The sequence below is a fragment of the Bubalus kerabau genome, chromosome 2 (genome assembly GCF_029407905.1).
Source record: "Bubalus kerabau isolate K-KA32 ecotype Philippines breed swamp buffalo chromosome 2, PCC_UOA_SB_1v2, whole genome shotgun sequence".
Lineage (NCBI taxonomy): Eukaryota > Metazoa > Chordata > Mammalia > Artiodactyla > Bovidae > Bubalus > Bubalus kerabau.
The window spans coordinates 3,447,925-3,571,848 of record NC_073625.1 but is presented as its reverse complement, the minus strand read 5'-3'; the positions used below and the strand labels follow the sequence as shown (position 1 = coordinate 3,571,848).

Below are 123,924 nucleotides of genomic sequence, written 5' to 3'. Positions count from 1 at the left end.
GTTACTGAACATGGATATATATAGAGAGAGAATATTATATACATGTAAAATGTACTCTACTTCTCTTAATTGTCCTCAGAGAGAGAGCTTGTCCAGATTACCTATTCCACCAATTACTGACTGTCATCATGACAGGTGGCAATTTTATAATTTTTTTTTTTATAATTATTTTTTAATTTACAAAAAAGAAGCTAGAAGAAAAGAAACCAAAATAACATGGTTCTCTCTGAAGAATGGCATTCACAAAATTTTTAATTTTCTATACTTTGCATATTTTCTATAATTAAGAAAAACACTTGCTTGTTTTAGCATTAAATTTAAGAAGTTTGAGAGTCCCACACATTGTAAGCATATTTAAAAATAGAAATAATTTTATAGATAATCTAGAACATGGTTTTTGAAGTTAATTTACATTTTAAATATTCCCTTAAATATTCATGTGAAAAATTTAAAGCAACTGAACTATTCCTTAGAATATTCTCCACACTTGATTGGCCAGTAAGTCAAATATATGTTTACCACTTACTCAAAATTAAAAGTGATTTATGGTAAGCTTGTTAAGAATGCTTTCATTCATTTTGAGATATGTGAGAGCTTCGTGAACATCCTTGGCTTAGAAATTACAATATTTAGTTGACTAGAAACTTACTGTATAGATAAACAACAAGGTCCTCCTGGATAGCACAGAGAAGTATATATTCAATATCCTATAATAAACCATAATGGAAAATGACACAAAAAAGAATACGTATACATGCATAACTAAATCACTTTGCTGTACACCAGAAACTAACACATTATAAATCAACTGCACTCCATTAAAAAAAAAATAAAAATTCATCGTATGTAGGAGAGACTGCTGCTGCTGCTGCTGCTGCTTCTGCTGCTGCTAAGTTGCTTCAGTCATGTCCCACTCTGTGCAACCCCATAGACAGCAGCCCACCAGGCTCCCCCATTCCTGGGTTTCTCAAGGCAAAAACACTGGAGTGTGTTGCCATTGCCTTCTCCAATTCATGAAAGTGAAAAGTGAAAGTGAAGTTGCTCAGTCAACTTCCACTCCTCAGTCCATAGGATTTTCCAGTCAAGAGTACTGGAATGGGGTTTGCCTTCTCTGTAGGAGAGACTACATGTACCTAAAAAATTTTACTCCCCCACTGGAGGCAGGAATGTAAACATATTTGTGGAAACACCACATTCAAATATTTACCTAAAACTGGTTACTTTTACAAACAGCTTCAAAACACCCAAAGCTAGTTAATTCATGCAGGACTGTTTGCTGATTTTATTATACTTGAAATGTTGGCCAAAGAACTTGTTGATCATGACAATGCTTTCTTTAAGAACAAAAACAAAAGCAGCTACCGAGGGGGCAATGGAATCCCTGTGTTGCTGGGGGTGGAGTTGTGGGTGCTGCGCCAGAGGCGTCTGGATCTCGCTGATGCCCGCCCCCCAGCTTCTGGGCACCTGTGACCCTCAGCGAGGCTGCCTTGGACTTACAGGGGCCGCTTGGCCTCCTGGGTCTCCTTGCCCGGGGTAACCCCAGCCCGTGACCGGCTGGTGCAGGGAAAAGTGTGAAAGCCCAGTTTCCCTGCCATGTGTCAGGATGCACTCTGAGGCACATTCCAGTGCTCCCCATGGAATCGGGCAGAACCCCCGCTGTGAGACTGAGACCCCTGGGACTTGGCTTCTCTCTTTCTGTCCACTTCCCGGACAGTACACACATCTGTGATAAACCACACACAGGGACTCCCAAGCTGGAATCCGCTTCTGTCTCAAAGTTCAGCTTCTTTAGGGAAAAATGTTAGTATAAAAATTTCTTCTGATTGTACTGAGGACACAACAGGATTTATTTTTATACCAAGTTGATTATGACATACGCTGGAGTTAGAGACATTTTACATATCTAGAAACGATGCTAGGTCACTGAGGAACTATTAGGATTAGGGGCTACTGAGAACTAACAACGTTTGGATGAGAGCATTTTATACCAGTGACCCATAAATTGACAATCCAGGTCTTTGGTCTGCAGAAAAAGGGCTCTTGGGACCCACTCTTGGGGGCTTCCCTCGTAGCTCAGTCAGTAAAGAATCTGCCCGCAATTCAGGAGACAACCTGCAGGAGACCTGCAGAAAAAGGGCTCTTCCTGGTCCACTTGGAAGACTCAGTATTTGACGAAGTGGTAACCTGGGGAAAACCATAGTCAGGGGAAAGGGAATCGGCTCTTAAGAGAAGTTTCACACAGGTCGTCATGACGTAATAGACCCCTTTGTTCGCCTACAGAAATGCTTCTCTCTACCAAGTCTCACTAGACACCCAGACTTTTGGAGTATTCCTTCTCCCCAGGTGGCACTGAGAAATGCTGACTGACCCTGGGTGGACTTTTACCTACTTGACAAATGACAGGGTTTATACTGAAAGACGCGAAGCCACTTCCCCAGGATGATTTGTCCAGGAAATGGGAGTGCAGGGGGTGAACTCAAGCAGTCTGACTCTGGCGTCCTTGTCTTTAACCGCTGCCCCCAAAACTCACAGCGTTGTCTCATGTTTATCATGAGAGGTGCACGCACAAGGCTGAGCAAAGAAGCTTGCCGAAGGCATCGGTGATTTAGTTGCTCAGTCGTGTCCGACTCTTTGCGACCCCATGGACTGTAGCCCTCCAGACTCCTCTGTCCATTGGATTCTCCAGGCCAGAATACTGGAGTGGGTTGCCATTTCCCTCTCCAGGGAATCTTCCCGACCCAGGGATCAAACCCGAGTCTCCTGCATTGCAGGCAGATTCTTTACCGACTGAGCTACCAGGGAAACCCTCAAGAGTGGGTCCCAAAAAGTATTCTTTGTCTTGTAAAACTAGTTGGGTGTATGCCTTTCCTTCCTCTAATTAATTAATCCCTCATAATTAAACCCTCTTGGAGAAGGAAATGGCAACCCACTCCAGTATTCTTGCCTGGAGAATCTTGTGGATTGAGCAGCCTGGTGGGCTACAGTCCATGCGGTCTCGAGTGTCAGACACGACTTAGTGACTAAACCAAACCAATTAAACCCTCTAGATTCAATAAAAGTCTTCTTTAAATAATTTCTCCTGGTCCCATCTACACTACAGAGTATTATCAGGGTGGGTGGGGGGGTGTCAAGGAGGTGGCCATGGTGACCACTAAAAGCCCTCAAAAGTCAAAGGAATCTCGGCTAGTCCAGCCTCCCGATCCTACTTAAAATCTGTTACAAGTCTGCCAGACCTCGAGATGAGAGTTTTATTTTATTAAAAAAGGCAGCGGCTTTCCTAACACCTCATGATATTCATGAAGACCAAAGGCACCATTTTGAAACAATGAGAATGCTGTTACTCAAAGCATTTCCAGAACTTCAGACGTATTTTACAAATCACAGAAAAATAATCAATGAGGGACTTCCCTGGTGGGCCAGTGGTTAAGGCTCTGTGATTCCAATGCAGGGGGCGCTGGTTCCATCCCTGGTCAGGGAACTAAATCCCACATGCTGCATGGTGGGGCAAAAAAATGAAAGAAAAAAACCCACCAAAAACACCCAAATAGAAAAAAAAAAAATCAATGATATTGTTGCATAACTAAACATACCAATTTCTACTGTTCCATTAGGAAAGCGTAAAGCTTTTCTGTTGGCAGCTAACAGCTTTGTATGGTGGTTTCTAGCTTTGGGTTTGGCCCTTCCTAGTCTTGCCCTAGGCTTTTTTGTTGATCTGACTCTGGAGGCCTCCAGTTCTCCACTGACGGACTATTTAAAAAAAAAAAAGAGAAGAGAAGAAAAGAACGGAGCATAGAGGCGCAAAATCTGTGAGCAGTCACTGTGCCAACATATCTCATACAAAAACGAAACAAGAATGAACACATCAGAGAACTACTAAACTGGGAGGAAGGCAGAGAATTTACACATTTTTCGTTCTGGTCTCAATGTTACACTAGACGTGTTGACAGCAATGGATTCTAACAGGTCCTCCCCACAGAATCTACCTACCTAGAAGCCGACGGGCTGCAGATAATCAGTTCTTCAATTTTCCTTTCTGATAAGTGAAATTTCCTCACTCAGCTAATAATCAACCTCTGGAACCTAAATAGTATGTTTGTTGTCTCTGCAGAAAGAAGTTTAGTGATTAGATAATTATATTACCCATCAATTACTGTTTCTAAACCAACTAGGACTGCCAAATAATGAAGCTCTCTCTAAATGACAATGAGAATTGCAAGCGCCTGAGTTCAGATGTTCCTAGCATACCAATTATATTAAATGATTAATCAATTTCTGTGGGTGGGGGCAGGGAAGTGCCCTTTCTGAGGATTTGAGAGCGAGCTGTGAGCTGCGTGTTTTAGCTGCTTCATTAAATCTGAGTGCTTTGACGATGTGTTTTAAAGGTACAGGCTAACTGTGCCACCTCTGCAGCAGATTTTGTTTTTTAGGAAACTTGATCAGTGTTTCCTAGCAGGCTCTAAGTTTATTTTTCCTGTATGGAAATGGTTGAAAACTACATATATACTGATTATTTTCACTGCAGCATGAATAGCAACAGCTAAAAATCTATGAACAGGCTAAACATCCAACCCACATTCCCAAGGCTGAACTGGAGGAGGATGGTGGAGAAAGGATTCCTGGGTAAAAACCACCACTGTGGGTGAGTCTGTGGGGTGGTCAAGACGTAGCTGGTGGCATACAGATGTCGCATGTCACCTCACTGCTGGTATGTCAGGCTGTTTGATGCTTCCAGGACAAATCCAAATAATGCAAAATTTTCTCCAAATGATGGATATTTATAAAAGCTCAACTGTTCACAAATATTCGGTTCTCTCTCTTACCTGGTGAAATCTCACTTCCCTACATCGAACTCAGGTAGAGCCATGGAACTTGCTTCAGACGACTTCCTGAGAAAAAGCTCTAAAGGCTGGGGTATGCTGTACCACGCTCCCTTTGCCCTTTGCCATGGAAGGCTGGTGATGTGCTAGAGTGGCTATTCCAATAGCCTGGTTTCTGAGATGAGGACCATGACCAGCCCTCCATGAGCATGTAGGTTGTTCAAGAAAGAAACCTTTTTATTTATTTATTTTTTGCTTGTTTTTTGTGTTTTTTTTTTTTTAATTTTATTTTATTTTTAAACTTTACATAACTGTATTAGTTTTGCCAAATATCAAAATGAATCCGCCACAGGTATACATGTGTTCCCCATCCTGAACCCTCCTCCCTCCTCCCTCCCCATTCCATCCCTCTGGGTCGTCCCAGTGCACCAGCCCCAAGCATCCAGTATCGTGCATCGAACCTGGACTGGTGACTCGTTTCATACATGATATTTTACATGTTTCAATGCCATTCTCCCAAATCTTCCCACCCTCTCCCTCTCTCACAGAGTCCATAAGACTGTTCTATACATCAGTGTCTCTTTTGCTGTCTCGTACACAGGGTTATTGTTACCATCTTTCTAAATTCCATATATATGCATTAGTATACTGTATTGGTGTTTTTCTTTCTGGCTTACTTCACTCTGTATAATAGGCTCCAGTTTCATCCACCTCATTAGAACTGATTCAAATGTATTCTTTTTAATGGCTGAATAATACTCCATTGTGTATATGTACCACAGCTTTCTTATCCATTCCTCTGCTGATGGACATCTAGGTTGCTTCCATGTCCTGGCTATTATAAACAGTGCTGCGATGAACACTGGGGTACACGTGTCTCTTTCCCTTCTGGTTTCCTCAGTGTGTATGCCCAGCAGTGGGATTGCTGGATCATAAGGCAGTTCTATTTCCAGTTTTTTTAAGGAATCTCCACACTGTTCTCCATAGTGGCTGTACTAGTTTGCATTCCCACCAACAGTGTAAGAGGGTTCCCTTTTCTCCACACCCTCTCCAGCATTTATTGCTTGTAGACTTTTGGATCGCAGCCATTCTGACTGGTGTGAAATGGTACCTCATAGTGGTTTTGATTTGCATTTCTCTGATAATGAGTGATGTTGAGCATCTTTTCATGTGTTTGTTAGCCAGAAAGAAACCTTTTTAATTTTAAGCCACTGAGATATAGAGGTTGTTACTGTAGCCTAATCTAGTCTACCTGACTGATGCAATATACCTAACTAATTTCCCTTAGGGATTTCAGAATTTGGAGATGGAATGAGAGCTTAGAATTGAAAGCATAAAACAAACAGTTGAACTTTTGAGAACTTACTCTACATAAGTGAAGTAAAATGAAGGGAAAGTAGCTCAGTTGTGTCCAACTCTTTGAGACACCATGGACTATACAGTGCATGGAACTCTCCAGGCCAGAATACTGGAGTGGGTCACCTTTCCCTTCTCTAGGGGATCTTCCCAACCCAGGGATCGAACCCAGGTCTCCCGCATTGCAGGCAGATTCTTTACCAGCTAAGCCACCAGGAATACTGGAGTGGGTAGCCTAACTCCTCTTCAGCGCACCTTGCTAACCCAGGAATTGAACCCGGATCTCCTGCATCACAGGTGGATTCTTTACCAACTGAGCTCTCAGGGAAGCTCATTATGTAAAGTCACCCTCAAGAAACTTAAGAGCAGAGAAATGATGCAACATAGCAACAGTAAGGTAGCAGCCAGCCTACAATTCATTTAATATAGCATCATGGTACTTAAAGGTGTATGGATTTTAATAGAAAAATGGCCAAAGGATTACAACAGGTCACCATAAGACAAAGTAAGACAAACATAAAAAGCAGGCTCGACTTCCTTTATTCGTCAGCGTCAAAAGAGGCTATGCTATCATAAGAAAGAGTGCAATTAACAGTAGCTTAACGCAACAAAGCTTTCTGGTTTGTGCGGGCTGATGGGGTTGAGCAGCTTTTTCTACCACTTTCTAGCTACGAGATCAGAATCACTGGCTTTCATTGACTTACCAGCTCTTGATTGCCTTGGAAGATGTGTCATTTGTTTTCACGTGTTGGCAAGAATGTCACTAAGACCCCTACCTAAAGTAGGGCCACTGGGTGAAACATAGGTCAGCTGTATGCCCAAGAAAAAGCTATGGCGTGTGGCTTTGCTTCTGCCACACTCAGAAGAGTAAAAATAAAAGTAGATGACAATTCTATCAGACTGGACGAGATGTCTCTGTCAGTACATCTTTTTTTTTTTTTTGCTTGCTTGCTATTTATGATAAACAGTTTTTTGAAGTTTTAAGTTCACAGTTAAATTTCTCATAAACCCTCTGCCCTTACATGCGTATAGCCTCCCCCATCATCAGTATCCTCTTCCAGCACGGCACACTTGTTACAGCTGATGAACCAGCATTACAATATTATCACTAAATACCATAGTTCACAGTAGGGTTCGCTCTTGGAGCTGTACATTCTGGGGGCTTAGACAAACGTATAGTGATATTACAGAGCATCATACAGCGTGGCTTCCGGCCGTAAAATATCCTCGGTACTCTGCCTATTCCTTCCTTCCTCCCTCTGACCATTGGCAACTGCAGATACGCAGATGACACCACCCTTATGACATAAAGCAAAAAACCAAAGAACCTCTTGATGAAAGTGAAAGAGGAGAGTGAAAAAGTTGGCTTAAAGCTCAACGTTCAGAAAACTAAGATCATGGCATCCGGTCCCATCACTTCATGGGAAATAGATGGGGAAACAATGGAAACAGTGACAGACTTTATTTTGGGGGGGCTCCAAAATCACTGCAGATGGTGACGGCAGCCATGAAATTAAAAGACGCTTACTCCTTGGAAGAAAAGCCATGACCAACCTAGACAGCATATTAAAAAGCACAGACATTACTTTGCCAACAAAGGTTCGTCTAGTCAAAGCTATGGTTTTACCAGTGGTCACGTATGGATGTGAAGAAAGCTGAGTGCCGAAGAATTGATGCTTTGGAACTGTGGTGTTGGAGAGGACTCTTCTTGAAGAGTCCCTGGGACTGCAAGGAAATCAAACTAATCAATTAGTTCTGAATATTCATTGGAAGGAAATATTCAGGAAATATTTCAGGACGTGACTGAGTGACTGAACTGATCCTGTTTACTGTCTCTGTAATTTTGCCTTTTCCAGAATGTCATATAGATGGAATCATACAGTAATATACATACTGTATATTAACTCTGCCATTGTGCTTCTAGGAATTAATCCTACAGATAAACGAAGATATATGCAAAAAACTTTCTGTAAAAGAGACTGGAAAAAATATTCATCAGTAGGGGCCACATTATGACAAAATACTGTGCACTCATAAAAAGAACAAGGAAGCTCTTGATGAACCGGTGTAGAATAAGCTCAGATATGTTGTTGTTCAGTCGCTCGGTCATGTCCAACTCTTTACGACCCCATGGACTGTAGCACGCCAAGCTTCCCTATCCTTCACCATCTACCAGAGCTTGCTCAGACTCACGTCCATTGAGTGATACCTTCAGAGATATAGAACTACATGAAAAAAAAAATCAACATGTATAACATCCTACCATTTGGGTAAAAAAGGAAAAACACATATATATTCTATTTATAGGAGTTATCTCCTGATGGGAAAAACATGCTGATCACACTACCTCCAGAATGGGAACTGGAGAGGCAGCGAGACTTCTACTGTAGTCCTTAATTTTATTTTGAATTTTTAGCCATATCAGTGTATTACATAACCAAACTAAATGTTTAAGAGGCTAGTAATTCAGACTGCCACCGGGCGACCTTGAGCAATTGCTTCATGTCTGCTTCCTTAATGACAAGTCTTCATCTTCTGGGGTTGTAAAAATCCAACTGCCCTACTGCTGAAGAAAATCCTAATAATCAATTGGGGTGTATCTGAACCAACACAACTTATGGGCTTATCAGGGAAAGCTTCTGAGGTGACATGTATTACCTGATGAGTGTTCCTGTATACAGGCATTAGAAAGGGCCTGAAGTGCCTGAGAAACTGCCAGGAGAGTGGGATGACCTATTACAGAATGAGGTCAGCTGTGAGAGCACAGGGTGGGGCAAGGAAGACCGTGGAAGCTATTCAGACTGTGATCTGAATATAGGGAACCCCGACCTTTGACCTCCCCTCCCCAAGTGGCAACCCGAATAGTTGGGAAAAAAACTTTCAAACAAGTTTTTCTAATTCATGCAAGGACCAAAGAGGTGTGAGAAAAACTAAGTACTATACATTTCCCCTGAAACTGTTGACTGTTTCCGCCATCATTTTGTGGTCTTCTTGCAGGCTGGTTTGCGTTAAAGCCTATTAGTATTAAATGACAAAAGATAACAGAAGGTCCATTTGTTTTGGTTTAATAGACATTTATTCTGTTATTATGTAGTTGAACAACCTCTACACACAAAATAATATGGTTTAAGATTTTTTTGAGTTGGAAGGAATTCGGGTCTTAAAAGGTTTTGCAAGCCTGTTTTCTGGAAATCACTTAAGCAGGCCTTTTTAAAGACCCTTGAAGAAAAAAAGTTGGTTCAAGAAAACCACCGATTAAGTTTCAAAATCAAACTATTTATGCAGATAGCAAGCCAAGAATTGGGTTAATTCCTCTTCTGCATTTCCTACACTCACATCCACCCTGGGAAACAGACGCCTGGTCTACGGGAAGACATGACGGAACCAGAAGGAGGCGGTAAGGGCAACCACAGCTGGCGGCCCAGCAAGTCTGGACTGTGAGGCTGGTTTGCGCAGGGATGGGAACTGTAGACAACATGCAGTTGGAGGCCAACTGAACTTGCATTGACACCAACCATGAGTTTTCTCAATAGCCTTTTAAGAATGGAGTGACTTGACCCTAGAGAACAGATTACACTTAGCAATGATACTTTTAAATATAACCACCCCAATTTCCCCCATCCCCTAATGTGGCTTAGAGAGTTCATGATGGTCACAACTAATACTACAGAGAAAACATTGAACTTTTGGATCCAAGTTTTTCCTATCGTCCTATACTTGAAGGGATCTGATGAACACCAAGCTCCCAATCCTATCACTACCTTACAAACCTTAGGGCTAATTAACTCCCCCCTCACTTATCTAATGTTCTATTTCCATCAGTTTTAATCAACACCAGTGTAAATACGACCATTTGCACGAAGTTCAGTATTCTACAGATCCCAAAGCCCGAACCAGGAGCTTTATATGAACTTCAGTGGTACCATGGAGGCCAAGGCCATTTAATTTAGGTAAACCAGGATTTGATTCGTCAGAACCCTCTTGCAACAGGTCTATTCAATTCTCTTAAAAATGGTGGCATTACTTTACTTTTTGCCTTTCAGAAGCAGCAGTTACACAAATGTAGTATTAGATTAAGCCTAAATGTGGGCCCTACTCACAAATATCATTATTTTTCTGCATATGATCATGAGAAAGGATCAGGACACCCTTCACATTTCCAATGAAAATCCAACTGAAAACGTTGTCCCTGCCAAACTCCGTAAAACTGCAGAGCGTTGCATCACCCCAATAAGCTGCAGGTCTCACCACATGCATCAACAAATCTACAGGGTTAAGCTTCTGCACTCCTCTTTTACAGAATTTTACACCTATTGTACCAAACAGCACTTTAAACACAGACACATCAACTCCCTAATAAAGCAAACACAAAGGCATTTCCCTTATTAAAAACAAGATACACCATCACTTCATATACACTTATATGTGTAAGTAACTTCAATAAGTCTTCAAACAGTATTGCACTTTAACTTTCATAATTTGACAATGCATTCAATGAAGCAATCTGCAGACAATTAGTTTTAACAGACAAATTAAAAACACTTTTAAGCAGACAAGAACGTCCTCAATTGTTTATTAGGTAAGAACTTTACAAACATTACGTGTATTAGCGGTAGCGGTGGAGCTGGAGAGTATTGCGCCTTCTCCACGCTGCACGGCGAGAGCCACCAATAGTGTGGTGGAACTTGTGGCCCTTGCCCAGGCCGCGGCTCTTTCTGCCTGCAGACGTCAGCCCCCGCATCTCCCTGTGCTTATGGACTGGTTTGGTGATCCACTGGGTGTCAGGGTTTCTTCTGATAGCTTTATGGAATGGATCAATGAGGATAACCTCAAAGAATTTGTACGTAGAATCTTCACCAACCCAGTAGGAATTCAGGACCCTCAGGGCCCCACAGTGGCGGCCAGCACGCTCCTAGGACAGGAAACAAAGGCCCAAGGTCAGCCTTCCACACATCCCAGGAACAAATCAGTCAGCAAATTCAGTAGACAAGAGACGAAGGCTTCTGACTTAAACTACTCAAATACTCAGCATCTCCCCTTAGGCTGGGACCCCAAGTAGAAGGAAGACTTACTAGAAAATAACACAACATGCTTATTTGAAACCTTTCTTATTACCTTCTTGCCAATTAAGGTGTGAAATATTAATATCTAGCTAACCAAACTTAGTATTCTGGAACCCTGCACTTTTCTAGTACAAGAAGGGTTAGCAAACTTGAGAGAATTCTGAAGGCTACAAAGGTCTCTTGCATGATCTTCTATGCCTTTTCTTTTAAACAAAATTCTTTTAGCTTATGGCGGGCAACAGGCCCATGTTGGCCAACCTCTTCAACAGAGCATAGCTTAATTTACTAGCCAAGAAAGACAATTCATAACCAGTAACACCTGGGGAGACTTCCTCTTTAAGATGTTTAATTGCCCTTTAAAAGTTTAGGCTCCACAGGTTCACATTAATTTATATGACCTATGAGAGATTCCCAAATGAAAACTAAACTCTGGTAGCAACTCAACTAGATTGCATGTTTGTGCTTAGTCCTTGTCTTTGCAACTTTTTTGTGGCCCCAACTGTAGCCGACCAGGTTCCTCTGTCCACAGGATTTTTCACGCAAGAATACTGGAGAGAGTTGCCATTTCATCCTCCAGGGGATCTTCCCCACCCAAGGATCAAACCTGTATCTCCTGCACTGCAGGCAGATTTGTTTACCACTTAAGCTGGGAGGAGGGTCGGGGGAGATGGGCGAGAAACCCTTTTCTGTATCATGTCAGAACCTAATTCCACCTACTCATTTATGTGTTAGAAAATGGGAATTCTATCATTACAAACCAAACTGGATGACACCTAACACAATGTTATGTATCTCTCTTCCCCTTACAAAAGGCTTTATCTCCCCACGTGTCCAATTTTAATGTTGATGGAGAGTTGTCTTAAAAAAAATACTGCATCTATAAAGATCTGCACTTTTTTCCCTAAGTAGGTGTTGGAAAAAATTTACTGAGGTTAACAAGAATAAAACTCACCAAGCCACGTTTCAAACACAACAGGGCTCACCTAGGTACAAATAAACCACCGAACAGCGGCCCAGATCCTTCTCCATCACCTCCAGCAGGTGACCAGCACTCAAAGTCTCTTACCTCCGCAACCGACTGCAGGCTTCGAGCAAACTTGAGCTGGTTGACACCATGGTGGACAGGCTTGCCGTAGGTGGCACCCTTAGGAACTGGGCGTTTGCGGCCCCCGCGGCGCACACGGATCCGGTATATGACATAGCCTATTTGAGTGGAGGGCACGGAGGCCGTGAGGGTGGAGGCCTCGGGGCGGGTTTCCCACGCCGCCCCCTCAGGCGCGTCCCCGGCCGCCGGACGGTCAGCGCCCCCCGCCCCGGGGCCCCTCACCTTGTTTGGCCTTGTAGCCCAGCCTGCGCGCCTTGTCGGGCCGGGTGGGGCGCGGGGCGCGGTGTAGCGCCGAGAGCTGGCGGTACTGCCAGCAGCGCACCCGCAGCAGGAAGCGCATCACGTCCGACTGCTTCTTCCTCCACAGCTCCTGGATGTACTTGTAGGCGCCCATGTCGGCTGACCCTGGGGACACGCGGGTGTCAGCACGCGCGGCGCGGATCAAGACGCCTGCTCCTCCCGGCCCGCCGGCCTCGCCTTCGGACGCCCGAGGCCCGGCTTCCCGGACCTCAGCCCCCGCGCGTCCCTCTCCTCCGCGCCCCGGGCCCAGCTCGGGTCCGCGCCGCCATCACCGCATCCCCCCCAGCCCGCTCCGGGGGGCCGCCTTTCCGCGTCCGCGCTGCCCCGCGTCGCAATCGAACCCGCGCCGCGCAGGGGGCAGGAGAAACTCCCAGGACGCAGGGCCCCCAAGCCTGGATGGCCGACGCGAAGGGAGATCGGCGGCGGATGAAGCGGTGAATATCCTGACGCTGCCTACCTGATGGCTGCCGCCTGACGGAAAGGACTGAACCTTTCTCCCACAATCCCTTTGGCGCTCCGCCCCCTCACGACAGCGAGCCTCCTTCCGTTGGAAAGCGGCGGTGGCGCAGGGCCTCTTGGGATATGTAGTTCCGGCAGCGAGCCCGGGTGGGCGGAGTTCGGCCAGGATTGGGCGCGACCTGCCTCAGGGTCCCGCCCCCTGCTGCCCGGGACGCGCGCCTCAGAGCCGGCGGCGACCGTCCGCGGCGAGGTTCGGGCAGCCGAGCATCTGCGGCTGAGAGGCAGGTTGGGGGCGGGGCTCCCGGGGCCGCGGCGCTCCCGGGCGGGTTTGCTGGGGGCTGCCGGCGCCCCCTCTCCCTGGACGGACGCGCGCACAGGCCGGGGGTCCCGCCGGGTGGGTCGCTGGAGGCGCGGGGGCTTCGCGGCGGCGGCTTCGCCCCTCCCGGAGCAGTTGGGGTCGCACACCCCGCTCTGAGGGGTTTCCTCCAGATGGGGTTGCGGGGGCGCGGGGCGGGGACGGGGCCCGCCCGGGTGGCGCTTTTCCTGCGTGCAGGTTTGGCCCTGGGTTTGCTCCGTCAGAACCACGGGTTTGGTTTTTTGGGGTTTTTTTTTAACCTATTTATATACCACAATCTGGTCGGCACGTGCGAGCGTTTTCGGGGGTGGGGAGAAGCCGAGAAAATGCAGACATTTTGTGTTGCGTTCTTCATTGACAGTTTATATACTGGCTTTTTTTTTTTGCACCTCCAGAATATTTTCATTTTAGAGAAATGAAGTGGTTTAACTCTTTTACACATTCTAAGTTGAAATGGGGCGAAGGTGTAGGAGACTCCTTTGTCGTCTAAATTAACGGGTTCGCTTGGTCTCCAGCCCCGTTCCCGATCTTGCTTGTTTTCTTGCCTGGTTGCAGTGGTGCCCTTGGAAAAGTCCTGACAGGGGCTGATTTACGAAGTGCCTCGTGTGCGCCCAGCTGCTGGGAAGGTGGCTGGGGTCGTGGCAAAGACTCTAGCTTCTTGGAATAGGGCAATCAACATACATATATTGTATTCTGTGGTAAGTGCTAAGGACAGACGTTGACGGGAGCGAAGCGGTAGGGAGTATTGGGATGGGGGTAGAAATTTCGGCCGGAATCTTCAGGGTGACATTTGAGGAAAGACTTGAGCCCCGGGCCCTATCTCGGTCAGAGGGAACAGTGCCAAGCTGGCGAGTGCCTGCGTTAATAAAACAGCCGTGTGGCTGGAATCGAGCCACGGGGGAAACGAGCAAGCGACATCAAAGAGGTGGAGCTCCTTATGAGGACTGTGGGTTTGCAGGCTTTCTGAGATTGGAAACCGCTGGAAGCGTTTGAGCAGAAGGGTGACTTCATGTGACCTACATTTTAAAAAGGATCGTTTGGGGGAATTCTCTGGCTCTGCAGTGCTTTCAATGCTATGGCCCGGGTTCAGTCCCTGACTGGGGGGAATTACTAGAAGATCCCACAAGCAAGCGCAGCCAAAAAAAAGAAGATCATTTGAGGCTAAAAGGAAGAAGGAAAAAAGTGGCCAGTTAGGAAGTTGTATTCATTTTTCTATTGTTGCTGAAACAAATTACAGCAGCTTCACAGACTTAAAACGGTACCTATTTGTTGTCTTACAGTTCTGTAGGTCAGAAATCTCACTAGGCTAAAATCAGGTTGTCTCTTGGGCTGTGTTTTCTCTTAGAGGCTCTAGGGGAGAATCCATTTCCTTTCTTTTCCAGCTTCTAAAGGCCACCTGCATTCCTTGGCTCCTTACTTCTTCATTGGCAAAACCAGCATTGTAGCATCTTCAAATCTCTGTCTCTTTCTTTCTGACCCTTTTGTCCCTCCTTGTAGAGACACTTGTGATGATGTTGGGCCCACTCAGATAATCCGGGGTGAACTCCCCCTCTCAGGTTCCTAATGTAGTCACAGCCCCAGAAGTCTTGTAACCTAGAAGTCCATGTAAAGAACACTCATGGACTTGGGGAATATGACACGGGCATCTTTGAGAGACCACGTGAGAGAAGATGGTGCCTTCGGCTACTTCATTAGTGATGGAGGCGCTAACTGGTCCAGCCATGGATGTGTTCCAAAGGTAGAAGGTTTACTGATCAGATGTGGGGTGTGAGAAACATTAGTCAAGAACTATGGCAACCCACTCCAGTACTCTTGCCTGGAGAATCCCATGGACGGAGGAGCTTGGTGGGCTACAGTCCACGGGTCACAAAGAGTTGGACGCGACTGAGCGACTTCACTTTCACTATTGATTGCAAAGTTGGAATCACCATTTGGAAAGAGGATTCTGGCAATGTAATTAATCACCGCTAATTTCTTAATTAGGTTTTGCAGTTTTGTTTCTTAATTTGCAGTGTCTCATGTAGTAATTTTGCAAGATTTGGATTGGTATTTTCAATTGATTTTGAAATTTCTGGGGGCAGTGATCATTTCTGGTTTTGTGCTCTGCTTTATCCCTAATGCTTGTCATTATGGTGTTAAGTGTTAGTGGCTCAGTTGTATCCACTCTTTGCAATCCCATGGGCTGTAGCCCACCAGGTTCCTCTGTCCATGGAATTTTCCAGACAAGAATACTGGAGTGGGTTGCCATTCCCTTCTCCAGAGGATCTTCCCAATCCAGGAATTATGGCAATCCCTCAGTAAATATTTACTGAATGAGTAGAAGAATGGTAAGCTGGAATGTGCTTATTGTATTTACTATGTGTAATGTTGTTTGCAAAACCCTTAAGTATATATTTATGTAAGTAAAATGTATTCATATGTGGCTAAGTGCAAGTGCTGCACACAGTCCATTACGTTTACATAAACCAGTGCGCGGGAGTAGAAAGTTTCCTCCTGCTATGCTTACATGGTAAGATCCCTAACATCTGTTTATGAAGTCAGCAGTGTTTCAGTGTTAATATTTTTCTGGTTACATAAAAAGTTGTATTTTACTTTAAAACTGGAATGATTTCCTTAGAACAGCGGTACTGACAATTTGGGGTTGTCAGCTGTCTCCAATGGCTCTTCAGAGAGAATACTGACAGGGCTCAGTGTTTTCAACAGGATGGATTAGATCACATTTTTATTCTCTAGCCATGTTATTGAAGCCTGGAAGGCAAACCAATATGTATTTAAGACTATCAGACTTTGTCTGTTAAGCACATTTTCTTAGTCATTTATTAATCCATCAGAGTATTAGGGGTGCATAGATCCCAGATTGAATTTTATTGTCCAGCAGTTTCTTAGGGTAGGGACTGTACAAGCATCCTTAGCTACCGCTTTTGGTGTTAACCTCGTGTTGACATGGTTTCTGGGTAAGTAGTTTCCGCGCTCGTAGCTTCAGTGTTAGAAGGAGCCTTGGAGGTCAGCTGTCTACTCTGGAGCCTTTCAGACTTTTCAAAACCTGGTTTTAGTAAGCAGCTTGGCCACCCTGTCTCTTCCTGTGACTCCCGGCCCATTTAGGGCATTGAAGATGACCTCCTTTTATATTTGGAAGGAAATGGTGCATATTTATTATGTTTGGGAATTATGAAATATTATAATGCTTAGAGAACTAAGCTTTTAGTAATTTTTGTTTGTAAATATGAGTATATATAAATGTGAGAACAGGTTCCTTGTATGTCATGAGAGTCCCTGCCATCATCATGCATAGAAAATGAAGTGTTTTTGTGTGTATTTAATCTTATTCATTCAGAATCTTACCTTAGATGTTAATTTTTTGAAGGATTCATACTTTTAAGAAATGAATTTTATAGAGGCATGGTTGACGTACAATATTATATGAGTTTCAGGTGTACAACAGTGATTTGCAGTTTTAAATTATATTCCATTTATAATTATTAGAAAATATTGGCTATATTCCCTGTGCTGTACAATGTAGCCTTATAACTTATTTATTTTACACACAATAGTTTGTACCTCAGAATTCATGTTTTTTTATTTGATGATAAAGCAGGTCACTGATCTTCAGGTTTATGTAGTATTATTGTTTTCCACGTGAAGACAGCTAAGAACCTGGACTGTTTCAGGTATGTTTTAAGTAATCACACTCTCATCTTTGTTTTCTTTTTGGTGTAAAATATTTACCATGGTCTGTTCTGTTCTCTTTCTTTGCTTCTCTCCTTCCTAAAAAGCCTTAAAATCCTTATCTAGTGTCTGAATTACCTCTTTTTCAGTTCCTTTTGCTGTTTGCCCTTGATGAAGTTTCCTCTGAGGTATTGAAATAACTCCTGCAATTTCTTATACACAAATACAAAATAATGCATATTTTTAACATACTTTATCTGCCAGTCACAAGTGATTAAAGTACAATTGTAGTATACCACTTTTAAAGCAGATAATTAAGACTACTTCCAAAGAGTCTCAGGAATATTTGATTTCTGGATTTCTCAGGAGTCTGTCGATTTCAGCATTTTCTCAGTTTTCTACAGTCCCTAGCACTCATACCGACCTCCCTTTCACAGAGTCTATTGCTGTTAATCATTGGGCTTTTTTTTTCTTCTTAAAACAGCGGCTTCCCTCAACTACAGTATGTACCTACCCTTTTAAAGCACTTGAATTTTTTTTGAAGGTTGGTATAGTATGTGGTAATGGGGGACTTTTTTGATTGAACAGTAAGGGGAGAAGAGGTGAGGATTGGTATTTACAAATTCTGTGGGACTGAGATGTTTTGGAGCAAGGGAAGTAACAGTAGAAAATAGTAGAAAAATCAGAATTTAGATTCCAACGGCAAACTTTTCTGACAACAGAAATAGTTTGTGCTGCCATCAATTTCTTGTTCTCTTCTCTCATAGGTGGCAACTTTCTTTAAATTTTAACTATTATTATTATTATTTTTTTAAATAATTCTCACTTGGCATGCAAATCCCATTAAAAAAAAAAACTTATTTGGCTGCACCAGCTCTTAGCTGCAGTATGTGGGATCTTTAGTTGTGGCATGCAGGTTCTAATTCCCTGACCAGGGATCGAACCCGGGGCTCCTGCATTGGGAGCACAGAGTCTTAGCCACTAGACCACCAGGGAAGTCCCAAATTTTAACTAATACTAAAAACCCTTTGAAAGAAAGATTCGGTAGTATAACTTACAGAAGACCACAATATGGAAAGAGGGTAGAATCCTATGATAAAGGAAATGACATTAATCACAAATTCAGAAGTATCTGTAGAAAACTTTTAATATAGGCCATAGTCACTGACATAGGTGTTACCATACCATAGATGATTAGTGTTACACCAAACCCTGCCCTTATAAAGACAGACTGAGAATTTTTCTGTTGCAAGTACTCTGAAACTGAAAAGAAAGTCCCCTAAGAGAAGTGGTTCTCCTGGAAGTAGGTGATAAATATTCTTGGGAAGATTTCTCAGAAAGATTGAGAGCATGCCACCTAAGAAATAATGGTTATATCACGTAAGTGATGATTATTTATCTACTGGTAAAATGTAGCATACCGCTCTGGAAATGAGTACTGTGTTCTTACTGCACTATAATATTATTAGCTTTAAAATGTTCCATGTGGTTAGTGTTGTGGCTGATTTGGGTTATACATAGTTGTAGACTTTGACAATCTATGACAAAAGAAAGAATATATACAATGGAGGAAAAAAAAGTCTCTTCAGTAAGTGGTGCTGGGAAAACTGGATAGTTGCATATAATAGAGTGAAATTAAAACATTCCCTAACATAATATACAAAAATAAACTCTAAACAGACTAAAGATGCAAGATTGAAAACTATGAAACTCTTACAAAACAGAGGCAGAACACACATAGGCAGAACACTGACATAAATGTTAGCCATGTTTGTTTGAATCTGTTTCCTAAGGCAGAGGAAACAAAAGGAAACAAACAAACGGAACCTGTTTAAACCTGAAAGATTCTGCTCAGCAAAGAAAACCATTGACAAAATGAAACAACGTACTGAATGGGAGAAAATATTTGCAAATAATATGACTGATAAGGGTTAACATCCAAAATATAACAATTCATTATCAAAAGACCCACACAATCCAATTTAAAAATGAGTGACGGATCTGAATAGACAGTTTTTCAAAGAAGACACAGGTGGCCAACAGGCACATGAAAAGATGCTCAGCGTCATTCATCATCAGAGAAATGCAAATCAGAGCCCCAGTGGGGGATCACCTCTCATCTGTCAGAATGGCTGCCATCAGGAGGTCTCCAGATGGCACGCGGTGGTGAGGAACTGGGGAAAAGAGGACCCTCCTCCACTGCTGACGGGAGTGTAAATCAGCGCGGCCACTGTGCAGAACGACACAGCGGCGTCTCAGACCTAAAAGCAGAGCTAGCACGTGAGGCAGCACTGCCACTGCTGGGTCCCCTTCTGAGAAAACAAAACCACGCGTGTGAAAAGACACACACACCACAGTGTCCACTGCAGCGTTACTACAACAGCCGAAACACGGAAGCAACCGAAGTGTTCATCCACAGGTGAGTGGATAAAGTAGACACGGTACACACACGCAATGGAATGTTACTCAGCCAGAAAAAAAGAAGGACGTTTTGCCATTTACCACAACGTGGGTGGACCTGGAGGGTATAAGAGACAAGGACAAATACTGTATGTTACCACTTACATGCGGAATTAAAAAAAAACAGACTAGTGAGTGTAACAGGAATGAACTCACAGATCCAGACAACAAGCTAGTGGTTGCCATAGGGAGAAGGAAGGAGGGGGCAATGCAGGAGGAGGGGGTTAAGAGGAACAACTGTTATACAACTTATGTAAATATAATCTAAAAGGGTATATTGTACAGTACAGGGAATATAGCCAATCGTTCGTAATAACTTGATGGAGTATAATCCATAAAAATTTCGAATCACTCTGTACACTTGACACTAATGTTGGAAATCCGTTCCGCGCCTCGTGTGTGCTTGGTTGTGTCTGACTGCAGCCCTGTGGACTGTAGCCTGCCAGGCTCTTTGCGTGGAATTTCCCAGGCAAGAATACCACAGAGGGATCTTCCGGACTCAGGGATTGAACCCTCACCTCTTGTGTTTCCTACATTGTCAGGTGGATTCTTTACCACGAGTGCCACTTGGGAAGGCCCAAGGAAATCGGCTATACCTCAGTTTAAAAAAATTACAGACTTTGAGAAAGTAGAGAAGGCTGATGGAAAGTTCGTTTTCGCTTAGTGTTTTAGATCTTGGTTAAAAACGAGTGGTGTGCGACATGCACATATAGAAAGATGTCCACGGGTCTCCCTTATCGGATGCTTATTTGAACACATTTGTTGTTTTCTGCCTTGGAGTTGTGGCATCCTTTTTAAGTCAGAGTTGCTGCATGCTCCACACTTCTGATTTTGTTGTTATTTAGTCACTCAGTCATGCCCAACTCTTGTGACCCCACGGGCTCTATCCCTCTAGGTTTCTCTGTCCATGGGATTCCCAGGCAGGGATACTGGGGTAGGTTGCATTTCCTGCTCCAGGGGATCTTCCCAATCCAGGGATTGAACCCATGTCTCCTGTGGTGGCAGGTGGGTTCTTTACCACGGAGCCCCCTGGGAAGCCCCTCCACACTTCTAGGTAAGGGAACTGGAGGACATGATGATTAAGGTTTGTGTTGGAAGGTGACAGCAGGCAATGTGGAATCTGAATTCTCTTGGCTGTTTTGTTGTAGTTAATGAGTCTTTTTTCCGTTTCTGCCTTGTCTTCTGTTACCTTGCCTTCTGGAAGATAAAAAAAAAACCTTGAGGAAAATTCAATAAAATGTTTGTTACCTGATCTCTCTCTTCCTTGGATATGTGAGGAAGCAAAGAGGAATGAGTTTTCCTTTTCTTTCGGTTTAAAGTGCCTGAGCAGTTTTTCTAGCATGAAGAACCGTGACTCAGAAAGAGTTGTGACTAAGACAGCCCCAACCCAGTGTCTTCCTCTCCTGAGAAAAGGCCTACGCTGGCGTTGATGGTGTTAATGCTTCCTGTAAAAAATGACGTCCATTCTCTATCCAAATTTTTAATGATGTCCATTCTCTATCCAAATTGTTATCTTCATGGCTCCTTAAAGTTTTACTTAAATGCTTGTTTCTCCAGGTAGACATTGATGAGCATGTCTTTCAAGGATTGGATTTATCTAGGATTCTGTTTGGATTGCTGTAGACTTAATTAATATTAAAATAGTCTTTAAGATGTCTCTATTCTTTTTGAAAACAAGCATGTTTATATGTGTATTCTTGCATTTCTCTAGGTTACCTCTGCAGGGATATATACTGAACCATAGCACTGATTGCTCTAAGGGAGCATGTGGGAACCAGGGAATGGGGTTTGGAAGAATAAACTTTATTCTGTATTTCTTTTTTATACTTGAAATACCCAGTATCCCCCTATGTACATATTACTAATTACATTGAAACATAGAAAAAGGAAAGGATTTTTTTTTCTTTTAAAGATCTTCTCTTCTCTTCACAGTGATCTCTGAAGAGAAGATGGGGAAAGGCTGCAAGGTGGTGGTCTGTGGCTTGCTATCTGTGGGGAAGACGGCGATTTTGGAGCAGCTCCTTTATGGGAATCATACTATTGGTAAGATTTTTTTTCTCTAGTTTCTCTGTAGGCTCTGGGAACTGGTTGGGGTCTTTGGTTGGCCGCGCTGACCTAGAGATGGGTGAGCTGTCGTCTAGAGGGACCAGGAAGGTTGTAGAAGTCGACAGAGACTGAAGGGGGACGTAGGGGCAAGGAGAAAACGTTTTTGTATTGTCGACATTCAAGAGTGCTCGCACTTACTCTATTAAAACAGGAGTTATAATAGGCAAGACAGTGTTGTCTGTGGTTTCCAGTAGAGTATTTACATCATGAATAGCAGTCTTGGAGTCACAGACTACTGACTTCAGGATACACTGATCCCTCATTCTCATTTCATACACGACTTTCCAATACCGCTGAATGGGTTTTAAGAATGGAAGAGACAGCTGTTTGCTGCAATATGACCTACTTTTGTGAATTGGATTATCTCATTCATCTATGCGTTCATTGAGTTAAAAATTGTTCTGTATTTCCTCTGTGATCCAGGCCATGATGAGGCCTCTCTGGCTTTAAGGAGGTCACAGACACAGCTGAAGGAAATGAGGCTTCTCTTAGGTAGAATCATGGATCTTTGAAGTGTTTGTCAGTGGCAAGAACCCTGGAGCACTTTTCTATCTTATTTTTATTGACCATTTTGATGAGGTCTGATTCTCTTCTACCTTCTTCCCAAAATAATATTTAACAACTCTGGTTAACTCCACATTCGGTTTTTATCATGATGTGCCTGCGTCAGAAATTCCGAAAACCTTTTGATTTCCCCAAAACCATCGCTCCTGTCATAAATGCTGCATTAACGGTTCTGAATTTTTTACCCTCAGATTCTAATTTGTACAAAAAACAAATTATGCCCAAGGGGGAAAAAAGAATCCCTTTATCCTGTCAAAACCCCCACAGCTTTTGTTTATGTAGGCTATGTCTTACGACATTTCTATTACATTAGAAATTAAAACTGAGGAAAATTTTAAATGTACTACTTAGAGTAAGAACAATAAATTTATTACATGCTAAGGGAACACATTTTTATGAAAAATAATTATATTTTCAAAAGCAGTTTAGTGAGAAAATGATTGTGGATTTACACTTCTGAAAATCGAATGTCCAGCCTAGTAGGAGGCGGCTGGGTTAGCGTAACCGATTGTGTCTGCATTCAGCCTGCTGTTGTGTGCTGGTTTAGTCGAGATAGGTGAAGAGCATCTGGCCCCACACAAGTATGACTGAAAAAGATAGGAGTATCTCAATAGCTTTGCAGATAGTTCAGGATTTGCTTGGTATGTCACTGAAGCTCGGCGGTGGTTATGCAGTGTGAGCCCCGGAAGCACATCAGTGAGCTTGTGTTACATTAGAATCACGTTGCTCTGTCTTGCACATCAAATGGGTTTTTTACCCAAGCATGGTTTTTTATCATGAACGGGTCATTTGGAAAATACTGGTTAACCTAGATAAGCAGACCTTCCGAATAACATGTGTTAATGTCATCACCAATGTCATTGCCATTGGGAGGCTATCAAGTTTATGCCAATGGATAGAATTCTCCTTTTTGCTTGAAAGCTCACAAATCTTATCATTAACCACATATATTGTCAGTTATTTTTCTTGAAACAATAGATTCCATTTATTCATCTTTGAGAAAATGTCTGTCAGATACCCAAAAACCCATGGTTTTTTGTGTGTCATTTAAAAACAAAAAAGCCTGGTTCAGCTTGCAACTCGGACACAAGAACTTTTCCTCCAGTCACCGTTATTCATTAAGTGAACTACTTAATGCAGACTTCCCATTAATCACATAGAATACTGAAAAGATAAAGATACGTACTCAAAGATTGGGATTTAATAAATTTGGTAATTCTTCCTGCTTTCTCAAGGACACTCTTAAATGCAATTGGCTTTTTCTCTTTAGAGCAATAGGAGGTGGTGAGGAACGCAGTCACTAACACCGTTGGTGCCCCTGCCTGAATTGGTACTAAAGCCAACATTGGTTTTACCCACCGTTACTTCTGCATCATCAGCAAATGTCAACATAGTGCAAAAGGTGAACGCCTTAGTATTGTTACGAAAGAAGTTTTGCCCATGTTGTTGTGTGTGGTTGCTCACTCGTGTCTGACCCTTGGCCCGTGTGGGTTCCCTGGAGGGAGGCCTCGAGGGATCCCTGGCAGACCACACTTTGAGCTGCTGGCACCCGTGGGTGTTCTCAGCTGAGCAGCATCATGCACCGTGTCTCCTTTCTTCTTTTTCTGTTGATGGAGGCTAACATTTGCCCTGTTTATTTCTTCAGTTTGTTTACACCTTTCCCTAACTCTTATGCATGTCCTGATGTTTCTGTCTCCTGTGAGGTCTGCTGTGTCAGATAACGCCCACCACGCGCACACACGCGCACTCTTTGCTGAGGCCTTCTGGGACCTGGCACCTCTGGGCCTGTTGCACAGCTCTCACCGCACGACTTCCCTTGGCTTCTTTCTTCTCTCTGGGTTTCAGTTCCCGTTTCTAGACCTGTTGTCATCTTTTGTTTACGCCCTTCTTCTGCTGGAGCACATCTTCCAGTCCTTTCTTTGGGTGAAGAATGTTTCACGATGAAGTGGGGCCCTGGGCGGTGACAGCCTCAGACGGCCCTCTGTGCCCGGGCACAGTCGCGACCCTGGGGCTTCCAAGCACAGCTGTTTACTGTTGTCCCTGTGGCTATCTCTGCTGGAGACGAGGCTTCGGTCCCGGGGTCGGGACGATCCCCTGGAGAAGGAAATGGCAGCCCACCCCAGTACCCTGGTCTGGAGAATCCCATGGACAGAGGAGCCTGGCGGGCTACAGTCCATGGGGTCGCAGAGTTGCACACGACCGAGCGCATACACGCTGAGGTGGTTTTCCGAATCTAACGTCTTTCTGTGATCACATGCTGTCTTTTAAATGCTTTGGCTACACCGCATGGCGTGTGGGGTCTTAGTTCCTGACCAGGGATCGAACCCTCACCCCCTGCGTTGCACGTGCCGAGTCTTAAGCCACGGGACCTCCATGGAAGTCCCAGAACTCTCTTTTTGGATGCTGGATCTTCTGGCCTAACCCTCTGATGTTAGTTTCTCCTCTCCTGTTTTCTGTCTCGGTGTTTGGTTGTACTTTATGGGGATTTTCCTCATCTTTACGTTTTGGCCCTTATATTCAGTTTTCACTTCTTCGTATCCTGTTCTTATTTCATGAATGCACCATCTTATCTCTCTAAGTGTGGTATTTGGTAGTTTTTGGTTTGTTTTCTTCTCTTTGCACAGTATCTTTCTTTCCAGGCTCTCTTTCCTGCTTTTTGGTCTCTTTCTCAGGGGTCTGGTAACCCTTGGTTGTCTGCTTAGTAATTAACAATGGCGAACTGAAAAGCTAATTTAAAGCTCTGAGCACGTGGGTAGGATTTGTGACTTTGCTTCATAATAAGGTGACCTGGGTGGGGCATTTGTTATTAATAGTTAACCCTAGAGGTTAGCATATTTAGGGTTTTTAACTTTTTCAGTGGTCAGATTCCCCAGATCCCTCTGCCTAGAGGGTGTAGAGCTGGACCCACAGTGTGGGAGCAGGCCACGGACTTGCCCGTTCTCACTCTGCCCTGTTTCCATCCTAGCAGCCTCTGTTTTGTGCTTTCCAGGAGTGCAGCTTAGTCTCCTGCTGGGATGGGGCAACATGGAGTGGGAGAGGCGATCAGAGAGCTGGCGAGGAGTCTGACTTCACACGCTTTATAGGATGACAAAATCTCAGAAAGTCTAAGCCTAATGGGAGGAAGGGAACCAGACTGGCTTTTGGTGGATAAAACATCCACCATGACCAAAGTCTTGGTAGTTTTTGTTTTAAAATTTTTTTGTAATCAAAGCCCTGCCAAGTTTGTGTCTTCATGGACTTCCTATCACACTAGTCACTGAAATTCAGAGTGTTCATCTTCTCATCTTAACCTCCTTGTCAGCAAACTGTTGTTGAATACTTGCCGTGTACACCAAATGGGTGTTTCTCTCAAGGAAGTTATGGACGAGTTGCAGAGACAGAACGCACCCAGATGGAGCAGAGTAAGATGCCCGTTTCAAGGCTCATCATTCCCGGGAGCAGGGGGTTGAAATCAGGGCGCCAGGCATGAGCTCACTCACTCATTCATTCCACTCAGATGATTTCTGAGGACTTTCTACATCCGTAAGTCAATTTGTTGGTCCTCAGAACTAGAGAGAGATTAGCCACAGTCCTGGCTCTCGAGGAGTTTACCCTCCAGTTTTGGAGGGGACAGATATGAAAAGATGGACGGGTGAAATGGTCTTACCTGTGCAAGACACAGGAAGCACAGGATGGAGAATAGAGGATAATCCAAAGAAAACCTACAGAGCTGACATTTCAGCAGAGTCTGGAGAGGATGAGGTGTTGACCAGGTGTTTCCTGAGCTGTTGGCATTGGTTTAGGAGAAGGGCACAAGCCAGGGGAGTGGGAGCAGGCGGTGGATTGAGCAGAGCTCGTAGCAGCCGAGGGGCTGGTCTGGGACCATATTCACCTGTACTTCCATCCGTGTTCACCAGGCTTCCCTGGTGGCTCAGTCAGTAGAGTCTGCCTGCAATGCGGGTGACCTGGGTTTGATCCCTGGGTTGGGAAGATCCACTGGAGAAGGAAATGGCAGCCCACTCCAGTATTCTTGCCTGGAGGATCCCATGGACAGAGGAGCCTGGTGGGCTACAGTCCATGGGGTCGCAAAGAGTCGGACACGACTGAGTGACTAACTTTCACTTTCACCCATACTTGCTTCATTCAGAGAGAACACTCAGGACTGAGCAGATGGATGGCGATCACGGGACAAAGCGGGGAGGAGCGACAGGTGTGGGCGGGAGGGTAACAAGTCTTGTCAGTGTGAAGGACATGCAAGACGTCACACAAAAGTGCACAGTAGGTACCTGGGAATTAAGGCCTGGTGCTTAGACCCAGACTGGACATATGCATTTTTGAGTCCTTTAAACAGACCCTGGAAATGGTGGACGTTGTACAGAGAAAAATCAAGATTACCCAAGTCCTGTCCTTGACTCTGATGAAGAAGAAAACAGGGCCACTTAGTTGAAACTACTTTAAAAGTCAGACTTTAATTACCATTTTAGACATTAAGTTCTCTGACTCTTGTAAGTTACTTTTTAAAAATAATAGTAAATCTCATTGCCAAATTTTTATCTGTTATTCCTATATGGAGATATATATTTTATAGATATATATATCTTTTTATCTTTTATTCCTAAATATTCCTATATGGAAGAAAGAATCTTAACTACTTTTCATTTTAAATAAGTTATTAAGTGGAAATATGATTCTTGGGTGTAGTAAATAAGGAACCTAGAAAGCCAACTTGTACATGATGACAAAATACTCAAAAATTGGTAGAGTTGTCCAAAAACTAATAGCTTTTTCAAAAAATGGGGATAAAGTTGACATAACATTATTCGTTTCAGATGAATAACGTGATGATTTGATACTGGTATATACAAAAGTAATTTCCAGGGACTTCCTGGTGGTCCAGTGGTTGCGACTCCGCCTTCTGGTGCAGGGGCTGCGAGTTCAGTCCCTGGCCGGGGAGCTGAGATCTTGCACGCCAGGCAGCCAAACAGCAGAGGCAGCGGGGTAACGGGTGCAGTAAAGGCTTAAAAGAGAACGACTGGCCTCTCGCCCAGGACTGGGGGACTGCGAGACGCTGGAGGATGTGTACATGGCATCGGTGGAGACGGACCGAGGCGTCAAGGAGCAGCTGCACCTCTATGACACCCGAGGCCTGCAGGAAGGCGTGGAGCTGCCCAAGCACTACTTCTCATTTGCCGACGGCTTTGTTCTTGTGTACAGCGTGAACAACCTGGAATCCTTTCAAAGAGTGGAGCTTCTGAAGAAGGAAATTGATAAGTTCAAAGATAAAAAAGAGGTAAGTGGGGCTGTTAAAAAAAAAAAGCCAACTGTGAATTCTGTTTAAATTGTAGCATGGACTTCCGGGCAATTAAAATGTTTTAAAAGCATTCAGTTGTATTCATAATATCTGTAATCGTCATGACTTTTTTATTCCTAGCCCAGGAAATACAGGACTGACTGGGTTCAACCAGGACCAGAGCTTAACTCTCTGCCTTTGCTTGTTTACATGTAAAGTTGAACTTTAATGACTCCATATCTCACATACATCGTTCATTTCATATCATTTAGGACCACTGTTTCCTAGGACTTTTTATTTTTTTATTGTCTTCTTGGATAAATAGGATTGTCTTCAGCCTTAAAAAGAAAAAAAAAAGGAAAGAAATGGAAAAAAATGAATAATTACTGGGTTCTATTGATGTACCACTTGAAAATAAGATTCTTACTACGGACTGTGAAGCCCTTGATGATCTGGCCCATGTCTGTTCCTCTGTCCTGGTACCCAGGGCCGCTCCAGGGGCCTGCTTTCTGCACTTTGTCAGCAGGATGGTTCTGTCCCCTTGGCAGTCCTCCTCAGCCACTGGCTCCCCGCCTGGAGCTCTCTTGTTGCAGGCTTTTCTCCAGGTCAAGACCACCTTCTCAGTGCCTAGGGAACTGTGTCATGAACCTGTTAACACCACTGGATGGTCTTAACCTAATTTTCATATATTTTTTCATGTCAAACTTTTAATTTTGAGATGATTGTAGACTCACATGCAATTTTAAGAAACAGCAGAGATCCCTCACCAGTTTCCCCCAATGCTGGTAACACCCTCCAAAACTATTGTAGTCCCTGCTGGCTCAGTGGTCAAGAATCTGCCTGAAATGGCAGGAGACACGGGTTTGATCCCCGAGTCAGGAAGATCCCCTGAAGAAGGAAATGGTAACCCACTCCAGTATTGTCGTCTGGATAATTCCATGGACATCCTGGTGGGCTGCAAATAACAGGGTCACAGGAAGTCAGATACGACTTAATGACTAAACAGCAGCAGCAGCATCGTAGATGACACAGCTGAGACACTGACGCTGATACAGCTGGGGGGCTTCCCAGCACTGCAGGGGGTCCCTCAGGAGAAGGAAACGGCAGCCCACTCCAGTGTTCTTGCCTAGAGAATCCCAGGGACAGAGCAGCCTGGTGGGCTGCTGTCTGTGGGGTCGCACAGAGTTGGGACACGACTGACACGACTTACCATGCATGCATGCATTGGAGAAGGGATGGCACCCCACTCCAGTACCCTTGCCTGGCAAGTCCCATGGTCAGAGGAGCTGGTGGGCTGCAGTCCACGGGGTCGCTGAGGGTTGGACATGACTAAGCGACTTCACTTTCACTTTTCACTTTCATGCATTGGAGTCGGAAATGGCAACCCACTCCAGTGTTCTTGCCTGGAGAATCCCAGGGATGGGGGAGCCTGGTGGGCTGCCATCTATGGGGTCGCACAGTCGGAGATGGCTGAAGTGACTTAGCAGCAGCAGCAGCTGAACCTCTTACGTCCACATGCGTTCCCCACCCAGCCCTCCCTCCTTAGTCACTGACTCACCTGTGCTCCATTTCAGTAACCTTGTCATTTCAAGAATGCTGACATAGGTGGAGCTGTAGTTTGTAACAAACTGCTGTATGCCAGGACCTTATTTCTCTGATCTGTGCATGAAGGCTGACCCCTTCTATCTGCTGACCCCGCCCCCCACCCGGCTCCTTCCCCAGTCGTCTCCCCTCGACAGCCGCAGGTCTGTTCTCCAGGTCTGTTCTCCGAGAGTCTGCTTCTGTGTCAGGTCATGTGTTATATTTTAGATTTCACATATAAATGATTTCCTGTGGTATTTGTTTTCTTCAGACTTCAGTTATGACAATCTCTAGGTCCATCCATGTTGCTGCAGATGGCATTATTTTGTCCTTTTTATCTATTTATTCCTGCCCGTACTGGGTCTTGCTGCTGCATGGGTTTGCTGTAGTCGCAGCGAGCCGGGCGCTCTGTAGTTGCGGCGCGCGACCTTCTCCCTACACTTCTCCTGCGGAGCCGGCTCTGGGGCGCGCGGGCATAGCTGCTCTGTGGCGGGTGGGATTTGCCTGGGTGGGGGGGGTGGAACGCGTGTCTCCCGCGCTGGCAGGCGGACTGTACCGCCGAGCCGCCAGGGAAGCCCATCTACAGACTTTTAGTGACAGCCCTTCTGCCCTGGCCGAGGTGGTAGCTCCGTGTAGGCGAGTTTGGACCGCAGACGTTTCCCGGGCTGTGGGCCGGCACTGTTCTGGTGAGGGGCCGGGGACACGGGAGACATGAAACAGTCTGCTCCCACAGAGCTGCTGGCGGGAGGCGGGAGGCCACGCGGGAAGGCCTCCCTCCTGCGGAGACTGCTCGCTGAGATCCAGGACCGGAGGGGCTGCTCCGGGGGGGCGGGGATGGGGTGGGGGTGCCGGCTGAGGCCCCGGGGAGGGGTGGCGGGGAGACGGGTCGGGGGGGAGGCGCCTGTCACGCTGGGGGCGGGCGGGCGGGAGGGGAGGGTGGCTGCAAAAGGAGGGCAGGGTGTAGCCTGGGTTAGATGACTTATTTTCATGTTTTTAAGAAAATGAATGTTTGCACATGGTTCATAAAAAGGACTCCAGTGAACTCTGGTTCCCACCTATCCACAGCCATCCATTTCTGGTACCCAAGTGTGTTTTTTAAATATTTTCCCACCTTCCTAGTCGAGGGGCACCCGTGCAGAGTTTCTTCATATAAATACAAGCAAATAGAAATGTACATATTTTTTTCTTATTCTTCTGTTATACCTGAGGTGGCTTATTGTTCTACACCTTGTATTTTTCACGTAATACATCTTGGAGTCCTTTCCCTAGGAGTACTCAGGATTCCTTTAAGTTTGCCTCGTATTCATTGTGTGACTATAGATGTATCATATGTAATTAGCCTCCGGTTGATGGGACACGGGTTATCTCGGGTTATGTGCTATTATGAATCATGCTACAGTGAATAATCTTAGACTTTTATTTTTTTGTGCATACATTTTAGCCGATAGTTGAAGATCCACCAGCACGTTAGGATCTTGAGTTGAGGGTAAAGACAGTGCGGAGTTGCCCTCTGTAGGAATACAGTGAGAGCGCCTGTTGTGCAGCCTTGACAACCCTGGGCTTAAATGTCTGGATTTCGTGACTCTTCTAGGTGAAGGGTGTTTTCGTAGCTTCGTTTTTGCTTCATGTGAAGGAAGCTGAACCTCCTTTTGACTTAGTTTTAAACTGACCGGTCTGTGCTGACTCTGACCGTGGGGGACAAGCTGCAAAGCCGTGCTTTAGTGCAATAGCTCGCTCTCAAGCACACTGACTTTTGGTGGTTAGCACTGAGGAGACCGCGGCTGAGGAGTCTGCACAGGAAGTGGCCTCTGAAGCAGGAGGAAGACAGGAATGAGGGCAAAGAGACAGGAAGGCAAGTGAAGTCGGCGCTTTAAAAAGGAGGGAGTGACCAGGCTGTCAGATGCTGAAGGCAAATCAACAAAGCCGAGAAGTCGTGTTTAAACGCGGAGCACTTCAAAGTCTGCTGGACTGGCTGAGGGGGCTGAGCACAGCAAACACAGCTCGTCAAGAGCCTGGAGTCAGAGGGTAAATGTTCTGTCCCATAGAGGGGGCAGGGCTTCCCAGGGGCACAGTGGTCAAGAACCTGCCTTCCAGTGCAGGAGACACAGGAGACCCGGGTTCGATCCCTGGGTGGGGAAGATCCCCTGGAGAAGGACATGGCAGCCCACTCCAGTATTCTTGCCTGGAGACCACCATGGACAGAGTAGCCTGGCAGGCTGCAGTCCGTAGGGGTGCAGAGAGTCAGGACTGAAACGACTTGGCACACAGCACAAAGCGGGACTGGAGCTGGAGAAGGATGTTGAGAAGGTTTGTTTCTGAGACAGTTGTTTGTGTGCAGGATGGCTCAGTGGAGAGGTGCAGGAGCGAGGGGATGGTTGGTGGAGCGACACCCGATCCTAAAGGGTGGACGTGGGCTTAGAGGATGCGGAGGGCGGTTAGGTGCGGTGGTGGAAGTACACATAAGTTCCCTTCCCGTTGCTTCTGTCTTCTTGCTGGAAGCATGCCGACGGGTCATCCACCGGGCTGAACGCATCCCGACGGGCGGCGCGTGGGGTGACCATGGGCCGCTCGGCGATGAGCGGTGGGGACGGATCGGGGAAGGACGCGGGCGGGGGCGGCGCGGAGCCGAGGGGACCGCCTCCCCACCGCCGGCACCACAGGGCAGGGCCTGTCCCACTGGCCGCAGGGGAGGCCTCTGTGCAGACGCCGGCCGCGGGGACGTCTGCGGGCAAAGTGCGCCGCCTCTGCTGTCGGGAAGAGCAGACAACAAGGATAGGCGCAGGTGAAGCTGGGGGGCGGGGAGCGCGCCCGGAGGGCGGCTCCTGCTGAGAGGCAGGCGTTACAGACCAGCCAGGAAGACCGGGCTCCGGGCGCTGCTCCGTCCAGGCTGGACGGCCAGAGCGCCTCTGACGGTGGGACGGGCCAGGCCGCCCAGGGCTCCGAGCTGTGCCCCCGCCGCCTCCCCACCTCCGGCTTGAGTCAGCTTGGCAGGCGCCTCAATACCCAGATGCCATTTCCTCCCCCGGGCTTTGGCTGCCCTGTGACTGCTGCCTGCGTCGCCCAGCGTAGCGAGTGTTCAGAGAGAAGGCTCACTCGCCCTGCCTTTAACGCACAATGCTCCCGTTGGGGCACGCGCTCAGCAGGTACTTCAGTGCGTGCCTCAGGCACTTTGCTGTGATTTGGATGAACCTGAGTGGAGAGTAAGCTCCCCCGAGTGCAGACCTCTCCTGGTCCGGGCGCCCTGTTGTGTTTTCAAGGACATCTCGCCAATTTCCCAGACAGCAGGTAAGAGCTCAACTGAGACGCAGGCACGCTTGTCAGACCGTGATCTGTACCCCAGGCATTGATTTCCCGTCTCCCTTCCATTCACACCCCAGGCATTTCACAGGTTACAGCATTCCTGTTTTTAACAAAATGCACCGAGGTGGCAGTGAGGTGCTGCCCCGCCGTCTTACCACGCAGGTCACGTCTGAGAAGCGGCCTGTTACACGGTACAGTCTTCCTTCTCCGTTTGGTCTAGGAGCTCCTAAGTGTGACCTCTCCCTCCGTCCCTCCTCCAGGTGGCGATCGTTGTTCTAGGGAACAAGATCGACCTTTCTGAGCAGAGACAGGTGGACGCCGAGGTGGCACAGCAGTGGGCCAGGAGCGAGAAGGTGCGCCTGTGGGAGGTGACGGTCACCGACCGCAAGACCCTCATTGAGCCCTTCACCCTGCTGGCCAGCAAGCTCTCGCAGCCCCAGAGCAAATCCAGCTTCCCTCTGCCCGGCAGGAAGAACAAAGGGAACTCGAGCTCGGAGAACTAGGACTTGAGGCCGCCAGCGTCCTTCAGTCGGGACTGCCTCTAGGTACCTGTGAACGTGTTCAAGCCAGGCCGTTTGTGTCTGCCTTGGTCCTTAGGAAGCCTCTGATGCACTTTCAGTTATCATCAAGTTACTTGGGCTAAGTTGTATTGCCTGATTTGAAATCATGTATTTGCACCCTCATTGTTTGAAACTTGTCCCTGAATTGAGCACCTGTGCCATTACATCACGTTGTACTTGAATAAAGCTTGGCTGTATGCAGAGGACCCGAGTAGCTCTGCTCACCTTTAACCTTTCTCAGAAGCGGTCATCCTGTGTCACTTTATGCAGACTTCGAATCGTCTCATGTCTAGGGTTCTAAAATGACACCTCACATGTGTCCAGATTGGATCACAAACAGTAAACAATTGGAGTACTGAGTTAAGCTAAACTTCATCTGGTGGAGATCTTGCTGAACAGAACAAAATGCATGATTTAACTCTGTCGAAATTATGTTTAGCATGAATTGAGTAGGTGGTGTAAATACGTTCAAACTGGTTCTTCCTTCTTTAGGAAGCTGCTAAACACTAGTAAAGCTTCCGCTGTGAACAAGTCAAAGTTACCATATAACTACTTGGAAAGTAAGCAGCAAGCCACTCAAGTCATTTCAACCATGAGAGCAGTTAACTATTGGTTTTAAATGTGAGATAAGTGGTCCAACAACAAAATAATAATTTAAAAGGTCTAGTAAACAGTAGTTATCTTGAATACTTTCTAAGATGATGAAGCTAAGGGAATTTAAACTCAATTGGCTGTTAAGTGACTGGAAGGCAAGAACTACAGCATATAAGATACAAAACTTACACGATGGCAGCTCTGGCCGATTTATAATTACTATTTCTCATCACTTATTTTTGGTTAAAGAACTATCACTCGGATGGTTAAATTATTCCCTGCCTTCTCTTGTAGTTACTGAGTGTTGAACCTCTAGTTCCCTCCCCCCCAACACAAATACTTTTACAATTATTTAAAGCTGAGACGGTAAAGAATCCGCCTGTAATGTGGGAGACCTGGGTTCAACCCCTGGATCGGGAAGATCCCCTGGAGACTGGAAAGGCTACCCACTGCAGTATTATTCTTGCCTGAAGAATCCCACAGACAGAGCTGCCTGGTGGGATACAGCCCATGGGTCACAGAGAATCAAACTGAGCGACTAAGCACAGCACACAGCATTTACAAGGAATATATGGGGGTAGGGGGCTTCCCTGGTGGTCCAGTGGTTAAGACTCCACGCTCCCCCATGCAGGGGGCACAGGTTCAAGTTCGGGAACTAAGATCCCTCATGCCACAGTGTGGCGAAGAAACCCACAAAAAACCATCCTGCAGTTTGCTCCTCTGCTGAACTCGGCTTGGCTGTTAGTGTCAGCGTGACTATGTTCTTTTTAAACATGTAGTGAATGGATATGAACCTCCACTCTGGACCCTACAGCTCCTCCCACTGTGGCTGTAGTTACTTCTCCACGAGAGCCACTTCTCATGTGGAGATACCAGGTTGGTGCAAATGTGATTCGGACTTGTCACCCCAACAAAACAATGAGCTCTTTGAAGGCAGTGACTATCTTAAATCATTTTATATATATATATATATATATATAGCTTTATATTCTCCCTAATCTAAAGAGGGGAGGGGACGTCTCAGGTGGCCCAGTGGCTGAGACTCTGCTCCCAATAGAGGGGATCCGGGTTCGATCCCTGGTCGGGGAACTAGCTCCCACATGGAACAACTAAAGATCCAGAGCAAACAAATAAATATCAAAAAGGAGATGCTGCCAGCAAGGGGACAGACGGACACGGCGCCCTGAGAAGGACGCGTCAGCTCAGGGGTTCCTGCCCAAGGTGCGCAGCCGGAATCAAGGCACAAGGCAACGTGAGACACTCACATCAAGAGAAAAGCTACAAAAACCCAGATCGAGGCTCTTCAGAAATGGCGATGTCAGCCAAGACCACACACAGAGAAAAAAGGAGCTATCGATTATCACACCAAGTGAAGTGACTCAGAGACAATCTAGTGTCACTAACATGAGGAATCTGAACATGACACAAACGAACTTACAAAACAGGAACAGACTCACAGACTTAGAAAACAAACTACGGTTACCAAAGGGGAAACGTGGGGAGGGATAGGTTAAAAGTTTAGCGTGAACAGACACTCCTACATGTAGAATAGGTAACTGACAAGGACCTACCCTCTAGCACAGGGAACTGTATTCAATACCTTGTATTAGGTTGGTGCCAATGTAACTGTGGTTTTGGACCGTGGATTTTAAATCATTGTAACTAGGCTCAAACACATCCTTATCAATCAAAATAGAAGCCAGTACAATCAACAGATTTTTGCCAACAAAAAATAACTTTGTTTATTCCCCAGAGCATAAAAATCTGTGCTTCGGGATTCCGTGAACCCTTGGAAATCATTTTCTTCCTCCTGCTGATTGTGAAAGAGTTTTCCCTGCAAGAAGTTGTCGCGATGCTTGAAGTGATAGTCGGTTGGCGAGAGTGCAGGTGAATGTGGTGGATGAGGCAAGAATGTGGGCCACTCTGTGCTACGTGCGGTGAGTGTCGGATGGAGAGAATCGGGCCCTCTCTGAGGACCAGTGCCGGCTGCAGGCATCACCATTTTCGGTGCATCTCACCAATTGCTGAGCGTACTTCTCAGACGGAATGGTTTCACCAGGATTCAGAAAGCTGTAGTCGGTCAGGCCGGCAGTAGACCACCGAACAGTGACCAGGACCTTCTTTTGGTGCAAGTCTGGCTTTGGAAGTGCTTTGCAGCTTCTCCGTCCAGCCACTGAGCTGGTCATCGCCAGTTGTGTAAAATCCACTTTTTGTTGCACGTCACTGTTGCACTGGATTGAGAAATTGAGTTTTTGTTTGCAGTCAGCTCATAAGGCACCCACTTACAGAGCTTTTTCACCTTTCCAGTTTGTTTCAAGTGCCAAATCACCATAGAAAGGTTGACATTGAGTTCTTCGGAAATTTCTTGTGTAGCTGTAAGAGCATCAGCCTCGAAGATCTTCCCAGTTGGCTGTGGTCAGCCTCCGCTGGCCGCCCACCGTGCTCATCTTCAAGGCCCTTGTCTCCTTTGCAAGACTTCTTGATCCACCCCTGCACTGTGTTAGCAGTTCCTGGGCCAAGTGTGTCATTGATGTTGCGAGTTGTCTCTGCTGCTTACAACTCATTTTGAGATCGAGTAAGAAAATTGATTTTATTTTTTGTCTAGCATCATTTTGTTAGCAAGTAATAAGTCATTCGCAAAAAAAAAAAAAAAAGTAAATTGAGACATGCACATTAAAATGATGTATCACATAACCACATTTAAGAATGTGTTCCAGTATCAAATGGCAAAGCTCAACACTGCAAAACCACAGTTACTTTTGCACCAACCTAATTCTACCACTGCATCTACAAACTGGAAAATGCTTTTAAAAAGATGTAGCAGAACTCTTATCTTTGGAAGAAAATGACTTAGATTATCTAACCTTTTCTAAGGCACCTCAGTAGTTATCCTGCAAGGCTGTTGGATTAATTAAGAGTAACATACCGAGCCCAGTTGGTGCTGGGTAAATGAAACCAACGTGTTCAGTCTGCATTACCTCTAGATTGTTTTAATAGTAAAAGATCTAGCAAGAAGAAAAACTACCAAAAAAGGCAAAAGAAAGGAATGATGCAGCAGTGTTGGTGGTTGTTTTAATATTGTTTATTAGCACAGTAACAAATGCAGACTTGAGTAGTCCACAACATAGAACCAATCCACTGAGCAACCTACTCCACGCCTGACAGTTAACAGCTTAAGGTATTTTACTACAGGTTTTCAAAAGTCCTGATTCAAACCTCTCTCTCTTCACAATAAAGTAGATTGGCATATAAAATAAAATACATAACTACTCATTTTCTATATTGGTGTCCTATAGCCACGTGTCCATTTTATATATGAGATGACAGTCTCTAAAAGCTGTTAAATATCAATGTTCCCTTTCAAGGAGGGAAAACAAATTCCAATTTTTCAAAACAAAAAAGTGTGTAGTCTTGGAAGGACTTTACATAAATGGCCATGTGTAACCTGTACGAAATTAAGCTGTTTTAAATTTATAGTCTACAAGCAACTGAACCCAAATGTCTATTCTTCTCTGTACTGCATTTCAGCTAATATTGCAGAACTAATGACGGTTTTTAAAAGTTGCTATTACCAATTCTGTCTACTGTAGCAAGATACCTTAAGTTACAACAAAATCTTAAGAAATAAGACTGAATAATATCTGTTATAGAAATACCCTACTCTTTACCAATTCCCACCCTCCCCCCCACCCCTTCAAAATCATAAGCAGCTCTCTCTGTGACAGACAAATAATGTAAAGAACTGTGAAAACCCAGTTTATGTAGCGTATCTCTTGGTCCACTGTCTGGCCATTCTGTCATGCTCTGCTCTGTTGGTCATATACTGAGTGGCAATACTTCCCACCAAGGGGTCGGCTGGAAGAGAAGAATGCACATTACTTTGAGGGAAGGAAAAGGACATTTCAATCTTAGCCAGTAGGTCAGTGCCAGCCTGGGAGAATGTGGACAGGTGGCTGTCATCAAACCCCTCCTCCATTCTGGATGCCTTTCCTTCCAGACTTTCCTCTCCCCCCACCACAGGGTTTGCTCCTCCGTGTCAGGGTCCGGGAGGCTCACGGCCCTGACTGCCCTCAACACCCAGCTCCGTTCACAGGACCACCTTCTGCTCAACGGCACCACGGTCTCGACACTGAACACGGTGAGGCCCTCGAGGCTACTGCAACATCAAACTATTGACCTCTCCACTGTTTACCCAGAAAGGGCCAAAGCTGCCAGGTCGAAACCTGTACTTTCAGTTAAGCAGTGCTTCTCTGAAACCTAAACAGAATCTTTAGTAATTAAATTTGTATTTGGCTTATCTAGAAAAAAATTTAGTTAGAGGAAATGAAGGTTCAGAAAGCACCAGAGTCTGGTCATCACTAAGTATACAGCAGGGAACCACTGTGCAGTTAGGGGCAGCCGCAGTGGACCTGCAGGCAGAGGGCAGGTCAGACGCAAAGACACAAGCATGTCGTTTCAGGAGAACTTCGTGGGAAATATGCAAAAGCAGAATAGAAATAAATAAAGGAGGGAATGACTAAAAATGTAAAAATCTAAGGCAATCTGATATGAAGCCTGCAGATTAAAACACCTTGTTCCTAGAGCACATCAGCTGGGGAAGCAGCTGCGTTTTTCAACAACTGTTGACTAGAGATTTCTTTGAAAAACAATTAAGTTTTTCTCCTTAGAAAGCTTGTACAAAAATAAAATCTGAACTTTAGAAAACCTTAGTTTAAATGGAAAAACCACTATTTCCCAGGTGAGGAGGAATAAAACAAGGTAAACGGCCATAAGCTTACCAGGATTACAGTCTGTGAGAAGTGAGCAGATAGAAAGAAGGACTTTAGAAATGGTTAGTGCTGGGCTCCAATTATCTTTCAAAATGTCCAAGCAAATAACTCCTTGACTGTTAATATTACAGTGATAGATTCTTGTCCGAAATGTAACCTAAAAAATAAGGTAGTGTTAAATGAAATTTAAACAGCAAACAATGAAACTTTACTAAAAAACCTTTTCAATGAAATGGCTCTAATTAAAACTTTTAAAGAAATAGACATTGGTTTAAAAAAAAAAAGTGAATAAAGTAACAACTTAAAAAGGCCAGTAAGTGTTAAGAGACTATTTAATAAAATTGAGATTAGAAAGTATTCACAGATACAATCTCATTTAAGAAGTAATCACCAACAAAAAGCAAAGTAACTTCAAATTTTCCTTTTTTTCCTCTTAAACTGAACTATAGTTGATCTACAATTTTGTGTTAATCTCCGCTTTTCAGCAGTGACTCAATTATACATACATACACACAGACACATATAAACAGTCTTTTTTTTTTTTTTTTTTAAATATTCTTTTCCATTATGGTTTACCCCTGGAGGCTGGATATAGTTCCCTGTATGTTTCTTGAATTCATCTTTAGCAGTTTTAATGTACATATTTTCCTAACGTTTTAGAGTTTGAATAGCTAGTCGTTTGCTGACCTCTTGTGTTAGCTGGTAGAACTACATGGCCTCAAAGCAAACTTCAGCACCTTATTCAAACACCGTAGTGGGAACATGAAGACAAACAGCTTAGCAAACACTGATCACACACCCAAAAGGCTGAAAAATGGATCAGCAGATGCGGTTTGTTTCTGCTCATTTCTGACCTTTACATCCGATCCTGCAGCTGTCTTGCAGGCCTACATCACAGAATCCACTTTAACTGTTTCCGGGGGTGGAGCCAGAGACGGGCAAGAACCACAGCGGCAGGCAAAGCAACATCAGCCACTCGAGGGTTGTTTTGTCCGCTCTCTTAGTTTTCACTTGTGAAATACAATGGCTCTGCTTCCGACTCTGAAGAGGCCCTGAGCCTCCCAGGGGACAGTGACTGGCAGCCCCCACCCTGGAGGAGAGCCCGCGCCGGGGTCTGAAGGGCCCGAGGGAGTCCGAGGCTTGGTCGGTAGGAGCGTCTCCAGCTGCCTTGCTCTAAATATGGAGCACTTCAGGGATCTGCATGTCATCCGCGCCCTGGGGCCACGCTAACAGGCCCTGTACTAGTCCGTGTGTGGAGACCGTGACCCTGTTTTTATTGGTTAGAAACTTTTCTTGATGAGTGGGGAGTGGGGAAATAGGAGATTACTTATGGGGAGATGTGCAGGATTTTAAGCCCCATGGAAACACACTCAGAAATGGTCTTTGCCAGAAGAGGCAGTCAACCCAAAGACGTGTTTTATGTTCAAATGTACTTAAGAGATTTGTCAGAAACTGCTTTTTGTGGTTAAAACCCTCATTTTAAAAGCCGGATTCATCTTTCATAGGAATATCTGAACTTCAGCGTCAAGTCGGGGGAGCCCCTTACCTTTGGAGGCTTGAAGGGGTACTCCGGTGTGAAGGTGATATCGAGGAAGAACACGCCGCCCTCGTACACGGAGCCCGGGGGCCCGAGGATGGTGGACCTCCACTCGTAGATGTTGTCGCCTTTGGGGCCAGCGCTGCGGACAACACACGGCGGTGAGAGGGCGCCGGCAGCCCGGCTCCGGCGGCGCAGCCCGTGAGGGCCCGTCACTGCGCCCGCTCCCGGTAACGTGGGCGCTCCCGGCCTCGCCGGTAACATGGGCGCTCCCGGCCTCCCGGGTAACGTGGGCGCTCCCGGCCTCCTCGCTAACGTGGGCGCTCCCGGCCTCGCCGGTAACGTGGGCGCTCCCGGCCTCCCGGGTAACGTGGGCGCTCCCGGCCTCCCCGCTAACGTGGGCGCTCCCGGCCTCCCCGCTAACGTGGGCGCTCCCGGCCTCCCGGGTAACGTGGGCGCTCCCGGCCTCCCGGGTAACGTGGGCGCTCCCGGCCTCCCGGGTAACGTGGGCGCTCCCGGCCTCCCCGCTAACGTGGGCGCGCTCCGCAGAGCACAGGCCCCCGTCCTCCAGACCCGCGGGCGCGGGCCTCCAACAGGTCTCCGTCCAGGAACACGGGGAGGGGCGCCGAAGCCTCCACACCGGCCCGGCTGGGAAGGAGCCAGAAACCCTCTCCTCCGTGCACTGCAGGAAACGCAAACCACACTTAAAAGAGAGAAACGCCTCTCAGCACACAGAGCTCTTCAGAGCCGCGTCACCTCTGGTGAAAGCGTCATTTCTGACCCTCTGAAGGGGGCTCTTCCCCATTTCTTCATAATATTAAACAGAAAGGAGTCCCACAGGTCGCAGTTCTCTGAACAGCGTCAACCATGCATGGGCGGCGGGGGACACGACGACCCAACACGCATGCCGCAGCCGGGCAGCCGGGCGTGGGGCGCACGGGCAGGCCGGCAGGCGGGTCCTGGGACGGCAGGGGCGCGGGTCGGCCCGGCGCGGCGCGTGCTTCCCAGAAGCCCCCGCGGACCCGCGGGGTCGCCCCACAGGACAGTGACCCGTGTTTCAGAAAGACAGGCGCCTGGAGGCACCCACACCCCCGGGAAACGCGAAGACCGGACGGGCTGGTCCCGTCTCTCCTCCTCTTCCCCGCAGAAGGCGCGTGACAGGAACGAGTTCCGCATACAGGCCGCGGAGCCCACACCCGACGGGAGCCTGAGAGCCGCGCTCTCCGCGGGTGACGCCGTCTGAGGAGGGTTCTGCATGTCGCAGCCGGACAGGAGTGTGCGCGTTAGTGGGAAAGAGAACCGCGTCTGTCTGCAGCCCCACGCGCTGTTACACGCCACCACCATTCCCGATCACTGTTCTGCTGCTCAGTGCCCGGTACAGAGAAAGCAGGCGAAATGCGATCCAGATGGCTGTTATCAATCACAGTTGGATTGAGGAGTTCCCTGGAGGTCTAGTGTTTAGGATTTGGTGTTTTTACTGCCACGGCCTGGGTTCCATTCCTGGTTGGAAAACTGAGATCCCAAAAAAGTAGATTTGCACACGCCCCAGAGTTCTATAGACCCCTGCTACTCAAAATGGGGTCCCTGAACAAAAGCAACACCAGCATCCCCCAAGTGTCTGTTAAAAAAGCAGACTCTGAGGCCCCAGACCTACGGCAACAGAATCTGCATCTTAACACAGTCCCCGAACAATGCCTGAGCACATCAGAGTCTGAGAAGGCGGCTGTGGAGAACACAAATGGCAACAAATATCAACTCCACTTTCCAATCTTCTGTAACAGATTCAAATGACCTGTTATCTAGGTCTCTCCTCCTCCATCTGTACTTCTTTGCAGTAAAAAAACAAGTATCAACACTGGTGATGCTTAGCTCTGTTCAGTCTGTAAGATCAATAACCAAACACAGAACTGAGCAAGTGCTTACAGGAAGAGATCTGCCATCAAATCTATGTTCCCTACAAACATATGACTCAAAGTCCATTCGTAATTTACTGTCCTTATGCTAAGAAATTCAAGATGAATATGAGAGAAGAGCAGGAATCTTTTCTCAGTTGACCAGAGGGACGCCTCATCCCCCACGATCACTCGCAATAGACATCGCTCCAGGGACGAAAGCAACCTTCTTGGTGACAGCTACTGAACACATCAGAGGAGTTTTATAAAAACAGACCCAAACCATGCCGTGCTGCGCCCCTTCGGAAAACAGTGACCTTCTAGACGCAGGGCGCCAGGCCGATCTCCTCACGGGCTCACACGGTGGGGCTGCCTGGGGTGCCCTTCAGCACCGTCCCTCGGGAAGAACTTCCAGACCAAGGACCCACCTAAAGGACTGCCCAGGAGAGCCGGGGTCCATGCAGGAGCTCACGTCTGTGTACCCAGGCAGTCACTCTGGAACAGGAAGTCCAAGCAGGGGGCACGCTGTCCTGCACAGGAAGGGGAACTCACTCAGACAAACGCACATGGAAAACACCACGGTCCACGTCCACCAGGGGAGGGGCCTTCCCGCAAAGCCCCCAAGGCTGGCTGCACCCACACTGAGGACACAGACCTCCCATCTTCCGCAGGAGAGAGCAGCCTGTCAAAGGCACTTCTTGACACACTCTTCATGGAGCATGGGGCTGATCTGGGGCCTGCAGGGGCCTGCAGAAGCTGGAGAGCTCATTTTTGAAACGTGTTTCCAATCAGAAAAGCCTTGTCTGTGGATTAAACTGCTACAAGCTACGTGGGTGCACAACCTCTCTCACATCAGACTCTAAGTCTCTAGAGAGTAATTTCCTACATACAGTACAGGTTTGTTGGCCTGATAGCAATGAACACCTAATTAGCTGGTCAAAATATATACCACTGTTCAGGATTATATGACAGTGTTTCCAAGTTAGGTGAAATAACAAAATCCCACAAAAGCTCAATCTTGCCCACCTAGCCATCAGCTGTAGTTTTATCTTACATGCTACTGCTTTAGGAAAAAGCAACATCCAGTCCTTCCAGAAATTCACATTCCAATATCAAAAAAACTTAGACACCGAATAAGGACACAACTTTTTAAAGAAAACTATTTTAAGACAATTTGAAAGAGACTCCAGCAGGGACACTGAAAGAACTGCAGGCCTCAGAAATCAAGGCCCTCAGAGGTCCCTTCCTCTCAATGAGGGGCAGCTGAGTTTTTAGAGCTTTTGGTTAACTGAGCCCAGAATCGGGCTTTAACCTCTGAACTACCGAGTAAAGAGTGACGGCAGGCATCAAGCATGTGAAATGACAAATTAGCCCCAAATGAAGGGCCTAAAAAAAATCGGATTGCAGAGGACAGGGGGGACAACACATTGGAAGGATCACGGAGAATTAGACAATCAGCATGCCCAGAGTCTCAGAGGCCGTGTTCCTATACGGTGTCAAACAGGTAGCTATTCAGGATTAAGGTGGACCAGACAATAGCTCTTTTCTGCAGGAACCAGACAAGCCTAATTTGTTTTATTTTTCCCAGAGAAATTGAGAGAAATGGTCTGAGCAGGTCAGGCTCTCAGGCCGTTACCCCTCTATTCCCACTGAAGCAGCCAGAGCCAGGGATCAGCCTTGGAGACCTGAGTTTTCAGGTGCAGTGTTCACGTCAGCATCTAGAAAACTACTATTTGAGTGAGGACTCCTGACCCCCGGAACAACACGAGTTTCAACTGTGGGGGTCCACTTATGCACAGATTTTTTTCAATAGATACATTGGGAAATCTTGGGCGGATCTCTAACTATCTGAAAAAACTCACAGCCTAATTGCATAGCCTAGAAATATCAAAAAATTAAGAAACAGGTATGTCATGAAGGCATAAAACCAATGTAGGCACACATACCACGGGCCTCCCGGGTGGCGCTAGTGGTGAGAGCCCGCGCCACTGCCAACGCTGGAAGGCCTAAGGGGCGTGGGTGCAATCCCTGGGTCAGGAAGATCCCCTGGAGGAGGAAACGGAACCCACTCTGCTGTTCTTGCCTGGAGAATCCCGTGGACAGAGGGGCCTGGCGGGCTACAGTCCAGAGGGTCGCGAAGAGTCAGACTCGACTGAGCCACCTCTATGTATGTATGTATGTATGTATGTATGACTGAGCAGACATACAATATACAAAATATATGTTAATCGATGGTTGTTATTGGTAAGGCTTCCGGTCAACAGTAGGCTATTAGAAGTTTTGGAAAGAGTCCAAAGTTGTACTTGGGACCCCCGATCCCTGCACTGTTCAGGGGCTACTGTAAGTAGAAACCAGCGATTAGTCGGGCTCTCCCTGGGGCAGTGGAGCATAGCCCGCTTGTCCATGGAGACGATAAGCACCCTGCAGGTCAGTGAGAGGCAGCCGGTGGAGACAGAGCCTCCTGTTTAGACTTCGGTGGGTGGGGGTAAGGCACACCTGTTAATACGTGCACCCTCCAGACATTCAGTGCTGACCCTCAACAGCAACAGGGCCACAAGGAGAAGCTACTTACTTACAGACACCAACATCTTCAAAAAGGAACTTCCCGGGCTCTACTCGGTTCCAAGACAAGACTCTAGAACATACCTCTGGCTACAGAGCCCTCACTGAGGTTTCCCACCACTCACACTGGCCGTCTGTGCCACCTCCACACTGCAGGCGGGCGAGCAGGGAGCCGTGGGCAGGGGGCACAAGGCCCAGCCTTGCCCTTCCAGAGTCAGAGGGAGACCTGCCTCAACTGTCTCGCAGCAGCGGACTTTCTGGGTCACTTATTATGTGGTGTGAATTCTACAATTATTTTAATTGCATTGTTTAATAAAGCATTTATTTAATATTTAAAAATTTTCACTGCCCTTGAAAGTACTCCAGTTTGGCTCGTTTGTGGCTAATCCACACAGAGGGGATCTGAGACCGCATGCCCGCACCAGGCTGGGGCTGGCCGGCCAGGCTACTGATTCCTCTCCTGCGTGCCCTCCTGGGCTCTGAGCAAACGCCCCATGCAGCTGCTGCACGTCCACAGTCCAGCCCCTACCGCTTTCCTCAGCACAGACCCAGGGGGATTTGGAGGACAAACTCGCCCTCAGCTCGAGCTGGCTCTGACACCATCAGGGAAGTAAGCAGACGAGCAGTATCCCGAGTCCATGCAGCAGTCCACAGGTCAGAGCTACCCACAGCCCTGAACCACCATCCGCCTCTTCCCCCTGCAGCTCTCACACCTGCACCGTGGAGCTTTCCTGACAGGATGATCTGAGGACAGTCAGTGCAGAAGCAGAGAGAATAATACAGCTGCTGCCTTAAGTCTGACACTGAAGCAATCTGCAAATATATAAAACAGTGCCACTCATCTAGGTTTTTTGGATTTGGAAAATCAGAGTTGCATGTTAACATGTCCTGGGTTATTTCTAAATGAACTTTTTTTTTTTTTTAATGTTTCAGCTCTAATCTTGAATGCAATAAAAATCCGTAATTATTAACCACATGAACAAAAGCTCTTGCTTATAATAATTTTTAAAGGTATAATGGGGTCCTGAAACTTCTTTAAAAACTTGAGAACTGCTGGGTAAATTATTTTAAAATCATATTAACACAACTGGCTAACCATTAAAACAAGTGTTTGATCTTTAATTTCATCAGGTATTTAATACAAACAAAACCTTAGAAGTTTGAACAGGAACTGGAAGAAAATATGTGTGAGGGTTTTCTACCTGAGGGTGGGGACATGTCATGCCAAGCCCTGCACAGAGGCCGCCGGCGCCTCCGGGCAGCCCTCAAGCCTCGTCTGGGTCAGCTCCCAGCGCCACGTGGTGCCTGAGAGAGGTTCCTCGTGACTGTCACAGGCAGGAGGTGCGGCAGACGCTCCCTGCAGCGAGCTCACCGCACAATCCACAGACCCCCACACTCCTCCCCCAGGCGTCTGGTTCCCACCCCTCTGAAAGTGGACCGGGGGCAGTCTGCGGGACTCCCCAAGCTAGGGCCTTTTTAGAGGAGGGGGTCGTGCCCTCCCCCGCTGCCGCCTGACTGCGGCAGAGACCCTACAGCAGGTGCGGGGGGACCCTGTGCAGAGACCGCAGGGCAGGCGCAGGGCAGGGGGACCCTATGCAGAGACCGCACAGCAGGTGCAGGGGGACCCTGGGCAGAGACCGCATGGCAGGCGCAGGGCAGGGGGACCCTATGCAGAGGCCGCACAGCAGGTGCAGGGGGACCCTGGTCAGAGACCACACAGCAGGCGCGGTGGGGGGGACCCTGTGCAGAGACCGTATGGCTGGCGCGGGGTGGTGGGGGGGACCCTGTGTAGAGACCGCACGGCTGGTGCGGGGGGCCCGGGCAGCCCCGGCACCCCGCTCTGCCCTTGGTCCCCGACGGGTGGTGACAGGGAGCCTCAGACAACTCCAGCCCCAGACACACTGCGTGGCGGAGGTGGTTTTGCACCCTTTAGGATGTTCCTGTCAGGCAGGGATAAACTGCGGAAACACCCTCCAACAGCCGCCTCACCACCAGCTGACGGCTGGGTGGGTCGTGTCCCCGGCGCATCCCGAGACTCTCGCCTGGTGGGCTCTGGCCAGGAGGCATCCTTCGTGGACAGCCCTTCCTTCCCAGGCTGACTCCCGCCTCTCCCTCCATTCCTAACACTACAGAAACAGCTTGCGTTCCAATTCTCAAGGGCCTCCTTCTCGGGGAACCAAAGCTGAGACACCAACGAAGTTACACAGGGAAAGACGAACAGATGTGATGATGGCAAAGCTGAAGACCCTTCGGAGAAGGAAGTCATGACAGCTTATCAAGGGTGGGCGCAGAGAGCCCGGTACAAGACAGGGTTAGTACCTCGACTTCAGAAGAACGTTCAAAGTACACAGGCGCTAAAAGAAACCCGTGAGGCCAATAAGCAGATTCCCAATCTTATTTAGACTCAAGGAAATGCAAATTCAACACGAGGCACATCTCAGCCTGTAAGGACTGGCAAAGATTCAAATGACTGACCGGCTCCGTGTTAACTGCAGGAGGAACAGGCGCTCTCCTCCACTGCTGTGGACAGCGAGTTGGCAGTCTGTGATCAGATGCACCTTATTCAAATATAAATCCAGGATACCCTTTGACACAGAAATTCTGCTTCTCAGAAATTAACCTAAGGGAATGAGTGGACACGTGTGCATGGCTATAATATTAGGATATTTATAAGGACCTTATGTGTGATAGAAAAATACTTGTAATGAACTAAATTATCACTAGGAGAGACGTTAGAGAGACCACGGTACAACCATATAAAGGTAGACTCCACAGCTCTTAATAGAGATGAAGCACACATCCTGCGTAAGATTGAAAGAAACCCATAGTGTAGTGTTAACTGAAAAAGCAGGTATGTAATGGTATGTAAAGCAATCTCATTTTTGTAAGACATACCATACAGCCAAACTATAACAGTGGTTATACCTGAAGGATGAGGCAGGGGATTTACCTTCTCCTTCAAACAGATCTAAATTACTGGGATTTAAAAAACAATCATGTTTAACTTTCACAATAACGTGTGTTTCCATTTTACAAAGAGTAGACGACACGGAATCAAACCCACTGATGAGAGAGAAAGTATCAGAGAAGGTGAGTCATGTGGAGGTCCTGGGTAAACAGGATTTCTGAGCAGAAAACCAGCGCTTTAAGGGTTTCAGGGGTGGGGGTACTCAATCCAGGCTACGGAAGCCCAGTTTTCATAGACGGTGGTTTAGAACAGAGTCACCAAGGGGTGGAGAGAAGATTTTGACAAGCTCATTCCTGTGCCAAAACCTAAATACGTTTTCCTTGGGGACCTCCTGACTCGCTGCATCTTTGGGTGACAACGTGAAACGGTCTTTCACACGAAGTGACTGTGGCCACTGCCACCTCTGGCCCTGTGACGAGGCCTCATGACTCTCAACACGGAGCCTGGGGAAGCCTGGGACTCTCCCCCTTCAGCCTGGGGCTCCTTACCGCTCCCTTCCCCACCCTGCCCCCTGTGTGGAGTGGAGAGAAGGCTCAGTGCCATGCCAACCCAGGAGGCTCCAAGAGCAGGAAGCGAATCCTTTTCAAATCAAGGCAGGGGACCTGACAGGCCACTCAGCAGACACGTTAAAAACGTCAACTGCCAGCTGAGACGATCTGCTCACATCACCGAAATAATCTGCTCACATCACCGAAATACCTATCTACTCGATTCAGCTGAAGAGTCAAAACATGCAAGACTTGGAAGCGGGTGCATTTAATTTTATGTAATGTTATGCCTCAATAAATTAGATAAAAATTTCTCCAAGTATAATAAGCAAAATAAAGTTTGAATTCAATTCTCCAGGATTTATTAGGTATCAGTTTGTTCTGACCTAACATATGCACATTTAAAATATAGTTCTAAGAATCAACCGAAATCAAAAGCAGAACAATATCCAACATTTGCAGAGGAGCGTATCATTTCATAAACTTTGAATTCTCTGATCTTCACCCAAATCTTTCAGATCAGGAAAAGTCACATTATCCCCATCTTAAAGATGGGGAAACAGATTCCAGAGGTGAAGTAATGTGCCTGAATGACGAAGTCCTAAACGGGAAAGTCCCGGCTCTGGAAACGGCAGCCTAGGCTTTCCTGCTAACACGTTTCCTACTGCGTGTTTTCTTTCCGCTATAATCATGGAGCTTCTGATAAAACTGCCTCCAGACTCACACCACTTTCATCTAATCACACTTACCAGCCTGCCTCTGCTACCTGCTGCTGCTGCTGTTAAGTCGCTTCAGTCGTGTGTGACTCTGGGTGACCCCACAGACGGCAGCCCACCAGGCTCCCCCGTCCCTGGGATTCTCCAGGCAAGAACACTGGAGTGGGTTGCCATTTCCTTCTCCAATGCATGAGAGTGAAAAGTGAAAGTGAAGTCGCTCAGTCGTGCCTGACTCTTAGTGACCCCATGGACTGCAGCCCACCAGGCTCCTCCATCCATGGGATTTTCCAGGCAAGAGTACTGGAGTGGGGTGCCATTGCCTTCTTCTGCTACCTAATTATCTCATTTCTCTTCCACGTTGGGATGGACACTGGAACTAAACAGGAACAAGAAAATCTTGTCATCTGCTAAGAAGTGTTATTAAAATTTCTTAAAAAACGGATTCACTTTATTTGCAGAAATGAATTAACTGAAAATGCATGTACCCACACAGTACACACTTCGTGAGGAGGACGGGGGGTTTCTAACAATGTGACAGCTCCAAACATGGCGAGAATCCTCAGTTTAATGAAAACCGAAGACGGTTTTGAGAAGCGAGCATCAGTTCAACCGAGTTAACAGTCTAAACGTTATGTTCCTCAATTGCAAAGAGAAAAAAAAAACACAATTCTTCAGGTGGAAATAGAAAAAGAACCCCAAAACTAAAAAGCAGGTGTGTTAGAACGCGACACCTATTTCTGCAGCTGAGAAGTGAGTTGGGTCCCAGGAGCTCAGATCCACTCCGGCTTCCGGCGGCCAGGGGGCTGGCAAGCGCGGAACTGACCTGCGATGAAACGCGGGGCAGCTCCGCCTGGGGCACAGTCTCCACCCTGCGCAGCGCTCTGTGAAGCCAGGCCTCTGAGGCCTTTTCTTCCCTCCCTCTCCATCGCCACTCAGAGCCACCAGGAAATCACAGGTCAGGAGGTGAACAGACCTATTTACTGCGCTGGGGAATCGCCGGCTTCCTTCTCAGCCCCAGCTGGTGAGGGGTGAACAGGGGAAGGCTGCTGATGTCTGCCAAGGGCTGAGAGACTGAACAGACAGGGCTGGGGGGAGCCCCCGGCTCCTTTCTCACTGCCAAACCTCATCGCCAGATCCGTCCTGCTATCTACACACGCCCTCCTGGATGAGCAGAGACAAGCTTCCTCGGGCTCAGGCGCTGCAGCGGCGGCCCAGGTGTGGCGTCCACATGTGACGTTTCACAGCTGCCCGAGACGCGCGCGGCCAGTGCTGCGGCAGGTGCCAGATACCCAGGGCTCTGCCCCGGGGCCACTGGCCAGCCACCATTCTGGCTCCCAAATCACCACAAGCAGCGCATACACATGTACCTCAGGCTAACATCAGTCGCCTCCGAAAAAGACTCTAATCGTTCAACACTGAAGCGCATTCTCCCCGAACAGAAAAGGGTCCTAACAGAAATGTCGGCTGGTGACTTCCAACTGTACATGGGATAAACTTTCAGAGAACTAACTACTGAAGGACATGCCTATTCAGGATTAAGTTTTAGAGAAAAGATCAAAAGGCAAGAGAAGTTCTGATGACGAGCAAAGGAGACTCCTGCGGCAAGCCCAAGGCTCAGAGCAGGATGCAGCTGAGAGCCCAGTATGCAGCTAGAAAGGAAGGCTAAAGAAGGGACAGACACAAAAAATGAAGGAGACATTTTCAATTTCTCACTTTTAAGGAAAAAGAGAAAACCCAAACCTAACGTGAATACTGGACCAGAGGAGGGAAACAACCGTCTCGGAGCACGTGCGTGAGATGGCAGTGTGAACAGAGAGAGCCAGAGGCTCCTCCTCCTCCAGGCGCCACCTGCACAAGAGCAAGGGGATGCTCCAAAACAGCCGAACCTACAAAGATGGGACACAGGAGAGGAGACAACACCAAGGGGGAGCCAGTAGGCGAGCAGACAGTGGTCAAGGATGTGCCGTCCAGGACTGATCCCTACACGGCCATCACAAGAGGGTTCACACCACGCCCAGCGACCCCAGAGAGGCGGGCTGTCAGACCACGTCCACTCCCTGAAGACCCGGAGCCTACGCCTGGGGCAGTGCCAGGCCAGGCGGAAGGGCTGGCTCAGAGTGCGCCCATGGGAGCCGCGTCCCAGGGCCGTCTGTGAGGCTGCTGCTGAGCCGGGCAGCGCCGTCCCCGCCCGGACAGTCACCCCACAGGGTCAGGCCACGTGTGCCCAGCGCACGAGACCGAGGCTCAGCCAACCCGTGGGGCAGGAGCCCAGCTCTCCCCCCGCCTCTGAGTCAGAAGAGAACCGGGCCTGGACCGCGGCCTCCAGAGCCCAGCAGCCCCCTCACTGCAGAACAAGCACGTGCTCTTCCAGGCTGCTGACGCTGTGGTCACTGTCACACCGGACAGAAACCCCACTGGCTGGGGGTTCGCATTCTGAAGAGGTTAAAACTGAGGGTGCTCTGAAGCAGGGGCCTAGCCTAGCCGAGGGTGTCCGCACACCGTGGCGCCCCCGAGTCCCCAGCCCTCCTCCCTGGCACCAGAGGAGCACGGATGGCCCAGGAAGACCCTGATCACTGACCCCAGGGCTTGCTTGAGGAACTGTGACCTAGGGGCAGGCTCCTCCAACACTGCCAACAAAAAGCAAGACAGATGGGAAGAGGGAGAACCAGAGAACACAGAGATCACAAAGAAGCCCAGAGTAAACTCACCATCAACATCCAGAGACACAGAAGATGCGGCACCCAGCAAAGAACACTGCTCAGATGAGGCCGCTGGGAGAAGATGGGGGGGCGCAGACGGGTGAAGGTGGTCAGGTAGCACACACCTCAACAGTAAGCGAGCCACGGGGCATCACGGGCAGCAGGGCAACCACAGCCACCACCTCCGCACACCTGAGGGCCACTGGGAGGGCAGCCTCCCAAGGTTCTCCCCCCTCCCTCTGCGCGGTGGCGGGTGCTACCTGAACCTAGTGTAGTGACCATTACGCAGTGGACACATCTACCTGTCTAAGCTGGAGACCCGGGTTCCATCCCTGCTGGGGAAGATCCCCTGGAGAAGGAAACGGCAACCAGCTCCAGTCTTCTTTGCCCAGAGAATCCCCATGGACAGAGGAGCCTGCTGGGCTACTGTCCACAGGGTCGCAAAGAGACTCGATTTACCAACTAAACAGCAACCTAAAAACAGGGAGGTAAACAGCAAAACAACGAACTCAAAGAAGTGTGGGTAGCTGCCTCTGGGGGCGTCCTATCAGTGAGGAGCGTGCCTGCCGAGGCAGGAGAGCCGGGTCTGACCCCTGGTGGGCGAGACCCTGGAGGAGGCACGGCAACCGCCCCAGTGTTCTCGCCTGTGAATCCCGTGGACAGAGGAGCCCCGAGGGCTGCAGTCCACGGGCTCACCCAGAAGACGGACACGACTGTGCGCAAAGGCAGCTGCCTCTGGAGAGCAAAACACGGGAAAGGTGCTGGGAACAGTCGTTCCTTTGAAACAAACCTTAAAGAAATACTAGATCCTTTAAATTATGCTGGTGTATAGTTTTAATAAAAACAAAAACCAAGAAAAGATGGAAAGGGAAAACAAAGTTAACATTTTAAAACCATGTGACACAAGCCTGTTTTTACCAATTCAAGTTCCTCCAAGTACAAGACGGTATGTATTAGCTATTTTTCCAGGGGATCATCCACTTAGTTCCCAGAAAATAAGCATAAGATACTGGCCCAAGAGTATGCATTATAGTTTAATGCACACTGAACCACTGCAGTACAGCATAAACTGGCTACGAAAACAGAGAACTGGAACAGACGTGGAGCAGAAGCTCGTCCCAGAGTGAAATGGGAAGGCTTGTGGTGACGCGCCATCCAAGTCGTGCTTGGAGGGCCAAGAGGCTTTTTCGAGGGGAAGGGGCGACTGAACACAGGTACAACGTGTGTGTGACGGGCGTCTCCTGCAGCGATATAGTTGAAAATGGAACTGGAGAAACAAAGAGAACAGATCCCAGAGAACCTTAAATGCCTGGCGAGCTGTTTAGATTTTAATGGCTTTGTACTGCCTACGGGAGTACAGTGAAGACACCGTCACGGTTTTAAGAAGTGGAAAACCCCAAACAGGGAAAACGTCAGCCCATCCAGAAGCTGGAAGCTACACTTTCAACGTTCAATGACCAGAGCAGAGCGCCTAATCAAGAGATGATGGAAACCAAACAACGTGGATTAGAGCAGGCACAGGGAGAAGAGAACCGTTCCTGGGAAAATCACAGCTACTGCATGGCGGCGACCTCGAAGGGTTATCAGTAAAGCAGAGAGCCTCGGATACATCAATACACACACACACAAACCCCAGCTGTCTCCCCAGCGTGCCCAGCACAAATCCCAGGTGCCTGCCCCAGCACATGCAGGCGCATCATTATTTTATCTGCGAAAAAACGAAATGCTGAGTTTATGTATATAATCCAGCATGCTTCAGACAGTAACATTTCAGAAAACTATATACCCTGATTTTAGCTCAGAAAATGTCATTAGGTATATGCTTGATTTGTTTGCTATTTATGCAATAGTTATAAACATGTTATCATCTATTTCAAGAAGTTAAAAATATCAGGTTTTGATTCATGTTGACATTTGACAAAACAGCAAGATTCTGTAAAGCAACTATCCTTCAATAAAAAATAAATTAATTTTAAAACACATCAGGTTTAACATTTTTTAAAAACACTTATTTAAATGGGTTTATGCCTTACCGCAGGTAAAGCAATACTGGAAGGAAACACTTTTGAGCAAAATGGATCCTTTTAATCAGTTTATCTGGCAGCATGGTTTGGCTGGACTGGGCCTTGATGAAGAACCAAGACAGCAGGTGTAAGAGACCCGTAGACAGGCACAGTCCACACCACGTGCGCACGAGGCACAATGAACTGCAGCAGCAACCAGGACGCTCTGCCCGTGCAGCGACGCACACGCGGCTGAGAAAGCAGAAGCAGTCAGAGCCGTCGGCAGGCTCAGCCAGAGGCAGGCGCAGTGGCGGCCCTGGAGCGCCAAGAAGCCCACAGAAACCCGATCGGGGACGGCTGCTGGAGCAGAGGCTGCACCCGAGCCTGAGCCCCCAGAGCCACCCTCCTCTTCAGGGGATGGGCACACGGCCAAGCAGAGCTCGCTCAGAGGCCTCGGTCTGGGAGGACGGCTGACTTCTCAGGGAGGAAGGAGAGCTTCAGCAGCAGCAGGGGCTGCTCAGCACGGGGCAAGGGAACCTGACAAGATAAACCCCTGTGTGCTCACATATCAGCCACTTAGAAACTACTTATTTAGACAGGAGTATCTGTTCAAAATTCTTACAAGATTGACAAAAGTGTCAAAGTGGGTGCCTGCTCCCATGACAGTGCCAGCCAAGAGAAGGGCCAACAAGTGATTAAAACACAAGGCCGGGCCTCCCCTGGGGGCCCAGGGCTGAGGACCCCACGCTTCCACTGCAGGGGTCACAGGCTCCAGCCTCGGTCCTGGTCGGGGAATGAAGATCCCACATGCCACGAGGCACAGCCAGAGGAAAAAAATCCCGTTCAAACGTCCCGAGAAAGAAAAACAACTCTTTGGACAAAGGCTGAAATAGTCCCCCACGAGCTACAGTGCAGCGTTCTCCTGTCCTCAGTGCCGACTTCTAATTCTGCCCTCCCCACACTCACCCTCCTGCCCAAGATGCAACCGCACCTCGCCCTCAGTATTCCATGGTAAACCCTCTTAACGGTGAACAACGAGCTGCCAGTCTCAAAACTAAAGGGCGCTTCTCACTGTCTTCCTCTTGCCCATCACAACGTGACTTATCTGTTCTCCTCTGACCTCTGAACTCCCTGCCGCTCTTTCCAAAGCCCCGTCCCTGCTAATCTGTGGGGGCCCCGGGGCCCAGCCAGCAGGAGCTCCCCAGGCAATGGTCTAATAAAGCGGCAGTGCGCATCTATGAGGTGCAGAGCGGCTCCAGCGGGCGTCAACGGAAGCAGAGAGGAGAAGGCAGCTCAGAATCTGGCCCAAATTCAGTAAGGAGTCCCAGGCTGCTGTCCTACAAGAGCAAGTCAGTGGGCCTCGGTAACGTGCGGGGAATACCTACTGCAAGCAATGGTGTTCCAACTGTACCCCAAGGGGAGAGAAGGCTTCACTGCTCTAAATGGTTTACTTCCCTGAAATCTGTCTCAAGAAAGGGTTGCGCTGCTTTCAAAAGCTTTGCAAATACCCTTCACAGTATGATACAACCAAGCACTCAAGGGATCTGAAAGCCAGAGCCCCCTGCCAATCCCAGGCGGCCCTCATCTGGAGGGTGTGGCTGAGACACAGCCCTGAACTGAGCCTTGAGAAGAAAAGGAAAACTACGTCAAGGGGCTCTGGGCCTTTAACCACTACTGAACCCACACAAGCATTTTAAAAGCAGTAAAGTGATCAAATTTCCACAGAAATAGTGGCTGCTCACTTGCTTACTTGAGTATCAGTTAACGGCTGCCATAAAAATCTAAAGCTACATTTTGGCTTTCCAATAATCAAGTTAATCTTTTCACTTCAAAGGTCAAAATTACAGTAAAATCCCACATAATTCATGAAGGCATTATATTGAAATCAAATAAATAAAAGCTACCTTCAGTTCAGTCGCTCAGTCATGTCCGATTCTTTGCGACCCCATGAAGCACACCAGGCCTTCCTGTCCATCACCAACTCCCGGAATTTACTCAAGCTCAAGTCCATCGAGTCGGTGATGCCATCCAGCCATCTCATCCTCTGTCGTCCCCTTTTCCTCCTGCCCCCAGTCCCTCCCAGCATCAGAGTCTTTTCCAATGAGACAACTCTTCGCATGAGGTGGCCAAAGTATTGGAGTTTCAGCTTTAGCATCAGTCCTTCCAATGAACACGCAGGACTGATCTCCTTTAGGATGGACTGGCTGGATCTTCTTGCAGTCCAAGGGCCTCTCAAGAGTCTTCTCCAGCACCACAGTTCAAAAGCATCAATTCTTCAGCACTCAGTTTTCTTCACAGTCCAACTCTCACATCTATACATGACCACTGGAAAAACCACAGCCTTGACTATCTCACATCAATTATTAAGATATGCACTAATTCAATAAAATTTAAAATAAAAGACAAACTAGTAAGAACATAGAACTGATTGCTGTAGAGAGGGCTACACATCACACCCTTTAGCTACCCAAACACAGGAAAGGAGATGTTTCAGAGATCAACCTTTTTAAGCCCAAAGACTGCTTTAAGCACGTTTGATTTTTACCACCACATGATGATGCTGTGAAAGTGCTGCATTCAATATGCCAGCAAATTTGGAAAACTCAACAGTGCCAAAGAAAAGAAAGAAAAGCAATGACAAAGAATGTCCAAACTACTGTGCAATTGCACTAATCTCACACACTAGTAAAGCAATGCTCAAATTTTTCTACGACCGGCTTTTAACAGTACGTGAACCGTGAACTTCCAGATGTCAAGCTAGATTCAGAAAAGGCAGAGGAACCAGAGATCAAATTGCCAACATCTATTGGATTATCGAAAAAGCAAGAGAGCTCCAAAAAAAATCTACTTCTGCATCTTTATTGACTATGCCAAAGCCTCTGACTGTGGATCACAACAAACTGTGGAAAATTCTTCAAGACATGGGAATACCAGACCACCTTACCTGCCTCCTGAGCAATCTGTATGCAGGTCAAGAATCAACAGTTAGAACTGGACACGGAACAATAGACTGGTTCCAAATCGGGAAAGGAGTATGTCAAGGCTGTATACTGTCACCCTGCTTATTTAACTTATATGCAGAGTACACCATGAGAAACGCTGGACTGAATGAAGTACAAAGTAGAATCAAGATTTCTGGAAGAAGTATCAATAACCTCAGATACACAGATGATACCACCCTTATGGAAGAAAGTGAAGAACTAAAGAGGCTGTTCATGAAAGTTAAAGAGGTGAGTGAAAAGGTTGGCTTGAAACTCAACATTCAGAAAACTAAGATCATGGCATCTGGTCCTGTCACTTCATAGCAAAAAGATGGGGAAACAATGGAAACAGTGAGAGACTTTATTTTCTTGGGCTCCAAAAATCACTGCAGATGGTGACTGCAGCCATGAAATTAAAAGACGCTTACTCCTTGGAAGAAAAGCCATGATCAACCAAATAGCATATTAAAAAGCACAGACATTACTTTGTCCACAAAGGTTCATCTAGTCAAAGCTATGGTTTTTCCAATAGTCATGTGTGGATATGAGAGTAGGACTATAAAGAAAGCTGAGCGCTGAAGAATTGATGCTTTTGAACTGTGGTATTGGAGAAGACTCTTGAGAGTCCCTTGGAATGCAAGGAGATCCAACCAGTCCTTCCTAAAGAAAATCAGTCATGAATATTCATTGGAAGGACTGATGCTGAAGCTGAAACTCCAATACTTTGGCCACCTCATGCGAGGAACTGACTCACTGGAAAATACCCTGATGCTGGGAAAGATTGAAGGCAGGAGGAGAGGGGGACGACAAAGGATGAGATGGTTGGATGGCGTCACCGACTCAATGGACATGGGTTTGAGTAAACTCTGGGAGTTGGTGATGGACAGGGAAGCCTGGCGTGCTGCAGTCTATGGGGTCACAAAAAGTCGGACACGACTGAGCAACTAAACGGAACTGAATGAACACTCCAATCATGCACTAGCTACATACCCCCAATAACTGCTCTGTGAATCTGTACGTTGAAAAAGAGTATTCCTCATTTTAATTTCAAGCTATTATCTCACAAAATAATTAAAGTAGTAAAAATTACACTCAAAAACTCTAACCTGTTCAGGCAACACTGCTTTCATAAATGTGAGGCATCTATTAAGCATATAACTCTCCCATAAAATACCATCAAGAGGTTGGTCAAATGAATAATTAACCCATATAGTCATTAAAAGCAGATACTTAAAAGATGTACTTCTCAGTTAATTCTCATTTAACCTTGGGACTTAATTCAGTCTTCCACAAAAGCAGTACCACAAGTCTACGTATTTAATAGGATTCGTAGCTTTTGAAAAAAACCACCAGAACTGGCTTCAGCCCACACACAGCACACACACAAATTACAGTTCCTTTGCTGCTACCGCTGCTGTTTAGTCACTTAAATTGTGTCCAACTCTTTGCGACCCCATGGACTGTAGCCCACCATGGGATTCTCCAGGCAAGAATACTGGAGTGGGCTGCCATTTCCTTCTTCAGGGCATCTTCTGGACCTGGGGATCAAACCCACGTCTCCCGCTTCCGCTTTATACTATGGGTAAGAACTGAATAGTTTTAACACAGCCTCCAAGTCCTAAAATACTTACCATTTGGACCTTTTCTTCAAGTTTTGCCACCACTGCTCTGAGGCTTTCAGAAAAATGACAGATCCTTTCCACTCCACATACTGAGACAACAGGGGAGGGAGACACGGAGAAAAAAGGAATATTTCTTTTAAACAGCCACCACAAGTAATTCTGCTGCAGACCTTGTACTGTTCAGAAGGCTGATCTGGACTAGTCCTCCACAGGTGCTCAGGGGAAGGGGAACACGCCACGTGCAGGATTCTAGGCCCAGAGCCGCGCAGGATGGCAGAACTGAGCGCAGAGGCTGCCACCTGCTGAGCACAGTATGGCCGCGCTCTGCCAACCCGGGCCCTCCCCCAAGGGTCTTGCCGTGCACCCCGCCTGGCGTCGGAGCCTGAGGCAAGGAGCGGTCCACGACCCGGAACATTTTACTTTCATGTGATAACCTTATTTCATTTCACCTTAAGGTCTGCGCTTTTGAATATATGCTGGAAAGGTGCTTCCTGGCCTGTGGGTCACACGCTCTTCTCTGGCTCTACAGCTTACCTCCCACCGCAGGCCTTTAATGCATCCAGATCTCCTCACACATGGTGCTGGGTAGGAACCCACTTTTATTTGCCTTCACAGGGTGAGTTAGTCTCCCCCACATCACCTATTAAACCAATCCACTGTTTCTCCCACTGTTTTCCTGTGTCGCTGTAACATATATTAAAATGCTATACACACACAGCTCTACCTTTTACTTATTTATTGATTTTTTGGCTGTACCGTGTGGCATGCAGGATCTTAAGTTTCTGACCAGGGATCAAACCTGTGCTCCCTGCATTGAAGCGCGGAGTCTTTAACTACTGGACCACCAGGGAAGTTCCTACACGTCTCTATCTCTAAGCACCCTAAATCCGCTTCATTTCCTTACCTTACCACAAGGCCAGGGCAATAAAACAGTTTAATATTGGGGCATGCCTTCACCTCTGCCAAAACAACAGCTCCTGCCCTCCACCCAACGTCTTTTTTTTCTAAGACTGACCTAGCTGCCTGGATATATTCCCCATGTGTAAGTTTAGAGTAAGTTTACAGGGTTGCCTCACAAACAAAAAAACACAATTAGAATTCAGATTGAGATAGATTTAAACTTATAATGGGGAAGAATAGATATAAGAGATATACTGTATTATAAAGTTATTAGTGGTCAGAGAGAAGACATTTGCAAAGTCTAGAACAAAGGTCTAATATCTAAGATATCAAATAGCACTTCAGTAGAAAAGTGGACAAATGCCAATCAGACAACATACAGCACAGGACACACAGGAATCTGAGGAAGATGTGCTGAGAGGCCAACAAGTGGCCTAACCTGAGAAACACACGCCAAACTGCAGACACCACGTTCTGCTTGCAGACTGGCAAAATCCACAGGGATATGTGGATGTGAAGACCCCTACACCCTGAGCCAGGGGGCGTGGAGATGGTACAGCTGTTCTGCAGTACTCCTGGCACAACTGAAATTTAAGCGACCCCCACGACCCCCCCAGTCTCGCTCAACTCTTACACAGGGCCATCTGCATGCGGACACTCACTGGAATGCTGGCGGGGCTCGGCCAGTGGCGATGGAGCCGCAGGGAGGCTGGGCCTGTGCAGAGGGGCATGCCCTACGGTGGAGCGCTGCGCAGCAGACCAAATCAAGGACTAGAGCTGAAAACACTGTGCTTAGGAAAGATGGAGGGATGGGTGTCTACGCAAGCAAAACAAATAAACAAACTGAGTGACAGAGCACGCACTGATGATGCAGTGAGACACACCAGGACAGGCGCTCTGGGAGCCAACAGGAGGGGAATGGGGCTAAAACAAGCGAGACAGGAAGAGGGGAGAGGAACCTGGTTTACACAAACTCTTGACTTGGGGGGGGGGGGTGCTGTTGGGAGTGGAGGGAACGCTCACACACACCACACTAGCTACTGGAGCAGGAACCCGGAGAGCCCACCCCAAGTGCAGCACACGTGCACACACTACAGCTCGAGCGGTGTTCTCAAATACTCCAGGTTTACGTCTAAAGGACTTTTGATAAAGGAGCCTAAGCATAAGAAACCATAAAGGGTAAAAATATCAAAAAGCCATCTTGCACTGGTACTGGAACAACCAGCACGCAGGATAAAGATGGCAGTCCCTGCTAACCTGGGTAAACACACGACACCAGCAAAGAGAGAAAGGAGTGTGGGGAGCAGCCAGGGAAGTACTGTTTGACACGTGCTGCTTTTAAATTCCGATGTTTTGGTTGGAAGCACTAACTCCAGAGGGCAGTCCAGGATGGCTGGACATGGATTCTGAGAATCATCTGGATGGACCACTGTTCTAACTGCCAGAGTTATGAGAGATGACCACAGCATAGAAGACATACGGGGAGCTAAGGATACGGATGCTCTGGGGGGCATGGACAGGCGCGAGAGGCGGCAGGGAGCAAATAACTATGGCTCCCAGTTACTCAATAAAAACTGAGTCCATGCGCCACTGCATGCCACTCCAACAGCAGAAGGCACCAAAAGACTGAAGGAGTTTCTGCAAACAAAGAACTGAGAAGACCTGCAGTGTCATGACATGAATGATGCTCCACAGAGGTGTGCAACCAGTTCCCTAACATTCCTTCAGTCACAGCGAGCACTGTGAACCGCTCAGTGTCAGTCAGTAAACGTCTAACACCCACTGTGTGACAGACAGGCCTTCCTGGCAGCTCAGTGGTGAAGAACGCGCCTGCAATGCAAGAGACCCAGGTTCCATCCCTGGTCAGGAAGATCCCCGGAGGAGCAGGGCATGGCAACCCACTCCAGGATTCTTGCCTGGAGAATCCCATGGACGGAGGAGCCTTGGGCTACGGTCCCTGGGGTCACAAGAGTCACACACGACTGAAGGGACTTAGCACGCGCACACGTGCTAGACAGCACCTTAGGGATTACAGATGACAAGACTGGCCTCACAACTCCCAGACTAAGTCAAGGTGTCACGAAAAGCCCTCTGGTCCCTCTCCCCACCCGCAACAAAACCTGCCCTGGGGTGACAGAAAGAAAGTCAATCTTAGAAATCTGAAGAAAGTTGTCCTCAAATTATGCTTCTGCCAGGAAAAAAGCTTTATACCATACTTTATATTTCAATAAAGCATTTTAAAATATAGATATTCATATACAGCATATATACTATGGTATACCGGAGCGGTAAGTATTATACCCACATATTTATAGACTGGATATATGCTACGTTGTAACAGTGACGGCACACTCTACGGTTCTCACTGTGACCACAGATCAGAAGGGCTGCTCAGTAAAGCAAGCCCCTGCTCTCCTCAGAGGTCCTAACTACCAAGAATGGAAAACGAAAGCTTTGAGCACCTACCCCAGAAGCGTAAGCTGTAGGCAGGCGTCTGTCCCATTCAGCCCTCTGCGATAAGGGATCTTCCTCCCTCAAAAAGTATAAATCTTACACATGACTTTAAGAACCAAAATTTTGAAAATCTAAAATATATACAATGGAATATACTATTCAGCCATCAAAAAGAATGAAATAATGCCATTTGCAGCAACATAGATGGACCTAGCGATTATCATATTGAGCGCAGTCAAAGAAGCAGATATATTTTATGACATCCCTTATACACAGAATCTAAAGAGACATGAAACAAATGAACTTATTTACAAAACAGAAACAGATCGATAGAGAAATTGACGGTCGCCAGATCAGGGGAGCACGGGAGAAGGGACGCTGGGGAGTCTGGGAAGGACGTGCACACACTGCTGCATCTACAGTGGACCACCAGCAAGGACCTGCTCCACAGCACACGGGGCTCTGCTCACTGTTACGTGGCTGCCTGGATGGGAGGGGGGTTTGGGAGACAATGGATACACGCGTAAGAATAGCTGAGTCCCTTCACTGTTCACCTGAAACCATCCTAACACTGTTAACTGGCTATACTCCAACATAAAATGAAAAGTTCAGAAAACAAGTAAAAATGTACTTACAATTTTTTCAACTTCATGTCATAAAAACTGCTATTCACCCCAAACCAAAAAAAACCCCCAATGAGCCATGAAAGGTGACCACAAAAGGAAATCCAGAATGAGCTCCCAAAAGGAGCGCGAATCCATCTTCTTAGCTGATCCTAGAAACAGAGCCTACTACATCTGAGATTTACCGCCTGTTACAGCCAAACTGCAAGTCACACCATCCTTACTTTTATCTAGTTACACGTTCCAAGGTAAACTAACTTTCTGGTCCAGGGTAACAATCTCTAGAGTAATCACAACATGAAGTCTTCTTTTTTGCCCCCGACAGCAGCTCTCCCTCAAAATGCCCTCAGCCCTCTCCTACCAGAACTCCAAACCACCACCCACAAACACACCGCCACAAAACAAGCAGATCTAGCACGGTGATATAAAACTGGGACTCTTGGCTCCATGCGGTTCTTTCACTCACCAGCCCATAGGATTTCAAATTTGAGTCAGAAGAGTACGGCGCAACACTGTGTTCAAAGCAGAAGTCGTGTGGCTTCTGGGCTACTGGGGACCACAGCAGGAGCTCCAGAACCCCATGCTGACGGCGCTGGCTCAGGAGAGACAAGTTTTAGAAGCGAAAGAAGTGCGCGAGTTGAGTATCTGACATTCACATCTCCTATCGGATTCAGAACACTTCATCTGCAAATCCAACAGAAATTCGTGGAAAACAGAACTGTAATCTCCAACACTGTAGCCATTTACAATGTCTTATTATAATCAGCACACATTTCCTGATGTGATCTGACCTACAGTCATATTAGAACTAGTATACTCTCAAAGCACACTTAATCTTAAGTCAGTAAGAGGAGGAGTAAACAAGAAACCAACAGTCCAAAATAACTAAAAATTCTCCAAGTGCAACATGCAGTGGATCGGCCAGAACCAGTACTAGTCTCCAAATGTCAAGATAAATTTTAAATAAAATCTTTTATTCATTTATAGCAGATAAAATCTGAAACACAAGCCACTTAAGATGAACTTAATTCCCATCCCTCCATCATTGCAACAAGAATCCAGTAACTTTGTATCTTTTCAAAACGGTTCACCTTCATTTCTAAAAGTATTACTATAATAAATGTATAAAAACTGGAACAACATAAAAAGTACTGCTTTCTACTGACTTTTATTCATGAAAAAAATATCCCAGCCTTTGTATGTCACTTCAGCTTCTGGTCAACATGGATGAGACAGGGACCAAATGTTCCCAAACACTGTGAACAACAAAGAAAAAAATACATGAACAAGGAGTTTTAAACACTGGCCATCAGGCAGCTCAGGGCAGTATTTCCAGAGAAAGAAACACACACACACACACACACACACGTGTTCCCTATGGTGCAGACCCAGAATGAACGAATGCACGCATACACACACACACACACACACACACACACACAGACTCAGTGTTCCCTATGGTGCAGACCCAGAATGAACGAATGCACGCACACACACACACACACACACACACACACACACACACACACGTGTTCCCTATGGCACAGACCCAGAATGAACGAATGCACACACACACACACACACACAGACACCTGTGTTTCCTATGGTGCAGAGACAGAACTCAGGTAGCTAGGGCACACGAGTGCTGGAAGGCAGAGAGCTGCCCGGGTAGAGAACCTGGAGGTCTGGCACACGCACCAGAGGCGCCGCCTTACACCACCAGGGAGAGCACACACAGGGAATGAGGGGCAGCTCCAGGCTCCCTCAAGGCTGAGAGGAGTCTGTGTTTCCACTTGTCAGAGAAGAAAAACCTCCTAATCCCCAGGGCACTCAGAAGGGTGCTGCCTCTGCAGAGGCGACAGAAAGTTAAACCTTCAGCTGTTCTTACCACTTTAAAGTAAAGTAAAGTGAAGTCTGACACAATGTGGTCCACTGGAGAAGGGAATGGCAAACCACTTCAGTATTCTTGCCTTGAGAATCCCATGAACAGTATGAAAAGGCAAAATGATAGGATACTGAAAGAGGAACTCCCCGGGTCAGTAGGTGCCCAATATGCTACTGGAGATCAGTGGAGAAATAACTCCAGAAAGAAAGAAGGGATGGAGCCAAAGCAAAAACAATACCTAGTTGTGGATATGACTGGTGGCAGAAGCAAGGTCCGATGCTGTAAAGAGCAATATTGCATAGGAACCTGGAATGTCAGGTCCATGAATCAAGGCAAATTGGAAGTGGTCAAACAAGAGATAGCAAGAGTGAACATCGACATTCTAGGAATCAGCGAACTAAAATGGACTGGAATGGGTGAATTTAACTCAGATGACCATTGTATCTACTACTGTGGGCAGGAATCCCTCAGAAGAAATGGAGTAGCCATCATGGTCAACAAAAGAGTCCGAAATGCAGTACTTGGATGCAATCTCAAAAATGACAGAATCATCTCTGTTCGTTTCCAAGGCAAACCATTCAATATCACAGTAAGCCAAGTCTATGCCCCAACCAGCAACGCTGAAGAAGCTGAAGTTGAACAGTTCTATGAAGACCTACAAGACCTTTTAGAACTAACACCCAAAAAAGATGTCCTTTTCATTATAGGGGACTGGAATGCAAAAGTAGAAAGTCAAGAAACACCTGGAGTAACAGGCAAATTTGGCCTTGGAATACAGAATGAAGCAGGGCAAAGACTAACCGAGATTTGTCAAGAAAATGCACAGGTCATAGCAAACACCTTCTTCCAACAACACAAGAGAAGACTCTACACATGGACATCACCAGATGGTCAACACCAAAATCAGATTGATTATATTCTTTGCAGCCAAAGATGGAGAAGTTCTATACAGTCAACAAAAACAAGACCAGGAGCTGACTGTGGCTCAGGCCATGAACTCCTTATTGCCAAATTCAGACTGAAAGTGAAGAAAGTAGGGAAAACCATTAGACCATTCAGGTATGACCTAAATCACATCCCTTATGATTATACAGTGGAAGTGAGAAATAGATTTCAGGGACTAGATCTGATAGATAGAGTGCCTGATGAACTATGGACTGAGGTTCGTGACACTGTACAGGAGACAGGGATCAAGACCATCCCCATGGAAAAGAAATGTGAAAAACCAAAATGGCTGTCTGGGGAGGCCTTACAAATAGCTGTGAAAAGAAGAGAAGCGAAAAGCAAAGGAGAAAAGGAAAGATAAGCATCTGAATGCAGAGTTCCAAAGAATAGCAAGAAGAGATAAGAAAGCCTTCCTCAGCAATCAATGCAAAGAAACAGAGGAAAACAACAGAATGGGAAAGACTAGAAATCTCTTCAAGAAAATCAGAGATACCAAGGGAACATTTCATGCAAAGATGGGCTCGATAAAGGACAGAAATGGTATGGACCTAACAGAAGCAGAAAATAAGAAGAAGAGGTGGCAAGAATACACAGAAGAACTGTACAAAAAAGATCTTCACGACCCAGATAATCATGATGGTGTGATCACTGACCTAGAGCCAGACATCCTGGAATGTGAAGTCAAGTGGGCCTTAGAAAGCATCACTACAAACAAAGCTAGTAGAGGTGATGGAATTCCAGTTGAGCTATTTCAAATCCTGAAAGATAATGCTGTGAAAGTGCTGCACTCAATATGCCAGCAAATTTGGAAAACTCAGCAGTGGCCACAGGACTGGAAAAGGTCAGTTTTCATTCCAATCCCAAAGAAAGGCAATGCCAAAGAATGCTCAAACTACCGCACAATTGCACTCACCTCACACACTAGCAAAATAATGCTCAAAATTCTCCAAGCCAGGCTTCAGCAATATGCGAACCGTGAACCTCCAGATGTTCAAGCTGGTTTTAGAAAAGGCAGAGGAACCAGAGACCAAATTGCCAACATCCGCTGGATCATTGAAAAAGCAAGAGAGTTTCAGAAAAACATCTATTTCTGCTTTATTGACTATGCCAAAGCCCTTGACTGTGTGGATCACAATAAACTGTGGAAAATTCTGAAAGAGATGGGAATACCAGACCACCTGATCTGCCTATTGAGAAATTTGTACGCAGGACAGGAAGCAACAGTTAGAACTGGACATGGAACAACAGACTGGTTCCAAATAGGAAAAGGAGGACGTCAAGGCTATATATTGTCACCCTGCTTATTTAACTTATATGCAAAGTACATCATGAGAAACGCTGGGCTGGAAGAAGCACAAGCTGGAATCAAGATTGCCGGGAGAAATATCAATAACCTCAGATATGCAGATGACACCACCCTTATGGCAGAAAGTGAAAAGGAACTAAATAGCCTCTTGATGAAAGTGAAAGAGGAGAGTGAAAAAGTTGGCTTAAAGCTCAACATTCAGAAAACGAAGATCATAGCATCTAGTCCCATCACTTCATGGCAAATAGATGGGCAAACAGTGGAAACAGTGTCAGACTTTATTTTTCTGGGCTCCAAAATCACTGCAGATGGTGACTGCACCCATGAAATTAAAAGATGCTTACTCCTTGGAGGGAAAGTTATGACCAACCTAGATAGCATATTGAAAAGCAGAGACATTGCTTTGCCAACAAAGGTCCGTCTAGTCAAGGCTATGGTTTTTCCTGTCGTCATGTATGGATGTGAGAGTTGGACTATGAAGAAAGCTGAGCGCTGAAGAATTGATGCTTTTGAACTGTGGTGTTAAAGACTCTTGAGAGTCCCTTGGACTGCAAAGAGATCCAACCAGTCCATTCTGAAGGAGATCAGCCCTGGGATTTCTTTGGAAGGAATGATGCCAAAGCTGAAACTCCAGTACTTTGGCCACCTCATGCGAAGAGTTGACTCATTGGAAAACACTGTGATGCTGGGAGAGATTGGGGGCAGGAGGAGAAGGGGACGACAGAGGATGAGATGGCTGGATGGCATCACTGACTGATGGACGTTGAGTGTGAGTGCACTCTGGAAGCTGGTGATGGACAGGGAGGCCTGGCGCACTGCGATTCATGGGATCACAAAGAGTCGGACATGACTGAGCGACTGAACTGAACTGAACTGAACTGAAAGTGAAGTCACTCAGTCGTCTCCGACTCTTTGCGACCCCATGGACTGTAGCCTATCAGGTTCCTCCGTCTATGGGATTTTCCAGGCAAGAGTGCTGGAGTGGATTGCCATTTCCTTCTCCAGGGGATCTTCTCAACCCAGGAATCGAACCCAAGTCTCCCGCATTGCAGGCAGATGCTTTACTGTCTGAGCCACCAGGGAAGCCCTGTCAGTTTAAACAAAGTTTGAAAGGATCAGTTTATTTCCAAGTAACTTAATTGTACCTCAACATAAAGCTCAAAATATATTTAAGGGCTTTCTGAATGTCCCAGTGGTTAAGGATCCATGTGCCAAGGCAGGGGACGTAGGTTCAATCCCTGGCCCAGAAGATTCTGCATGCCATGGGGAACTGAGGCTGTGAGCCACAGCTGCTGAGCCCACATGCCCGAGCCCGTGCACTGCAACAGGAGAAGCCACCACAATGAGAAACCGGAGCACAACTAGAGGAAGTCCGCGCACAGCAACGAAGACTCGAGACAGCCAAAATAAATACTTAAGAAAGAAAAACCAGACTCTGCTTAATAATACAAAAATATCCAGCACCCAAAACGGTAAATTCACAATGTCTGGCATTCAACAGAAAACTACCAGATACAGAAAAGTCTGAAAATGCAAGGAGAGAAACCCATCACCAGAAACAAACCCAGCAACGACACAGACAGCAAAGCTGAGAGACAGTGCGCTGTCTCGGCCATCCTCCAAGCTCGGGGTGACTGCGCTCAGCACCGAGCGTGTGCTGGGGAGGCACGGGGCCGGCTCACGAGGACACTGGCGGACTGCTCACCGGAGACAAAGCCAGACGGAAGCAGAGGAGCCACAGTGTAATACGTGAAGAGAAAACTGTCCCACAGAGTTCCATACCCAGCAAAAATGTTTCAAGAACAAAGGCAAAACAAAGATTTTTTTCAGATATACAAAAGCTGAAAGAATTCATCACCAGCAAACCTGATTGTAAGAAATGTTAAAAGGCAATCTCTCAGCTGGAAGGAGATGATAATAGGTGTGTACCTGGAATTATAAAAAGGAATAAACAACACCAGAAACAGTAATATATTTGGAAAATATAAATTTTTAATTTCTTAAATCTCTTTAAAGGGTCATTATTTAAAGTGGAAATAGTAACCAAGTATTATGGGGCTCATAACCTGCAGAAAGAAAGTTTATGGTAGCGACAGCACGTCGGTAGGAGCAGTGAGCGTGGAAGGGCTCTGTACCACACAGGGCGTGACGCCACGTGACGGCAGACTGACGCACGCTGAAGATGTGGCTCATAAACTCCAAGTGAAAGCGAAGTCGCTCAGTCCTGTCCAACTCTCTGCGACCCTGCGGACCGCAGCCCACCAGGCTCCTCCATCAATGGGATTTTCCAGGCAAGAGTACTACAGTGGGTTGCCATTTTCTTCTCCAAGGGATCTTCCCCCCTCAGGGAACTCAAGTCTGCTGAATTGTGGGCAGACTCTTTACCCTCTGCGCCACAAGGGAATCCTATAAACTCTACAACCACCACTAAAAAAACAGAGTTACAGCCAGTAACCCAACAAAGCATATATTGTCACTGAAAGATTAACTGAACCTAAAAGATGGCATAAAAAAGGAAACAGGCAATAAAGAACACATGGGATAAATTGAAAACAAATAGTAAGACAACAGATTTTAAACCCAATCACATCAACAATAACACTAAATGTAAATGGGCTAAACATTCCAATTTAAACACAAAGATTGTCAGATTAAAAAGGAAATCCCAACTCCGTCCTGCTTAAAGGGAACCCCTGAAAAGTGCGAGTTAGTCCCTTAGTTGTGTCCAACTCCTGTGGCTCCAGGTACTGCAGCCCACCAGGCTCCTCTGTCCAGAATAATACTGGAGTGGGTAGCTATTTCCTTCTCCAGGGGATCTTCCCAACCCAGGGATCAAACCCGGGTCTTCCGCACTGAGGGCGGACTCTCTTAACTGAGCCGCCAGGGGAGCCATCGGCTGCTTAAAGGAAAGCCTTATTGAATATTAAAAGTTATGCACCAACTGTCACTTACATACTAACAGTATGAAACACTTCACCCACAGAGACTTAAAAATATCAATGTGTAATATAAAGCAACACCAATTAATGGGTAGGTGGAAAGGAAGGGAAATTTACAAGAGATGGACAAAGATTTATAATTTTCAATTGTCCACATTATCAAGAGTCTGTCTTCTATTGAAACTACATACTATATACTATCAACATTTAATCATCAAGTCAAAAGTTCCTCAAAAAATAAATGCTATTTATCAAATAAACCATTCTCACTCAAATCAGATGTAGGTGACCCTATTAAAAACAAAACAAAACAAAACAAAAGCCAAAACCAAAACCAATCAACCAAATAGTTTCCTCGTATTGGTAGTAAGTCTGGAACACACTTTGGCCTGGGTCTACACAGAGAGCACTTGGTTAGATTCCCAGTTTGTAAGTCCTGGCTCCCCAAACTTCTAACTGTGTGATCATGGGCAAGTTATCTAACTTTATGCTTCAACTTCTTCTTCTGTAAACTGGAGGAAAACCAGAATAGTATAGCTTTTAAAGAGAATGCTTTCATTAGTTATCTATTTAAGGTCTATTTATAGTACAGGGAACTCTACTCAAAAGTCTATAATGACATATCTGGGAAGAGTCTAGAAGAGTGGATATACGTATACGGAAAACTGATTCACTTTCTTGGACATCTAAAACACAACACTGTAAAATCAAGTATACTCTGATAAAAAAATGTTTTTAATTAAAAAAAAACAAAAACAAAAAAAACAACAGTGGGGACTTCCCTGGTGCTCCAGTGGTTAAGGATCTGCCTTGCAATGCAGGGGACACAGGTTCAGATTCCTGGTCAAGGAACAAAACTCCCACGTGCCATGGGGTAAGGAAGCCCAAGTCTGCCCACCCCAAAACCCCGTGCACTACCACCAGAGCTCCTGTACCACACTAAAAGGTCCCTCGTGACACAGCCAAATCAAGAAATATCAAAGACAAAAGATCCCACGTGACAGAGGCAAATAAAGAAATAAATATTTTTTTAAAAAGTGGATATATGTGCATGATTAACTCACTTTGCTGTATACCTGAAATTAACACAACACTGTAAATCAACTATACTCCAATAAAATTTTCTTAAAATAATGCGTTTTCAGTATTAGTAGCTATTGCATGTTAAGGGCTCACTATGAATAGAGCACTGTTACAAGTGTTTTATGTACAATACATACTTAAATCCTAAAAACCTATGAGGTCATAAGCACTTTTATCTCCATTTGACAAATAAGGAAACTGAGGTGCAGAGATTTACGTTTCTCCCAAATTTACAGATCTACTAAGTGGGGAGCTACAACTTTAATTCGATCTAATTCAGAACCCATCATCTTAATCCATATGCTAAACAAATAGCTGCTTTATAAACCTGTTTTCAGTTGCCAGTCTTTCACTCTAGACTATGAACTATTTAACATAAGAGCTTTGCCTTTGTTCTGAGTGAACCAAGACTGGCACACAGAGAGCGTGAAGCCCGCCCGCAGCGGCGCGCTCGGTCCTGTCTGTCATGACTGGGGCGCAGGCAGCAAGCAGAAGCCTGGTGTTCGCTCCCAACACACCAGCCCCCGGCGCTGCCGCCGCAGGCAGATCACACCACCTCCCCAGATCCAGGTGTTCTCATCCATAAAGTGAGGAACTGGACTGAAAACACTGAACTCTAAAATCTCCAAGAAAAACCTGTATCATGCTTTGGCAGAAAGAACCAGAGTTGCCTCTGACCAGGAGAATCGAAACAGCTTAGTTTTCTGCGTAAAATTTACAGCCCTTTTATTTCTTGTTTAAAATTCCTTGCTCCTCCAGACTAAGACCTTCCACAGGGCCTCGGCCTCGCCTGTGTCATGTTACAGGGACGGTCTCTGATGTTCAGTGAGTGAATGCATTATCGGTGAAAATTTATGAGCAATAAGTGAAATGAAAAAATATTTTTATGGAGAACTCTAAATCAGCTGTTTCCAAAATTTTTTTGAATGGATGGCTACTTTTATTAGCTGAATGTTCACTTTAAATATATCTATTTAAGTTATAAAAACTGCTCTAAAAACTTGTTCACAAGACTTTAATAAAATGCTTCAGTTCTTGCTGTCTCAATATATTTCAACTATATCTAAGCAGCTTTTTTTCCAAAAGGCCTATGAACATAAAGCATAGTCTTATAACATCAGTAGTAAACTCTCAGAAACTTTTTCCTGAGATACATGTATCTTATCTGTGCTACGACTAGATCACGAAAGCAGCAGCTGAAGTCATCAGACACAGCTCAGAACTCAGGGGGAACAGGTGCTGAACCCCTCTGCCCACCTTCTGCCGAATGCCTTTGAGTACAAAGCTACTACAAGCTGAAATAAACCGTTTACTTTGTGGATTGTTTCTGTTGATTATGCACAGAACCACACACTGAAATTTAACACAGTCTCAATTCACCAGGGTTCAATTATTTATGAACTGATTAAAGCTATACACATCGTTACCCTGAGGTTTTCCTTCTAAAAGTTCAAAAAGTGAAGACAAAAACGTTTCCCAAACTGACCAACTATCTTTATTTTGTTTAGTAATTTATTATGCCATGAAAATGGAAATTAGGACTGAAGTATATACTACAGGCAACATATACACTATCTGCCTTCTGGCGACTGGCCTGTGCACAGTCTTAACGCAAGTGTCTGAACACTTCCCTGGTGATGAGTCGTCACTGGGGTGGGCTGTGGCTTCTGAATATTTTTTAAAATGTTACATATAACTGAGACAGAAAACGGTTCGAGAACCAGGGCACTAAACACACACCACTCGGGACTTCCCGGGTGGCCCAGAAGCTGAGGCTCTGCATGCCCAGCGCAGAGCACCCAAGTTCGACCCCTGCTCAGGGAACTAGGTCCTGCATGCCTCAATTAAGCCCCAGCAGAGCCAAATAGATAAATATTAAAACAAAACACACACTTAATGCTCAGTTGCTTTGAGCAAGTAATTAACTTAGCATCTTCTAAATTTTAAGTATTATTGATTCAAACACTGATTCCTCATACTGATTCGTATGTATTCCAGGAAATACCACAAGTCCTAAAACAAAATTCAATATAAATTTACTTTAATTTTTAAAAGAAATTCCTCAACTTAAAAGAAGGGAAAGGGAACCGTGTAGCTCCTTTTTAAAGTTCCGAGATATGGCAAACGTCAATGGCTTTAGTAAACCCAAAGCCAACTAATGACATCTGCCATAATTACCCTCCTAAAACTACGTTTCTGAAACATGTCCTCCTCATACAATACAAAGTTAGAAAAGAAATAGGTTCCAGCCTTGGTCTGTCTTTTCCACTTACCTATTAGGTAAAGACATGTGGACTCAAAAGGGCTCCCCCGGTGACTCAGCGGTAAAGATTCCGCCTGCAATGCAGGAGACGCACCTAGACGTGGGTTCTATCCCCGGGCCCAGGAGATCCCCTGGAGGAGGGCATGGCACCCCACTCCAGTGTTCTGGCCTAGAGAATCCCATGGACAGAGGAGCCTGGAGGGCTCCAAAGAGGGTCCACAGAGTCGCACACGCTTCAAGTGACTGAGCACACGCGCGCACGGACTCAAAACTGCGGGGCTCTGGGCACTGTGTGCAGTGAGCACCCAGGGCACATCCGGACTGAAGGTCCGTCCCTGAGGTGAATTCTCCATCATGAAAATAGTGTAGGTTAAAACATTCATAAAATAAAAATGTAAGAAAACAACATTATCCAGTTTCTCATCTCAAAGGGACCAGCAGACTAGGGGAAGGAGGTTAGCAGTGCCTCCAAGGGGCAGCTTGAGACGGGCCTGAGGTTCCCCAAGGGGAGAGGAAGGGCTCCAAGTGACAGAGTGAAGCGACCTGATATGTTTTAGAAAAACCACCCTGAACGGTGACGAATGCTTGCCCTCCGCATAACTAGGTAGGGGTTATTATCTCCAGTTCACAGATGAGCAAGCTGTAAGGCTTGAGTGGTCTGCCCCAGGTTAGAGCGCTAAGGGGCAGAGGTAAGATGTGAGTCCCACTTTGTGAGACTAGAAAGCCAGCTCTCCTCAGAGCGCAGACAACGGGTTGGCTTCGTAATAATGAGGCAGTGCGGCTCTTGCCCCAAGACATCGCAAAAGCCATCTGCACACAACAAGAGTTAAGCTGTTAGGTCGCCAACATCAAAAGTTGACAGCTTCTGATGTAAAACTTTCGGCATCTTAAGGCAGCCTCTTTCTTCACTCATGCCCGCAATTTCTTCCCACGGGCAGCAAAGTCTGTGGCTGCACGCAGAAGCTCACCCTCCCGCCAGCCCCGCTGACACGGTCACTGCTCTGCAGCGCCTTCTCTACGGCTGACACTTTGTACTCAAACCACTGCTTCAGAATGGCTGTCAGAGCAGGCGCTGCCTGAATCACTGTTAATCACCTAAAAATGGGGCAAACAAAGGTTCTCGAAAATAAGAAGTCAAATAAGTAATTTATGTATCGCATGTAAATTAATTACTATAGTTGCTTCCAAAGGTGTCTAGGAAACAAATTCTCCCACTGGGATAGTCTATTAAATTCTTACTTTTTAATATATGACAATCAAATGGTTCATTTTCAAGGGAAGCACACCCACGACTTTTTTTTTAGCTTAGGAACAACAGCACACAACTTCTCTTCAAGTAGTACAAAATAAAAAATAAACGTCTCCACTTTACACTAGGCAGTCCTGAGACACAAACTGAGGGAAAAGAGGAAGGGAAAGACGGGCACTGCTGCAGTTAAAACAAGTGCTCCCAGCCCAGGAGAAAGGGCCCTTCTCCCCGGCTGAGAACGCTCCAACAGGCTATTTGCATCCTCGGCACTCCCTGGACAGCCATCAGAAAACTGAAGTCTATTTTTAGACGTGCTCCTTTTTCAGGAAGATCATTCACTTATTCCTTTCCCCACTTGGTAAACATCTGAGCACCGACCATTTTCCAGGCACTGTGTGGCTGGCACGGTCCCATCCTCAGAGGGCGCAGAGTGCCCAGGAACCTCAACGGCCAGTTATTAGGAACCAAATGGACAGGTTCCTTCCATTTTCTTAAATTAATCATCAACACTAGTGTTATTTGGACCAGTGACCAAATTAGCTGGTTGGTCCAGGAGTCAATCAAACAGCACTAACCAGGCCCTCACCCAGAAGTTTTGGAACTGGCTAAAAAAAAAAAAAAAGAAAAAAAAAAGGCAGCTTCTCCCTGAGCCCTGTGGCGCTGCTGCTGCAGGCAGGGGGGCAGGCAGCAGCGACTGCAGCCTGAGAAAGACGAGGCCCGCGTGCGGAGAGCAGCGCAGATGAGACGGAGGGCAAGGGCCCTGCCTCCGCCGTCACCCAGAACGGCTCAGGTCAGACTGGTGAAGTCACACACCTGTGTGTCCTTATAACAACCCCTTTTTATTTGAATGCATTAAAACTGAATTCTCGTTACCTGCAACATAGAGAGCCTTAGGCAGTAACAAAGCGGAATGGTGGAGAACACAGGTCCTGAGCCGGAGGGCCTGGGCTCCTCTTCAGCCCTCCACTCACTCGCCACGTGGAGCCTGTGCCTTCACCTTATCATCTGTAAAATGGGCCTGACAGCACCCCCAGTACAGACGCTTCACATTTCAGATGGTGTCTCTACATTTGAAGCAAAGCTTGCCCCACAGCAACCGCCTCACAGGACTTCCTGCTTCTGCTGTTCCAGTGGCACAGCCCTATGGGGCAGCCAGTGCTCCAACCGGGGCCCGCACCACACACCCCTGCAGCTCTCGGGGGGGGGGGGGCACACACCCCTGCAGCTCTCGGGGGGGGGGGGGCACACACCCCTGCAGCTCTCGGGGGGGGGGGGGGCACACACCCCTGCAGCTCTCGGGGGGGGGGGGGGCACACACCCCTGCAGCTCTCCGGGGCGGGGGGGGGGGGGGGGGGGGGAGGGGCTGGGGCCGCGCGCAAAGGCAGGGCCACATTCATGCAGGGGCAGGTTCCACGCTAATGAATGGAGTGGAGCAGTGAGGGGTGATCCACAGCCCCAGGTAACACACAACCAGAACCCAAACTGCCCCACCCCAACGTTCAGTCACACGGCCCTTTCTTACGTTCTGTTCATTTTCTAAACCTAAAGATGTCAGCACATTTTCAGATTCAACAGATGATTTCAGCTTGCCAAAAACAAATTATCCCTGACTGGTATAAACTTTACTTCATTATTTGTGATTTTGTTTTTGCATATATAATGGGAACTGGGCAATTAGACTACCGACATCTGTGAAACGTAAATCTATTTACAGTATCTAACAACTGAGATGCTACACCCATCCGTGGTCCTGTCAAGGGGATATCAGAAGACCTGACGCAAAGAGTTGAGAATAAAATTGAATATCATCCTGCAGGGCTCACTGAACTAGACTAAAGCATGGCCCAAGCATGGTCCAGAGATCAAGCATTTAAGAAACAGACAGCACTAATAAACAAACAGCTAATACAACTCAGTATCAAAAAATGCTATTAAGAAATGAGCAGAAGACCTGAGCAGAAATTTTTCCAAAGACATACAGATGACCAACGGGAACATTAAAAGATGCTCAACATTACTAATCATCAGAGAAATGCAAATCAAACCTACAATGAAACAGTACCTCACACCCATCAGAATGGCCACATTCTGAAAGTCTACAAGTAACAAGTGCTGGTGAGGGTGTGGAAGAAGGCAATGCTCACGCACAGTGGGTGGGTGTAAACTGGGGCAGCCACTGCAGAGAGCAGAGTGGAGAGTCTCTGAAAAACTAAGAACTACTACAGGACCCAACAACCCCACTCCCGGGCACAGACCCAGAGTAAGCCACAATTCAAAAAGATACATGCACCCCAGTGCTCCTTGCAGCATTATTCACAAGAGTCAAGATATGGAAGCAACCTCAGGGTCCATCAACAGAGGAATGGATAAAGATGTACAATACACAACGGAATTATTACTGAGCCATAAGAAAGAATGAAATTCTGCCATTTGCAACAACATGGATAGACCACAGGGTATTATGCTTAGTGAAATAAGTCAGACAGAAAAAGGCAAATATTCTACATTATCACTTTCATGTGAAATCTAAAAAAAAAAAAAAAAAAAAGAATGCATGTAACAAAACAGAAACAGACCCACAGGTACTGAGAACTAGTGAGGGGTTACCAGTTGGGAGGGGCATATGGGGGAAATTAGGGGTGTGGGATTAAGATACAGATCACCATGTATAAAAGAGATAAGCACCAAGGATATACTGGGCAGCACAGGAAACAAGCTATTACATGTAGTAACTTTCAATGCAATATAATTTATAAAAATATTGAACTACTATACCTGAAACATAGTATTGTGAATAACCACACTTCAATTTAAAAAAAAAAAAAGGAATAAAGGGTCCCACCTTGTGTACTGTTGGTGGGAAGGAAGACAGTTGTTGAGGATGGAACTTCCTCAAAAAACTAAAAATAGAACTATCCTATGATCTGGGAATTCCACTTCTGGGATTGTCTAAATGTACGCCAGGTCCACTGCAGCGTTATTCACAACAGCCAGGATACAGAAACACCTAAGTGCCCCCTTGAGAGATGCACGAAGATGCGTCAGCGCACAGAGAGGAACGTTACTCTGCCGTGAAAAGACTGCAGTCCTGTGAATGGACCTGAGCACACGATGCTGAGCCAAGTCAGACAGAGCAAGACAGACAGCGCGTGACCTCACTGACACGTGGAATCGAACACCCCAACACCAAGCTCACAGACACAACAGACTGGGTGAGGGCGTCAGAAAGCACAAGTTCTCAGCAAGAATGCACAGGGGGTCACAGACAGCATGGAGGCTGCAGCCACCACCGCCGCACGCTGAGAGCTGCTAGGAGAGTGCATCTCAGAAGTCCTCACCCCAGGGAGACTCACCGGGAACCACGCACGCTACCACGTTAACTGGACTTGCTGCGCTGATCATTTCAGAGCACACACCAACATCCAGTCACTGTGCTGCCTTCCTGAAGCTAATATGCTGCGTGTCAATTACGCCCCAGAAAGAAATCAGGAGAGAGACCAAGAGCAGGGAGGGGAAGGAAAGCGCAGAAAACAAAGGCTTCTGAAGGGCCAGAGAACGAGTTTAACGATACACGATTTTTTCCAAAGGTATTTTCTTGGCAAAACTGTTTTCAAAATTACTCTACAGCCCAAACCCCAGGTGGGCCGCCACGGAGGGAGCACAGGGGAAGGCAGGCCAGGTGTGTCCGGAGTGATGGCAAAGTCCAGGGCGCCTCTTCCACCCAGCTCCGCGGTTTCTCCTGCGCCTTTTTCTGCTTCTCTTTCAGATGATCTTCTTTATACAAAAGAGCACATGTGGGGATGTAAATGTAGTCTGTGGGGAGAACAAGCGAGGCCCTATTTCTAACCTCAAGAAACAGGTCAGCCTCTTCGGACCCCTTCCCTTCTCAGGGCAGAGCCTTCCAGAGCCCCAGCCTCCCTCCACGGACGCCCCCAGCCCGTGAACCCTCCACTCCCCCCATCCTCCCTGTTGGCCCCTAGCAGCGAGGCTGGGGCTGCCCCTCAGGCCGCCGGCCGACCCCCTCCGCCCCGGCTCAGGCTGTGGGACTGCTGGGGCTTTTCCCTCCTTTCCACCCTCAGCTCTGAAGGCGGGCTCCCCACCCCCCGGGTGTGCTTGGCTAGAGGCACGGCTGGGAATCACTGCCGTCACTGGACAGAAAGCTTAGACGGAAGGGAGGCACGATGAAGAAAAAACACTGAACACGGCTCTGTCCTATGAACCTTATATACAGTGTCCAGCTCACTACCTGCTTTATGCCATTTTATGCTGAGAACATCCATCTCCACACAATCTAACTCAGCGCTATATGTACAGAGACACAAATAAATGCTCAGTTTATAATTTTAGTCAAATAACTTTCAGGACTTCCCTGGTGGCACAGTGGTTAAGAATCTACCCGCCAAAGCAGAGGATACAGATGGGATCCCCCCGTGCCACGGGGCAACTGAGCCCGTGCCCCACACTGAGCCCACGGGCCGCAGCTGCTGAAGTGCGCACCCCGAGAAGCCACCGCTCAGCAGTGAAGACGGGCCTCCACTCGGCCAACTCGAGAAAGCCCACAGAGAAGCAACGAAGACGCGGCGCAGCCAAGGAAATGTCGTTCTTAATTTTTTTTCAAATTTTTTTTCCTGATGGTGCCTGCTACTCTTTACATTTTATTGCAAAAAGTAATTTACATCTACCTCTTTTAATATAATGCAGCAACTTCGATGCCTTCACCAGCAAATGCTTTGACCAGCACTGCTAAGTATCCAAGTCATGATCCCATTTTCGCATTTTGATCTGAATTTTAAATCACTGGATACACTGTATATTTTATTAAAAACCAAACCTATGTTTAAAATCTTAGGGATATATATTACATTTATGTGAAGTAGCAGAAATAGTCCTATTTCCATCCATGAAAGATTAAAATTGACTGTGGTTTCATCACTTCAACTTGACTATAATCTCTTCAGTGACTAAAGGAACACTTATACAATTACTGCTAACCAGCATTTTGTTTCAGAATCAACCTTTTAGGCATCTCCTGGTGTTAGGCTCAAGAAATAAAAAGGCATGCGTGTTCAGTTGCACCCTACTCTCAGCAACCTCACGGACTGTAGCCCTCCTCCAGGGGATCTTCCCGACTCAGGGATCAAACCCTTGTCTCTGTCACTGGCAGGTGGGTTCTTTACCCCCGCGCCACCTGAGGAGCCCAAGAAATAAAGCAATCAGGTCTTAAAGAAAACATCAACGGCGGTAACTGAGTGTGATCCATGTTGTAAAGAGGAGAGTATACAGTGCCACAGGGCACGGATGAGAGCGCCGCACGGGATGAATCACCTCCGTCTGGGCTGTAAGAACAGTAAGGATGGAAACTGGAGCGGGAATGCACCAGGGAGTGAGATGAACATGGCTAAGTTACAGAGGGGAGTAAAGAATAGGAGCCAAGCCTCCTGGAGTCAGCCCGTGAGGGACTTCTATATAGCTCAGTCGGTAAAGAATCTGCCTGCAAAGCAGGAGACCCAGGCTCCATCCCTGGGTTGGGAAGACCCCCTGGAGGAGGAAATGACAACCCACTCCAGTATTCCTGCCTGGAGACTCCCCATGGAAAGAGGAGCCTGGCAGACTGCAGCCCATAGGGTCAAGAGCGGGACACGACTTGGGACTAAACCACCACCAAGCATCACAACTACGGAGCCGGGCGCTCCAGAGCCCACACTCAGAAACAAAGAGATGCCCACACGACGCAACAAAGAACCAGCAATGGGGGTACTTAATCTGAAGGGCAACTGGAGTCCTTCAGGTTTTTAAAGAGGAATGCACTGGTGATTAAACCTATGCTGGAGAACGCACAGAGGGGTAAATGGCCAGCCTGATGAAACAAAGTCAGGGGCTAACTTGTGAATAACCCCATCTTTTTAAACCTCCACAGTTTAGCTGAGTAAAAACTGAATGGACAGTATCGTGAAGTGAGGTCTAACTCAGAGGACGGTTAGGGAGGAGGCTCTAATGGGCCAGGGCCTAAACACCAGCTCCCCCAGTTAAGAGCCAAGTGATCTTGGGCTAGCTACCTGACCATTTTAAGTTTCTCTTTCCTCATCTTTAAAGTGGGAATAAAAATCATACTGATGTGTTAGCTGCTATCATCACTAAATTTTAAGCTATTTTCAAAATTTCCACAGCACAGAGTATGAGGCAGAAAGAAGCTGAACTAAGATATGATATGTATGTGAACTCTAAAGAGTTGTCCAGGGGACTTCTCCTGGTGGTCCCAATGCAGGGAGCCTGGGGTCCGATTCCTGAACAGGGTAGCTAGATCCCACGTGCCACAACTAAAACCAGGCACAGTCAAAAACATAAATATTAAAAAAAAAAAAAGAGCTGTCCAGAGTATCACGAATCAGGCTTTCCCACTGTTCCTTCATTATTTTCCATAAAGTGAATGCCCAAAATATTGGACACATTCATTCATTTTACAGTATAATTACTACAGTTCATTTAAAAGTCAAACATAATTACTTGATGCATTTTTGTATTGATTATTTTGTATTACTGGTGTAGCTTCCCTTAGAGCAAAATACCCATGTTTCATTTGCACTGAAATTGTGCCCCCTTTTAAGAATTTTGGATGACATGCATAAATTTTAAGTGTGTAATTTTTTCTTTAACAGTAAATAAGTGAAGAACAATTTCCTAGAGGCCCTTAACTTAGCTGTTATTAGGTCAGTCGAAAAAAATAATGAGAACCATTTCTTCAGTAAGAAAACCTACTCTTCTGTAAGAAATTATGTAATTTCTTACCAATGCAACTCCAAACCTCCCGGAATCATTTATTAAGATAGGCTAGAATTACATTTCACAGGTCATATCTATAACATCAGAATTTCAGTAGCTAAAGCCTCAAACACACACCTGAGAATGATTTTAACTCTAATCAATTTATTAGCAATATTCCCTGGGTTTGGCCTACATGTCCCTTTTAGTCCAAGTATTTCCACTTTCATTAACTAAAGGTAGGGCAAGCTATCACTCCACTAAAGAGTCTACCGAATCAAGGACACCCCACACTCCCATCGCACAGACGCGGGGCCTCCGGCTGCGGAGATCGAGCCTGGAAGGGCCGCTGGGAGACCAGCAGGCTGCACCCAGCCCACTGGGGCCACCGCACCGCCTGCCGGCCCAGCTCTGTCCACGGCCCCTGCTCTGCTGGGGAGAGAGGCCGAGGTCCTGAGGCTTCCCCCCAGCAGCCCTGGACCACCTGCCCTTCAGCTGGAAGCTGGGCAAGGAGAGACCCAACCAGGAAGCTGCTTCTGTCAGCTACGTAGACGTCACAGGGCAGTCACACTCTCGCCCACCCGGTACGTCAGACAGGCGAGCGGAGCGCGGTGACACGTCCCCTCACGGGTTCAGACACAGACTCTGGGCGGCACATCTTTAACTTTTATAAAATTTCTAGATATAAGATATCTAGATACAGCAGGTATGACAGATCTATCCTATCCAGATGTAATAGAAAGCTATATAAAGAAATGTCAGTGAATCTGTTCATAAGGCAAAAAAAAAAAAAAAAAAAAAAACAACAGGGATATTTATATTTACAAAGAGTAACTCCATAAGCTCTCTTTTTATGAGCTGGAAATTCTGTGAGACTAGGCCAATCACGGTGGTACAGATCATTCCTCTATTTAAAACTTTCCAATGGGAGAAGGAAATGGCAACCCACTCCAGTGTTCTTGCCTGGAGAATCCCAGTGACGGGGGAGCCTGGTGGGCTGCCGTCAATGGGGTCGCAGAGTCGGACACGACTGAAGCAACTTAGCAGTAGCAGCAGCAGCTTTTGTTCTATCTTGTACAGAAAACAGTAATAGTATCATTGAATATGTTTTTTTCAGAACCATATATGTTTGTAACATTAATACTTCCTTTTAAGACAAATATAAATTCAAAAAGATTTTATTTAGAGAAACTGTTCTAATTAAAATTGTTTTCCTTCACGCTAAGTGTATATTTAGATTCATAATTGTTGAGAGAAAAGAATTCACTGTAAAATAATGCCAACCTATATAATGCTGTAATAAATTATTTTGTACTTAAAAAAAATAAATAAATAAAACTTTCCAATGGCCTTCTGAAATCAGTACAATCTGACGGCTGCCCATCCCACCTCCTACTGCTCTAGACCCTCACGCATAATGTCTAGTCTTCTATTTGTTGTCTCTGGGCTTAAAAATGTCCTCTGGTGGCTGGCTCCTTGTCATCACTCAGGGTCCTCTCTCCCAACTGGCATCAACCAATGCTCCCACTGGCCCTGTCATTCGCTACGCCATTACTCTAATTTCTTAGTGCTGCTACCTGAAATTACTCTTTTGTACACTTGTCCTTTCAGTTTTATTGAAAAGTAATAGGCATACAGCACTGCATAAGTTTAAGGTGTACAGCATAATGTTTTGACATATGAATACATCACAGAATGATGATCACAGTAAGTGAATATCCATCATCTCATACCGGACACAAAATTAAAGAAAGAGAAAAATTTTTTTTCTCGTGATGAGAACAATTTTATACGTTTTTAAAATTGTTCCTCCCTCCACATGCACGTAAGCTCCATGAGCGCTTTTCCACTGCTCTATCTCATGTACCTGGCACAACAGGAAATGCCCAGTAGATGTTAGGACGAGCAACTGAGTGTGGTGTAGAGCAGCCTGACACAGCTGTGTTTTAAGTCAAAGGGCCGCCAGCTAGTACGGCACGGCAGACGCGAAGCAGAGACTTGCAGAGCGCTCCACGGGCCCCAGGGCAACAGGCAGGCGGGGTGCACCCCGCGCACCCCAGCTAGTCACTGATAACCGTGCCAGGCCTCAAGACACTTGCAAAACTAGTAGTAAGATTAAACTGGAACAAACAAAAATCTGTCATTATCACAGACAATTCTTCTGATGCAAATCACATGTATTCAGGATGTCATATGTTTTAAAAAGTCATTCAAGGAACATTTACTAACCTACTGGGCCTGGTGAACATCTGTTGGGGAACAAACCACACTTTCCAAGTTCTGGCTGACAGCGACTCACAGAGTCTGGAGACTCACAATCACATCTCTTCCTCAGCAAGTCCAGTGTCACAAACCTTCCTGGTTCAAGTGCACGTGTTCAGAACAAACAGAGAACTTCCCCCAACTGGCTAACTTTTTTGTTCTGAAGGGAGGGGGACGGCAGGGAGGGAGAGTGCACAGCAAGGAATAAGGAAGCCAGAAATGCCAGAGCAAAGCGACAAAGATTTCAGCCCGAAAGGAAGTGGCAGACTAAGCCTGCGTCATGTCATTAAGACTCAAGATTTGACTTAGCCCTTTAATCAACAAGACAGCATGTCTTTTCCTGCACCTCCAGATCAAACGACAAGTGTTATCATCGCACTGCATGGGCTGGTCCGACTGGAGGGGCTTACTACCAGGTTCCAAAGTTTAACCTTTGGAAAGCCACGGGAGTTGGACTATAACCTCTAACTGTAGAAAGGTTTCAAGAGGAGCCCTGGAAAAAGACACACATAGTGCCTGTCACCTGTGAATGAAGCATCGCTCATCTCACAGTAAACAGGACACAGAAACTCAGAGAAGGGAACGTCCAACCCTCCAAGCTACAGAACTTCCATCATAACAACTGACCGGGGCTCCAAGAGCCTAATAACTATTTAGGGTTTCTTTCGTAACCATGGATTTTAACTTGCAGGCCCTGTAAGACAGGGGTTCCTCCCAGTATGTCTAAATGCAAACAGTTACAGTACACGGCAGTAAAAGAAATTCTTATATCTACACAGCATCCCGCAGCCATGGCCAGGAAGAGCAAAAAGCAATTTCAAATTTTGGTTCTAACAAGAACTGTGTCCTTCATGTACGGTTTAAGACTGGCCCAAATTATTTGCCAGTCTGCCGTTCAGTTACTCAGTTGTATCTGACTCTACGACCCAATGAATGCTTCCCTGATGGCTCAGACGATAAAGCGTCGGCCTGCGGTGCAGGAGGCCTCGGTTCGATCCCTGGGTCAGGAAGATCCCCTGGAGAAGGAAATGGCAACCCACTCCAGTATTCTTACCTGGAGAATCCCCTGGATGGAGGAGTCTGGTGGGCTATAGCCCACAGGGTCGCAAAGAGTCGGACACGACTGAGCGATTTCACTTTCATTTTCTTTCACTACGACCCCATGGACTGTAGGCCAGGCTCCTCTGTCCATGTGATTCTCCAGAGAAGAATACTGGAACGGGTTGTCATTTCCTTCTCCAGAGAATCTTCCCTACCCAGGGATCAAACCCATTATCTCCTGCAATGGCAGGTGAACTCTTTACCACCTAGCCACCTGTGAAGCTCTTGGCAATGTTTACTATGTGATAAATAAATTTTGGATGTGAAAACATCTCAGTATTCTGAGCTACAAATCAGCAGCACTTTCTGGGGGCCTGCCAATCAGGCTGAAGAATAAACGTATGCATTCTGAGGGTTTTCCTTAAAAGGGTTACTCAGGAAAAGGACCAAGGCCAAAGCAGAATCACATACTATCAGTAATACAAGGCACTGATGCCTTTACTGCCAGTCTCTGCTCACACATTACTATCACCACTTAAGGCACATTTGCTGAACTGTTTACTTAGGTTAGAGGAAAAGTTCGCGCTCGTGTTTATATATATATATATATATATTTATATATATATATAAAATCCTCCTGGGTGCTTGTTATAAAACAAATGTTTTCTTTCAGAATCTTTGATGGACACCACTTTAACCATCTTCTTTTCTTTAGGATAAATGTGTTCTAGCAGAGTCAGCTAAGAAATAAAATTTCACAAAGCCAATTCCAGTAAACTTTCCTAACACTGACATACATTTCCATAAAGGAGGAAGGGTTATGATGGTGGCAGGAGAAATTTAAGTTATCTGGGGAGCAAAGTGCCATGTAACCCTAACCCTTGTGGTTCCACAGTCCCTGTCGGTCTTCCTCTGCCAGTATCTAATGCTTCTGTGACACCAACAAATCCTCTCAACTAGCTGAATGTCTCCCAACCCAGAAAATTTCTTTATTCTGTCGTCAACTCCCAGACCTTTGCTCTGACTCTTCCAGGTGGTCTAAGCCACTAACTTATCCAAACGACCCCATCTACTGTAGGCCAGGCTCTTCTGTCCCTGTGATTCTCCAGAGAAGAATACTGGAACAGGTTGTCATTTCCTTCTCTGGTTCAACCCAGGAATCGAACCGAGGCCTCCCGCCTTGCAGACAGACGCTTTACCATCTGAGCCACCAGGGAAGCATGGGGTCGTAGCGTCAGATACAACTGAGTAACTGAACAGCAGACTGGCAAGTAATCTGGGCCGGTGTTAAATGAGACGCCTGCATCTCCCACGTGGGCCAGGAGCGGGACTGAGGCCGGAAGCCCCGCCTCACGAGGGACGGTCGTCGCCCTGTGTCGCCAGTGGCACCTTACAAACTCGTCAAAAGTATCTGAATAAGAAGCTCATAAACAATTTCTCCTCCAAACACTCACTGACTATAATGACCTCTGACTGTTTTAAAAAGTGAAAAATAGCAATCATAATCCAAAATTCCACTTTTGAACTAAGTGGAATAATGTCAATGAAATACAGTGTATTTTGGAGCTAAAAACGTAGTGCTTTGACTGACAACTTTTGTGAGGTGAGTAACCAGACACCAACTAGATCCCTTAGGACAGCTGTGCAACCCCCCACCCCTGCCCCCACCTGGAATGGGAAGCTGGCATCTGCTTCTCTGAGTGACTGCTGCGTGAACACGTGGCTCTGATGGGAGGAGCCAGGGGAGACCAACCTATCGCCCACGCGCAGCAGTAACCCCAGGCGCCTTACTGTCCGGGCATATGGTGTGCAACTTACAAGTACGTGTCTGGAGAATCAACCTCAGAAAAAGGGTCGGTTTCAATTATCAAGTTACACAGCCCCAAGAGTGCCTGGGATAATCTGAAACAAATTAATAAAATGGGACTGGAAGATGATTGGAAAGGTGATGCCTATAAGATCTTTACGAGTTCCAGGTACATTCAATGTAAAACAACGTAACAGTCAACCTTAAAAGGCTGAAAAAAATCAACTATGATGAATAACTTCCGGTGTGTTAAAAGTAAACACATAAACCCATATATTCTAGGGCATTCACAAGTGTGAAAAGCACAAACCACTGCAAATCAAAGCAGGTAAAAAAGTTGAAGGATGCAAGCAGCAATTTACTGATTTTCCAATTTATCCACTGCCTAGTATTTTCAAACCAAGTCCGGCAGAAGGGATTTATCAAAATACAACATATGAACCTCTGCACTGTTTACGTACGGCATCCACGCCACAGCTGTTAGCTGCAACGATCACAAAGGCCTTGAATCGAGGAAAGCGGGAACTTCTCTAGTGGAGGGAGGGAAAAGGACCCCCCCCCCAATCCTTTTGAGAATTCACTGAAAATGACAGACCCCCTCCCAAGAGAAATAATCTACACAATGTTAAGAACAATTACACTAGTGTAAAAATCTGGCAACACCGAATCACTTCCCTGGATAAACACAATGAAATCTGCTAGTTGGGAAAAATAACACACATAAACACCCTTTCCTTCTCCACAGTCAGCCCCTCTACTGGCTCTGTCTCGTGGAGGTCACCGACAACGAGAAGGTGTAAAACCCGACACACACCTGCCAGTCTCCGCGCCTCCCACCTCAGCAGCACTGCTTCAGACCTGATGGCCACTCCACTCAAAACTCTTCCCACTCGCTGCTTCCTGACCCCCGGCTCTTCCTTTTCCTCCTTTCTCTCTGTGTCCTCCTCTGGCTTCTCCTTCAGCCTCCACCACCTCTGTCTAGAAGGCGTCCCAGTCTTCAGCCTGACCCTCTTCTCGCGCCTTCCTCTCCAGATGAGCTGGAGGCCTCTGAGAGCCTCTACAAGCTGGCCTCTCCCAAGTGCACACATCTCAACTCTCTGTGTCTCGAGTCCACTCTCCTCCTCAGGAAAAGGAAAGGGAAGTCACTCAGTCGTGTCTGACTCTTTGTGACCCCTCTGTCCATGGGATTTTCCAGGCAGGGATACTGGAGTGGGTTGCCATTTCTTTCTCCAGGGAACCTTTCCGACCAAGGGATCAAATCCAGGTCTCCCATGTTGCAGGCAGGCACTTTACTGTCTGAGCCACCAGGGAAGGTGACTGATGCGCCGAACTACCAAAAAAACAGCTTAGGCCTGGCCCAGGAGAGCTCTGCACCCCCTGTAATTACAGTATTAATGAATAGTATGCTGCCCAGGTAACAAAACCCAGTGATAACTTCAGTTCAGTTCAGTTCAGTCCAGTTCAGTCGCTCAGTCGTGTCCGACTCCTTGCGACCCCATGAATCCCAGCACTCCAGGCCTCCCTGTCCATCACCAACTCCCAGAGTTCACTCAGACTCACATCCATCAAGTCAGTGATGCCATCCAGCCATCTCATCCTCTGTCGTCCCCTTCTCCTCCTGTCCCCAATCCCTCCCAGCATCAGAACCTTTTCCAATGAGTCAACTCTTCGCATGAGGTGGCCAAAGTACTGGAATTTCAGCTTTAGCATCACTCCTTCCAAAGAAATCCCAGGGCTGATCTCCTTCAGAATGGACTGGTTGGATCTCCTTGCAGGCCAAGGGACTCTCAAGAGTCTTCTCCAACACCACAGCTCAAAAGCATCAATTCTCTGGCGCTCAGTTATGCAAAGTCAACAGGACCTTCCTGACGGAAACATCACCTTGGCCTCCTTCAAGTTTATCATAAGCTGCGTAGCGTGGCACAGGGCTTCCCTGGTGGCTTAGTGGTAAAGAGTCCACCCAGAACGCAGGAGACGTGGTTTCGATTCCCTGTCAGGAAGATCCCCTGGAGAAGGAAATGGCAGCCCACTCCAGTATGCTTGTCTAGAGAATCCCACGGACAGAGGAGCCTGGCGGGCTGCAGTCCACAGAGTCACAAGCAGTGGGACATGACTCCTCGATTAAATGACAACAAAGCGTGGCCGGGACTCTACAACAGCCCACCATCACTGGCATGCTCCAGCAAGGAGCCCTGCTGAGTGCCTCCGCCTCTGGAGGAGGAGGTTTCCCAGGGGTGAGGAGCACACTCTGACAGCAGGTACTAGGCCTGCTGTTTCACTCAGGGCACGACTGCATAGGAGAGGCGGAACAAGCACGGGCTCACCACGCAGCCCTGCCTCACTCGCTGGTGGTGGGGAATCTGTCAGATGCCTCCAGCGGGGGCCAGCACCTCCACGTACCCCACTCTGGAAAGGCTCTGGGCACAGGGAGCCGCTCAGGGAAGCCCAATTTACTCAGCACCCCTAAACCCATGCTCACTTCTTGGCAAACAGTAATCTTTTGAAGTCAAAACCCGTGAACAAAGGTACTGGTCTTTTCTGCATACATCTTCCCAAACTAGCCGTAGCACCGTCTTTCGTACCACAAAGAGTTCCTCTGTGATGCCGGGAAGGTGAAAATTGCCAAGAGAGACTGCATGCCACCTCGGAAAGACAGCCAGCAATGGACAGCTGTAAACTGCGAGGGCCGTTTCTCCAGCTCTTTCCAGTAATTTCTGAAGAGGGTAATGAGGGCATCCCATTAAACTATCAGACTCAAATTGGGTTTCTGTGCTTGTATTTTAATTTAACAAACATATATTGTTGTTTATCTACTCTCTCTTGGACAATGTAGGGATGCAAAGACGTAATCCCTGCTCTCAAGGAACTTCAAGTCTCCCAGGAAAGAACGAACGGAAGGACACGGGGGCGGGAGCTGCTTTTCCAGCAGCTGGAGTGGAGTGTTCCTCGAGGGCCACAGAGGCTTCAGTCCCCTAGACACGGTCACTCCACCATCAAGTTGGGTGCAGCAGCCTTCCAAAACACACGCTTTTCCACTCACCATCTCCCAGGTGGCGCCAGTGGCAAAGAACCCACCTGCCCATGCAGGAGACAGGAGACAGGGGTTTGACCCCTGGGCCCAGAAGAGCCCCTGGAGAGGGGCACGGCCACCCACCCCAGTGTCGGTGCCTGGAGAAGCCTGTGGACAGGAGGGCCTGGCAGGCTGCGGTCCATGGGGTTCAAAGAGTTGGGCGCGACCAGCACTCACTTTCCCATTTCAGTTCTGACCCTATTGTCTTCCCTACAAACTGTGTTCAAAGAACCCTGCCGCTCCCTCTCCTGCCTTCTCACTCTTTTCCTCTGCGTCTACAGAGCGCGCTTTATACTTCACGTCCACAGGAAAAACTTCCGTGCCCTCCCCTACAGCTCAGAGCTCTCCCCTACTTGGCATCTGTGTTGGCCAGGGCCTCGCTGCTCCCCCATCCCTCAGAGTGCAAATCTCAACTCTCCTCCTCCCGGGGCCATTGGGTGGATTTCATCACCCACCTTCGTATCTACCGGAGTCGCCCACGGCCAGCCCCAGCCTCGGCACCCCGCCAGCCCACACACACAATGCACAGAAACCCACACACAGGCATCCCAACTCACTTCCAAATGGTTCTGCAAAATAAATATATGGAGATGTTGCTGCTGTTGCTAAGTCGCTTCAGTCGTGTCCGACTCTGTGCAACCCCATAGACAGCAGCCCACCAGGCTCCCCTGTCCCTGGGATTCTCTAGGCAAGAACACTGGAGTGGGTTGCCATTGCCTTCTCCATGGATGAAATTGAAAAGTGAAAGTGAAGTCGCTCAGTCATGTCCGACCCTCAGCGACCCCATGGACTGCAGCCTACCAGGCTCCTCCGTCCATGGGATTTTCCAGGCAAGAGTACTGGAGTGGGGTGCCACTGCCTTCTCCGTATATAGAGATGAGATGGAGGCAAAGCACAGGTACAGTTTTAACAGTTGATGTATGGGGGTGAAGGCTGGTGCTCCCTGTAATATTCTTTCAACTCTTCTGTAGTTTGAAAGTTTCCAGATTTAAAAAGTCGGGGGAAAAGAATATGTAGGATCAGAATAAAAACAGGAATCGTGGTTGCTGTCCTTTGGGCAGTTTGTAAGTCTAACTTGTCTAATCTCAATAGGTGAGGTAGATCTGAGAGCTCGATGACTGATAATAATAAGCCTAAGTGTACCATCAACATGGAAGTCCTGACTGACGGCCTGCCAAGGAGCAGCAAGGCGCTCAGCACTGTGTGTACGGGGTCCACAAAGCACTCGCCCCGGGAGCGGGAGCCCGTCTCCCAGCCTCCCCCGCCTGTGCTCACGGCACCACCGTCTTCCCCGGACCCCTGAGCCCTCTCAAGCAGCCCACACCTCAATCAGTGGCCAAGGTCTCTGCTTCCAGTACTCTCCACCGCTCTCCCCTCTTCACTCTGAGGCCACCACCTGCCCCCATCCCAGGCCCACCTGCCCTCCCACCTGGACTCTGCGGCAGGAGTTCCACGCAGCCCTTGCTTCTCTGTCTGGATGCTCAGCTCTAACTGGATCACACTTCCGGTTTGAAGGGTTTCTGGAGACCCTCCAGCACCAGGAAGTCACACCCGAAGCCTGCCGGTGACCCCGAGGAGCATGCGTTTCATCGCTGCTTCTCCCACTCCTTCTCACTGCCTCGTTTGCTGTTGTCTAGTTGTCAAGTTGTGTCCAAGTCTTTGCAACCCTATGGACCATAGCCCACCAGGCTCCTCTGTCCATGGGTGCTCCCAGGCAAGAATACTGGAGTGGGTTGCCATTTCCTCCTCCAGGGGATCTTCCCCACCCAGGGATGGAACCCACGGCTCCTGCTTGTCGGGAAAGTTCTTCATCACTGAGCCACCCGGGAAGCCCCTGGCCACACACTGGCTCCCTGGCGCCCAGCAGTGCCCTGGCTGCTTTCCTGTGACCCTGTGGCCTGCACAGGCGGCCCCTCTCCCCCAGCAGGCTCCCTCACTCTCTCCACTCACTTCTGCTCTCCTGCGCGGCCCCAGACACGAACCCTCATGCCAGGTAATATCGCACTCCTCCGAACCTTTAAAATAACGTCACATGCACTTCCTACTTTGCAAGTACTACTGACACTTCCGAGCACAACCCGAGACCTGTCTGTGCGTTTCTTACCAAGATTCCCAAACAGTGAAGTCCCTGAAGGCAACGGCTTTTCACATGTGACAGCCACTAAAGGTTTATGACAGGAACCTAACATTCCTTTACACAAATCCAAACAAACTGTAGTGTTGCCTCCTAAACCACAAGCAATTTTCCCTTAAGATGCCAACAACATTTTAACAGCAGTATAGTCTTTTTCTTTTTCCCTCTTTTAGTGTGGTAAAATATATAATACAAAATTTGCCATTTTAAACCACTTGAAAATGTAAGATTCAGTACCATCAATTACAACGACAACATTGTGCAACTATCAGCACTATCTGTTGGCAAAATTTTCATCACCCCCAAACAGAAACTGCCCCTGTTAAGAAATAACTACCCATTCTCCCTTCCTCCTGCCCCTGGGAACCCTCCAATCTGCCTGTTCTAATTAGTTCACCATGTAAACGGAATCATGTAATAATGTCTGTCCTGCTGTCTAGCTTATTTTCCAACTCATTCATGGTGTAGAGCGTGAATCAGAACTTCACTCCACGGGGCTTCCTTGGCAGTCCAGTGGCTGACTCTCACTTCCACTGCGGGGGGGTGAGGGTTCAATCACCCCTCACTCCCCCAGGGGAACTAAGATCCCACGTGCTGTGTGCGCAGTGCAGCGGCAGGTGGGGACAGCTTTTCGGGGCTGAAAAATACTCCATTATACGGACAGGCCACATTTTGTGTATCCACTCATCTGCTGATGGACACCTGGTTATTTGCACTTTTTGACTACTCTGAGCAGCTATGAACACTGACTCAATGCAGAGTCCCTGTTTTCAATCCTTTTGGGACAACACTTAGGAGTAGAATTGCTGGGTCACACAGGAATTCTTTTCCGCTTTATGGGAAACAACAGCAGTATAGTTTTACAATTTACAAATGTGGTCCTTTTGGGAAGCACAACACCCACAAGAGTTCCTACTCATCTAGGAAACAATTCACTTTAAGACAGGTAACAGATAAATGAAAGATATATACAAGGAAGGCTATTTTTCAGCAGGTAAGGTGAGACAGGGTTTTGTACAGGAAGACTTCTGTTGAACCTGTTTCTTAAACCCAAGCAAGCATACAAAACATGCTTGGACGAAATGATCAGCCTTTACTACTCAAAGAGGATCATCTCTTTTCAGTCCAAGGTTAGCAGCCTGGGATTTCTAAACTGACATCTCACTATTATTACCACCAATGCCAGGAGATTTTATATAAAACCACAGAATACAAAAATGTAAAGTCGCAGACACAATCAGTGCTGACCCAGAGCACCTCTCTAAGGGCAAGGTCAGATGAGACCACCAGGAGTATCTTTCACTCTTTACCCCAAAACTTCTGCATCTCAGCCTCTCAAAAACATACATTCTTATAATCATGTAACAGCCTAAAATTGTACTTAAAATACAAGCAATAAAATACAAGCAATGTTAGGAAAAATGATGAGCTGTTAAAGGCAGCTAAATGGGCAGCTCTAACAGTATCACCGTCTAACACGTCAGGAAGCTCTTACTCTCCTGTGAGCTTCACAACACTGCAAGGCCGGCCGGCCAGGTGCTCAGCCCTTTCAGTCAATGAGGAAAAGAAGGTTGAGAAAACTGCTTTACATTTGTTTTTAATGCTCCTGACATTAGCCTTTGTATCATACTAAAAAAAAGGGTAAGTGTAGCTGTAAAACTTTAAAACCACTGTATCTGGTTTCATTCTAGGTCTCCCCCCAAATTAAAAAGCACTGACTTAGTTGGGTTCATATATTTAGAAAACAGAAAAATAATGCTCAAAATGTAATAAAGTCATCTCATATAAAAGGAAATTTTATTTTTATTATTCTCACCCATGCCTGAAATGTTTAATGACGTCTCTAAGACACTTTGTCCTAAATAGCACCCTGCCTCAAACCTTAATTTTTAGGTTTTGAGGCACTAAATGAGTATTTACTCAAAATTCTGATATATCTAATAAGAGAAATCTGAAGTTTAAAGGACTTGTGCAAAATGTGTCATTTATTATGTGCAGACATACAGGCTACAGACATTTATGGCTACAGGTTAGTTATATAGCTATAACTAGTCAATTTAGCAAAGCTTGAGCCTCAGGCTGTAAATAACAGCTACAAAACTGACTCCAGGGGCCCAGAGTTCACCAGCTATCTAAAAGGCATAGTTTTACAATCCAATGCTTTAGGAAATCATTACAGTAGTTAAGACAGCACTCTTCTCCTAAACGAGTGAGAGCCAAAATGCAGGGGAAAAAGCCTAACCGAAAGCACAGTACATGAACTGGGAGACTAGTTATGATCATATTTATATGCACAAATATAATAGTTCAGAGATACCAAGGAATTTTATTTAAATGGCAATACACAGTAATTTTAAAATTACAGTTTAAAATACTTTTAAGGTCACTGAATGTATGAAAGAAGAGAATGAAAAAGCTGGCTTAAAACTCAACATTCAAAAAACTAAGACCGTGGCATCCCATCCCATCCCTTCATGGCAAATAGATGGCGAAAAAGTGGCAACAGTGACATTTTATTTTCTGGGCTCCAAAATCACTGCAGACGGTTACTGCGGCCGTGAAATTAGAAAACGCTCGCTCCCTGGAAGAAAAACTGTAACACATCTAGACAGCATCTTAAAAAACAGAGACAGAGGTCCATCTAGTCAAAGCTATCTATGGTTCTCCCAGCAGTCATACACAGATGTGAGAGCTAAACCACAAAGAAGGCTGAGCACCAAAGAATTGATGCCTTCGAACTGTGGCGCAAGAGAAGACTCTTGAGAGTCCCTTGGACAGCAAGGAGATCAAACCACTCAATCCTAAAGGAAACCAACCCTGAACATTCACTGGAAAGACTGATGCTGAAGTGCCAATACTTTGGCCACCAAATGCGAAAAGCCGACTGATTGGAAAAGACCCTGATGGCGGGAAAGACTGAGGGCAGGAGGAGAAGGAGGTGACAGAGGATGAGATAGTTGGATGGCATCACCGACTCAATGAACATGAATTTGAACAAAATCAGGGAGACAGTGAAGGACAGAGAAGCTGGGGTGCTGCAGTCCATGGGGTCGCACAGTAGCACACAAGTGAACAACAACTGAATCTATTCCTCATTTTGTTCTTCAAAATAACATCTACTCAATATAAAACGCTGAGAATTTAACTTGATGTGCTCAAACGTAACTGTTAGAAACTGCATTTCACACAGGTTTGGAAACTCAGTAAGTTCACATATATTTGTCAAGTGCTAAAAATACTCAACACATCCAGTGCACCTTCAGGAGAAGCAATTCTCCCACTGATCTGCAATAATCAATGGTTTACTGAGAGGTTACTATGCGCCAACTACTATACTTTAATAAAGTAATGTAGCTAAATTTAAAGCCACACACTCAATAGTGACTGAAGAAAGGCAGTTCTACAAAAGTTTAATATACATTAATTGAAAGCTAATTATTTAACTCACTCAAAATATAGTTTACAATTGTTGAAATTAAAAATTTGTAAGAACCAAGCTATCAAGTTTTCATGCTGAATAACACTAAGAAAATTATAAAGAAATAAACATGCATACATTCAATGTATCATTTAATTCACACATTTTAATTGGAAGCTAGCTTCCCTGGTGGCTCAGAAGGTAAAGAATCTGCCTGCAATGTGGGAGACATGGTTTGGATCCCTGGGTGGGGAAGATCCCCTGGAGAAGGGAAAGGTTATCCACTCCAGTATTCTTGCCTGGAGAATCTCATGGACAGAGCCTGGTGAGCTACAGTCCACGGGATCACAAAGAGCTGAACACGAACTTCAAAAAGTAGCTTCAAATTATCCATTTCCATCTCAAATAACAATATACATTAAAATAGTAAATGATTCAATCCTATAAGGTACCAACACAAAACCTAAAACCAAACTCGTTTACGTTAGCTGACTATTGGGGTACTGTATAACACTCTGTCAGTAACACTAGTAAACCAACCAAAAATAGAAATCACAGTTCACAGCACTTAAACAGCTCTACTGAAAAATGTCTTCAGAAAAATAAGACAGTCTTTACTTTTGAAAGTCAACATAATACACATTTCCCTCCCAAAATAAAAATGTCTTGTGTTTTCTCTGAAACTGAAGAAAAATTTTTTCAAAATGTTTATGTTAAAGCTTGTGTCCCCACCGTCCAGAACCCAACAACCCATCCAGTTTCAAGCGATTGATGGTCAGAGGTTTCACCTTGAAGGGTCTTTAGGAGGGTTTTCCAAGGATAAGAAGTTCTACATGTGAGCAATACAAATCTCTCACATGGGAGCTCAGCTAAAATGCTAGGAAACTCAAGTGTACTGACAACTGGTTTCTTAAAGAAAATGATTAATCCCATGAAAACCTTCAAACTGTTTAAAATTTTATACTGTAAATTTAAGAAAGAAGTTTATGCCTTGATAAACATTATTAGTTTTGAAACCATGCTTTAAAAGCTTGGTTTTAAAACCTAGATCAGCTAAAGCTGTCTGAACCCACAAGACATGCATGGAAGAGACGTGATATCAAATATGTGGTGATAAGGACAGGCAGCAGACATACCTCGGGGAATGCCCATGGGTTCAATACAACCAACCAAGGGAGCCACAGGCCTCCAGCCGAACGAAGCTGCCACCAAGATGAAAAAGGAAAATATCCTAGGCCTAAGCCTGGCCCATTTCTCAACTGTTCAGAAAGACAATCTGAAAAGATTCTTAAAAGCCAAGAGAGAAATCCTCCAGAACAATTAACTGGCTACAAACTATAGTTTAAGGGCATTTAAACTCAGAAAACAGGACAAGATTTTACCAAGCAACACCCCACACTTGACCGAACATAAGAACATGTTACGAAAATGGCAGTATTAAAGCTTTCCCCACTTAATCCATTAACCATAGCTTAGAAAGTTCAGTGTTCATAAGCAAAATATTCCCTTTAGTTTTTCAACCTGAATATTCCCACAGGCACATTTTAAATTCTGTTTATCACCACTGCTACTTGCTAGTAACAACTTCTTCCTATGCTATAAGTTTAGTACACTTCTAAAACACCACACCCTATTCCAATTATCAATCCTGAGAACTAAGAATTAGCTTAACTGTTACAGTTAATTTTCAGACTGTGGGAGTAATAGAATGGAATAATTAACCTCTCTCAAACGGCGCTATTGTAGTACCTAAGTCCTTCAGCGGAGAAGGCGATGGCACCCCACTCCAGTACTCCTGCCTGGAAAATCCCATGGACGGAGGAGCCTGGTGGGCTACAGTCCATGGGGTCGCAAAGAGTCGGACACGACTGAGCAACTTCACTTTCCCTTTTCACTTTCATGCATTGGAGAAGGAAATGGCAACCCACTGCAGTGTTCTGGCCTGGAGAATCCCAGGGACGGGGGAGCCTGGTGGGCTGCCGTCTATGGGGTCGCACAGACTCTCGGACACGACTTGAAGCGACGTAGCAGCAGCAGCAAGTCCTTCGTCACTTCACGTTGATTTAGTAAAATCATCCATTCTTCCGCCTTGACCCAACAAAAGCCAAGCGGCTATTTTAAATAAAATCAAGTCATCACCAAATCCTTCAAAAGCGTGTATCAAGTTGTTTTGAAACTGAAACACGCATGATATACACACAGTTCGAGTAAAAAACGTCTTTATCAAAGCCACAAACTACATCCTGAATCGGTCAGCCCAAAGTCCAACACAAAAATGCATACAACGTAACTTGTGTGATGCAGTGTTACCGCTGCATTAGCTTGAAGAACAAAGACGGCAGTTTTCTGAACTGAAATGTCCCTAAGCGTCTGGGTCCCACAGCACCCTCGGGAGCCCTGAGGGGGTGTCCCAGACAAGCACGCGGACAGGCGTCCCTCAGAGGACCCTCCGCACGGCGGCCGCAGACTCGGCGGAGCCTCAGGCCCAGGCCGGATTCCAGCGTGAGCTCGGGGTCAGCGCCCCACAATCGCCGGCCAAAGAACAAAAGCAAAACTTTGTAACAAGAAGAGAAGACTTCTACAGTTCAGAAGAGGGACCAGGGGAGAGGCGCTCACCTGCAGTTGGGCGGAGGGTCTAGAGTGATGTCCGCCAGCTCCTTCTGAATCCTGGATCGGGAGGCGAGGGGAGAGAAAGACAGCGCGTCAGGGTGGCCGCGCGCAGGGCTGACAACCCCCGCCCGGGTTCGAGGCCCGCCTCGCGCACCGCCCCTCGGCTCCGCTCGGCGCCGCCGCCGCGACCCTTCCGGAGCGCCTCGCCCGCGGCCGGTTTCCCGACCCGCAGCGGACCGCGCGGGGCGCAGCCCGCCCGCCCGCCGCCCCGCGTCTCCCCCGCCCCGCACGGCGCCCCCCTCAGGCCGCCCGCGTCCCCGGGACGCAGCCAACATGGCCGCTCCCCGCGCGGCTCCGCGGGCGCTGACCGCCCTGCCGCCTGACCGTCGGGCGGGGGCGGCGCAGGCCGCGCGGTGCCCTCGGGAGGGCCCCGCCCGCGGCGCACGAAGCCGCGGCCCGGCCGAGGACCCCCGCGGCCCGCCCCCGCCCCCCGCCCGGACACCCCGCAAGGTGCACCGGCCGCCCGGCCCCAGCCCAGCCCCGCTGGCCCGCACACCCCGGCGGCCCCCGCCCGCACCCCGCACGGGCTCTGAACCCGGGACCCCCCCCACACACACACACACCCGCGAGCTCCCGTCCCCGCAGCGCCCCGCCACTGCACGGAGCCCATCCCCCGCCCCGGGCCGACGCCGCCCGGCCTTCACGCCAGGCCCGGCCTTTGTCTTGGGCCTACCTAGGTGCCCAGAGCATCAGTTCAGACCAAAGTTTGCGGCCATGAAGCCTTCGCCACCTTCCAGACCCAGCCTGGTGTCTTTATCACCTTTCCTGACCCTATCGTATCAAGCAAGCCCTAAGGGGCTGTGCTACAATTTAAAAATCCCACATAGGCAGTACAGGAATAAAAAACATACACACAGTCTAAAAGCAATCAATCCCAATGGATGCTCTTCTCTTCCCAAAGATTTTCTGAGGATAGGATGACAGGACTAGCTAGCTGCGATTGCAAAAGGTTTTATGAAGGCAGTTTTTTTTTTCATTTATAAGTCAAGAGAAATTTACTTCGGATTGGGGTGGTGATTAGCGAAGTTCCTTAAACTTTCCAATTGGAGGACATTTCTTGTCCCCTGCAAATCTGGTTAACTGTAGAAAGGGCTTTGCTATCTCTGGTATCTACTTATCTGTGTCCTGCTCAATTCTTTCGTCAATTCTTTTGCGATCATCCTATCAGCTCTGGGGCCTTGGCATCCCCGGTGTTTGACTCATTATTGTATGTCAGGCAATCGCGGGCTTCCTGATTCTTTACCTGCATCTACTAGAATGGCTGTGTATGTTAAGGCCTATGTACAGGGGCAAAAATCACCTCCCTCTAAGCACAACTGGTATAAATTCTCCTTGTCAATCCAATCTCTCTGATAAAATATTCACTGAAAAGGGAGCTGTTTCTTTAATACCTAAAAAAGATAATACCAGACAGCTTTATCCACTTCACTTCTACAGCAAACATGCACACTACTTCCAGAATACTGGGAAAAGATTTGTAAGAGTAATCCACACATGTTCCACAGAGTATTTCTTATCCAGGCCACCTGCAGTGGGGGCTTTCCCTTCAGCTGTGGACTAAAAACCAACAAGTGGTTTCCTTCTAATGTGCAGTTAAGTAACCTCCTGTCAACCAACTCAGGCTTGTCTTTCTTCCCATCTCCTAGTATATGTGCCCGCCCCAATTCTATTCCTACCTTCCAGATCAATTTCCCAGAGCAGCATCTACAGGGTCCCAGCGACCTCCCTTTTCCCCTTGTTCTTTCGTGGATACGAGGCCCCCTCTGTTTTTTCACCTTTACTATTAACCACAGCTCTGCTTTATGGTAACAGCCACTCCTTCAGCAAGATTCCCAGGGAGCTAAAGCTGATGTTAACCTGATAAAATTACTGTTGGAAGCTTCCCACCTTTCATTTATTTTACACCTACCATCTCTTTCCCAGGCATTTCCAAATGAGTTTTTAACTTCCTTAGCATAAATGGACAAATTGTGTCTAATGAAGAAAAAGAAACCGTCTCTAATTTGCTTACATAAAGCAGACAATTTTATATTTGACACCTGTGCCTTTATCCCCAAATATATTCCTGTACACTAGGGTAATCCAGCAAAATATAAAAATGCTAATGAACTAACACAAATATTCTGCCTTAGGTCGGGCCAAAAGCTGCCCTCAGCTTGAATCAGAGAGCCCAGAGAAAGGGAGGGGGAATAAAGAGAAGGCTCCATCCGAGGAGGGCAGGGGAGACTCCAGGCTCGGGGAGAACCAGCACAGGGCTGACCGTGGAGGGCCGCTCAGGACTCCTGGGAAGCTGAGATGCGATCAAACGACCTCTCTGAAATGAGAATCTTGCCAAGGCACCTTGCCACTTAACTCTACACCTCTACACTGTTTACAGCAGCCAGAGCCTTTTCTTCCTCTCCTGTGCTTAGGTCACCAAAGCATTTCATCAACTTTCCAAATTTCAAGTCAGGGAAAATGACAGGACAAACTTTCTAACTCAAAGTTTTGGCTCACTACTCAGTGGAAAAACCTAAAGCCTCCTTTTCCTTTTTTTTACGTTCTTTTAAGACAGACATCTTTATCTAAGCTACCATTTCGATTCCTTACTATCTTCCTGGTTTGCCACTTTCAAGTTTAATGACTGTACACCGGACAGCAGGATTTATGAAAAGGAATGGGGGCTCCAAGGAATCTGCTGTAGACTAAGGCTCGTGAGGATCAGAGGATACTACTAAAGGATGATGGAGGTTAAAAGTAACTTCTATCAGAGACATAAGAGGGAGAGAAAAAAGAAAAAGAGCTACTGCGTGAATTCAACTTGTGTTGACCAAAGTGTTTTTGTTTTGTTTATAGCATAAAAGAAAATAGCATGAAAAAAAATTTGAGCGTCCCTGAAATTTAAGTGGAGGTTCTCAAAAAGAACAAAGAATCCCCAAAACAGCCTAGAATAACTAATTTACATCATTTATTGATTCATTAATTTGCTTCAACTCTCTAAATCAGAAAAACCTCTTTAAATCCCATTTGAAAACGTCCATCTCCATCTATTAAATTTTTTACTCTGCTAATGTGAGTTAGTTATTCCTTATGCAATTTGTGGAGAAAGCACTATTCAAAGAAAGATCCTATGTGCAACAGGTGAGAAGAAGTAAGACGGTGATAGAAATCGTCGTGATAGAGCTGTCCGGGCAGGTATTAGTAATTAAGTGGGATGACAGTCTTGGGGAGGGTCACAGATTAGTGATTAACAGGACAAATAATTTGAAATCAGATTTGGAGGTCACTAGCAACACTCATGCGGATTCTTACAAACTGCAGCAAGATACGGGGAAGGCAAGCCACAACAGCTGCATGGAGACTATGATCAGAAGAAAAAACAGAAGCAGCAACAGAGAGAAATAATTCGGGCTTTCAAGGTCCTTTTTTCCCTTTTTATGAACACATAAGCCCTGAGGAGCGTGTAAGCTACCCTCACTGGAGGCGGACCCAATGCAGCCGGAGGCCGTGCGGGCAATAGGAAGCCTGCTTTGGGGGGCGGGGGTGGGGTTCGGTACCTCTTGGCGCTGGTGGAGAGTAGTTTGGAGTTTTTGCTCATGCTGACTTTGCTCTCCTTCTTCTTGGGGGTGTTTGCTTCTTTCTCAGTTTGCTGGTTGGAGGACGAAGACGAGGAGGAGCTGGTGCTGGCCCTCGAATCGTCATCCGACATAGCGAACCCCCCGCCCCACCCCGCAAACAGCCCCTGCAGGGTGAGGGAGACAAAATAGAAAGGCCGGTGTAGACACGGAACTCGGGCGCTGTCAGGAGGGCTCGGGCCCCCGCCGCCCCCCGCCCTCCACGCGCTTTCCCGAGTCTCCAGGCCCATCACGGCCTCCGCGAGTCGGACGCGGGCTGTTTGTATTCCCGGCCCCGAGTGGGGGCCGCGGTGGGGACCGGCCGGGAGCGCGGCGCGCCGCCCCTCCGCCGCCCCCGAGCGGTGTGCAGCGGCCCCCGGGGGTCGCGGGGGCCGGGAGCGGAGTTCGGCGAGGTGGCGGGGCGGGGAGGTCGGAGAGGGGCGAGGGAGGAAGCCGAAAGGGGGGACGGGGGCGGGAGGGGGCGCCGGTGGGTGGGGGTAGCGGGCGGCGGGCGGGGGCGCCGAGGCCGGCCCCCCCCCAGCCCCGGGCCGGCCCCCGGGCGGGGGTCCCAGCACTCGCGCGGGCGCCGCCGGGGTGGGGGGTGCGGGGCCTCCCCGGCGGAGGGGTAACAATAAGCACGGCCGCCCCGGGGGGCTAGCCCCACGGGCCCCCGCCCCGGGGACACGGGGGGCCCCTCCCCTCCCCCTCCGCGGGCCTTGGCGGCCACGGGGGGCTCCCGGGGCCGCGCTGACAGTTCGAGCCCCGGCGGCCCCCCCTGACCCCCGCCGCGGGCGGCCCCCGCGCCCCACGCGGCCCGGGGTCCCCGCCCATCCCCCCGCGGGCGGGCCCGGCCCCCCGCCGCCCCCCAATCCCGGCCCCGCGCCCAGCTGCCGCCCGGGCGGCGAGGGGCGGCCCCGAGGCCCAGCGGCGCAGCCGGGGACCGGCGGGCGGCTGGGGGGATCCCCGTACCTCTCTTTGTGTCTGGCTGCTCCGTGCCGCCGCGGCGGCTGCTGCTGCGGCTGCGGCTGGGCCTGGCCACTCGTGTCTCTCTCTCGCCGGGAGAGAAGCGGAAGTGCAGCAGCAGCAACTATTAAACAGGCAATGGCTTCCCCCGCCACACACGCTCGCCCGCGCCCCGCCCCGCCCCGCGCAGGCCCCGCCCCCGCCCGCGCAGGCCCCGCCCCGCGCCCCTCCCCCCGCACGCGCGCCCTCCCCCCCAGCGCGCACCTCAGCACCTCGGGCGCCGGGCCGGGGGCCGAGGTCTCGCGTGGCCTGGGGACCCCGCCCCGCCCGCGCCGGGAGGGGGTGGGGGTGCCGAGAACTGCCCGGAGTGGGGAGGTGACCTGAGGAAGTCCTCTCCCAAGGGGCTTTTGCCAAGGGGACTCGAGGGTGGCCGACTGGTTTAAAAAAAAAAAAGGTGATCCGGTAGCCAGGACTTTGGACGAGAGAATGCCCCCGGGAGCTGCTCCTAAAAAGTGATCAGCCTAAGGGGAAATGAGGAACCCCACGACAGGCTGTTCTGTGGGCTGACCTGGCTTCTCCCTCTGACGGTTTACCTGCTAAGGAGCAGAGGTCGGTGCAGGCTCCCCTGTGAGAAACGGGACTTTTCTGCCCAGACACGTGCCATTTTACAATGTTAAATATTCCCAGTGATTTTTATAGACAGAGGTGGTGTTTTCTAAAAGTGATACAAAGGATTTCGTGACAGGTAAAACCAACCAACGTGCGACAGTCTCATGAATATGAGAAATCAATGGGAATAAACTCTGTACTACATTAGACTGGATTTAGAATTTGGTGTCAGAATTTGGATTAAAAGTTTGGGGGACCGCTGTACATTCTTCAGCTACAATACAAATGCCATTCAAATAATCATACTATTTTTATAAAAGTCCCTCTAATTCTGAATTGTTCATTTAGTATTCTTACCAAGATTAATTTTTTTAAGCCATCAAATTACAGTTATGTTTCTCATTTATTCCTCATTTCAATTGAAGGAAATTGAAGAAATACATATGAGGTTACACGTACTAGGTGTAGTACATTAAGCGACTGTCCAGTCAGATTTCCTTGGGCCACTCTAAATTATCTCATTCAAATTGCCATCCTTTTCCATGGCAACAGTGTGGCTTCAGTTACCACAGTACAACACCGTTTATAAAGCCCATGGCATATCCACTAACCAGGAAAACAAGCATGCTTACCACCCACCTAAACCCCTCCTAGCCCTCAACATGAAACTCCAACTTTACTAAGACTCATAAAGTAATTGTGAGGTACCAGGAAACATGTACCTACCAAGAATTGTCATGGTATCAAGGGGTCTAAAAGCTGAGAAAGAAAATATATATAGGGCATCATTTCAGCCTCCTATCTCCAGACAGAGCAATCCCTTAGTCACTCAGATGCTTAGAAATTTTGAAAAGATCCCACATGTCTGTTTGATTTCAGGAGTCCTGGTAGAGCATATAAGAATAACATTCTCTGTTGTATGTTATACGAAAACAATCCTAAAGAATCTGCTTAAAACCAGGCCGTAAACATGTACTTTGGATGTAAAAGATATAAATTTAAGGGAAAACAGTAAACAAACATGAACTCAGTAGGGATGAAAAAAATAATCTGAAGACAGTTATTAAAATTGAGACTTCCTCTTAACTAAAATTTGGGTTCCTGATTATTTAAAATACATGTTTACACTGCCAGTGTCATCGACTCGATGGACATGTGTTTGAGCAAATTCCAAGAGTTTTGGTAATGGACGTGGAAGCCTGGCCTTCTGTAGTCCACGGGGTCACAGAGTCAGACACGACTGAGCAGCTGAACTGAACTGAACAGTGTGAGTACAACCAGTGAAGAATGCAGGAAAAGAAAAGGTTTGATTTGCTCATATGACTAGGATGGTAGCTGAGTTTTTTCTTTAATTTTGGTTTGCGTAAATCGTATGTTTGGATACTAACTATAATAATATTTTTTTAAAAAAACCGAACGTGGTATTTTGTGTTTCGTTGATGCTTGAATTAGACTGGTCCCTGGGGAAATAAATCATGACATGGAAGGGCCGCTCCTCTGTAGGGGAGTGCCTTCCCAACCACAGTCCGGAGGGACACTGGCTCGCGTTTGTGTCCTAGTCTTTCTTATCTCTAACCCTGGTTAGCGCTGTATGGTTCAGGAGTGACCTGCCTGCCGAGGGGGGAATAAAAACCTCAAAATGTTAAGAAAAGAATCTGCTGCTCTCGGAAGACTATTCTTTATGTCAGATTATTTTAAATCAACAGTTGTCTCTGTCATAAAAAAATAATAATAATTCATTTATAACCTTCTAGCTCTTCTGCTTATTAGCTGCAAGGCCTAAGGAGCCAAACTGACCTCTCTAAGCCTCCCTTTCCTCATCCATGAAGGGCCATACCTGTGCCGTACTGACTGGTGAGTTGTCAGAAAGAACAAATATGTATCTATAATTAGATGGTTTGTTAACTCTTGCTTAAAGTAAAGTATTCATAATCCCACCCTGATCCTACTTCTCAGGAATTTTGTTAGGACACGGGGTCTTTATGACTCGGAATTGATGATAGTATAAGAAACCTCCTCAGGAGAAAGATAAGAGTGGGGGAATCAGAGGATTTTATTTACCAAATGGGGCCTAAGATATCATATCTTTGAGTTCAAACTCCTTATGTTGCAGATGAAGAAATTCAGGCCAAGAAACCCAGTGTCTTATCCAAGGTCAAGCAGAAAGTCGGTGGCAGAATTACGGCTGTGGTTCATGGTATCTGGAGATGATTTTGTTTCTTCTGGCAATGTTTGGTAGGGGGAAGAAGGGAGAGTCTCAATTATGTTAAAGAACAACATATTAAATATATTCAATATGTAAAGAACTCTGATAATATTTTAAAGAACATAAACAATCAGCATAGTTGGGAAAGTGGAAAAAAGTGGAAGCAAGTGAAGGGAATCGCTGAATTTATAACATGTATTGTACTTGAACCAATTAATGATCACTATTGAAGTTCCCTGCTCCCCACTCTGAGAATAATCCTTATTATGTCTTTATTTCATATTGATTGGCATATTTTAAGTAGGTACTACATTGTCATGCTATATTATCCTGAAGAAACCAAAGGGTGTGCCAGGAAAATCTCCCTCCACCCCTCCCCCCAACTCTGAAAGTCAAGGGTAGGCAAATGCACATATATATAGTGGCTGCTTTGATAAGAAGGCTCAATCTACATTTAAAAGATGCATTCAGCCAAAAGGCCCACGTGGTGCAGCCCTCGGCCATCCCTGGGCTTTGAAAATTTGGGCTCCAGTTTAGTAATGCCTCTTTCTGATTCTCAAAATGATCCAATTCTCTTTCTCAAGCCAAATTCTCTTCCTCAAGCCATCTTTAGAGTATCAAGTATCTTTAAGTAGAAGCACTTGAAGTTCAATGTACTGACTGATCCCTAGGAGGTGAAATGACATAGTTGATTCAAAAGAAAGAGACCCCATCGAACTTTCGAGTACTCCTGTTTTTGGTTTGTTGCTTGCACGGAACTTCAAATATTTCATGAAGCTGATCGTTCTCTTTGGCCAATGTCACATCCAAAGAATTGTCAAACAAATTAACGTTTGTTAATACGACTTTTTAAAGCTACCTTATGACTTGATAGAAAGACTTCCTTTTTTTTTTTTTTTTTTTGGTCAAAAGGAAAAAGCTCTTCTGTTGGGAATGTAAAAAGAATTTCTTTAAAGGTTTTCCGAAAAGATGGACTCACTGCAGATTTCATTCAACTTGTTTTATTTTATGTTGCTCCTTTGCTTGAAAAAGTCATTCCTTATATAGAAGGATAGAAGGATAAAGAAGGTTTGCAAAGAAGATCAATTCCATGAGGCCTAATGAGATCTGGGGGTTTTTATCTTCAATTTGGGTTGTTTTTTCCACAGGCTTTTTTTTTTTTTTTTCCCCAAAAAAAACACTAATTCCTTTGAAGGACTCTATTGGTCCTGAAGGTTGCTATCACAAAGCTAGGACAGAGCTAAATTATTTTTTCTACCACATGGAGGCATTGAACAACCATGTGATTTTCAAAATTTACCAAGATTTGATAAGAGTTGAAAGGTTTCTCAGGCAACAGCAAAAAGGTGGGTTTGATGTCGACAAATGACTGGCACTTAGTATGGAAGCATTCTTCCCCGTTTATAATTTAGCATCTCCTCTGAGGAGCCTGTTCTCTAAACACACTAGCCTTCAGCCTCCTACACATTGATAACATAAGGACACACTGTATTTGAACATACTGGATTGCAGCTTGAGCAGGTTGGTCCATTAGTTTCTGAAACCTTTTCTTGAATGGAACACATTTTCAGTTTCCTGAAATTTGGAAGGATGAAAGAGTATGGGAAAATTATTTTTTATTTCACACTCTTAAGTAGCTATTGTGAAACTTTTTTAAAAAGATCAACTCCCCCTCGGTTCCCTGGTGTGGCAAATCTCAAGTCAAGGATCCAGTTTTGAATCCAAAAGTTACCTCAGTAACTGCAAGGCCCAGAAGCAGTTGGCAACAAAGATACCAAAGTGGACTTGCTAAGCCTACTTGATGAGTTCTGTCTTTGCAGCAGACAGGACTCAAGTCTCAGCCCCAAATCAGTCAAACAGCAAATACGTATTAACTGCCTGTGTGTGCTGAGCACAGCGCCTGGTGTCGTGGCAGAAATGAAGTCTGAGAGGCGTTCTCTGTGTGCTTCGGTTGCGTTGCCTCTTTGGGATACCTTGGACTGTAGCTCGCCAGGCTCTTCTGCTCCTGGGGTTCTTTCTCCAGGCAACGACACTGGAGGGGGTTGCCATTTCCTCCTCTAGGGGATCTTCCCAACCGAGGGATCAAACCCCAGTCTCCTGCTTTGGCAGGCGGAATCTTTACCACTGAGCCACCTGAGAAGCCCGTGCCTTCTTTTAGTACATTGTAAAAATCAAACCACTATATCTTTAAATAACAAAAACAATATATAGAGGCAGAAAAACTCCGGAAGTTACAGGAGAGACCACGAGTAGACAAATTTGTTCAAAAGAAGTGAGTGGTGGCTGGAAGGGTGAAAAGAAGTCACCTGGCTTTTGCAGAGGGCTCCACGGTGAGCATGGATGGAGGAGCCTGGTGGGCTGCAGTCCATGGGGTCGCGAAGAGTCGGACACGACTGAGCGACTTCACTTTCACTTGTCACTTTCATGCATTGGAGAAGGAAATGGCAGCCCACTCCGGTGTTCTTGCCTGGAGAATCCCAGGGACGGGGGAGCCTGGTGGGCTGCCGTCTATGGGGTCACACAGAGTCACGACTGAAGCGACTTAGCAGCAGCGGCCACGGTGAGCTGAGAAGCCCGGACTTCACACAGGATCAAAGTACAAGAGAAAGACACTAGAGGCATTTTAGCCTAAGGGGTGTCTTAAGAAGATTAGTTTGCTAGGAAAGCCAGGAAAAAGAGGAAAAAGTCTGCAAACCAGGAGGAAGCCACTGGGGGAGCTTAGGCTTAGGGAAGCTGCTCCTGAGTCCTAATTCTCTGCGCTCATTTTAATTAATCACGTTTAATGCCGAAGCTCTGGGAATTTAAAGCCCGCGATAGCCGAGAACACGTCTGCTTAGAAGTATTCTAGAACAGTGCTTGGCACTTAGTAGGCGTGCAGTACACAGCCATAGGAGAAGGGACAACAGAGGATGAGGCGGCTGGATGGCATCACTGACTCGATGCACATGAGTTTGAGTAAACTCCAGGAGTTGGTGATGGACAGGGAGGCCTGGTGTGCTGCAGTCCATGGGGTCGCAAAGAGTTAGACATGACTAGCGGCTGAACTGAACTGACACAGTCATAGACGGCAGGGGATGGACATCATCCTTGGCGTTGATAGTGTCCTCTTTCCCTTCTCCCACCTCCTCCAGTGGCCCATGGTTCACAGGTGTGGGATGACGCCATCCAACTCTCAATAAGGCACATGAGGCGTCTGTGTTGCTTTTCCCAGGAAAGCACCCGTGGCCAGAAGATGAGGCCTAAAATGACGCCTACCCACCCTCCGGAAATGCTGGATGAGTTTTCTAAGGTCAGGCAACTGGTTAGCTGCAGAACTTTCCCTTGAAGGAATCCAAGTGGACTGTGGGGTCTGGTGGCATCCACATGGCTGCGCCTCAAACGTGGGGTGCCCATGGGGACACTCGCAGCCAGAGGGAACCTCCAAGGGTTGAGTGTGCCGTTGTCCTAGCCAGTCGGCACTGCTCTCCATAGACTGGGCCGAGTCATCCGCTTCACAGACCCTCCGCCGCAGACATCAGGCCAGGCACAGACTCACCTCTCCCCTGTGTGTGCGTGCCCACACACACCACTTGCTTCCTGAATTACACTCACGGAATGGAACACAATCTGTAATCTCACGGTGGAGTGGGGATGAATGTTGGCCCTGCATGACTGTGAAGCTAGAAGCAAATATCCCGGTTTGCCTTGCCTCATCCCTGACTTCAGTCTCCTTGAAAAGTCTCTTTAGGAACAGACTTGTGGTTGCCAAGAGGGATGGAGTGGGAAGTTGGGGTCAGCAGATGGAAGTTTTAAAGTGTGGGATGAATGGACAACAAGATCCGCTGGATAGCACGGAGAATCTTCAAAGTCCTATGCGTGTGTCAGTCGCTCAGTCATCTCCAACTCGTTGTGACCCCATGGACTATAGCCCACCAGGCTCTTCTGTCCATGGGATTCTCCAGACAAGAATACTGGAGTGAGTTGCCATTTCCTCCCCCAGGGGATCTTCCTGACCCAGGGATCGAACCCAGGTCTCCCGCACTGCAGGCAGACTCTTTACCTTCTGAGCCACCATGGAAGTCCTACGATAAACCATCATAGAAAAGAATATATTTCTTAAAAAAGGAATGTGTATGTATGAATACCTGAATCACTGTTCTGTTCAGCAGCAATAAACGCAGCATTGTAAGTCAGCCACGCCAGGTTTCCCCGTGGCCCCCACCTTCCCCGAAACTCCATCCCAGGAAGGAACACAGTTAAGCAACAGGCAGGCCTCTTCCCAGACCCACACTCCCTCTGACAGACAGTGTCGTCTGGAAACTTCTTCAACCTGCCCAACTTTTGCTGCTGCCTAAGTAAAACTGGGATAATAAACCTGATTTCTTTTTTTTTTTTTTTTTTCATTTTTTATAGAAGTATAGTTGATGATTAGAAAAGACCCTGATGCTGGGAAAGATTGAGGGCAGGAAGAGAAGAGGATGACAGGGCAGGAGGAGAAGGGGGTGAGATGGTTGGATGGCATCACCGACTCAATGGACATGCGTTTGACCAAGCTCCAGGAGACGGTGAAGGACAGGGAAGCCTGGCGCGCTGTCGTCCATGGGGTCGCAAAGAGCTGGACACGACGGAGCGACTGAGCAATAGCATAGTTGATTTATAATGGGTTACTTTCTGCTGTACAGCAAAGTGATTCAGATATATACATTCTTTTTCATATTCTTTTTCATGATGGTTTATTGTAGAATCTTGAATATAGCTCCCTGTGCTGTACGGTAGGACCTTGTTGCTTATCCATATAAGATTTTTTTTTAAAGGTTAAATAAGAAACGTCTATAAACTGCTTAGTCCAGGGCCTGGCATGACCAGAGCTATCATTGTTGAATCTAACACATTATTCTGGTCTAATTAGTATTTTTCAGGACTTAATCCAGCGACCTCAGACTTCCTTTGGCTGTTCCAGAGTTAATAAATTAGAAGCACACGCAGCCAACCCTGTACTTGTACACTATTTTGGTTGCTTCCTGTCACCAGGAGACACTGCCGTGGGGACCTCTGCCCCATTCTAGCTCGAGCCCAAGGCCGCATCCAGGGAGCTGCGTGGCCACCTGCTGAGTGAGGGTCATTGTAGCACGAGTCTGAGAGGCCAAACAAACAGATAAGTCAGAAATCATCCGAGTTTGCCCAGAAGCGCTCCTCTCTCTCAGTGAGTGAGTCAGAACAGCCGAGTATGTGACGCTTTCGCTTCAATTGTTTGGAGAACTGTCAGGTGAAGGATCATTCCAGAGGATTTGTGTCTCTCAGGCGGAATTCATTCTCTTTCTCTGTAGATGGCAGGTTAGTCCAGCCTCTTCAAAGTGTTAAATCAAGAGGTCTGAAAGGAAACTGGCGGTGGGCAAGCTGGGGTTTTCAAAGATGCTTGAAACGCAAGGAAGTGTCTCTGGGCAGTCTGTGGATCACAGTGTGGATGAGTGTGGAAAATGGTGGTGAAACCATCTCACTGTTTACATGCTTCTCTGCTGTCAGATTCTCACACTGGATTCCCAGAAGCAATTACACCATCAGCAGCAGCAGTTTGGGTTTGTAAAGGTCGTTTTTTGCACTGTCTATAAGCTATTTAGGTTCCATCTGTTCTAAGACAGAGATTTAGAACTGGGTAACTGGGGGGAATATTTGTCCTCTTTGAGTTCTAAATTTTTATATTACAGAGTTGAGAACATAACATTTTTTGAAAACAGATTTTTTTTATATAATTGTATAGAAATTTGTATTCGGAAACCCTTCAACAGTGGAAAAGCTCATTACTCACAACCCTGGGTCACCCCTCGGCACTGCTGTGTCCTTCAGCGACAGAGGCGGGAAAACGAGAAGGATCCTTTCTAAGCCTGAGATTTATGTTCCGATATTTAGAGTTTATTTAGTTCCAGTTGTGTCTTAGCTTAAAATAAATCCTTGGGATGGTGGTTGGTCTAAAGAGGTATATATTTAAGATGTTATTTTTGGAAGCTGCTAGAGAATGAAATGAAAACTTGTGATTTTCCTTGAACTTGGCTTGAGAGTAAGATCAAGATTTTATGAACTTGGAGGTGCATACATTTACTCTGCTCAGACTTTCTAACGTGTAAACGAATGGCTTAGAGCAGAGCCCAGCCAGAATAGGGAGCTCAAATTCTATAGAGATTTTCTTAGTTCTGTCCCCATTTATGGATCCATCGTTACCAAAATCGTCTGTCATCCTCTTATTTAAAGAAAATAATTATTGGCACTCCAATATATTTGCATCATAAACACATATTATTGATACATCCCATTGTTTATTTATTGTACATAAATGCTACACAGATAATTTAGGTTTGGCCCTTTATAGGAATGGCTGGAGAGGTTTTCCTTAGGAGTATAGGGTGTTTTAGTTTAGTTTTTGAAATGGGACTTCTGTGTCCTCTCCTTATGAAACCTTCCCTGGGTCGGGATGATCCCCTGGAGAAGGAAATGGCAACCCACTCCAGTCTTCTTGCCTGGAGAGTCCCACGGACAGAGGAGCCTGGCGGGTTACAGTCCATGGGGTCGCACAGAGTCAGACAGGACTGAGCGACCAGCACTCATGAAACGTGCGTGATGTGGAAGACGTGGAAGGCAGAGCTGTGTGTGTGTGTGCGGTCGCTGAGTGGTGCTCATCTGGTCACGTGTGGCGCTAGGCCATCTCTGCAACATCTAACACACAGCTTCTGCTTTCTAGAAAAGTCCTTTTTTGTCTGTTTCATTCGTTTCCTTTTTATTATGAAAAATTTGAAACATTCATAAAAATAGAAAGCATAGCACAAGGGTCCCCCTACACTCACCTCAACACCCGCATTGAAGCATTGATAATATTTGTCTTTTAATTTACTAAAACAGTTTAAACCGATGTCAAGACGATTTACCCTAAATTCTTCAATCTGCTTCTTCAAAAAAAACAAAACAAAAAACACATGCCATCATTACGCTTACAGTTACAGGAGACCCCGGCTCAGACCCCCTGCAGAAGGGATAGGCTGCCCACTCCAGTGTTCTTGGGCTTCCCTGGTGGCTCAGCTGGTAAAGAACCCGCCTGCGATGCAGGAGACCCCGGCTCAGACCCCCTGCAGAAGGGATAGGCTGCCCACTCCAGTGTTCTTGGGCTTCCCTGGTGGCTCAGCTGGTAAAGAACCCGCCTGCGATGCAGGAGACCCCGGCTCAGTTCCTGGGTCGGGAAGATCCGCTGGAGGAGGGATAGGCTGCCCACTCCAGTGTTCTTGGGCTTCCCTGGTGGCTCAGCTGGTAAAGAATCCGCCTGCAGTGCAGGAGACCTGGGTTGGGAAGATCCCCTGGAGGAGGGAAAGGCTACCCACTCCGGTATTCTGGCCTGGAGAATTCCATGGACTGTATAGCCCATGGGGTCAGAAAGAATTGAACTTGACTGAAGTGCTTTCACCCACTCCAGTGTTCTTTCCTGGAGAATCCCAGAGACAGCGGAGCCTGGTGGGCTGCCGTCTATTGGGGTCGCACAGATTCGGACACGACTGAAGCGACCGACTTAGCAGCAGCAGCAGCAGCAGCGGCAGAACCACTTTCACTTTCATTACTAACTAGCAATAATTCCCTAGTTTTGTCTAAATATTCTGTACATATTCAATTCTCTGATTTCCCTTTAGGATCAACTCAAAGTCCTCTTCAAGGCCACACATTCTGGGTTTGTTTCATCTCTTTTTACCCAGAGCCACGCCCAGCGGTCCCACGTCTCCTGCCTTCCCTGAACCGCAGCACTGGCTTGTTGAAAAGACTCAGCCAGTTTGTTTTGCAGAATGTGTTTTAGATTTGCTTGATTGTTTTTCTCGTGGTACTGTTTACATGACCCCTTTATCTCTTCTGTATCTTGTAAACCTGAGTTTCCCTAGAAAGGTGTGATTCATCCCAGTTAAACATGGAGAGCGAGACAGTCCAGACCTGGGTGACACCGGATCCTTCCTGCTGCGTGACATCAGGAGGCGAAGATTTCTTTCTTCAAAGGCATCTCTGGAGCAGCTGAAACACGTACCATTTCTCATGTGTCTTAAAAAACACCTCTGGACCTGAATCCAGAGCTGTGAAGGTCATTTAGCCTCTCTGACCTTCAGTTTTCTTGCAAGAGACAAAACCAATACATTTGGCACTCAGTGGCACGCGGCACAGCTGGGGGATTGGTCCCCCACTGATGCCAAAATCCAAGGATGCTCAAGTCTCTTTATGTAAAATGGCGTAGTATATAGGTATAACCTACACATCCTCTCGTACTCTTGAAATCATCTTTAGATTACTTGTAATACCTAATGCAATGTAAATGCTATATAAATAATAAATAAATGCTATATAATTGTAAATGCTATGTAAATAATTGCCAGGATACAGCAAATTCAAGTTTTTAAAAACTTTTTTTTTAATTAAAAAAATTTTCACCTAGTATTTAGGCTTTTTTTTTTTTTAATTAACTTTTATTGGTGTGTAGTTGGTTTACAATGTTGTGGTAGTTTCAGGGGTACAGCAAAGTGAATTGGCAATGCATACACACATATCCCCTCTTTTCTGAATTTCCTTCTCATTCAGGTCACCACAGAGCATCGAGCAGAGTTCCCTGTGCTATGCAGTAGGTTCTCATTAGTGATCTATTTTATACATAATATCAATCGTGTGTGTATATAAGTCAACCCCAATCTTCCAGTTCATCCTCCCACCCCTCCCCCACTTCCTTGGTGTCCATCCATCAGGTTTTGCTTTTTGACATTTTTTCCCCCCCGAGTATTTCTGTTCTGCACTTGGTTGAATCCCCTGATTCAAAACCCAAGAGGTACTATTCTTATCATCTCCGTTGTATAGCTGAGAAACTGAGGCACAAAAAGTTTAAGCAATTTCAGTTCAGTTGCTCAGTCGTGTCTGACTCTGCAACCCCGTGGACTGCAGCACGCCAGGCTTCCCTGTCCATCACCAACTCCCAGAGCTTGCTCAAACTCAGTTTAGCTGTGGTCAAACTGCTGGTAAGAAGGGGAGATGAGTGTAAACTCAACCCGCCTGACTGCAAGGCCTGGGTGGGAAGTCACGCTATGAAAGTACTGTATAAGAGCGAAGCAGTGACCAGAAATACCATTAGGTGTTGCATTAGCAGATGGAGAAGATGTTTTTCTGTTTCTGCTTTTTTCTTTCTTTTTTTCAAGACTTTCACTGATGTTATCCAATTACTTGTATAACCACAGTATGAATAGGTATTTATGGAGGAAGACATACAGCATAGATATAAAATAACAATCAGAATCATATCTTACTTACCTGCACTCTGCTCGTGGTACAAAAAATGGAATAAAAAGAATCACATCAACAATAATAAAGAAACTTTGCCTAGAGGAAAACAGACATATTAAGTGATGCCATAAACAGACACTCTGCATTTTCTTCTTCCCAATTCTATTCCTTTTGTCCTTTCTCATTTGACATATGGCTCACTTCATAAAAACGTTTAAATATTGACTTCCAAATAGCTTCACGTGGTCCTAAAACAATATTGACACACCATGTGGGTTTTTGGAAGGATCTGTTCTGCTGTTTCTATAAAAGATGTTTAGGTTTTTCTTCCCCAGGATTTTTGAATCAAGAAAATTCGTTGGTCAATTATACCCAAACACAATGACCATGCAATTTCCCTTTTAAAGGCTGTGGTTGAGTCCATTTTAAAAGGCACGGCCGTCAGTGGGTCCTCTGGGTTAAACCTCTCAGATGGGCATCTGTCCTCTCCAAGGTGTGAAATCATACTTGGCAAAAGGCATCTCAAGCCCCAGAACCCTCAGTCAGAGCCGTCGCGTTTTTCGTCCACACACAGTAAAGATAGCTGTGAAAAGTGTGCAGTCTTCACCGGATTCCTGCCGCTGAAATCGCTGGTGGTGTTTTCCCTGCCCTTTTCATTCTGCTACAAACATCAGACATAACAGTATGTTTACTTTGATAACTGTAATAACCCCAATCCTGGAAATGTTTACTGTAACTTGTATAAAAGCCAATAAGATATCTGGGGGCATCCAGGTGGTGCTAGCGGTAAAGAACCCGCCTGCCAATGCAGGAGAAGTATGAGACGAGGGTTCCATCCCTGGGTCAGGAAGATCCCCTGGAGGAGGGCATGGCAACCCACTCCAGTATTCCTGCCTGGGGAATCCCAGGGACAGAGGAGCCTGGTGGGCTACAGTCCATGGGATCACAGAGTCGGACACAACTGAGCGACTTAGCATGCACACACACTCAAGATATTTGGAATAGATTTAAAATGTGTATACATCAGCCTAATATGGGAGAGAGACAACAAGAGCTCAGCAAGCTGTGGTTAAGATAACTATGTCACAAAATTGAAAGAGCATCTTTTATCATGCCTGGGTGTTTCCAAAAAGAAAAGTTTCCTGAAACTTTCACATAGCCTATTTCCACTCTAAAGCTACTAAAAATGATCTTTGGGGACTTCCCTGGTGGTCTAGTGGTTAAGAATCCGCCTGCCGATGCAGGGGACACAGGTTCAATCCCTGGTCCAAGAAGACTCTACATGCCTCAGGGCAACTAAGCCCATGAGCCATAACTACTAAGCCTGCCCGCCAGGCTCCTCTGTCCATGGGGATTCTCCAGATGAGAACACGGGAGTGGGTTGCCATGCCCTCTTCTAGGGGATCTTCCCAACCCAGGGATCGAACCCAGGTCTCCTGCACTGCAGGCTGATCTGTTACCGTCTGAAGACCAGAGTATAGATTTAACTAAACTTACTTCCCTGGTGGCTCAGACGGTAAAGCGTCTGCCTACAATGCGGGAGACCTGGGTTCGATCCCTAGGTCAGGAAGATCCCCTGGAGAAGGAAATGGCAACCCACTCCAGTACTCTTGCCTGGAGAAATCCATGGATGGGGGAGCCTGGTGGGCTACAGTCCATGGGGCCTCAAAGAGTCGGACATGACTGAGCAACTTCACTTTCACTTTCATATGAAATTGGGCAAGATTAATGTATTCTTTATTAGATATCATATTATTTACTCACACTGCATACTTGGCTGCCTCAACGTTACTCTTTTTTAAATTTCATTTATTTTTTTATTGGCTGTGCTGGGTCTTCGTTGCTGTACAACGACTTTCTCCAGTTGATGAGTGAGGGCTACTCTCCAGTTGACGCGTGCGGGCTTCTCGCTGCGGTGGCTCCTCTCATTTTGGAGCACAGGCTCTAGGATGCTCAGGTTTCAAGCGTTGTGGCCCGTGGGCTCAGTGTTTCTCCTGGGCTCTAGGGCGCTGGCTCAGTAGTTGTGATGCCCAAGCCTAGTAGCTCCGCGGCGCGTGGGACCTTCCCTGACCAGGGATCGAACCAGTGTCCCTTGCATTGCAAGGTGGACTCTTAACCACTGGACCACGAGAGAAGCCCTCTATGTCATTCTGTATGTTACTTTCTGTGTGTTTGGGGCCAGACACTTAATCTCTCCTCCTTGTTTTCTGTTATAAAATGAGGTTGTGATTATTGTTTTTTAAAATATTTTCTTGGCTGTGCCACATGGCTTGTGGGATCTCAGCTCCCTGACCAGGGATTGAACTCTCGCCCCTTGCATTGGAAGCTGAGTCTTAACCATTGGACTGCCAGGGAGGTCCCCTAAAATGATGCTATTCAGTTATCCTTCCCAAAAATTAAAAAAAAACAACAACACAAAACCCTGCTTTAAAAAAATGTACATTGTCATATTAAAAATACCTGGAATCATAAATACCAAGATAATGATGTTATTGTCTTTGATAACTGTGACTTATTTACTTTGTATCTCCAATATTTCCATAATAATATAAATAAAGCAAATAAACCATGTATCATAGAAAAAAGTTATCCTCCCCAGACTGCCCCGGTGGTCCCGTAAGGGCACGTGGGCCAGTGCGCTGATGCTGCCTGTCCTGTGTTCCCTGGCCCCCCCTCCCACCGCCGGCTCTCTGCAGCCTTTGTGCTTTCAGTGGGGGTGGGTGACCTGTCTGCCCGGGGGGGCAGTGCCTCGGAGAGAATTCAGGGCTCCCTGATGCCACTCACTGGAGCAAAACTAACTGGGGCCAGACTAGGACGTCCCTGAAGCCAGGCCCTGCGTGTGCGTCCAGGAGCAGAGGAGGCCAGCAGCCCGCTCCCACCTGGAGGGGGCCCAGAAAACGGCGACTGGATGCCTCAGAGACCTCCGGAGTCCCCTTGCTCTTCCTCGTCTCCATCTCAGCCTTCGCCACCCTCGCTGTCTAGACGGAGCCAACAATCTGACTGTGTAATTAAGCCGTGCGGTCACCCTGGAGACAGCAAGGGCTGAGAGACACGCTGGGCTCCAGCCCAGCACCTGCCCAGGTGGGCGGTCCAGGAGCCATGAGGAGGCAGCGCCCCATCTTCCCCTCCCCATCCATCCTTTTTTTAAAAAAATGCATTTAATTAACATAGTTTAATTGGAGGATAATTACTCTACAATACTGTGATGGTTTCTGTCATACATTGACACAAATCAGCTGTGGGTACACATGTGTTCCCCCTCCCCTGCCCCGTCCTGAACCCCCTCCCACCTCCCTCCCCACCCCATCCCTCTGGGTTGACCCAGTGCACTGGCTTTGGGGGCCCTGCTTTATGCATCGAACTTGCACTGGTCATCTATTTCACCTAGGGCAATTCCATCCCTATAGAGCAAAAAGGGGGAAATAAGACTCAGATGGCTCCCATTCTAAGATGCTTTCCTCCTTGCTGGGTTTCCCCGCGCATGTGTGACCTCCAGCCTTGGCTCTGACCGGCAGACCTTAGAGAAAGGACAGCCCAGGGAGCAGGGAGCTTGCGCATAAGTGATACCTCTCCCTTGGGTCTTCTTTACCCCTCCCTGCACCCCCGTCCCGCCCGTGCTCCCTGTCACCACCCTCTGCTTCCATCTGTGTCAGAGGAAACCCCTTAAAGCATCTGCGAAACAAACAAAAAACCCACAAGTCTGTCTTCTTCCTCCAAGGTTCCTGGCACTCCTTTTCAAGACTGAGATTGTCACAGAAAATGATTTTGGTGGGTTCAGGAACATAAGTTTTAATTCTCAGCCCCCAAGCAAACATTTCAACCAAAGATCCCCTTACCTTTAAAAAAAAAAAAAGTGCCAAGTAAGTTTCTGCAGCAAAGAAAGACCTAGTATTTTCCCAAGCTTTCTTGCAAACAGAGGCCCCTTAGACAATATTTACATCTACGTGTGGGTGAGTGGAGACTGTGCTCCGGGCACTTTGAATAAGAGAGGCTTTGAGAGTTTCCAGTAAAGCTGGCGGGCATTGAGGCGTGAGGATGCTGTAACCCGGGGAGCAAGCCCTGAGTGGTGAGAAAGATCTCACAATCGTGGAGTGTGCCCGAGGGCCACGCCCTGTGCCAAGTGCCCTGCGTGCGTGCGTGTGCTCGGTTGTTCAGTCGTGTCCGACTCTTTGCGACCCCATGGACTGCAGCCCGACAGGCTCCTCTGTCCTTGGGATTCTCCAGGCAAGAATACCGGAGTGGGTTGCCATTTCCTGCTCCAGGGGATCTTCTCGACTCAAGGATCGATTCTGCGTCTCTTGTGTCTCCTGCATTGGCAGGCGGGTTCTGCACCACTGCAGTCTGGGAAGCCCGTAGACGTGAGCTTCCTGTTTGACCTTCATAACCGCCCTACGAGGCAGAAACGAATCTTCCTGATGTCCAGGTGAGGACACCGAGGCGCAGTCTTGGAGCGGGGCTCCTGACACGGGTCTCTGCCCCCAGGCCCTGCTTCTCCTGTGTGGTCCTGCCTCAGCCGTATTTGCAATCTGTGTTTTCACAAGCCCCCCAGGGAGATCCGTCTACACCTTCCCCTCTGGCGCTGAGCCCAGTTCTTATTCTGACCCTCTGGGGTTCTTAGAAAGCTCAGTTGCTTATCTCTAACATGAAGATGGGCTTACGACTGTCGTGGAGAATTCAGTGGGACTTAGCAGCCGCTTTCTAAAGGTTTCTGTGCAGCATTTTTGAAGTTTGAGTAAACGGCACTATGCAAATGGAAGCAATAATTTAAACCTGATTTTCAAAAAGCTACATTTGAATGACAATAGAAGTAACACACGCTCAGCATAGGAGATTTGGAAAATAACAATGGAGAAAACATAAATTCTCCCGTAAATCCACAATCCTGAGATCACCAAGGAAACATTTAGTTGACTTTCTTCCCAGTATTTTCTCTCCATGTATATGTTTATGATTAAATATATTATTTTTCCCAAATAGGGATCATTTTATATGTATACATTCATATCCTGAATTTATGTCTCTTCACATTTACATGATGAGCACTTAAAAATTACTTTAAGCTCGTGAATACAAAAACTGCCTTCCGGGGCCCAGACTCTGGGTCAGAAAGTTCTTTCCACCTAGTTTTGTTTGTTTTTGTAAGTTTTATTGAAGTGCAGTTGATTTACAATGTTGTGTTAATTTTCACTGTCCAGAAATATATATGCTTTTTCATATGCACAGGATATTGCCTCATATTATGGGTTACTCTTAATTTTTGTTAAGTATACACAAAGTATGGCAAAATACTAACAACTGGTAAATCAAGACGGAATATTCTAGGCTTTTAACATTCTTGGATGCCTGAAAACTTTTGTAAGAAAATGTTAAGGGAAAACAAAAGCAAATGATTTAATCCAGCGCTTCTCACAAGTCAGATGGGCCGAGCCATCATCACCCTGAAAAAAAATTTTTTTAATAAAAAATTCTGAGTACTAAAAAAAAAAAAAGAATTAAATCCATCAATTCAAGAATTAAAATTGAGACTGCCCTGTGCTTGAATATTTCAGAGATAAATCCATGGGTTTAGAGTGAAAAGCTCATGAAAAGGGGGTGAGGGCCTGGAGGCAGGTCCGGAGACTGTAGGACCCTGCGGGAGCCCACCCTTTTTCTGGGCATCGCAGCCCCTCCACCTGTCGGGTGAGGAATGAAATCTGGGGCTCCAACTGTGCGAATTCCTTCCAAGTAGGAATTGTCTGGTTTTTGTTTTTAAGTCTCTGTGTCCCAGTGCTCAGCACATGCCTGGCACATGGTAGGGATGGAATAAATCTGATGGATGAATGGATGGGTCAGTACATGAGTTGGTGAACGAATAAAGGAAGGAGGTGGAGAAGGTGGGCAGCTGCCTAAGGGTATACATGAGGCATCTCTTCTGCTCTCCCTTGGCCCTGCGTTGGGGCTTTCCAGATGGTTCAGTGGTAAGGAATCTGCCTGCAATGCAGGAGACCGAGTTCCATCCCCAGATAGGAAAGATCCCCTGGAGGAGGAGATGTCAACCCACTCCAGTATTCTCGCCTGGAGAATCCCATGGAGCCTGGTGGGCCTCTGTCCATGTGGTCACTAAAGAGTCAGACATGACTGAGCACACACACCAGTGTGGCCTGTCTATGCATCAAGCTCCACCACGAGATTACTTTCTTGCAGCAGTCTTCAAGGGTCTGCTTTCACAATGGAGCATCCCTGGGAGGACTCCCTTTACATTTATCAGCCTTTGCAAATATGTTGATGTGGGATTTTAGGAAAAAGCTTTCCTCCCATTTGCCATAGTCAATAACACTGTAGGTAAACCAGCTTCCTAAGCTGAGTACTCTGTTCTTTTGAATATTCATAAATTGTCTGCCCTTTAAGGGTATTGTCTCCAGGAGCAAGGAGAATTTGCCTTAGAAAGCTCAAGGAATGTCTGAAGCAGAGAGATCATAGAATCTTTGCACTGAAAGGTCTTAGGGTGTGACATTTTGTTCCCTGGTAAGGATGGAATCATCTGGTTAGGGCCATGTGGCCCCTACAACCTGGAGACTGTGTGTGTGTGTGTGTGTGTGTGTGTGTCTCTGTGTGTGTGTGTGCACCTGGAAATGGTATTTATTTATTTTTAAAATTTTTAAATGAATTTTTGTTGACGTATAGCTAACCTGGAGACTTTTGCTCTAGGAAGGACTAGTGGCGAGCAGAACTGAGCGAATACACGCCTGAACTGAGACAGGGCTCATGAACTTGGACTTGCCGCTTGTCATGTCTTTGTGGGAGAATCTTAAAGCTCTCAGCCGGCCCTTCAGTTGACAGCCAAGAGGAAGCAAGACGGGGACATCCCCCGCCGCCTCCCCGCCACCCCTGCAGCCAGCAGCCAGCGGCGCACCCCCGTCACGAACCCCTCTGCTTCCACCCGCAGCCTCCGACCGTTTGCACCTACAGATTCCGAGTCAGATCAGCTGGCGGCTCTGCCCCAAGCCCTGCAGTGGCCTCCCGCCTCTGAGCAGAATCTGACCCGACATCGACACGGTCCCGTGTGACGTGGCATTCTCTGCCAGCCTTCTGAGCCATCTCCTGCTTCTTTGCCCCCTGCTTTCTCTGCTCCTGCTGCCCTGTCCCCACCCCAGGCTCCGCCCCGCCTCACTCCTGCACTCCTCTCTGGTCTCTGCTCAGATGTCTTGCCTGGTCCACCCAAAAGCAGGAACCTTGCCCCACACCCTGTCCCACTTTCTACCCCATGCATGCATGCGTGCTAAGTCGCTTCAGTCGTGTCTGACTCTTTGCGACCCCATGGACTGTAACCCACCAGGCACTTCTGTCCATGGGATTCTCCAGGCGTGAATACCGGGGTGGGTTGCTGTACCCTCCTCCAAGGGGGTCTTTCCGACCCAGGGATCGAACCTGCTATCTTAGTCTCTTGCACTGGCAGGCAGGTTCTTTACCACGAGTGCCACCTGGGAAGCCCTCTCTACCGCCAAACCTGCTTTCTTCTTCTTCATTGTATCTCTCACCACACGACACTTGACATATTTGTTTCTTTATCTTTTCCCAACTAGAACAGAAGCTCCCTGAGAACAAGGGTGCTTGCTCAGTTTACTGCTGTGGTCCAGGGCCTAGAACCTTGCCTGGATTCTAATTTTTTTTTTAAGTGAATATTAAATGAATCTTAAAGAACAACAATGGTATGATTTTATTTTATTTTTATACCATTTTTGTACCATTACCATTTTTCCAATTCAATGTTCCTCTCTATTATTTTTTCTTATGATGTTTTTTATTTCAAAGGAAAATCCAGACTCAGAAGGAGTAGGCAGTTGTAAATCGATTCCGAAATGTCATAAAACTTGAAATGAGTCTTTCCATTTGCTCCACAAACAAGGCTCAGGAACAGTGGCCATCTGACTCTGCCCTGTGCACCTGGGTTTCCTGGGTTATTTAAGGAAGGCCAGAGAGTCCGAGTTTGGGTTCAGGAGGGCATCTGGCATTGTTTTCCATGTTTAGCCGTGGGACTATAAGACCGGGTATGAGGCCTAAAGTTGACATGCAAAGGTTCAAAACATTCAGGGGGTTGAGAGATGACTTCTCTCAACTTGATTTAAAGAAAAATCTTTTTGAAAATTCACAAATTCGTGCAAAACTCAGTATAACAGATAGGTTGTGTTGTTTGGTTTTTGTGTGTGCTACGTCACTTCAGTTGTGTCCGACTCTTTGAGACCCTATGGACGGTAGCCCAGCCGAGCCCTCTGTCCATGGGATTCTCCAGGCATGGATACTAGAGTGGGTTGCCAGGCCCTTCCCCGGAGGGTCTTCCCGCCCCAGGCATTAAACCTGTGGCTCCGTGTCTCTCCTGCACTGGCAGGCGGGTTCTTCCCCACTTGAGTCACCTGGAAGGCCCGCGGTTTGGTTTAGCCTATTTAAAAACCTTGTCTAGAACGTCCCTGGTGGCCCAGTGGCTAAGACGCCGAGCTCCCAGTGCAGGGGGCCGGGGTTCGATCCCCGGTCAGGGAACTAGATCCCACGTGCTGCAACTAACGCCCAGTGCAGCCGGATAAGTAAAAATAAATGCGTTAAAAAAACTGTCTAAGTTCACTGACAATGCAACAGTGCACTAGCCTGACAACTTCCGTCCCATCTTTATATGTGTTAAGTCTACCTTTTAATCTCATGAATGGCATCCGTCAAGCTAGAAGCCCAAGAAAAAGGGAGCGTGTTTATTTCACGAGCGGATGTTATGTCTCTGAAATGACCCTTCACAACCTCAGTCAAGCCCCTAGGTCAATATTTCTCAAACTTTATGAGGTGGAAAACATCACCTAGGGAGTCCTGTTCAATGTGTGTGGATTCCTGGGCGCCACGCAGTGAGATCTGGGTCCCTTATGGTGGGGGGAGGCTGAGAGAGGGCTGGTAAAGCTGCTGCCCTGGAGTGGGGTGCAGCAGAGCTCCCAGAGAGCCCGGAACCCCTCGAGGCGAGGACCACACCGCCTGATGCCACAGACTCCACCCAGGGGCTCCTCAGAGGTTCTGAGGCTGAGACAGCTCTTCTGGAACGTTCTCCGGGAACTAACTGAGGGATCGCCCCAGAAAGGAGGGCAGACCAGGGGCTGAGGAGAAACAAACACCCCAAGATACAGCACTTTAATAGAGACTGACTTGGAAGCCTCTGACATTTTGCGAACTCTCTTTGGCAATTATCAAAAGATAATTTTCATTAATCCTGTCAAGACAAGCTTTCAGATGATAGATTGATAAGGACACCTTCATTTAACATTTGAGACTGTCTGGAACTTACCGCATCAGTTCTAGCAGCCCCTCTGGACCCGTTCTGGTTTCTTACTGCTTGTTTCTGATGCTAGAAGAGTGACCCGGAGCTGAGCCCAGCTCCTCCATCAGAGAAGTCCAGTGGCTGATTTCAGGGGGTCTGGGGAAACGGCCTGCAAACCGTATACCCTGAGAGCTACTATAGCCTGTGACAATTCTTCAGTTAGGAGTGAAAGAAAGGGAAAGTGCTAGTCCCTCAGTCGTGTCCAACTCTTTGCTTCCCTATAGACCGTAGCCCGCCAGGCTCCACTGTCCATGGGATTCTCCAGGCAAGAATACTGGAGTGGGTTGCCATGCCCTCCTCCAGGGCATCTTCCTGACCCAGGGGTCGAACCTGGGTCTCCTGCATTGCAGGCAGATTCTTTACTGGGTGGGGGTGGTATAGACTTTATGTTGGCTTTCTCCCCATGAATCCTGTCTGCTGTTTTCATTGTTTTAAAAATGCACATATCATGCACAGACATCCCTTGTTCAAACAAACAAAACACAAGTATAGAGGTCAAAACAGAAAACCCCACAACCCCTTCCCTGGGCTAGACCCACACACAGAGCCCCACGCTTTTAGGTTGGGTCCTGTCATTCCAGACCATTTTTGAAGAGTTGGAAAAAATGTCCTTTGGGCCAGGGAAAGGAATAGATGTTCACTTGGCTTCCCAGACTTCCCTGGTGGCTCAGACAGTAAAGCGTCTGTCTACAATGCAGGAGACCAGGGTTCAATCCCTGGGTTGGGAAGATCCCCAGCAGAAGGAAATGGCACCCCACTCCAGTACTATTGCCTGGAAAATCCCATGGACAGAGGAGCCTGGTAGGCTACAGTCCATGGGGTCGCAAAGAGTCGGACACAACTGATCGACTTCACTTTCACTTTCTGGCTCCCCAGAGGGCTTCCCTTGTGGCTCAGCTGGTAAAGAATCTGCCCGCAATGTGGGAGACCTGGGTTCGATCCCTGGGTTGGGAAGATCCCCTGGAGAAGGGAAAGGCTACCCATTCCAGTATTCTGGCCTGGAGAACTCCATGGACTGTAGTCCATGGTGTTGCAAAGAGTCAGACATGACTGAGTGACTTTCACTTTCACTTTGCTCCCCAGGGCTTTGGCCGAACCAACCTGCCTCCTTTCTCTAAGACCTGAATGGCTTTGGAAGGTCGGGACAGCATCACTCCGCTCCGTAGCAGCTCTCCAGACAGCCGTCAACCTGCTGCCTTCCTGCTGCACTCGATTCACTGAGGATCTACTCTCTCACCTTACTGTCTTCCTCTCCATCTGACTCCTGTCCCCTTTCTGGGTCATTTCAACACACATCAGGGTCTCTTAGTTCCCTGACCTGTCAGTAACTTGTTCCCCGTCCGCAGCATCCATCTCCCGTC

The 123,924-nt window shown here is 47.0% G+C and overlaps 3 protein-coding genes across 10 annotated transcripts; 1 reads left to right on the top strand and 2 right to left on the bottom strand.

The window, feature by feature from the left end:
* Nucleotides 1-10,715: 10,715 nt before the first annotated feature.
* On the bottom strand, nucleotides 10,716-13,236 carry RPL15 (ribosomal protein L15). Its single transcript, XM_055566890.1, has 4 exons — nucleotides 13,099-13,236; nucleotides 12,564-12,746; nucleotides 12,303-12,439; nucleotides 10,716-11,085 (listed from the first exon to the last, which is right to left on the bottom strand). Exons 2-4 carry the CDS (start codon nucleotides 12,733-12,735, stop codon nucleotides 10,780-10,782), a joined length of 615 nt encoding a protein of 204 aa, XP_055422865.1. The 5' UTR covers nucleotides 12,736-12,746; nucleotides 13,099-13,236; the 3' UTR covers nucleotides 10,716-10,779.
* Nucleotides 13,237-13,252: 16 nt separating this feature from the next.
* NKIRAS1 (NFKB inhibitor interacting Ras like 1) lies at nucleotides 13,253-33,204 on the top strand. Of its 5 annotated transcripts, none has more exons than XM_055566891.1 (4): nucleotides 13,253-13,381; nucleotides 21,514-21,624; nucleotides 27,279-27,520; nucleotides 32,662-33,204. In XM_055566891.1, exons 2-4 carry the CDS (start codon nucleotides 21,531-21,533, stop codon nucleotides 32,902-32,904), a joined length of 579 nt encoding a protein of 192 aa, XP_055422866.1. In that variant the 5' UTR covers nucleotides 13,253-13,381; nucleotides 21,514-21,530; the 3' UTR covers nucleotides 32,905-33,204. The 5 variants fall into 5 exon arrangements, with proteins under 5 accessions (XP_055422866.1, XP_055422869.1, XP_055422868.1 ...); XM_055566894.1 differs by lacking the exon at nucleotides 13,253-13,381 and adding an exon at nucleotides 13,404-13,494; XM_055566893.1 differs by lacking the exon at nucleotides 13,253-13,381 and adding an exon at nucleotides 14,013-14,153.
* A 3,411-nt stretch (nucleotides 33,205-36,615) lies between these two features.
* Nucleotides 36,616-101,293, bottom strand: UBE2E1 (ubiquitin conjugating enzyme E2 E1). Of its 4 annotated transcripts, XM_055566885.1 has the most exons (6): nucleotides 101,163-101,293; nucleotides 100,137-100,321; nucleotides 96,547-96,597; nucleotides 39,871-40,003; nucleotides 38,334-38,481; nucleotides 36,616-37,410 (listed from the first exon to the last, which is right to left on the bottom strand). In XM_055566885.1, the coding sequence occupies exons 2-6, from the start codon at nucleotides 100,286-100,288 to the stop codon at nucleotides 37,313-37,315; spliced, it is 582 nt and encodes a 193-aa protein (XP_055422860.1). In that variant the 5' UTR covers nucleotides 100,289-100,321; nucleotides 101,163-101,293; the 3' UTR covers nucleotides 36,616-37,312. The 4 variants fall into 4 exon arrangements, with proteins under 4 accessions (XP_055422860.1, XP_055422861.1, XP_055422863.1 ...); XM_055566886.1 differs by lacking the exon at nucleotides 96,547-96,597; XM_055566888.1 differs by lacking the exons at nucleotides 36,616-37,410; nucleotides 38,334-38,481; nucleotides 39,871-40,003 and adding an exon at nucleotides 75,808-77,213.
* Nucleotides 101,294-123,924: the final 22,631 nt, after the last annotated feature.

Bases quoted from the DNA above. Each gene is read 5' to 3' on its own strand.
- NKIRAS1 (XM_055566891.1), top strand. From the start codon at position 21,531: ATGGGGAAAGGCTGCAAGGTGGTGGTCTGTGGCTTGCTATCTGTGGGG. The intron at 21,625-27,278 runs GTAAGATTTTTT...CCTCTCGCCCAG, and splicing joins TTATGGGAATCATACTATTG to GACTGGGGGACTGCGAGACG. The intron at 27,521-32,661 runs GTAAGTGGGGCT...TCCCTCCTCCAG, and splicing joins AGTTCAAAGATAAAAAAGAG to GTGGCGATCGTTGTTCTAGG.
- UBE2E1 (XM_055566885.1), bottom strand. From the start codon at position 100,288: ATGTCGGATGACGATTCGAGGGCCAGCACCAGCTCCTCCTCGTCTTCG. The intron at 38,482-39,870 runs GTAAGGGGCTCC...CTTATTTTTTAG, and splicing joins ACCCCTTCAAGCCTCCAAAG to GTTACATTTCGGACAAGAAT. The intron at 37,411-38,333 runs GTAAGCTTATGG...CTTCTCTTCCAG, and splicing joins TCTCACAGACTGTAATCCTG to CCGACCCCTTGGTGGGAAGT.
- RPL15 (XM_055566890.1), bottom strand. From the start codon at position 12,735: ATGGGCGCCTACAAGTACATCCAGGAGCTGTGGAGGAAGAAGCAGTCG. The intron at 12,440-12,563 runs GTGAGGGGCCCC...CCACTCAAATAG, and splicing joins GGGCTACAAGGCCAAACAAG to GCTATGTCATATACCGGATC. The intron at 11,086-12,302 runs GTAAGAGACTTT...TTCCTGTCCTAG, and splicing joins GCCTGCAGTCGGTTGCGGAG to GAGCGTGCTGGCCGCCACTG.